The following is a 144,179-nucleotide window of genomic DNA, read 5'->3' on the forward strand; positions in this document are numbered from 1 at the left end:
GTGCTCTCTGAATATAATACTACCACACATTGCACTCTCTGAATATAATACTACCACACACTGCACTCTCTGAATATAACTTGCTGTGCAGTGCACCCTCTGAATAAAATACCCTAATGTATTGTTGCCCATAAAAAAAATGTACCACCCCAGAAAATCCTCATAATCTACAATATATTTCTGAAATGCAGAACACTCTGTGCCTTCACATATAGTAATAATGCCCCATCTTGTGCCCCTACATATAATAATTATGAACCGTCCTGTTCCCCCCCACATAATAATGCCCTGTGCCCCTAACATATATTGCCCCCTGTGCTGTGCCCTTCACATATAATTCCCCCATCATGCGCTCACATATAATGCCCCCATCATGTGCCCCTCACATATAATGCCCCCCGTGCTGTGCCCCTCACATATAATGTCCCCTTTGCTGTTCCCCTCACATATAATGCCCCCCGTGCTGTGCCCCTCACAAATAATGCTCCTGTTATATGTACCACACATATAAGGCCCCCTGTGCTGTGCCCTTCACATATAATGCCCCCGTTCTTTGCCCCTCACATATAATGCCCCGATCATGTGCCCCTCATATATAATGCCCCCATCATGCACCCCTCACATATAATGCCCCCATCATGCACCCCTCACATATAATGCCCCCATTATGCGCCCCTCACATATAATGCCCCATGCTGTGCCCTTCACATATAATGCCCCCGTTCTTTGCCCCTCACATATAATGCCCCGATCATGTGCCCCTCATATATAATGCCCCCATCATGCACCCCTCACATATAATGCCCCCATCATGCACCCCTCACATATAATGCCCCCATTATGCGCCCCTCACATATAATGCCCCATGCTGTGCCCTTCACATATAATGCCCCCGTTCTTTGCCCCTCACATATAATGCCCCGATCATGTGCCCCTCATATATAATGCCCCCATCATGCACCCCTCACATATAATGCCCCCATCATGCACCCCTCACATATAATGCCCCCATTATGCGCCCCTCACATATAATGCCCCATGCTGTGCCCTTCACATATAATGCCCCTGTCATGCACCCTTCACATATAATGCCCCCTGCCCTGTCCCCTCAGGGGGCATTATATGTGAGGGGCACAGCACAGGGGGCATTATATGTTTGGGGCACATGACAGGAGCATTATATGTGAGGGGCACAGCACAGGGGGCATTATATGTGAGGGGTGCATGATGGCGCATTATATGTGAGGGGCACAGGATGGGGGCATTATATATGAGGGGCACAGGATGGGGGCATTGTATATGAGGGGCGCATGATGGGGGCATTATATGTGTGGGCACAGAACAGGGGGCATTATATGTGTGGGGCACAGCACAGGGGGAATTATATCATAATGCCCCCTGTGCTGTGCCCCATACATATAATGCCCCCTGTGCTGTGCCCCTCACATATAATACCCCCTGTGCTGTGCCCCCCACACATATCATTTATATGTGTGGGAACAGCACAGGGGGCATTATATGTGAGGGGCACAGCACAGGGGGCCCCCCTGTCATGTGCTCTTCACATATAGTGCCCCCAGTGCTTTGCCTTGCAGCCCCTCACATAAAAAATTCCCCAAAGTTTTTTAATCCCCCTCCCCCCTCCTCCTGTACGATATAGTGCCCTTAACAGTGGCACATATTCTGTCCCCCAAATCCCCTGGGCCCTGAGCATACTCTTAGTACTTACAGTATGCTGGCCGTGGGGACGGGATTTCCGGGTGCCGGCGCGATGATGTGACGTCATCGCGCCGGCCTGCAGTGGATCGCGACCCCGCAGCTCACACGCTGTGTACTCACAGCCAGTGGCGTTGCTAGGGTTTGTGTCACCCGTTGCGGTAGAAAATGGTGTCGCCCCAACATGCTGGGAGTTGTAGTTTTGCAACAGCTATAGGCACCATGGTTGGGAAACTCTGACATAGATAGATAGGGAATATATATAGACCAGGGGTTCTCACCTATTTTTAGTGAGGGTCCGCTTATCCAGGTCTGCCATCCGGTAAAGGTCCAAGCTGTATGCTAATGCTTGGTGCACACCTAGCGGCCTCAGCGCCATGAAGGCAATAGCAAACTAACAACTGAAGTGTGGAGGATGTATAACCTGAATACTGCTGCACACTGTAACCACTGGATATAATACTGCCACACACTGGGCCCCTGAATATAATACTGCCACACACTGGGCCCCTGAATATAATACTGCCACACACTGTATACCCTGAATTTAATACTGCCACACACTGTACCCCTGAATATAATACTGCCACACACTGGGCCCCTGAATATAATATTGCCACACACTGTACCCCCTGAATATATTACTGCCACACACTGGGCCCCTGAATATATTACAGCCACACACTGGGCCCCTGAATATAATACTGCCACACACTGTGCCTCTGGTATATTACTGCCACACACTGTACCCCTGAATATAATACTGCCACACACTGGGCCCCTGAATATAATACTGCCACACACTGTACTCCCTGAATATATTACTGCCACACACTGGGCCCCTGAATATAATACTGCCACACACTGTGACTCTGGTATATTACTGCCACACACTGGGCCCCTGAATATAATACTGCCACACACTGTACCCCCGAATACTGGCACACACTGTACCCCTGAATATACTACTGCCACACACTGTATCCCTGAATATACTACCACATACTTTGCCCTGAATATAAACCTGCCACCCACTGTGCCCCTGGTATATTACTGCTACCCACTGTGCCCCTTAAAATAATACTGCCATTCACTGTGCCCCTGAAAATAATTCTGCCACTCACTGGGCCCCTGTTATATTACTGCCACACACTATTCCCCTGCAACATTACTTGCAGATGCTATGCTCTAAGGCTGACTAAAACAATTAAATGAAGCCACTGTGCATGTAGAATGAATGATGCCACTGTGACCCCAGAATTAATGATGCCAGTGACCACAGAATTAATGATGCCACTGTGACCACAGAATTAATGATGCCACTGTACCCACAGAATTAATGATGCCACTGTACCCACAGAATTAATGATGCCACTGTGTCCCACAGAATTAATGATGCCACTTTGTCCCACAGAAATAATGACACAACTGTATCCCCAGAATTAATGATGCCACTGTGCCCCACAGAATTAATGATGCCACTGTGCCTACAGAATTAATGATGCCACTGGGACCACAGAATAAGTGATGCCACTGTGATCAGCGAATAAGTGATGCCACTGTACCCACAGAATTAATGATGCCACTGTACCCACAGAATTAATGACACAACTCTATCCCCAGAATTAATGATGCCACTGTGACCACAGAATTAATTATGCCACAGTACCCACAGAAATGATGATGCCACTGTGCCTCCAGAAGTAATGATGCCACTGTGCCTACAGAATTAAGGATGCCACTGTGTCCCACAAAATTAAGGATGCCACTGCGACCACAGAATTTATGATGCCACTGTGCCCACAGAATTTATGATGCCACTGTGCCCACAGAATTTATGATGCCACTATACCCACAGAATTAAGGATGCTACTGTGTCCCACAAAATTAAGGATGCCACTGTGACCACAGAATTTATGATGCCACTGTGCCCACAGAATTTATGATGCAACTGTGCCCACAGAATTAAGGATGCCACTATACCCACAGAATTAGGGATGCCACTGTGTTCCACAAAATTAATGATGCCACTGTGCCCCAGAATTAATGCCACTGTGCCCCCATATGAACTTTGCCACTGTAACTCTCCATCTGTTGTAAAACTACAACTCCCATCATGCACAGACAAAAGGTCATCATGGTAGCTGTAGTTCTACAATAACTGGAGAGTCACAGATGGGGGAACACAAATTTTTACCTGAGAGCTTAGGATCGCCGTCCCAGGTCCCGCACTGCTCCGCTGCTCTGGCCTCTTCTAGTCAGGCCTGGCCAGAGCAGATGATGCAGGCAGCTAATGGTGCTACCTGCATCATAGGAGAAGCGCAGGGCAGGGACACATCGCTCCCTCGCTCCGGGCCGCGGCTATTCATTTGTATTGGCGTCTTAAAGACACAGCTACAAATGAATAAGGGGAGATCCAGCGGATGGTCTGAATGACCGGGGGACGCAGTCCGGATCTGGACCGTGGTCTGCCAGTTGAGTACACCTGATATAGGACATAGATCAATGTTTCCTAACCAGGGGGACTCCAGCTGTTGCAAAACTACAAAACTTAGCATGTTGGGAGTTGTAGTTTTGAACAGCTGGAGGCACCTTGTTAAGGAAACACTGATCTATGTCCTATCTCAGTGTTTCCCAACCAGAGTGCCTCCAGCTGTTACAAAACTACAACTCCCAGCATGCCTGGACAGCACTGTAGCTTTGCTTTGGAGATACCTTGGTTGGGAAACACTTATTTATGTCAGTGTTTCCCAACCCTCCAGCTGTTGCAAAACTACAACTCCCAGCATGCTAGGAGTTGTAGTTTTGCAAAAGCTGGGGGCACCTCTGGTGAGAAAGGGGTGGGGGGGGGGTGAGCAGGGATTGTGCTGGGAAGGGGGGAGGGATGATGCTGGAAAAGGGTGGGCATGGATGGTGGGCGGTAGTTTACCTTACCTGCCTTAGAACACTGCTGGGCTCCTGCATCATCCAGGCACTTCCTGCTTGCTGGGGTCATGTGATGTTTTGGTGTCACATGACCCAAGCAGAGCAGTAGAAAGCTGCCAATCAGGGGGAAGAGAAGCCGAGTAAGTGCCCGATAACTCCACAGACACGCTGTGTGCACGCTCGCTCTGTGACAGCCAAGGTTTGTGAATGGTGGAGCGGAAGCTTACAGCTTTGGCTCCACCATTCTAGGGGGCAGCAATCTCGGGGGGGGGGCAATTGCCCCGTTGCCCCCCCCCCCTGGATCCACCACTGCCCTGTGAAGAGCCTGAGAGGGGAATGGGCTGCTGCTATTACCAGGCCCAGCCGTCCAACTCAGATCCCCTTTGCATACTTCCCTTCAGAAGAGTGGGACTCTTACCCCTTTGGACTCTTCACTCCAAATGTCAAGGAGATCGTCGTCCGAGAGGACTACCCTGACACTTCTGCAGCAGTTATCCAGTTTAAAGAGACAACACCCTAAAAGACAGCGCACCCAATTCATCCACAGTGCACCCAGGCCTATCTCATCGGAGGTGTGGCCCCCAACATGGGAACCCACAAAAGTGCCAGGGCCCCCTCCTGCAGTGGCGTAGGTTTGGCCCAAAGAGCCGGCACCAACTGATCATCCTTCTGTGGCACAAGCTGCTGCAGTCCAGGTGGTAGTGAATGTCCAACCTACCATCTCAAATTCTACCCTGTCCCATGTGTCCTGGGATACCCACGTCGACCCCTTGCAAGGGGCCCAGTCCCGAAGAGCTTGCTTCATTAGTCAGCCGATGGCTCCTCCTAGCAGTCGGGATTGGGAAGAAAGAGAACATCCCGTTCGTGCTGCATTAAAAAGAAAGAATAAAGCACCAGAGTGATGCTATCTGAAAATGTTTATTGTTCCTTATGGTCGTAGGACTAACTGTGTTTTGTTCCAGGTTCAGCAACGGTTTAAGTCCAGTGCCTGACACATGGTGTCAAGAAGATTTTACAGTGAAGAAACTGGAATTGTAAGTTTTGTGCCCGGCCTAGCCGAGAGACTCCCGTATTGGAGATTCTAAAAGTTGTGTCCAGTTCACCTAATATTTGTGATTTTGAGCGAAGGACATTATAGACTCCCTTTTGTGAGAACCATTGAACGCTCCATAAAAAACTTCTTCATGATATTTATGGTTGAATTGTGTCAGTTTTCTGTCCTACAATTGCATGGTCTCTGACCCTCAGCAAATTTAGTACAAGCTAGTTGTACACCAAGTGGTATTATCATGTACATATGTCACACGTAAACAGGTAGAAATGTATATGTGGTTGTACCCGAGAAGGGTAATATGTATAAATTTACTGTGCTACAAAGTCAAAGCACAAAATCCTGCGTGGTGGTAGTTGTTTTCTATTGGGGTTTATCCAGACACAGTCAGGAGTTACTTACACTGCCCCCATCGCCGACTTCATGTGTCAATAGAGATGGTGTTGCGTAGATCCACAAGTTCTAATTTTGGACAACCCCCAGCAAGATATAGGGATTAGTCTAAAAACATGTACATAAACATATGTAGATAAACTACATACACATAAGTCAGTATACACCTCAAGTATACTTCATTGATCATTCACTACAAGTGTATCTAATGGGTAAACCATTATCAGCTCAAAGCCTCTTAACCCTGTTTGTGCACAGGAACCTACCTGGCCAGTAAGTATCCTGTCCCTAACCTAAGCACAACAGTAAAGAAAAAGGGTTATATAAAAATGTCTAGCTTTGTATTACATGTATACATAAAAATGTCTAGCATAAAATAAAATGTGTTCTGGGGAGAAGTGCTTGATTGCCCAAGGGCCCCAGTAGCCAAGGCATTGAGTAGAGAGCCTCCGGCAGCCCAATCCGCACCTATTAGTATAAGAAATGTATCTAATGTTACATAATATAAGGTGATATAATGTACAGTAAAGTCATATAAGTCTGTATATTCAGCTACAAAATTGTCTAGTTAGACATGCCAATTGTGTATAGTGTATCATATGCATAGTCCACTTGTGGTCGGATTCTTATATGTACCGTAAGTAGGGTACCATTAGCATGGATAATTCGGCCTGGGGTGTGCCTGGCTGGCCGTGAAGGGTATCCTATAGAAAGGGGGCAAAATACATCAGTTAGGTAATGCATGAATTAATGGCTAAGTATAACCTACTTCATATGAACCCGAAATAGACAACATGCTCCAGTTAACAGCCGTTGGTTGGAACGTGTCAATGGAACAGAGCGATAAAAGTGCCCTAACTTACTTAACATCTAAGTGATAACTGACAAAGAGAAGCCCCTACCCAGGAGCTGGCTCAGCTGTTATGGAGCCGAAACCAAAAAGGAATTCTGGATATACCACTTGGCACTACTGGACGCATAGCGCCTACCAGAATGGTACTACCAGGGTGCACATGGATAAAGGTAACCCAAGTGACAGAGATAGGAAATGTTGGAGAATTGCTAGATAGACAGAAGGTACAATGAGTCGGTTAGATTGAGAAGTGGCCAAAACACAGACATCAGTAGGTATTTGGATAGGTAGTGCGTGGAGAGAAAGAAAAAAATAATAATAATTTGCATGTGTCCCTTGCTACACATATAAGTATTCCTATTGAACCATGCTATACATAAGTGACAACAAAAGAAAGACCCCCATAGACGAAACATAAAAGAATATAACATACTTAACCTGAGGTTTTGTGTACCAGTAAGGCAGTATCCTCATACTTGCAGGTGTAAAGAAGATAATTACTGCTACGCCCGAGGCTTATCGCAAAAGAAAATGTACACGTTTGACAAGAAAAAACATACAACAAAAGGCTCAGAAGCTACATCCACACCAAAGATCTTAACACTAAGACGTGTACAGCTAAGACCACAATCTGAGGCATAGTAACAAACATAAGAGGAAGATAGGGACGACGACAACATGAGGCTCGTGGATTGACAGTGCAATCTGCCTCAGACAGAATCGTATGTAACGCAGAAACGGAAACAACATGAGGCTCGTGGACTGACAATGCAATCTGCCTCAGACAGAATCGTATGTAACGCAGGAACGTTAACAACATGAGGCGCGTTGATTGACAGTGCAATCTGCCTCTAACAGGGGCGTATGTGACGTACAAAAAACAAAAGACAAGAAACAAGAAAGTTTGTAATGTACAAAGGAATGACAACAATATGAAGGCTTGAGGATTGTCGGGCAGCCTATCTCTCCCGGGAGCATGTGACGTACGAAAGCATGTAAAGTGACAACTTAAAGCTTACCTGGAATGGCGAGGTCAAACTGACTGTAACAAGGTGTATAAAATGACCAATGACCAAAAAGGAAACTATAAAGATGAGGCTTTACAGATTGACCACAGCAATCAGCCTCCGACCACACCGAACGTATAAGGCTAAGAGGTAAAACCAATCTGGTCATACCTGCTTGGGTATCCTTGGAATGTTGCCATCTATAGTGATGTTTACCATACCTGACCTGTCTACAAGAACAATGTGACGCTAATATGCCTGACTTAAGCACATGAAAACGTGAGTGTAATACTATGACCATAGCCTAATATACTTGACTAGCGCACATAACGTAAGCATAAAGTGACAGAGCTGAAACCAAAGAATGGGACAATAACTTTGGAACATACACTGTAAGGAACTGTATGCATATTACCCTGTAGGGAAATGTAAGTATGTCTCACTGTAGGAATCGTACGTATGTCACACTGTATGGTACTGTATGTATCGTATGCATGTCACACTGCAAGGAACTGTATGCATAGTACCCTGTAGGGAACAGTATGAATGTCACTCTAGGTAACCGTATGTATTGTATGTGTCACTGTAGGGAACCATATCTATGTCCTACTATAGGGAACCGTTAATGTTGAAGCATGGTATATCACTTGAAGTAATGCAACGCCGTATAACATAAGCGAAATGCCTCTAACAGGGGCGTATGTGACGAACAAAACAAAAGACGACAAGAGGCTCGTAGATTGACGATACAATCTACCCCAGACAAGAACGTTTGTAATTTACAAAGGAATGACAACAATATGAAGGCTCGAGTATTGTCGGGCAGCCTCTCTCTCACGGGAGCGTGTGATGTACAAAAGGCATGTAAGTGAGGACTTAAAGCTTACCTGGAATGGTGAGATCAAACTGGCCGTAACAAGGTGTGTATAATGACCAGAAAGGAAACTATAAAGATGACGTTATAGGATTAACAACAGCAATCAGCCTCCAACCACACCGAACATAAATAGCTAAGAGGTAAAACAACCTAGCGTACATGACGTAAGCATACCATGACAGAGCTGAACCAAAAACCGGGACAATATCTATGAAACATACACTGTAAGGAACTGTATGCGTATTACCCTGTAGGGAAATTCATGTATATCACACTGTATGGAACCGTACGTATGTCACACTGTAAGAAACTGTATGCATAGTACCATGTAGGGAACGGTATGTATGTCACCCTGTAGGGAATCGTATGCATAGTACCCTGTAGGGACCAGTATGTATACGATACTGTAGGGAACCGTTAACGTTGAATCATGGTATATCACTACAAGTAACGAAAGCACCGTAAAACATCTCCAGAAACATCAAGGCGCTGTATATGAGCTTATAGTGATGTAGGCCCTGAACAACATTAATGTTCAACATAACAGCTAATTAACCACTAATACACAGTATATGTAAGCCAGAGTAACAAACACAAATTACCAGTAGTAGAAACCCCTGAATATAATACTGCCACACACAGGGCCCCTGAATATAATACTGCCACACACTGTACCCCCGAATATAATACTGGCACACACTGTACCCCTGAATATACTACTGCCACACACTGTATCCCTGAATATACTACTGCCACACACTGTATCCCTGAATATAATACTACCACATACTTTGCCCTGAATATAAACCTGCCACCCACTGTGTCCCTGGTATATTACTGCTACCCACTGTGCCCCTTAAAATACTGCCATTCACTGTGCCCCTGAAAATAATTCTGCCACACACTGGGCCCCTGTTATATTACTGCCACACACTATTCCCCTGCAACATTACTTGCAGATGCTATGCTCTAACGCTGACTAATTGCACCTCTGTGTCTCTTAAAACAATAAAATGATGCCACTGTGCCTATAGAATGAATGATGCCACTGTGACCCCAGAATGAATGATGCCACTGTGCCCACAGAATGAATGATGCCACTGTGCCTATAGAATTAATGATGCCACTGTGCCTATAGAATGAATGATGCCACTGTGACCCCAGAATGAATGATGCCACTGTGCCCACAGAATGAATGATGCCACTGTGCCTATAGAATGAATGATGCCACTGTGACCCCAGAATTAATGATGCCACTGTGCCCACAGAATTAAACATGCCACTGTACCCACATAATTAATTATGCCACTGTACCCACAGAATTAATCATGCCACTGTGACCACAGAATTAATCATGCCACAGTACCCACAGAATTAATGATGCCACAGTACCCACAGAATTAATGATGCCACAGTACCCACAGAATTAATGATGCCACTGTACCCACAGAATTAATCATGCCACTGTGACCACAGAATGAATGATGCCACTGTACCCACAGAATTAATCATGCCACTGTGACCACAGAATTGATGATGCCACTGTGACCACAGAATGAATGATGCCACTGTGACTACAGAATTGATGATGCCACTGTGACCACAGAATTAATCATGCCACTGTGACCACAGAATTAATGATGCCACTGTACCCACAGAATTAATGATGCCAGTGGGTACAGTGGCATCATTAATTCTGTGGTCACAGTGGCATCATTAATTCTGTGGGTACAGTGGCATGATTAATTCTGTAGTCACAGTGGCATCATTAATTCTGTGGGTACAGTGGCATCATCAATTCTGTGGTCACAGTGGCATCATTAATTCTGTGGTCACAGTGGCATGATTAATTCTGGGGTCACAGTGGCATCATTAATTCTGTGGGTACAGTGGCATCATTAATTCTGTGGTCACAGTGGCATGATTAATTCTGTAGTCACAGTGGCATCATTAATTCTGTGGGTACAGTGGCATCATCAATTCTGTGGTCACAGTGGCATCATTAATTCTGTGGTCACAGTGGCATGATTAATTCTGGGGTCACAGTGGCGTCAATCATTCTATAGGCACAGTGGCATCATTCATTCTATAGGCACAGTGGCATCATTCATTCTGTGGGGCACAGTGGCATCATTAATTCTGTGGGGCACAGTGGCATCATTAATTCTGTGGGGCACAGTGGCATCATTAATTCTGTGGGTACAGTGGCATCATTAATTCTGTGGGTACAGTGGCATCATTAATTCTGTGGGACACAGTGGCATCATTAATTCTGTGGTCACAGTGGCATGATTAATTCTGGGGTCACAGTGGCGTCAATCATTCTATAGGCACAGTGGCATCATTCATTCTATAGGCACAGTGGCATCATTCATTCTGTGGGGCACAGTGGCATCATTAATTCTGTGGGGCACAGTGGCATCATTAATTCTGTGGGGCACAGTGGCATCATTAATTCTGTGGGTACAGTGGCATCATTAATTCTGTGGGTACAGTGGCATCATTAATTCTGTGGTCACAGAATTAATGATGCCACTGTACCCACAGAATTAGTGATGCCACTGTGCCTACAGAATTAATGATGCCACTGTGCCTCCAGAAGTAATGATGCCACTGTGCCCACAGAATTAATGATGCCACTGTGACCACAGAATTAATGATGCCACTGTGCCCCACAGAATTAATGATGCCACTGTGCCCCACAGAATTAATGATGCCACTGTGACCACAGAATTAAGGATTCCACTGTGCCCACAGAATTAATGATGCCTCTGTGACCACAGAATTAATGATGCCACTGTGACCACCGAATAAGTGATGCCACTGTACCCATATAATTAATGATGCCACTGTACCCACAGAATTAATGATGCCACTGTAACCACAGAATTAATGATGCCACTGTGCCCCCATATGAACTTTGCCACTGTAACTCTCCATCTGTTGTAAAACTACAACTCCCATCATGCACAGACAAAAGGTCATCATGGTAGCTGTAGTTCTACAATAACTGGAGAGTCACAGATGGGGGAACACAAATTTTTACCTGAGAGCTTAGAATCGCCGTCCCAGGTCCCGCACTGCTCCGCTGCTCTGGCCTCTTCTAGTCAGGCCTGGCCAGAGCAGATGATGCAGGCAGCTAATGGTGCTACCTGCATCATAGGAGAAGCGCAGGGCAGGGACACATCGCTCCCTCGCTCCGGGCCGCGGCTATTCATTTGTATTGGCGTCTTAAAGACACAGCTACAAATGAATAAGGGGAGATCCAGCGGATGGTCCGAATGACTGGGGGACGCAGTCCGGATCTGGACCGTGGTCTGCCAGTTCAGTACCCCTGATATAGGACATAGATCAATGTTTCCCAAACAGAGTGCCTCCAGCTGTTACAAAACTACAACTCCCAGCATGCCTGGACAGCATTGTAGCTTTGCTTTGGAGACACCTTGGTTGGGAAACACTTATTTATGTCAGTGTTTCCCAACCCTCCAGCTGTTGCAAAACTACAACTCCCAGCATGCTAGGAGTTGTAGTATTGCAACAGCTGGGGGCACCCCTGGTGAGAAAGGGGGGGGGGTGAGCAGGGATTGTGCTGGGAAGGGGGAGGGATGATGCTGGAAAAGGGTGGGCATGGATGGTGGGGGGTAGTTTATCTTACCTGCCTTAGAACACTGCTGGGCTCCTGTATCCTCCAGACACTTCCTGCTTGCTGGGGTCATGTGATGTTTTGGTGTCACATGACCCAAGCAGAGCAGTAGAAAGCTGCCAATCAGGGGGAAGAGAAGCCGAGTAAGTGCCGATAACTCCACAGACACGCTGTGTGCACGCTCCCTCTGCACTGCAGACTGAGTATACAAATATAGCTTGTGACAGGGATGAGCGCTGGGACAGGGTGTCACCCCACCACCCCACCATTCTAGGGGGCAGCAATCTCGGGGGGGGGGATAATTGCCCCGTTGTACCCCCCCCCCCCCTGGATCCGCCACTGCATGGGTCAGGGGTGTGGAAATTAAAAAAAAACTACTTGTCCAAGGGACTAAAGCGGAACACAATCTACTTGTCCCTCAAGAAAATCCACTTGTCCCGATTGATGAAATAATTTCAACCAAAATAGTCTGATCCCCCCCACTAGACCACCAGGGATGGATATAAGATCCTTTAGACACTGCTGACAGCGGTGATCTAATGGGTTAATAGGTGATCGCAGTATGTCAGACTATTAGTGGCGGGAGAGCTGTAGCGCCTCTTACACCCGAGACAAGACCAGATAAGTCTAGATGTAACTTTTTGATCACCTTATAAAATATTTCTCACATGAAGTGACCAAAAATGAGCAATTCTGGACTATTCTTTACATTTACACCGTTCACCATACGGTTTAATTAACATTATATTTTAATAGTCTGGACATTTCCACATGCAGCGATACCACTTATGTTTATTTTTCTACATTATTTTTATTTAAAGAAAATTGGAAACTTATTAGGAAAGGGGCTTATTCACATATATACGCACTTTTTAAAATATTTTAATCACTATTTTTCAGTCTCAATAGGGACTTATGTGTTACTGGGGGGGGGGGGGGGGGTTCTGTTTCTCCAGTTTATGTGCTGCATTTTGTGTCAGAAAATGCTGGAAGTTGCATTTAATTACTAGATAACTACAACTCCCAGCATGCCCTGATACAGCCTATGGTTGTGTGGGTGTTGCAGCATGTTTCACTGTATAGTAGGACAGTTAAGGTTATTGTAGGACATGCTGGGAGTTGTAGTTTTGGTTTGTGTCAGCTGCAGAGCCATAGGCTGTGTCAAGGAATAATGGGAATTGCAGTTAGTAACTACAACACCCAGCATGCCCTGATGCAGCCTATGGCTCTGCAGCTGACCCGAACCAAAACTACAACTCCCAGCATGTTACACTTTATAGTTCTACAGTTTAGGTTATGGTGTAACATGCTGGGAGTTGTAGTTTTGGTTCGGGCGTGTTTGTGTGCATCCGTGGGGCTCTTGGTTGACGGGTGAGTATGAAGGGGGCGGGATTCTGGGGGTGCAATATAGTGCGGGTGCCACTGAAAATAAATAAAATTATATGGCACAACTGCCCTAATGCCCGACGTGACAGTCCGCTCCTATACAAAACATTCATGCATACACATATCATACATACACCAGCCACTGCCCCCATATCCCCATACACACACCCCCGCCACTGCCCCCCCCACATCATACATTACATACACACATACACTCACACCATACATATACACCATACATATGCACACATCATACATAGGCCTGCTGCTGCTGCTCCCCCACATATCATACATTACATTACATACACATCACACAGACAGACATCATACACACATTACATACACATCACAAACAGACATCATACACACATTATACATTACATACACATCACACACAGACAGACATCATACACACATCACACATACACTCACACCATATATATACACCATACATATGCACACATCATACATAGGCCTGCTGCTGCTGCCCCCCCCACATATCATACATTACATTACATACACATCACACAGACAGACATCATACACACATCACACATAGACATCATACACATATACACTCACACCATATATATACACCATACATATGCACACATCATACATAGGCCTGCTGCTGCTGCCCCCCCACATATCATACATTACATTACATACACATCACACAGACAGACATCATACACACATTATACATTAGATACACATCACACACAGACAGACATCATACACACATCACACATACACTCACACCATACATATACACCATACACACATCACACATTACATACACATTACACACAGACAGACATCATACACACATCACACATACACTCACACCATACATATACACCAGTGTTTCCCAACCAGGGTCCCTCCAGCTGTTGCAAAACTACAACTCCCAGCATGCCCAGGGCATGCTGGGAGTTGTAGTTTTGCAACAGCTGGAGGAACCCTGGTTGGGTAACACTGATATACACCATACATATGCACACATCATACATACACCTGCCGCTGCCCCCCCATCATACATTACATACACACATCACACATACACTCACACCATACATATACAACCACCCTTCCTGCCGCCGCCTGCATTCTCGGCCTCCTCACCTGATCCGGCCATGAGTGGACATCAGAGCTGTAGTCACCGCCGCCGGTGTGAGGTGAGATTTCCGTCCTCCCCCTCCCCCCTGCTCTGTGTTTTCCCCGTGCAAACTAGCAACCTCCCCGTGGTGGATTAGGTCCTGGGGAGACAGATCAGGGGGAGGGGGAGGGATAGAGCTGTGCACGGAGCTGTCTACATCCTTTCTCTCACCCTGCTGTGTCTTCTGAGCTCCGTCCATCCTCCGGGAGGGGAGATAAGTGGACTCTATGTCAGCTGGAGGCCACCGCCCCCTCCATACACTCTGAGTGCCGGTGTGAGACTTCCATCGGCTCCTGCGCCTTACACCGACATTAAAGAAAAATAAGGGGGAAGTCTGTCTGTCCCTGCTCGCCCGATACAGGGCTAAATCTATGAACAATTCACCTGCCCGGCGCCCAAAACTACTTGTCCCGGGCGTCGGGCGATAGGATTTCCACACCCCTGATGGGTACACTATGTACCCCAGTATGCTATACAGCTGGCGTAGGTAAGTAGTGATGCTCTGCACCCTGTATACGCTATATATCACTCCTCACCTCCTTACACTCTGGACTGGGCGCTCTGCATCTGACCCATGGAGTGGTACCTGAAGGCAGTAAACAAAATTGCCACAGGATCCAAAAATGATTGTTACCACACACCAGCAAAAACGCAAGAAAAAGAACACAAGAAAAACTGAAAAAATGCAGGAAAAAGCTGTGACAGTTCTTCTGGCGTTTTTGCTGGTGAACAAAAAACCTCAATGGAATCCAAGCCTCAAAGCAATAGAACAAAATCCCTATGTCCACTTTTCCTGTGAGGTGCAGCTCAGGTGTACTCTGTGTGGAGATTTAGAACTTTGCACAAAATGTATCATGTGCCTTGCAATTGCACCAAATTTAGACCAACCAAAACAATCTACAAAAAACATGTACCTACAACAATGATAAATTTCCCCCAATGTATATGTGTGATTGTGTATATGTAGTAGAGCTGAGTGTGTGTGTATATGCAGTAGAGCTGAGTGTGAGTGTGTGTATATGTAGCAGGAGCTGAGTGTGTGTGTGTGTATGTGCAGTAGAGCTGAGTGTGAGTGTGTGTATATGCAGTAGAGCTGAGTGTGTGTATATGCAGTAGAGCTGAGTGTGTGTATATGCAGCAGAGCTGAGTGTGTGTATATGCAGCAGAGCTGAGTGTGTGTGTGTATATGCAGTAGAGCTGAGTGTGAGTGTGTGTATATGCAGTAGAGCTGAGTGTGTGTGTGTGTGTGTATGTGCAGTAGAGCTGAGTGTGTGTGTATATGTAGCAGGAGCTAAGTGTGTGATTGTGTATATGCAGCAGAACTGAGTGTGTGATCAGGTGTATGTAGCAGAGCTGAGTGTGTGATTGTGTAAATGCAGCAGAGCTGAGTGTGTGATTGTGTCTATGTAGCAGAGCCGAGTGTGTGATTGTGTATATGTAGTAGAGCTGAGTGTGTGATTTTGTAAATGCAGCAGAGCTGAGTGAGTGATCAGGTGTATGTAGCCAAGTTGAGTGTGTGCGTGGTCATGCTTATACATTTTCAAAGATCTCTTGTGCTGCTTTGAAAATATGTGAAAATTCATTTTCGCACCCCCAATTTTTTTTTTTTGCAGCCACATTGGATTTTTTTTTGGCGCCAAATTTTACATTACAGAAAATTCTGGCGGAAACATCTCACAAAATATTCCATGGTTACTAGTGTCCAGTGATAACTGTATAAATAAAACATTTCTTTTTTTTTTTCAATTCTTTATTTTCGAATATTGCAATACAACAGAACATACAAATGTAATATGAAGTACATTACATAATGCTAATCAAGAAGAAAGAAAAAGAGAGAAAAGCAAGATAAAGGGGTCGTGTGGGCTAGGCCCCAGGTAACATTTAAAAGGACCATTGGGCTCCTGTGTTGATGTATCATTGTAAAATCAATAAGACAAATCTATCAAGAGAAGTATTGGCCAACATCTACTTAAGACATACATAAAACAGGTCAGTCATACCTATAAGCATCCTATAAGTCTGAGGTGTTGTCACCTAGGAGCCCAGTTAATTAGGTGGAACTGTAATAGGAGTATGGTACTGAACATAGTAGGGTCAATGAACACGAGCACAATGTGTTAGAGCATTGACGGAGAAGAAAGAAAGAGGAGAAATGAAAAGGCGTAGGAATTCTCCAAGGTGGGAGGCAGAAGAAAGAGAAAATAGGGAGAAAGAGAGACGAGTGGAGGATAAAGAATAGATATAAGGTTTTTGGTCGTGGGTGAGGAGGTGGAGAGGGGGGGAAGGGTGGGCTGGGGAAGAGGGGTGGGGGAATTGTCTATGGGGTCATTTGCTGGAACCCAGTTGCTATGTCTGATGCGAGAGAGGGAGAGCAGTGTCAGCATCACGAAAGCCCAGCCAAGGAGCCCATATACTCCAGTATCTGTCATGTGAGCGATCACTCCAACTGGAGAGCTCCTCCATTCTACACAACTGGGAGACCTTAGAGATCCATTGTTGAACTGTAGGAGGTGTTTCATCTAACCAATGTAGTGGGACTAATGCCTTGGCTGCAGTTAGCAAGTGTGCAATCAGAGACCTCTTCGACAAGGTGCAATCCCTAGTCGATAAGCCCAAGAGAACCACCTCTGGTGAGAGAGGGACATGCCGTCCCATCACCTTATCTATGATGCGATTCACTTCACTCCAGTAAGACGTTATCCTGGGGCATGACCACCAAATGTGAGACAAAGAGCCCACGCCCCCATGGCATCTCCAGCATGCAGGGGAAGCACTCAGACCCCATTGATATAATAACTCGGGCGTCCTATACCATCTGGCTACTAGTTTATAATGACCTTCTTGTAGCTTAACGCACCTAGAGAAGCCATGGGAGCCTGTTAGAATGGATTTCCTCTCCTGGTCCGTGAACTTGCGCCCCAACTCCTCCTCCCAGGATCTCAAGTACAACGGGTCAGAAGTTTGCCTCTCATCTCTCAAACAGGCATTAAATGTGGAAAATTTTGGCTTGCAGTTCGGTGAGAATTGCATCAACTTATCTATCCAGGTTGGGTTTTCACCAATGACATACACCTTTAGAAATGCAACACACATCTCCCTGAGCATATGAAGATGTAGAAAGTTAGTTTTAAGGTGTGGGACTATTGTGGATAGTGTCTCAACTGTGGGTGGTTGATTTCGGGCACATAGGGTTTTGACAGGGACGTGTTGAAAATGGGACCACAAGTCGTCCGCCTCTTGCATGTCAGGGTGAACTGCATATGGAATCAGAGAACTTGGAAAGCATGGAGAAATCAGTGTTTTTCCGTGGTTTCCTTGTGTTGTGCCTTTATCATAAGCTCTTTTGATAGTGAGTGTACCTTTCAACAGGGGATTATTAACATGCGAGAGGGAGCGGCGCGTAGGCAGCCAGACATGACGGTCCACCCCAAAGCCTCGAGAAGTCATTTGTGAGCATTCAAGTTCTGAGCTACCCAGTAGGCTAGTTCTAGTAGTGATCTCAACCCATCTATGAATATGGTTAGCTGTATAAAGCATAGAAATGTCTGGCATACCTATGCCACCGCTCCTCTTAGATCTAGTAAGAAGGGAATGTGCTAAACGTGGGCGCTTCCCTGACCAAAGGAAAGCCCCAAAGAGCCGTTTCCATTGCAGGAGATACCATTTAGGTAGTTCTATGGGTACCATGCGCTGTAAGTAGAGTATGGACGGTACAATGTATGTCTGTAGGAGGTTGAGTCGCCCCACCCATGAAAGGAAGGGTAACTTGTAGGAGTCAATTTTATTCTTCATTTTAGTCAGTAAGGGTACATAGTTAAGGTCAAACAAGTTGCTCAGCGACGAGGGAAGGGCTATGCCCAGGTATGTGATGTGTTTAGATGGCCATCTATAAGACGAGGAAGATTGTAGACTCGAGGCTATACGAGGGGGTATCGTGAGGTTCAGTATCTCCGACTTACTATAATTTACTTTGAAATTGGATAGGGTTCCATACTCTTCAATAACGCATTGGACACGAGGCAGGGCTTCAGTAGGATTAGTGATCATTATGAGCAGATCGTCAGCGAATGCTGCCGTAAGATGAGGCCTATCCCCTATTTGCAATCCCCTAATCGCCCCATCCTGCCTCAAGGCCTGGAGAAGAGTCTACATCACGAGGACGTACAGTGACGGTGATAGGGGGCACCCTTGTCGCGTCCCATTACATATGGGGAAAGGTTCAGAAAGAGTGCCATTGACCCTAACCCGTGCGCTGGGTTCACTATATAGGGACATGATAGCTCGGATGAAGCGATCAGGGATGCGATATTTGGTTAACACCTTGTTCATGTAGTCCCACGCTACCCTATCAAACGCCTTCTCGGCATCTGTGCCGAGAAGGAGTAGAGGGATCTTTTTTTGTGTGGCATAGTGAATAGCGTGCATGACTCGTAATGCATTATGCTTCCCCTCCCTGCCCTTCACAAAACCAGTCGGGTCCACATGAATGAGGCCAGGGAGGAGAGGGCGAAGTCTCATGGACAACAGCTTAGCCCAGATCTTTAGGTCCATATTCAAAAGTGAAATGGGCCTATAACTCGAGCACAGTAGAGGGTCTTTACCTTCTTTTGGTAGAATAGTGATGTGTGCCTCTAGGGATTGGGGCGGCAAATGGGTGCCTCCAAGTAACGCGTTGCACCACTGAGTAAGCCGAGGCAGCAAGACTGTGCCCAACTTTTTATAGTATTGTAAGCTCAGGCCATCTGGTCCCGGGCTCTTCCCTATGGGGAAGGACTTTATTACTGCCTCAACCTCCTCAGCAGTGCAAGGCTCCAGCAATGTTTCCCCTTCCAGTGTGGTGAGGGTAGGTAAATTCAATCGGTACAAGAAAGTTTGGATTGCCTGCGTGCGTGGCAATGGCGTGGGGTTAGTTGGGTGTATGTTATAAAGAGAATAGTAGAAGTCCCGGAAAGCCGTTGCTATAGGGCCAGTGTCTACGTGTTGGGTACCATCCGGCTCCACAATCCTGTCAATGTGCGTTAAATAAAACATTTCTAAGCTTAAATGTGAGTGCAGGTGCAGTGACCAATAAAAAATAAAATAAAATTCTATATATATATATATATATATATATATATATATATATATATATATTTATATATATATATATATATATATATATTTTTTTTTTTAATGCCATTTTCAATAATAGTTTTTTTTTAATTTTTTTTTTTATAATTACCTAAATAACACCTTTTCCCACAAAAACAAAGAAAAAAAAACCCCAAAACAGTAAAACTGCAACACAATTTCTGTGATTTCCGGTATGAAATTTTTTATGTAAACTGGACTCTCACCCCTTTGAAAATATCATAGTTACATAGTTAGTACGGTCGAAAAAAGACATATGTCCATCAAGTTCAACCAGGGAATTGAAGGGTAGGGGTGTGGCGCGATATTGGGGAAGGGATGGGATTTTATATTTCTTCATAAGCATTAATGTTATTTTGTTCCAGGAATGTATCTAATCCTGTTTTAACCTCCTGAGCGGTATTCCCGAGCGTGACTCGGGGTTAATTTTCCCTGCCAGGATCGGTAACCCCGAGTCACGCTCGGGGTAGAATTGCAGAGTTCCCGGCCGGGCTGCACGATATATCGCAAAAGCAATGTGATATAGCGATGCGGCCCCCCGGGAAAACATGCGATTATCTGCTCTGGTCGGCTCCCGTTGCGGGGGCCGGCCAGAGCAGGTAAAGAAAAATACTAAAAGTCAGTGTTTCCCTACCAGAGGGCCGCAAGCTGTTGCAAAACTACAACTCTCAGCATGCCCGAACAGCCAAAGGCTGTCCGGGCATGCTGGGAGTAGTAGTTTCACAACAGCTGGAGGCCCCCTGGTAGAAAAACACTGAGCTAAGTGTAAAAGGAAGAAGTAGTAAAATAAAAAAACCTTTTGCTCACCTAGTCCCGGTCCCTGCAGATGTCGTTCCCCTCCGTGCGGTCCGGGGTGTCCTCTCTTCACTATTCATCTTCTAGGACCTTTCACTTTTCAGCCAATCACAGGCCGCAGTGGTGTAAAGCCTGTGATTGGCTGAAGGGGAAAGGGCTTGTTCTGCAGCAGATACACTAGGTATGAAATCTGCCGGCAAACCTAGTGTATTTGCTGCAGGACAAGGTGAGAAGGGGGGATGAATGTGACAAAGGGGGGAATGTGACAAGGGGGGAATGTGACAAAGGGGGGAATGTGACAAAGGGGGGAATGTGACAAAGGGGGGAATGTGACAGGGGGGGAATGTGACAAGGGGGGAATGTGACAGGGGGGAATGTGACAAGGGGGGAATGTGACAAGGGGGGAATGTGACAGGGGGGGAATGTGACAGAGGGGGAATGTGACAAGGGGGGAATGTGACAAGGGGGGAATGTGACAGGGGGGAATGTGACAGGGGGGGAATGTGACAAGGGGGGAATGTGACAAGGGGGGAATGTGACAGGGGATGAATGTGACAAAGGGGGGAATGTGAGAGGGGGGGAATGTGACAAGGGGGGAATGTGACAGGGGGGGAATGTGACAAGGGGGGAATGTGACAAGGGGGGAATGTGACAGGGGGGAATGTGACAGGGGGGGAATGTGACAAGGGGGGAATGTGACAGGGGGGGAATGTGACAAGGGGGGAATGTGACAAGGGGGGAATGTGACAAGGGGGGAATGTGACAAGGGGGGAATGTGAGAGGGGAGGAATGTGACAGGGGGGGAATGTGACAGGGGGGAATGTGACAAGGGGGGGAATGTGACAGGGGGGGAATGTGACAAGGGGGGAATGTGACAAGGGGGGAATGTGACAGGGGGGGAATGTGACAGGGGGGAATGTGACAAGGGGGGAATGTGAGAGGGGAGGAATGTGACAGGGGGGGAATGTGACAGGGGGGAATGTGACAAGGGGGGGAATGTGACAGGGGGGGAATGTGACAGGGGGGGGAATGTGACAGGGGGGGAATGTGACAGGGGGGGATGAATGTGACAAAGGGGGGAATGTGACAAGGGGGGAATGTGACAGGGGGGGGGAATGTGACAGGGGGGGAATGTGACAGGGGGGGAATGTGACAGGGGAGGAATGTGACAGGGGAGGAATGTGACAAGGGGGGAATGTGACAAGGGGGGAATGTGACAGGGGGGAATGTGACAGGGGGGGAATGTGACAAGGGGGGAATGTGACAAGGGGGGAATGTGACAAGGGGGGAATGTGACAAGGGGGGAATGTGACAAGGGGGGAATGTGACAGGGGGGAATGTGACAAGGGGGGAATGTGACAAGGGGGGAATGTGACAAGGGGGGAATGTGAGAGGGGAGGAATGTGACAGGTGGGGAATGTGACAGGGGGGAATGTGACAAGGGGGGGAATGTGACAAGGGGGGAATGTGACAAGGGGGGAATGTGAGAGGGGAGGAATGTGACAGGGGGGAATGTGACAGGGGGGAATGTGACAAGGGGGGGAATGTGACAGGGGGGAATGTGACAGTGGGGGAATGTGACAGGGGGGGAATGTGACAGGGGGGGATGAATGTGACAAAGGGGGGAATGTGACAGGGGGGGAATGTGACAAGGGGGGAATGTGACAGGGGGGGGAATGTGACAGGGGGGGGAATGTGACAGGGGGGGGAATGTGACAGGGGAGGAATGTGACAAGGGGGGAATGTGACAAGGGGGGAATGTGACAAGGGGGGAATGTGACAAGGGGGGAATGTGACAAGGGGGGAATGTGAAAGGGGGGATGTGAGAGGGGGGGAATGTGACAGGGGGGAATGTGACAAGGGGGGGAATGTGACAGGGGGGATGTGACATGAAGGGGGGATGTGACAAGGGGGGGATGTGACAGGGGGAGGGGAATGTAACATGAAGGGGGATAATGTGACAAGGGGGGGAATGTGACAAGGAGGGGGGAGAATGTGACAAGGAGGGGGGAGAATGTGACAAGGAGGGGGGAGAATGTGACGGGGGATGTGACAAGGGAGAGGGGAATGTGACGGGGGAGATGTGAAATGGGCGGAGGGAGATGTGAAATTCAGTTAAAAAAAATTGTACCGCTTTTGGTACACATTTCCAGACAGAATCATACTGCCAGGGAGGTTAAAGCTGTTAATTTTTCCTGCTGTGACCAGTTCCTGAGGTAGACTGTTCCATAAGTTCACAATTCTTATGGTAAAGAAGGCGTGTCGCCCCTTGAGACTAAACCTTTTCTTCTCCAGACGGAGGGAGTGCCCCCTCGTCCTTTGGGGGGGGGGGGGGGGGGTTAACCTGGAACAGTTTTTCTCCATATTTTTTGTATGGGCCATTAATATACTTATATACGTTTATCATATCCCCCTTAGACGTCTCTTCTCAAGACTAAACAATTGTAACTCCTTTAATCGCTCCTCATAGCTAAGATGTTCCATGCCCCATATTAGTTTAGTCGCGCGTCTCTGCACCCTTTCCAGCTCCACAGTGTCCCTTTTATGTACAGGCGACCAAAACTGAACAGCATATTCCAGGTGAGGTCGTACCAATGCTTTATAAAGGGGGAGTATTATGTCCCTGTCCCTTGAGTCCATGCCTCTTTTGATACATGACAATATCCTGCTGGCTTTGGAAGCAGCAGCCTGACATTGCATGCTATTCTGTAGTCTGTGATCTACAAGTACACCCAGATCCTTCTCTACCAGTGACTCTGACAGTTTAATCCCCCCTAAGACATACGACGCATGCAGGTTATTAGTACCCAGATGCATAACTTTACATTTATCCACATTGAACCTCATTTGCCAAGTGGATGCCCAGACACTTAGTCTATCCAAGTCATCTTGTAACTTATGCACATCCTCTATAGACTGTACCGTGCTACAAAGCTTTGTGTCATCTGCAAAGATAGAAAAAGAGCTGTTAATACCATCCTCTATATCATTGATAAATAAATTAAACAACAGCGGTCCCAGTACAGAACCTTGGGGTACACCACTAATTACCGGGGACCAATCAGAGTACGAATCATTGACCACCACTCTCTGGGTACGATCCATGAGCCAGTGTTCAATCCAGTTACAAACTAAAATTTCCAAACCCAAAGACCTTAACTTACCTGTCAGACGTCTGTGAGGGACAGTATCAAACGCTTTAGCAAAATCCAGAAACACTATATCCACAGCCATTCCTCTGTCAAGGCTTCTACTCACCTCTTCAAAAAAGCAAATTAGATTGGTTTGACAACTTCTATCCTTAGGAAACCCATGCTGGCTATCACTTATAATACAATTATCCCCTATGTATTCCTGTATGTAATCCCGTATAAATCCTTCAAACAATTTACCCACAATGCACGTTAGACTTACCGGTCTATAGTTTCCTGGAGAAGACCTAGTGCCCATCATGTAAAGCAGAAAATATACGTGGACACACCCACTTTTACAAAACTGACGTGAACGGTGTAAACCGAGGCACAAAGCTCTTTGAAATGTGTTCAATACTTTTTGCGCCAAAATTTTGGCGCAAAATAGATTTTTTTGTGCCGCAAAATTCTTTGAGAATCTACCCTCTGTGTACTTTATAAATATTTATGATTTTACTATTGTGCTGAGTTTTGTTCGGCGCACACTGCTGCTCCAGCACTTCTAGCTATGTGAGCAGTGCCGTGGAGGTAGAGAAGGCGTGCACGGTAGAGCCAGGGGGGGAGGGGTTATATATTTGCGCAAAATTTATCAAACGACGTGCACAACTTTTGTAAATTGTGTAAAGGGGCAGATCTGTGTCTACAACAGACCCTAATGAGAAATCTCCCCCAATGATTCTATAAACTGGCGGTCGATAATGAGTATATAGTTTATATACATTTTTTGTGTAGAGGTTTTTTTTAATATAATTTTTAATAGGAAAGAAATAAAAGACATTTTTGAAAAGGTTTCCAATCTCAGTTTTCGTTACTCAATAAAAAAGATTTACACCATTTTCTGAACAATATAATTTCAGTAGTATGTACCGTATATAAAGTATACAAAAAATAAGGTTGCAGCAGCAGCTCTCTTTGTCAAAAAAATCGAGGCTCTTAGCGCACTTTTTGATCAAAACGTGTCCCCATCCACCACACGGAGGTGGCCTCTTGTCGGATGAGACCCTAACATGCCTAATCCACTCACCTCTGCTGGGCATATGGCCTCTGACATGCAGGATCCTTTTATATTATGCATGTTTTGTGTATATCTATGTATCTATCTATATATATATATATATATATATGCATTGTACTATATGCACTATATCTCTGCACTTTTTATATCTTTTGTATATGTATGTATTGTATTGCATGCTCTATATATTCCTGCACTCTTCAGGCACTGCTCCTATCCATTTGGATTTAGTATACATCATTCCTGCACACTAATCAAGATTCATTTACCGTATTTTTCGCCGTATAAGACGCACTTTTTATTCTCCAAAACTGGGGGGGGGGGGGGGGGGGGAAGTTGGTGCGTCTTACACGGCGAATACACACACCTATCGCGGCGGTCCCGGTGGCCATCAACGGCCGGGACCCGCGGCTAATACAGGACATCACCGATCGCGTGATGATGACGGCGACGGAGAGCGTGGATCCCAGGGAAGAAGACGTCCGGAGCGTCGGGGATACCACGGGGACGCGGCGACAGCGAAGGAGCGACATCCAGGGCAGCGGTGACGGGTCCGGAGCGGCAGGGACACGTGAGTATTACCACATATCCAGTGGTCTTCAACCTGCGGACCTCCAGTTGTTGCAAAACTACAACTCCCAGCATGCCCGGACAGCCAACGGCTGTCCGGGCATGCTGGGAGTTGTTGTTTTGCAACATCTGGAGGTCCGCAGGTTGAAGATAACTGTTGGGTTCAGAATTTTTTTTTTCTAGATTTTGCGCCTTTAAAATTGGGTGCGTCTTATATACCGGTGCGTACTATAGGGCGAAAAATACGGTATACACTTCTACAAATATATTTTTTTACAAAAATATTTTTCTCATTTTTGTATATGTTGCATGCGCTATTTACGGTATTTGTTTTACCATTATGCATGTTATCACATCCTTGTCATTTTTTTATGCTTTCATATGCCCCTGGATTATTATAATAATCATTATTGCTATTATCTCAAATGTATATGCATTATTTATAGCCATGTTATTGCCTTCACAGTCAGTTCTCCCACTATATATTTTCATTCTTTGTATTATTTAGCCCTGGGTCCGATGTTCAACTTATTTTGTATATCCCTCCATTAGCAGCGATCTGTCTTTCCCCCTAGAATTTTTTTGTGCACGCATGCGCAGTATGAGTGACTGTGGCCATGTTTTCGTTGCCGAACCCACTCTATAATGTGAATGCGCGTTGTGTGCTCCATCACACGAGTGCCGCGGTGTCCAACGTCACTTCCGACCCAGCGGCTTACTATTTGGACAGGTGTGTTATTCCTTTTCTATTGGGTCACTATTATATAAATTCCGAACCTGTAGCCATTATTTGCAGCCAAATGTTTTAACATATATTGATATATATTTATTTTATTTAGTCTATTATGTACATTTTTAGAATCATGTTCTTTTATTAATAAAAAAAATATACATTTTCATACATCGATTTGTACTTTATTTGGTGTCGGGGTTACGCTTTTGGCGTTTGTAGGTATATATGCAGAAGGAATAAGTTGCAATATATAGGGGAAAAAAAGAAACATGGTGGTTGGGGTGCTGGTGACTACTCCCAATGAAGCAGAGCTGTAGTGTTCTGATCAATTCGGGAGCTGTGTATTCTTCCCCCACCATCACTTTCCTCCTCCTCCTATTCTCAAAAATGAGGAATCCTCCTGCCAGACTACCCAAATCTGTAGATAACGTTGGACTTTGTCAGAATTTTATTAATATTTGTATTTATATTTGTATATTATGTTATATTTGTTTGTCTATGTTATAAAGTGATGTTCGTTCCCACCCAAATACCCAGTCCTCCGTATAAAGTCACCGCCCCCCCCCCAAAAAAAAACACCCTATACCCCGAGTTTTCTATACCTTTATTTAATAATAAAAAGCTTATTTCACCCTATAAAACAAATGGATGTAAATGTCCATGTTTACACCTGTCCTCAGAGCAGTGACATTCCGTATGACATCACACATGTGACTTCACAAATGGTGATAGCTGGAAAAAGAGGTGCAGAGCCCCAGAGGCCTTACTCTGAGGACTGCAATCTAGCGAGCACTAGTGTTTCTATATTGTTTCCTTGCGCTTTTTATTTTATTTTATCATGATTCGAGGGGACCACATCAGCAGGGATGAGGTCAATTTGGCCTGTAGCATGTGCTGGACAGTTACCATCCTCCTGGGTTCCCTCTTCACCACCGGCCCGAGTTTCTGGTTTGAAATCACCAGCAACCAACCGAGCCGGAATATCACCTCCAGCCACCTGCAAGGGCAGAACGATACCATCAGAGATCTGCCCAGCTTGAATACTACCAGCAGCGACATGAAGTGTCCCACCTGGACGAGGACCAGGATCAGAAAGATCACCCCTGTCCTGGTGAGTAATCAAACCTCTGCCAGCAGCGACATGAAGTGTCCCATCTGGACCAGGACCAGGATCAGAAAGATCACCCCTGTCCTGGGGAGTAATGACACCACTGCCAGCAACGACGCGATCAACTGGGATTCCATTACCAACAACCTGCAGAGCGGGGCGGCCATCATCAAAAACTATCTTGGCTGGATCAGCACTTATGGTGACATGATCATCTGCCTGCTATGCTATATTCCCATCGATAACAACCTGCTGGACCGGTTCATAGATGCTGTTGACGACCTGATCTCGTTTGCTACTATCATCAGTGACCTGCTGTCCTGGATAGACACCACCACTGACTTGATCTTCTGGATCCCCACCATCACCAGCAGCTCCCTGCTTGCTTGGATGAACCCAGTCAATGAGTTTGTGACCTGGATTACCACCAACAGCACTATAGAGCTTCTTTACGTGATCTGTAACCCCACCGCCATCAGCTGGATCGGCTTCTTCAGTGACAGGCTCACCTGGATCGCCATCACACTCCAGCTTCTGACGTGGGTTATGCCAAGGGGGATAGTGACCAGCATCACCGGACCGATGGACTATATTAACTCGGTCAGACAGTTCCTGGGACGGGTCACCGTTGCCATCCTAATTGTCAATATCCCCGAGATTAAAGGTGTCATTACCATCATCGCCAGTATACTATGGGTATTCACCACCAACCTGTATGTATGAACACTGGAAAAGATGAATAAACATTTTTATTAGACAAATATTCCAATAGTTGTAATTATTGTTATAATAGACAAAGTAGGGAATTTATTATAAATCAGTGTTTTATATGTCAGTGAGAAACAAAAATATCTCGGAGTAAGGTGCCCCAAATGTATGAAGAGCCGCAGTTGAATATGGTTTCACATAACTACAACTCCCAGCATGCCCAGACAGCCAATAGCACTGCTCAGCCTCTGATTGGTGGAGCACTTTGTCGTACGGTAATAACTCAACTAACCCCTTCCCACAGAATGCCTTATATAAACGGCCGATTGGGCAGGTCCTTCGCGCATTCCGCCGTTTATAAAAGGCATTCAGTTAACCCGGCGATGCGCGGCATCGCATGGGTTAGCTGGCAGAAGTCCCGCTGTTACCAGCAGGAGACAACTTCTGCAAGCCTCCCCCAGGACCATCTGTGGATGGTCCTAGTCAGCAATCCCTGTGATTGGTCCCTGTGGACCAATCACAGTGTGTCAGCTGACTGGGGGGGGGTGTCTCAGCTGACTGGGGGGGGGTTTAAAGTTCATTTCCCTCAGTCTGCCCGTTCCTAGAAGTCGGGCAGAGCGGGGGATGATGAGTGCTGTGGGGGGGGGGGGGGGGGGGGGTGATGGGGTGGCCCACGGCACATTGCTGGGGCCGGCGGCAGGCACAAGTGGAGGAGGCAGCTGTGGCATCAGATGCAGCAGTGAAGATCGCTGTAATGTGATCTTCACTGTTGCTTCTAGGAGTTTTAAAACTACAACTCACAGCATGCCCAGCCTTTGGCTGTCTGGGCATGCTGGGAGTTGTAGTTTTGCAACATCTGGAGGGCCACAGTTTGGAGACCACTGTGCACTGGTCTCCAATCTGTGCTCTTCCAGATGTTACAGAACTACAACTTTCAGCATGCCTAGACTGTCTGGGCATGCTTGGAGTTGTAGTTTTGCAACAACTGGAGGCACACTAGTTGGGAAGCATTGTCTGTTTCCTAACTCAGTGTTTCCCAACCTGTTTGCCTCCAGCTGTTGCAAAACTATAACTCCCAGCATGCACTGACAGACCATGCATGCTGGGAGTTGTAGTTTAGCAACAGCTGGAGGCTCATGGGTTGCGAAACACTGAGTTAAGTAACAAACTCTGTGTTTTGCAACCAGTGTGCCTCCAGCTGTTGCATAACTACAACCCCCAGCATGATCGGACAGCCAAAGGGCATGCTGGGAGTTGTAGTTTTGCCCGCCCCCCATGTGAATGTACATTCACATGGGCAGGGGTTTACAGCAAGTTTCCTTGCTGTAAACCCCTGCCCTTGTTACATAAACCCCTGCCCTTATTATGTACCTTGAGGGGTGTAGTTTCCAAAATAGTATGCCATGTGGGGGCTTTTCAGCTGTTCTGGCACCATAGGGGCTTCCTAAATGTGACATGCCCCCAAAAAATCATTTCAGAAAAACTCACTCTCCAAAAACCCATTGTCGCTCCTTCCCTTCTGAGCCCTCTACTGCGCCCTCCGAACACTTGACATACACATATGTGGTATTTCCTTACTCGAGAGAAATTGGGTTACACATTTGGGGGGATTTATCTCCTTTTACCCCTTGTTAAAATTCAAACACTGGGTCTACAAGAACAGGTTAGTGTAAAAAATTGAGATTTTGAATTTTCTCCTTCACTTTGCTGCTATTCCTGTGAAACACCTAAAGGGTAAACAAACATTCTGAATGTCATTTTGAATACTTTGAGGGGTGCAGTTTTTATAATGAGGTCAATTGTGGGGTATTTCTAATATAAAGACCCTTTATATCCACTTCAAAACTGACATGGTCTGTGAAAAATTCAGATTTTGAAAATTTTGTGAAAAACTGGAAAATTGATGCTGAACTCTGAAGCCCTCTCATGTCTTCCAAAAGTAAAAACATGTCAACTTTATGATGAAAACATATTATATTGTATATAATATAATAATATAAAGATATCTCCCGTATGATGCAAACATAAATTAGACATATTGTATATGTGAATCAATATATAATTTATTTGAGATGCCTATTTTCCTTACAAGCAGAGAGCTTCAAAGTTAGAAAAATGCAAACTTTTCAAATTTTTCATAACATTTTGGAATTTTTCACAAAGAAATGATGCAAGAATCGACAAAAATTTACAACTAGGATAAAGTTGAATTTGTCACGAAAAAACAATCTCTGAATCAAATTCATAAGTACAAGCATCCCAGAGTTATTAACCTGTTCAGGACCCATGACGTATGCATACGTCTTCACACCCTGGGTCTTAAGGACCCATGACGTATGCATACGTCATGGCGTTTTCCGGTCTCTGCCGCTCGCCGGGCAGAGATCGGAACTGGATGCCTGCTGAAATCCTTCAGCAGGCATCCAGGGCAAACGCCGAGGGGGGCCATGTAGGCCCCCCATGTCGGCGATCGCCGCAAATCGCAAGGGAAATCGCCCTTGCGATCTGCGGCGATACCGGGCTGATCGGGTCTCTGGGACCCGACCGCCCGGTAATTTCGCATGATCCCGGCTGTCACAGACAGCCAGGACCATGCTGAAGTATCGGAGCGAGGTGGCAAGCCGGCCACCTCCTCCGATCCCCTGCGATCTGTCGGTTAGTTAACCGACCAATCGCAGGAGGGGGGGCGGTTACTTCCTCCCGTCCTGTCCGGCCCCTGAAAGTCCGGAGAGGACGGGAGGAAGACCGGAGGACGCGGCGGGGGACGGGGGAGTGCTGGGGACCGGCCCCGGTACTTACCTCGTCCCTGAAGACCCGGATCCAGACGATGAAGACGGCGGCGGCGGCGACAGGTGAGTGGAACTTCAGCCGCGGTCGGGCCCTTTACAGCAATGCACGTCGCCGTAAAGCGACATGCATTGCTGTAATAGGACCCTGTAAACTACAACTCCCAGCATGCCCAGACAGCCCTTGGCGTCTGGGCATGCTGGGAGTTGCAGTTTTGCAACATCTGGAGGTCCACAGTTTGGAGACCACTGTGCCCTTCCAGATGTTGCAAAACTACACATCCTCAGCATGCCCTTACTGTCCAGGCATGCTGGGAGTTGTAGTTCTGTAACATCTGGCCCTTCAGATGTTGCAGAACTACAACTCCCAGCATGCCTGGACAGTTTTGGCATACTGGGAGTTGTAGTTTTGCAACATCTGGAAGGGCACAGATTGGGAACCACTGTATTAGTGGTCTGCAAACTGTAGTCCTCCAGATGTTGCAAAACTACAACTCCAAGCATGCTGGGAGTTGTAGTTCGGCAACATCTGGCTCTAAAGATGTTGCCGAACTACTACTCCCAGCATGCCTGAGAATGTTTGGGAGTTGTGGTTTTGCAACAGCTGGAGGCACACTGGTTGGGAAACATTGTTTCCTAACTCAGTGTTTCCCAACCCGTGTGCCTCCAGCTGTTGCAAAACCACAACTCCCAAACATTCTCAGGCATGCTGGGAGTTGTAGTTTTGCAACAGCTGGAGGTCCCCCCCCTGTGAATGTACAGGGTACATTCACATGGACAGGGGCTTACAGTGAGTATCGGGCTGCAAGTTTGCGATGCAGCAAATTTTGCGCGGCAGCTCAAACTCGCTGTAATCCCCCCGCCCGTGTGACTGTACCCTAAAAACACTACACTACACTAACACAAAATAAAATAAAAAGTAAAAAACACTACATATACACATACCCCTACACAGCCCCCCTCCCTCCCCAATAAAAATGAAAAACGTCTGGTACGCCACTCTTTCCAAAATGGAGCCTCCAGCTGTTGCAAAACAACAACTCCCAGTATTGCCAGACAGCCGTTGACTGTCCAAGCATGCTGGGAGTTTTACAACAGCTGGAGGCACCCTGTTTGGGAATCACTGGCGTAGAATACCCCTATGTCCACCCCTATGCAAATCCCTAATTCAGACCTCAAATGCACATGGCGCTCTCACTTTGGAGCCCTGTCGTATTTCAAGGCAACAGTTTAGGGCCACATATGGGGTATCGCCGTACTCGGGAGAAATTGCCTTACAAATCTTGGGGGTCTTTTTCTCCTTTCACCCCTTATGAAAAGGTGAAGTTGGGGTCTACACCAGCATGTTAGTGTAAAAAAAATAAACTTTTTACACTAACATGCTGGTGTTGCCCTATACTTTTCATTTTGACAAGAGGTAAAGGGGAAAAAAGCCCCACAAAATTTGTAACACAATTTCTCCCGACTACGGAGATACCCCATATGTGGGCGCAAAGTGCTCTGGGGGCGCACAACAAGGCCCAGAAGGGAGAGTGCACCATGTACATTTGAGGTGATTTGCACAGGGGTGGCTGATTGTTACAGCGGTTTTGACAAACGCAAAAAAAACAAAACCCCACATGTGACCCCATTTCGGAAACTAGACCCCTCACGGAATGTAATGAGGTGTGCAGTGAGAATTTACACCCCACAGGTGTCTGACAGATCTTTGGAAGAGTGGGCTGTGCAAATTAAAAATTTATGGGCTTCCTAAATGCGACATGCCCCCCCGAGCAAAATTTGCTCTCAAAAAGCCAAATATGACTCCTTCTCTTCTGAGCATTGTAGTTCGCCCGTAGTGCACTTCAGGTCAACTTATGGGGTACCTCCATACTCAGAAGAGATGTGGTTACAAATTTTGGGGGGTATTTTCTGCTATTAACCCTTGTAAAAATGTGAAATTTGGGGGGAAACACACATTTTAGTGATTTTTTTTATTTTATTTTTACGTATGCAAAAGTCGTGAAACCCCTGTGGGGTATTAAGGCTCACTTTATTTCTTGTTACGTTCCACAAGGGGTCTAGTTTCCAAAATGGTATGCCATGTGTTTTTTTTTTGCTGTCCTGGCACCATAGGGGCTTCCTAAATGCGACATGCCCCCGAGCAAAATTTGCTCTCAAAAAGCCAAATATGACTCCTTCTCTTCTGAGCATTGTAGTTCACTCATAGTACACCTCAGGTCAACTTATGGGATACCTCCATACTCAGAAGAGATGGGGTTACAATGTTTGGGGGGTATTTTCTGCTATTAACCCTTGCAAAAATGTGAAATTTGGGGGGAAACACACATTTTAGTGAAATTTTATTTTTATATTTTTTACATATGCAAAAGTCGTGAAACCCCTGTGGGGTATTATGGCTCACTTTATTCCTTGTTACGTACCTCAAGGGGTCTAGTTTCCAAAATGGTATGGCATGTGGGGGATTTTTGCTGTTCTGGCACCATAGGGGCTTCCTAAATGCAACATGCCTCCCAAAAACCATTTCAAAAAAACGTACTCTCCAAAATCCCCTTGTCGCTCCTTCGCTTCTGAGCCCTCTACTGCGCCCGCCGAACACTTTACATAGACATATGAGGTATGTGCTTACTCGAGAGAAATTGGGCTACAAATATAAGTATACATTTTCTCCTTTTTCCCCTTGTAAAAATTCAAAAATTGGGTCTACAAGAACATGCGAGTGTAAAAAATGGAGATTGTGAATTTTCTCCTTCACTTTGCTGTTATTCCTGTGAAACACCTAAAGGGTTAAAACGCGGACTGAATGTCATTTTGAATACTCTGGGGGGTGCAGTTTTTATAATGGGGTAATTTGTGGGGTATTTCTAATATGAAGACCCTTCAAATCCACTTCAAACCTGAACTGGTCCATGAAAAATTGTGAGTTTGGAAATTTTGTGAAAAATTGGAAAATTGCTGCTGAACTTTGAAGCCTTCTGGTGTCTTCCAAAAGTAAAAACACGTCAATTTTATGATGCAAACATAAAATAGACATATTGTATATGTGAATAAAAAAAAAAATTATTTGGAATATCCATTTTCCTTACAAGCAGAGAGCTTCAAAGTTAAAAAAATGCAAAATTTTCAAATTTTTCATAAAATGTTGGGATTTTTCACCAAGAAAGGATGCAAGTTACCACAAAGTTTTACCACTATGTTAAAGTAGAATATGTCACGAAAAAACAATCTCGGAATCAGAATGATAACTAAAAGCATTCCAGAGATATTAATGTTTAAAGTGACAGTGGTCAGAATTGCAAAAAATGGCCGGGTCCTGGAGGTGTAAAATGGCTGGGTCCTTAAGGGGTTAATGCTTAACCTCTTAAGGACTCAGGGCGTCACACCGTGTCGGTCCCGGCTGCTAATCATAGCCGGGACCCTGGGCTAACAGCACGCAGCATCGATTGTTGTGCCACACGCTGTTAACCCTTCAGACGCGGCGATCAAAATTGAAGCCGCGTCTGAAAACGAAAGTAAACGCTTCCCGGCAGCACACTCTGGCTGATCGGGACATCGCGATAAAATTGCGATGTTCCGATCAGCTGGTACGCAGGCGGAGGTCTCCTTACCTCTCTCCGCGGCGTCCGATCGTCGATTGATTGCTCCAAGCCTGAGCTATAGGCTTGAGCAATCGAGCCCCTATCTGACTGATCCGTGCAAAGCTAGGGCTTTGCAGGGATCTGCATAGGAGATCAGTGTGTGCAGTGTTATAGGTCCCTATGGGAGCTATAACACTGTAAAAAAAAAAAGTGAAAAAAAGAAGTTAACAAAGGTCATTTAAAAGGGGTACTCCGGTGAAAACCTTTTTTCTTTTAAATCAACTGGTGGCAGAAAGTTAAACAGATTTGTAAATTACAAAATTAAAAAAATCTTAATCCTTCCAGTACTTATTAGCTGCTGAATGCTACAGAGGAAATTCCTTTTTTTTGGAACACTGATGACATCATGAACACAGTGCTCTCTGCTGACATCTGTGTCCGTTTTAGCAACCATGCATAGCAGATGTATGCTAAGGGCAGCATGGTGGCTCAGTGGTTAGCACTGCTGCCTTGCAGTGCTGGAGACTTGGATTCAAATCCCACTAAGGACAACAATAAATAAAGTGTTATTATTATTATAATTAAATAGAAAAAAAAAGGGTCAGCTTCTCCCTGCTTTGGATGTGAGGAGTCCCGGTAGCAGCACTTTAGCACTGAGCCTGACAGCCAGACTTGATGGACATACAGCACTTTTCTCAGGTCGTAGTATTGCACTTTACATTGGTCAGATTTATTATATGCACTGAGATTTAGTTTTTTGCACCTTACATTGGTCAGATTTATATGCACTGAGACTCACATATATTTTTCATTACACTGACATTGGTTAGGCTGCTAGGCGTTTTATATATTATATTTACATTTGCCAGGTGCTACTTATTGGTACAATCTTTAGAATTTGCTGCATAGATTGGTTTGTGTTTCATTGGTCCGGGACTGGTTTACATCTTAGGGTTATGTGTACCCACTGCAGGGTGGGCGTAGTAGGATTATATTCCTCCGCTTTTGGATCATGTGTTTTTAATTGTTTTTAATTGTATGTACTCATCTGTCTGTTTTGTGATAAATAAAGATTTATATATATTTTTTGGAACATATTGAATATTTGTGGTGTGCAATTTATATATGGCTGCTAGCTTTCTCTCTTCTTCTGGGATTATTATTATAATAACGTCAGCAGAGAGAACTGTGCTCGTGATGTCATCAGGAAGTACAGGAAGGATTAAAACATTTTTTAAAAGAAGTAATTTACAAATATGTTTAACTTTCTGCCACCAGTTGATTTAAAAGAAAAAAGGTTTTCACCAGAGTACCCCTTTAACTCCTTCCCTAATAAAAGTTTGACCCCTTTTCCCATAAAAAAAAAAAACGAAATAAACATATGTGGTATCGCTGCGTGCGAAAATGTCCGAACTATAAAAATATATTGTTAATTAAATCGCTCGGTCAATGGCTTACACGCAAAAAATATTCCAAAGTCCAAAATAGTGTATTTTTGGTCACTTCTTATATCATGAAAAAATGAATAAAAAGCGATCAAAAAGTCCGATCAATACAAACATGGTACCGATAAAAACTTCAGAACACGGCGCAAAAAATGAGTCCTCATACCGGCCTGTATGCAGAAAACTAAAAAAGTTATAGGGGTTAGAAGATGAGAATTTTTAACATATAAATTTTCCTGCATGATGTAGTTATGATTTTTTTCCGAAGTAATACAATATCCAACCTATATAAGTAGGGTATCATTTTAACCGTATGGACCTACAGAATAAAAATGATGTGTTATTTTTACCAAAAAATGCACTGCGTAGAAACGGAAGCCCCCAAAATTTACAAAAGGAAATTTTTTCTTCAATTTTGTCGCACAATGATTTCGCCGTTTCGCCGTGGATTTTTTGGTAACATAACTAATGTCACTGCATAGTAGAATTGGTGGCACAAAAAATAAGCCATCATATGGATTCTTAGGTGCAAAATTGAAAGCGTTATGATTTTTAGAAGGTGATGAGGAAAAAATGAAAATGCAAAACGGAAAAATGCTGAGTCCTTAAGGGGTTAAAGTGACAGTGGTCAGATCTGCAAAAAATGCTCTGGTCCTTAAGGCCAAAATCACCTCGGTCCTTAAGGGGTTAAAATTATGAAATATGGTCATAAAAATATTAATTAAGAAAAATTATGAAAATGTATCATTAGGCAGGTAGTACCCCCAAATTAGACCCCCCCCCCCATTAGACAGGTAGTACCCCCAAATTACACCCCCCCCCCAGTAGAAAGGTAGTACCCCCAAATTACACCCCCCCCAGTAGACAGGTAGTACCCCCAAATTAGACCCCTCCCCCAGTAGACAGGTAGTACCCTCAGATTAGACCCCCCCGCAGTAGACTGGTAGTACCCCCAGATTAACCCCCCCCCCCGCAGTAGGCAGGTAGTACCACCAGATTAACCCACAAGTAGGCAGGTAGTCTCCCCAGATGAACTCCCCAGTGGGCAGTTAGTACCCCCAGATTAGAACCCCCCCCCAGTAGGTAGGTAGAACCCCCAGATTAGACCCCCCCAGTAGACAGATAGTACCCCCAGATTAGACCCCCCCCCCCCAGTAGACAGATACTACCCCCTGATTAGACAACCCCCACCGCGGCTGGTACCTTTTTAGTTGCCGGGGATTCAGGGCAGCACCTTCCCCTAGATAAGAGCAAGCACAGCTACACGCGTAATGATGCTCGGTCACGTCACACTCTCAGAATACCTAGGGCCGGCGTCAGAACGTAGGCCCTTGAGTTCTGGGAGCGTGACGTGACCGAGCGTCATTACGCGCGTAGCGGTGCTTGCTCTTATCCAGCCTGGCCCACAGGGTAAGCGGCTGAAATGGGATATTTCCTGGTTGACAAATAGGCCAGTCCGGCCCGTGTTACTGTACAGGGCAGGAGGACGGCCCAGCCTGCGGCCCTGACAGGTATTATAAAGATATGCAGGTTCATGAACTATTTCTCCCGTTACTATCTTCCGTCACAAAATAACGTCCGTTATTAATAACGGGCTATAACGGGTTAAAATGGCTATTAGAAAAATCCCATAGACTATGAAGGGATTTTCTAACGACAGTATAGGATTTTGTAACTGACGTTTTCAGCTGATTTTCAGACGGAACTTTGTACGGATGTTTAAAAACTGAGAATTTTGTAGGGTGGAAGAAGCCTCACAAACACAATGATATATATAAATGAATATCAATTAGATATCATTAGTAAGAAAGCATTACAAGCTTATTAGTTAATTGACTATAGTAGAACAATACAATTGAGTAGGAAGTAACTTGTTACAACATAAGCTACTTTGGTTCGGATATCGTATACAGACTATCTAGAGCAGTGATTTCCAACTGGGGTGCCGCGGGATTTTGACGGCAAATATTTTATTTTTTTATTCACCGGCCTGGCCTGCGCGTCTGAAATTTATGGCGCCGCAGGGGGGGGAGGGAAGTATGTGTGCGCTTTGCTGTGCGTGCACACATCGCAACCCCCTGCATTCCTCTCACCCTGCGGCCCAGTGAGTGAGTGCACTGGCGGTGCTCTGCCGGATTACCGTGCCGGTGTAGTGACCCGTGCCCCAGCATCCCCCTCCCCCCCCAGCGGCCCAGTGAGTGAGTGCACTGGCGGTGCTCTGCCGGATTACCGTGCCGGTGTAATGACCCGTGCCCCAGCGGGGGGTTGGCGGGGAGGTCATGATACTCTGGCCCCGTGGTCGCCACCCGGCTGTTTGTGAGCTGGCACCGCTGTGTGCAGCTCAAACAGGTGGGTGGCGAATACAAGATTGCGGGGGTCCCCAGCGGCGGGACCCCCATGGGGAGACATCATATCCCCTATCCTTTGGATAGGGTATAAGATGTCTCAGGGCCGGAGTACCCCTTTAAGATGTTAGCCGAGCTTTCTTACAATCTTACTGAGGAACCTTCTGACAATATTTTACCATTTCTTCTCACACTGTATGGTCACTGCAATTCTCTGTAAAGACGAGGTTACTCATTCCATTAACCCCTTAAGGACCCCGGCTTTTTCCGTTTTTTCATTTTCAATTTTTCCTCCTTAACTTTAAAAAATCATAACTCTTTAAACTTTTCACCTAAAATTCTATATGATGGCTTATTTTTTGCGTCACCAATTCTTCTTTGTAATGACATAAGTCATTTTACCCAAAAATCTACGGTGAAACGGGAAAAAAAATCAATGTGCGACAAAATTGATGAAAAAACTCTATTTTGTACGTTTTGGGGGCTTCCGTTTTTACGCAGTACATTTTTTGGCAAAAATTACACCTTATCTTTATTCTGTAGGTCCATATGGTTAAAATGATACCCTACTTGTATAGGTTTGATTTTGTATCACTTCAGAAAAAAATCATGAATACATGCAGGAACATTTATACGTTTAAAATGGTCATCTTCTGACCCCTATAACTTTTTTATTTTTCTGTGTTCCGGGCGCTATGAGAGCTCATTTTTTGCGCCGTGATCTGAAGTTTTTAGCTGTATCATTTTTGTTCTGATCAGACTTATTGATCACTTTTTATTCACTTTTTTGTGGTATAAAAAGTGATCAAAAATACGCTATTTTGGACTTTGGAATTTTTTTGCGCATACGCCATTGAACGTGCGTTTTAAAAAGCAGTATATTTTTATAATTCGGACATTTCTGCACGCGATGATACCACATATGTTTATTTTTATTTACACTGTGTTTTTTTTATTCTTGGAAATGCCGGGCGATTCAAACTTTTATTAGGGGAAGGGATAATTGAAAGGGTTAATGATTTTTTTTTTTTTAACACTTTTCTTATGCAATATTATAGCTCCTACAGGGCGGGCTATAACATTGCATTAACTGATCTTTACCACTGATTGATGCATCTCCATAGGAATGGATCAATCAGTGTTTTGGGCGATTGGATGCTCAAGTCTGGATCTCAGGCTTGAAGCATTCATTCGGCGATCGGACAGCACAGGAGAAGGTAAGAAGACCTCCTCCTGTGCTACAGCTGTTCGGGATGCCGACATTATACCGCGATGATCCCGAACAGCTCCCTGAGCTAGCCGGGCACTTTTACTTTCGTTTTTAGCTGCGCGGCTCAGCTTTGAGCGCGCGGCTAAAGGGTTAATAGCGCGCGGCACTGCGATCAGTGCCGCGCGCTGTTAGATGCGGGTCCCGGCTTCACTATGATGCCGGGCCCGCCGCAATATGATGCGGGGTCCTTAAGAGGTTAAAGTGGTACTCCAGTGGAAAACTAGATTTATTTTTTAAATCAACTGGTACCAGAAAGTTTAACAGATTTGTAAATTACTTCCATTTAAAAATCTTAATCCTTCCAGTACTTATAAGCTGCTGTATGCTCTAGAGGTATCTCTTTTCTTTTAGAATTTCCTTTCTGTCTGACCACAGTGCTCTCTGCTGACACCTCTGTCCATGTCAGGAACTGTCCAGAGCAGGATAGGTTTGCTATTGGAATATGCTTCTGCTCCAGTCAGTTCCTGACATGGGCAGAGGTGTCAGCAGAGAGCACTGTGGTCAGACAGAAAGGAAATTCTAAAAGAAAAGAACTTCCTCTGTAGTATACAGCAGCTGAGAAGTACTGGAAGGATTAGGATTTTTTTATAGAACTAATTTCCAGTGGAATACGCCTTTAGGGGTGTGAAGTTCTTTATGGGAGAAGCACAGTTACTTATGAGTGTCCATGGGAGGTTATGCCTTATGTTTATGTCTACCATGCTACTGTGGTGTCCCAGTAAAGGTACATTGTGTCAAGGCATTTTAGGACCTGTCAGATTGAGACCTCCAGTGTCCTGGGGGCTCCCCTGCAGGGACTCAACCATTTCTAATCTGTATTTTCACTGTTATAATTTAGCAATCCGTTAATAGGTGTCTGTAGCTTTAAGTATGTTGCCTAGCAACCTCAGGCTTAGTTAGGGTATGTGAGAGTGGAGGACTGAGGGCTAGAATGAACTTTTGTGTAAGGTGTTATATTATGTTATCACTTGTATGTAACTTTATTGTAAATCCTAAAGGGGATACAGACAACTCTATGATCCACAGCTGCCTGGCCAATGGGCTTTAGTTCAGCCTTCCCTTATAAATGGTGGCATTTCCTGTGAGAGGAGTAGAGGAGGAGAGGAGTAAAGCAATTCATTCAGTTCAGAGTACAGAGTGAAGAATCCGCAGAGGAGTGAGAGCAAAGATGAGAGAGAGAGAGATAAGAAAAGCATGAAGTAACCCCAACTAATATCAAGCCTTTACTTCAGCCTTGATCAGAGAATTCCTAAAGGACAATTCATTATCTTTCGGCGAAAAGCCACAAATCTACGGACACTTCAGTAAGTGACTTTGATCTCAAACCTAATATAGCGCAGACCTAAAACTCCTAGTCCGGCCGTAAGAGCCAAGCATATATGCAATATCAAGTCCAGGCACTGCAAGCTGTGTGGTCCTCTAGAGACTGTCTGTTAAACCTTTGGGAGACTTTGGTTGAGCGCTGTGGAGATTGTACCACCTATCTTCAAGTTAGTAAAGCCTCCGTTAAACTGCAACCTAGTGTGGAATCAATTCTTTCCTTGCTAGCCTGTGGGGAGACGGAGTTCCCTGGACCTGTAGTACCCCGGGAGATACCAAGACTACAGTGGCTTCACGTGACATTAAGGATTAATACCATCCGACCCTGGGTTCATAACCCCCCCCAAGAACCAAGTAGCTAACCCCAGCATAGTGGCGGTCACGGGTTTCACTCGTGGTTACCACACTACCAACCAAAAGAGTACAGTTTGTGTTGGTGGAAAATGCACTGAGCAATGGGGCAGTCAACGTGGTGGAACCTGGAGGCCTGTTTGTCTGTCAGTGTTAAGGTTTCTGCCAGTGGGCACGTCAGAGAGAGCACTGGTAACCAGATAGGACAGGGTGAGGGACAATCAAGGGCCAGCTATCACCAACAGACCGCTGCAGACAGTGAACATTAGAGAGGAAGAAATGTGAGGAGGGGGGTCAGCAAAATGTGCAAGAACCCCTTGAATTGACAGGTGCCCTCCATACAAAAAGCTTATTTGTTGCAATGCCAAGAAATCTTACATTTGTGTTAACCATTCGGGTCTTTGCAGGAAAGATTGCAGACTGTTATATACGAAACATTTAAAGGGGTACTTTTTTTTTTATCAACTGGTGCCAGAAAGTTAAACAGATTTGTAAATTACTTCTATTAAAAAATCTTAATCCTTCCAGTACTTATTAGTGGCTATATATTACAGAGAAAATTATTTTCTTTTAGGATTTCATTTCTTTCATGACCACAGTGCTCTCTGCTGACACCTCTGTCCATTTTAGGAACTGTCCAGAGCAGCATATGTTTGCTATGGGGATTTTCTCCTGCTCTGGACAGTTCCTGACATGGACAGAGGTGTCAGCAGAGATCACTTCCTGTGGAACACAGCAGCTGTTGGGTGTGTCTCACTTCCAGAGTTGTCCAGAGAGAGAGGAGAGAAGGAGTTTTTTCCAGCAACCTTTTCCCCAGGAGGGTGGCAGACTCCTGGGAAGAGCCTCCTGCTATGGACCCACGGCCTTCCACCTCCCGTACTAGGCCGGCGGGGGGTGGGAGTGAGAGAGTTACAGCCGATTCCAAGGACGGGGTCAGAAGATCCAGCAGGCTCCGCAGTAATGTGGAGACCACTCCCCCGTCCATCGCTGGAAACCGCAAGGCATACGGTAGGAAGATAACTGTTGTGTCTTCAGTGACTGTTTCTAATGTTACGGAACTCCAGCAATGGGGGGTGAAGGGACCCAGGGAGTCGCTTGCCACGTTTGGATCCCGCATGCAGGCAAAGCTGGTGGAATACGAACAGCTGGGAAAGAAGCTGAAAGTGTTAAGGGAGGATCTGAAGTTTGCCCGCTACCAGACAGATAACTCTGCCAAGGCCATGAGGGCTAAGTTTGCTGCTAGAGTGTGCGAGCTGAAGGCAGAGGAGCAGGAGGTGGTGAGAGCCCGAATGCAGATCATAGAGGGAGCGGGTATGTTTAAAGAAAAATTAAAAAACGAGGACCGCTATAAAATCATGCGGACCCCTGTGAAGGAGGAAGAGGATAGCCAGGGGGAGGAAGAACACCTGTGTGATATAGAGGAGAAGATGGAGGAAGGTGGTGAGGGAGATGGCGGCAGTGAGGGTGATGAGAGTGAGGGGGATGTGTGTGATACCCCGTGTACCCCTAAGACCTCTGTCACCCCAACTGCAGAATATATTAACCCTGCCCAAGTCGCCTTACCAACCACCTCAGAGGAAAGCGACAGTAGTGATGGTGGTGACAGCGGCCCAGTCGGTGGGGGGCTCCTGCGGGCCATAGTGATGCAGGAGTCACCCACCCGTCTGGAAAATTTCAGTTTTGGCCAGGACCTGGGCCCTGAGGAGAGCCAGAAGAAGAAAAAGAACAGGAGGAAGAAAAAGGCTGAGGAGCAAGTCATGTTTGTTTTCTCCCCTATCCAGCAGTCTGGGCCACCTGAGAAGTTGGTTCAGACTGCTGGGCCCCCCACCCTGCCAGATCCAGTTTCTGCTGTTGAACGGGACCAGCACGGGGGTACAGTGCTGCATCCAACATGGCCGTGGGTGCTACAGTCACGCATCCTGCTGGTAGGGAAGAGCAGGATGGGTTAATGGTGGGTGTCCCTGGCATTGTTATCAGCTCTGTAGGGCACTCCCCTGAGAGGGGGGGGGAGTGTCCAGGCACCGGGACCCGCTGCTGATCCCGTGCAGTCAGGCGCAGTGTGTGGCATGGACGCTGTAGGGATTTCCCCTGTGAGGGAGGAGGGTCCCTGCAAGTCAGTGGCAGGTGGAGGGGCAGAGGTGCGCTTGGAGGGGCATGTGATGTCTGCGGTGACATCCCACATGGAGGAGGAATCAGCATCGCCGACAGAGATCCAGCTAAAGCACGTCCTGGCCAGCCCAGAGGTAGTGGGTGAAGCAGCGGCTGATCCCAAAAACACTGCTAATAAAACCAAAAGCAATGTCACTACAAGGTGTGTGAATGATGGGAGTAGTAGTGCTGTGGATGAAAGGAGTGTATGTGGGAGTGATGGTGGAGTGAATGTGAGGAGTGGTAATGGAGTGAATAGGAGGAGTGGTAGTGGTGCAGATGGGAGGAGTGGTAGTGGAGTGAATGGGCGGGGTGGCAGTGATGCAGATGGGAGGAATGGTAGTGGAGTGAGTGGTGGTGGTGGATTGAATGGGAGGAGTGGTGGTGGTGCGGATGGGCGGGGTGGTAGTGGAGTGAATGGGAGTGGTGCAGATGGGAGGAGTGATAGTGGAGTGAATGAGAGGAGTAGTAGTGGTGTGTATAACAGTGACGTTTGTGGCAGTGCAGGGGGTTTAGGTGGGGCCGTAGGGACAGGGTCTGGTCCGGCTGCCCCCTCGGTCGCCAGGAGTTATGCCAGCGTGGCGGCCGGGGGTTCAGTGGGATCTTTACCTCCTGTATCTGGTGACGGTCAATTGCAACGGCGTCTCCTGGAGGCACTAAAGAGAGGAGAAAGGACGCTCCAGGTAGAGGGAAAGGAGATGGACCTATCTTTCTGGGTGGAGAGACATGATCTGGGAGCATTCCGACAGAGAAATGGGGAGACTGTATGGTCCCTCCAGACACCCGGGCAGGAGGTAGGTCGCAGGAATGTGGCCCGTCTGGTCTGGAAAGGCGAAGATGCGTGCCCCCAAAGGGGCAAGGTGGTGGAGCTTCTCTTCCAGATGGGTTTCAGGGCTAGGGACATCTTTGCCCTGATCCACCCTTCCGGCTCCTCTGAGTTTGACGTCAGCTTTGTTAGGCCGGAGGGACTAGATCTCTTCTGGTCTAATTATGAGCTGGTGAAAAACGAGCCCGGATGGCGAGATTTCGCTGTAAAAGCGGTATCTCGCCAGAGTATGGTAAAGAAAGTGACCGTTTTGACCCGTAACGAGTCACTTTCTTGTTATGACATTATGACCTGGCTGGGCAGGTACGGGGAGGTGATGGACATCCCCCGGAAAAACTTTGATGAGCACAATATATGGTCTGGGGCCTGGACGTTTTCCGTCCGTCTCAGGCGTTCCGGGAACACGGTCACCCACATTCCTTCGGCCACCTTCCTGGGACGCGACAGGATTCAGATCTTCTACCAGGGGCAGCCGAAGCTGTGTCACAGGTGTGGTGACCCAAACCACTTTAGTGCCAACTGCACTCAGCAGATATGCGCCCTCTGCTGTGGGGTGGGTCACCTGGCGGCCACCTGTGGGCAGATTCGGTGTAACTTGTGTGGTGACTTAGGTCACCCGTTCAGCCGGTGTCCGCGCTCGTTCTCTAATGCTGTGACCGCCCCGTCTGGGGAAAGCCTAACAGTTGCCCCGGCGGGGGAGGGGACCAGTGGAGGAGAGGGGGCACCAAAGCCAGTGAAGGAAAAACATAAGACCCCCTCTATGCGGAGGCGAGAGGAGAAGCGCAGGTTGGAGAGGGCCCTTGAGAATGCCCAGGTGCCAGGGGTAGCTCGGGGTCCCACTCCAGACACTGGCTCAGAAGGAGGTCAGAATAACTCTGAGGCTTTGGGTGAGGCCAAACTGGACGAGGAGATAGGGAGACTGCGTAGGGAAGAAGGTCAAGATGCTCCTTCCTCCAGTCATACCTCTGAATCCGAAACTGTGGATGAGGAGGAGGAGGAGGGGCAGACAGTAAATGGTGGCCAGAAAAAGAAGAGGAGGAAGAAGTGTAAGAGTAAGGTGGCGCTGTCCTCCTCTTCAATTGTAGCCTCAGACCATAGAAGGAACAACTCAGTCTCTGACCCTCTGATCGTCCTTTCGAATCGATATGAGGCCCTCGGGGATACCATCTCCCCTCCTCTTCTCGAGGGTCAGGAGGCAGTGCGGCCTCCAGGAGGTACCGAGCCTCCTTCCTCTGGGGTAGTTTCCTCAGGGGGAGAGGTAACACCAGGTGCCGGAGGTAAAGATCCTAGGATGGATATGTCCCAGAGTTTAAAAAGAAGTAAAGGGTCTTCCTCTGATTCCGATGGGGGTGGAGGGAAGGAGAGGAAGAAGGTTTAAGGGGTGAGGCCATCTAACTCAATCACCCATGATGGCGGCACTCACCCCACTGACGCTGGCATCTATTAACTGTGCCAGTATAAAGTCGGATACGGCTAGATTTGCAGCCTTTGATTTTCTCGGCCGTGTTGAAGCCAACATTTTCTTTTTACAAGAGACCAGGTTGTCAGATCTTGCCTCTCTGGCAAAAGCCAGGAGAGAGTGGAGGCGCGGTCCCTCCCACTGGTCTCTTGCGGCTGAGCCGTATAGTGGGGTGGCGGTCTTTTTTTCCGCTCCTGTTGAATGCAGACGGGTTATTGAGCTAGAAATGGGGAGGTGCCTGATCATTGATGTCTTCATGAAGGGACAAGAGCTCCGGCTCATTAACATCTACGCCCCGCAAACTAAGCGGGGCCGTAAAGATCTCTTTATGAGGATTAAGCCCTTTCTTTTTACGAGTCGGCAGGTGATCTTTGGAGGGGACTTCTATAATGTCACGAGGTCCCAGGATAGGAGAGGCTCCAATGGTCCACTGACTTGCGATAGTGTGGCACTAATTAGCATAACTAGAGAAGCTCGCCTAGAGGACGCCCACATCCGGAGCCCCTCGGGCCACGCGGGTTTCACCTATCATCAAGGTAGCTGCAGGTCTAGAATAGATAGGTTTTATTTAAAGGAGGAAGCCGTCTCTTCCGCAGTGTCCGTGGTTGAGGTGGAGTTCTCCGATCACTGTATGATTTTGTTTTCCCTGAATGTTTCAGAGACCCCCCGCATGGGTAAAGGTTATTGGAAGCTGAATTCGTCCCTCCTGGTGGAAGCGGAGGTAAGACAGTCCTTTGAGGATTTTCTTCAGAGTCAGGTACCTTTACTGGATCTTTGTAGTAATAAGCTGGAGTGGTGGGAGATATTCAAGAAGCGTGTTGCGGGGTTCTTCCGCCAGCTCTCGAGCCTCAGGTCCCTGAACAGGTATCGCTTGTATCAGGGTCTGAGGAGGAAACTCGAGCTTCTTGTCTCGACTGGAGGTAGCCGAGAGGATATCTCCAGAGTGAAATCCTTGCTGATGAGGTGTCAGTACGATAGGCACGCATCTTTGGTTTTTGAGAGGGATTTCGGGAAGTACCGCTCGCCCGACCCTTACAGAAACTGTAAGATGTCAGTGAGTAGTAAAGTCATTTCAGGACTGATCGATAGTACAGGATCTCTGAATCGGTCCAGATCGGGGATCTTGGAGGTCGTCAGATCCTTCTACTCGCACCTCTTGGGAAGGAAGGATCTAGATCGAGACAGGATGTCGGTTTTCCTGGCTGAAACCTTTCCTGAGCCAGGGGTAGACCCCTCTCTTGATGTTTTGGCAGAAGAAATCAGGGAAGAGGAAGTGAGACTGGCGATCGAGGGGCTTGCCCCTAAGAAGTCGCCAGGTCCGGATGGCTTAACATCCGAGTGGTACAGGACCTTTAAGGAGTCTTTAGCTCCCCTCTTGACTGAGGTATTCAATGAGTGTCTCTCCTCGGGCACTCTGCCGAAGTCAATGAGGAGGTCCGCCCTTATTCTCCTGTCAAAGGGTAAAGATCCTAGCCGGATTGAGAATTGGAGGCCCATAGCTCTTCTCAATACGGACAGGAAGCTTCTGGCCAAGATACTGTTTAATCGGCGGGTGAAGTTTGCACCCCGGCTCCTTTCGGGGGCCCAGCACTGCTCTGTTCCAGGCCGAGGCACCTTAAGTGCTGTCCTCAGTGTCAGGGAGGCAGTGGAGCGGAGTAGTGCGGGTCTCTGGAAGGGGTACATGCTGTCCTTGGATCAGGCCAAAGCATTTGATCGGGTGAACCATGACTACCTCTGGTCCGTCCTACTGAGATATGGCTTACCAAGTACTTTTGTTAATTGGCTTAAGATCTTGTATGCAGGGGCAGAGAGTTTCCCGCTTGTGAACGGTTGGTCTGGCCGCTCTTTTGAGGTGGGGTCCGGAGTCCGTCAGGGTTGTCCTTTGAGCCCGCTTTTATACGTGTTTGCGATCGATCCCTTCGTCCGGAGGGTAGATTGTGGGCCGTTGGCGGGAGTCGGGATGAGTCTGGCGGAGCTGGATGTCGCCCAGAGAGTGGTGGCATACGCTGATGATGTCACCATTTTCGTGTCCTCGAGAGAGGAGGTCGATGTGGTGATGTCGGAAGTGGACCGCTACTCTGAGGCATCCGGGTCTAAGATCAACCGGGATAGGTGTGAGAGTCTCTGGCTGGGAGGGGGAGATCCCACGTTTGATCTCCCGGACACCCTTCCAGGGCCCCAAGAGTCAGCAAAAGTTTTGGGCATCACTTTCGGCCAGGATGATTATCCCACCAAAAACTGGGATGGTAAGCTCCAGGATGCCGCTCAGAAGGTGGACCAATGGAAGGGTTGGTCTATGACCCTCAGGGAAAGGGTACACCTGATCAAATCGTACCTGCTCCCCTTGTTTATCTATCTGGGCAGCGTATGTATCTTGCCAGAGGCTTGCTACACTAGGATCTACAGCCTGTTTTTCCAACTGTTATGGGGGAACAGGATGAACCTAGTCAAGAGGGAGGTTACGTACCGCACGAGGAGACTAGGGGGTTTATCTATGGTAAATCCTGTGGTGTTCTTAACAAACACCTTCTTGAAAGCTAACATCTCAAACCTCTGGTCAGAGAGGGCTCCTCCGTGGGTAATCTCCTGCAGGGAATGGTTTCGGCCTTTCTTCTAGGAATGGGAGACAGGAGGGCAAGTGAAGGACCTCCGTACGCCACACGGATATCTTCCGGCTTATGCTACCCCAACTCTGAAGGCGATACGTCGGTGGGGTCTGGGAGTGTGGGAGATCAGGACCCAGTCAAGGCAGTTCCTTGACAAACGGGTTCTGTTGACCCACTTCCAGAAGCCTCTGGCGCTCAGGGACTGCCCAGGTCGGGATCTGAGGGTGGGGTTGTACCTTTTAAACATGAAAAGGATCCCCCAGAAGTTTTGGGACTTGGCCTGGCGCTGCTTTCAGGGGAAGCTATATGTGAGGGACAATTTGAAGTGTAGGAGCTCTGATGACCGGGGATGTCCCAGAGAAGAGTGCGAGGACATGCTGGAAAGCATGGACCACTTCCTGCTTCATTGTCCCTTTAATATAGGGGTCTACAACCGGGTGGGTGCTTCCATTGGCTGGAGTCAACTTGCCGGCCTTACCTATCCGGAGTGGGCTTATGGGGCATTCAGGAACCTGGGTGGCCGAGACCGGGGCACTTTATTTGTAATCAGCTTAGTAGTTAGGTACTACACGTGGAACGCACGGTGTCTAGTATCTACACAGCGGAAAGTCCTCTCCGAGGTGGAGGTCTGTAGGAACATCACCGGTGACCTCGGGAAGATCAGGTCTTTGGAGTATGGCAGTCTTGGTACCAGCAGGGCTTCTCTCCTGTGCAGAGGTTTTTCATTTGATGTGCCCTAGGTACTAGACCTCTTGGGTAGAGTACCCCTTTTTCTGGTTAGGGATAGCAATGTAGGGACAGAGAGAGGGTGAGTGCAGGGTCAGTTTGTTGAAGGGATAACAGTAGGGTGAGTCGTAGGGAAAAGTTAGTGGAGAGAGTTTATAAAGTAACATCAGGATTGCCATCCTTCTTCCTGGTGGTGGGCTATGCATGTACACCCTAGTCTTTTTGTTTTGTTTTCAGAATATGGATTGCGTAAAGGGCTTACAGGCGACCGAACTTGGGCCTAAGGTGGGTTGTATTGTTTTGTATATGTTATGTTATGAAGTTGTATTTGTATAGTTGGTTTTGGGTATAGATTAGGTTGGGTGGGGGAATTGGTGGGTTGGTGGATGTTTGGAGGGGCTGGCATGGGTCAGTTGTGGACTGGACTCGATATCCATGGACTATGGACTCTGACCCATGTCAATGTGGGTGGTTGTGTGGGTAATGGGTTAGTCTAGTGTAAGATGTCATGTGTTTTGTAGGTGTATATTTTGGTTTGTTGGTGTATATAGTTTATGTATGTATTTGCATTTAGGTTATGTATTTGTGTTTTTATATTCGTATTGTATATATTATTATATAGTATGGATTGGTTATCTTATTTGAGGGGATGGGGATAGGCAGTCGGATCAGATTTAGTTAGCATTTTTATATTACTTTAATTTAATATTGGTTGTATTATGGTAGTGTAGATTAAAAAAGGGTGTGTATATGTATGTTTGTGTATGTGTATATATATATACATATGTATATATGTATATATGTATATATGTGTATATATGTGAGGGAAAAAATTAAATTTTAGTAAAAAAAAATTTTTTATAAACATATGAAAAAAAAAAAAAAAAAAAAAAGGGGGGGGGGGTGGTGGTGGTGGGGGTTTTGGGGTGGGTTAGTTGTGAATGTAATGTGTGGTTGAGTTTTACCAAGTCTGGTTGTTTTTAGTTAAAGCTAAGTAAAGCTATTTTTATATTTATGTAAAGAATGTGTGGGTATGTGTGTGTGCTAGTATTTTTGATAATTTATATGTAGGTATAATGTTATGTGTTTAGTTAGTTTAGTTAAGTTGGGCTGGCCAGTTAGGCAGGTTTTGTTGTGTTGTGTTTTGTTAATGCTAGTTAAGCCTGTTTTTCTGTTTTGTAAAGTTTTTATATATTTATAATAAAAAGAGCGTCAGCAGTGGGCACTGTGGTCATGACAGAAAAGAAATCCAAAAAGAAAAGAACCTCTGGAGAATACAGCCACTAATAAGTACTGGAAGGATTAAGATTTTTTTTCAATTGAATTAATTTACAAATCTTTTAAACTTTCTGGCACCAGTTGACTTAAAAAAAAAAAGTTTTCCACCAGAATACCCCTTTAAAGTACTGTGCACAACGTATATGTGGTTTATTGCTGGGGTATGCGTGCTGTTTAACAAAACATGGTGGCCGGGAAGTCTGACCATGAGGCTATTTGGTAGTAAACAGGCAATAGCATGAGGAACTTATTCTATGACCATTACATTGTTGGGTCTACATCAGATGTCTCAAACTGGTGGCCCTCCAGATGTTGCAAAACTTCAACTCCCAGCATTCCCGACAGACATTAGCTGCAGAAAATGGCTGTCTAGGCATGTCCAGGCATGCTGGGAGTTGACGTTTTAAATCATCTGGAGGGCCACCAGTTTGAGACCCCCGGTCTATATGCTTATTTTAAAATAGGCGGAAAGTGATGACTGTGTACTGCCGGTGTGAACTGTGACTTGTTGAGACATCAGCATTCGTGGCTTGTGTGAGGTCACACCACTGGTGGAGAGATGTGAGAGCGACATCAGCCACCATAGAGCCACATGGAGCGACATCAGCCACCATAGAGCCACATAGAGTGACATCAGCCACCATAGAGCCACATGGAGCGACATCAGCCACCATAGAGCCACATGGAGCGACATCAGCCACCATAGAGCCACATAGAGCGACATCAGCCACCATAGAGCCACATAGAGCGACATCAGCCACCATAGAGCCACATAGAGCGACATCAGCCACCATAGAGCCACATAGAGCGACATCAGCCACCATAGAGCCACATGGAGCGACATCAGCCACCATAGAGCCACATGGAGCGACATCAGCCACCATAGAGCCACATAGAGCGACATCAGCCACCATAGAGCCACATAGAGCGACATCAGCCACCATAGAGCCACAGAGCGACATCAGCCACCATAGAGCCACATGGAGCGACATCAGCCACCATAGAGCGACATAGAGCGACATCAGCCACCATAGAGCGACATCAGCCACCATAGAGCCACATGGAACGACATCAGCCAACATAGAGCCACATGGAACGACATCAGCCACCAGGCCAGTATTTTACCGGCACAGCCTTTATTTTGCCGACCCTGACGGTTATTTTTATATAAAAAATACTGGCAATTCAATGGCCGGTATTTATCCAACCAATCCGACTCCTGGAATGGATCCAACCAATCAGATTCCCGGAATGTTGCACCATATACTATACCAGTGTTTCCCAACCAGAGCGCATCCAGCTGTCGCAAAACTGCAACTCCCAGCATGCCCGGACAGCTGTTGGCTGTCCGGGCATGCTGGGAGTTGCAGTTTTGCGACAGCTGGAGGCACCCTTGGTTGGGAAACACTGGTTTAGAGTGGGCAGCAGAAGAGACAGCTGGAGCCGGGGGACAGACAAGTACCATCCGTGACATGAAAAGCACCTAAATAAGAATTGCTGAAGCAGCACAGGGACTAAAAAGTGTTAACCCTGAAGTAGGCTCATCTGAGAGAGATTAAGAGGTTGTATTATAATAGTCTGCCCCTGCTACGAGGGCCTAGAACTAGTATTAAAGGGGTTCTCCGGTGCTTACACATCTTTTCCCCTATCCAAAGGATAGGGGATAAGATGCCTGATCGCGGGACTCCCGCCGCTGGGGACCCCAGGATCTTGAACGCGGCACCCCGTTTGTAATCAGTCCCCGGAGCGTGTTCGCTCCGGGTCTGATTACCGGCGACCACACGGCCGGCGGCGTGTGACGTCACGCCTCCGCCCCTGTGTGACGTCACGCTCCGCCCCTCAATGCAAGCCTACGGGAAGGGGCGTGACAGCTCCGGGGACTGATTACAAACGGGGTGCCGCGTTCAAGATCCTGGGGTCCCCAGCGGCGGGAGTCCCGCGATCAGGCATCTTATCCCCTATCCTTTGGTTAGGGGAAAAGATGTGTAAGCACCAGAGAACCCCTTTAATACTAGTTCTAGGCCCTCGTAGCAGGGGCAGACTATTATAATACAACCTCTTAATCTCTCTCAGATGATCCTACTTCAGGGTTAACACTTTGTAGTCCCTGTGCTGCTTCAGCAATTCTTATTTAGGTGCTTTTCATGTCACGGATGGTACTTGTCTGTCCCCCGGCTCCAGCTGTCTCTTCTGCTGCCCACTCTAAACCAGTGTTTCCCAACCAAGGGTGCCTCCAGTTGTCGCAAAACTGCAACTCCCAGCATGCCCGGACAGCCAACAGCTGTCCGGGCATGCTGGGAGTTGCAGTTTTGCGACAGCTGGATGCACTCTGGTTGGGAAACACTGGTATAGTATATGGTGCAACATTCCGGGAATCTGATTGGTTGGATCCATTCCAGGAGTCGGATTGGTTGGATAAATACCGGCCATTGAATTGCCAGTATTTTTTTATATAAAAATAACCGTCAGGGTCGACAAAATAAAGGCTGTGCCGGTAAAATACTGGCCTGGTGGCTGATGTCGTTCCATGTGGCTCTATGGTGGCTGATGTCGTTCCATGTGGCTCTATGGTGGCTGATGTCGCTCTATGGTGGCTGATGTCGCTCCATGTGGCTCTATGGTGGCTGATGTCGCTCTATGTGGCTCTATGGTGGCTGATGTCGCTCCATGTGGCTCTATGGTGGCTGATGTCGCTCCATGTGGCTCTATGGTGGCTGATGTCGTTCCATGTGGCTCTATGGTGGCTGATGTCGCTCTATGGTGGCTGATGTCGCTCCATGTGGCTCTATGGTGGCTGATGTCGCTCTATGTGGCTCTATGGTGGCTGATGTCGCTCTATGTGGCTCTATGGTGGCTGATGTCGCTCTATGTGGCTCTATGGTGGCTGATGTCGCTCCATGTGGCTCTATGGTGGCTGATGTCGCTCCATGTGGCTGTATGGTGGCTGATGTCGCTCTATGGTGGCTGATGTCGCTCCATGTGGCTCTATGGTGGCTGATGTCGCTCCATGTGGCTCTATGGTGGCTGATGTCGCTCTATGTGGCTCTATGGTGGCTGATGTCGCTCCATGTGGCTCTATGGTGGCTGATGTCGCTCCATGTGTTGCTCCCGGCCACCATGTTTTGTTAAACAGCACGCATACCCCAGCAATAAACCACATATACGTTGTGCACAGTACTTTAAAGGGGTATTCTGGTGGAAAACCTTTTTTTTTTTTTAAGTCAACTGGTGCCAAGATTTGTAAATTAATTCAATTGAAAAAAAATCTTAATCCTTCCAGTACTTATTAGTGGCTGTATTCTCCAGAGGTTCTTTTCTTTTTGGATTTCTTTTCTGTCATGACCACAGTGCCCACTGCTGACACCTCTGTCCATGTCAGGAACTGTCCAGAGCAGGAGAAAATCCCCATAGCAAACATATGCTGCTCTGGACAGTTCCTAAAATGGACAGAGGTGTCAGGAGAGAGCACTGTGGTCATGAAAGAAATGAAATCCTAAAAGAAAAGAATTTTCTCTGTAATATATAGCCACTAATAAGTACTGGAAGGATTAAGATTTTTTAATAGAAGTAATTTAAAAATCTGTTAAACTTTCTGGTACCAGTTGATTTAAAAAATAAATCTAGTTTTCCACTGGAGTACCACTTTAACCTCTTAAGGACCCCGCATCATATTGCGGCGGGCCCGGCATCATAGTGAAGCCGGGACCCGCATCTAACAGCGCGCGGCACTGATCGCAGTGCCGCGCGCTATTAACCCTTTAGCCGCGCGCTCAAAGCTGAGCCGCGCAGCTAAAAACGAAAGTAAAAGTGCCCGACTAGCTCAGGGAGCTGTTCGGGATCATTGCGGTATAATGTCGGCATCCCGAACAACTGTAGCACAGGAGGAGGTCTTCTTACCTTCTCCTGCACTGTCCAATGGCCGAATGAATGCTTCAAGCCTGAGATCCAGACTTGAGCATCCAATCGCCGAAAACACTGATTGATCCATTCCTATGGAGATGGATCAATCAGTGGTAAAGATCAGTTAATGCAATGTTATAGCCCCCTATAGGAGCTATAATATTGCATAAGAGAAATGTAAAAAAAAAAAAAAAATCATTAACCCTTTCAATTATCCCTTCCCCTAATAAAAGTTTGAATCACTCGGCATTTCCAAGAATAAAAAAAACACAGTGTAAATAAAAATAAACATATGTGGTATCATCGCGTGCAGAAATGTCCGAATTATAAAAATATACTGCTTTTTAAACCACACGTTCAATGGCGTATGCGCAAAAAAAATCCAAAGTCCAAAACAGCGCATTTTTGATCACTTTTTATACCACAAAAAAGTGAATAAAAAGTGATCAATAAGTCTGATCAGAACAAAAATGATACACCTAAAAACTTCAGATCATGGCGCAAAAAATGAGCTCTCATAGCGCCCGGAACACAGAAAAATTTAAAAGTTATAGGGGTCAGAAGATGACCATTTTAAACGTATAAATGTTCCTGCATGTATTCATGATTTTTTTCTGAAGTGATACAAAATCAAACCTATACAAGTAGGGTATCATTTTAACCATATGGAACTACAGAATAAAGATAAGGTGTAATTTTTGCCAAAAAATGTACTGCGTAAAAACAGAAGCCCCCAAAACGTACAAAATAGAGTTTTTTCATCAATTTTGTCGCACATTGATTTTTTTTCCCGTTTCACCGTAGATGTTTGGGTAAAATGACTAATGTCATTACAAAGAAGAATTGGTGACGCAAAAAATAAGCCATCATATAGAATTTTAGGTGAAAAGTTTACAGTTATGATTTTTTAAAGTTAAGGAGGAAAAATTGAAAATGAAAAAACGGAAAAAGCCCGGGTCCTTAAGGGGTTAATGGAATGAGTAACCTCGTCTTTACAGAGAATTGCAGTGACCATACAGTGTGAGAAGAAATGGTAAAATATTGTCAGAAGGTTCCTCAGTAAGATTGTAAGAAAGCTCGGCTAACATCTTAAAGGTGTACTCCGGCCCTGAGACATCTTATACCCTATCCAAAGGATAGGGGATATGATGTCTCCCCATGGGGGTCCCGCCGCTGGGGACCCCCGCAATCTTGTATTCGCCACCCACCTGTTTGAGCTGCACACAGCGGTGCCAGCTCACAAACAGCCGGGTGGCGACCACGGGGCCAGAGTATCATGACCACCCCCCCCCCCCCCCCCCCGCCGCCTCCGTGTGATGTCACCCCCCCGCCCCCCGTATGCAAGTCTATGGAATGGGGGGTAGAGGAGTGTACATGGGTGACAGAGGGGGGATGGCCAAGGTGGACATGGATGACAGGAGGGACAGAGGGGTGATTAGGGTGGAGGGACAATGGTGACAGATGTAGACTGGGGGGTGGATGGGGGGGGGAAACATGTGTTGCAGAGGAATGGACAGAGGTGGCCAAGGTGGACATGGATGACAGGATGGTGGACACGGGAGATATGGGGGTGAACAGGGATAACGGGGGTGGACAAGGATGACAAGGGGGATAAAAGAGGGGTGATAGAGGGGTGAATAGGGGGGTAGACATGTGTTACAGGGGGGTGGATAGGGAGGGGTGGACATGGGTGACAGGGATAGACAGGGGGTGGACATGAATGACAGGGGTGAGGGGGGGTGGACGGGGTTAAGAAGGGGTAACAGAGGGTAGGAAAGGGTACAGTACCTTTTTGCCATATTTCTTCACTACACTGGCACAGTAATCAGGCGCAGCTTCCACCTTCCTCCCCTCTCCGGCAGGGCAGCGACTCAGGGCTCCGACAGGGCACTCACTCACTGGGACGCTGGGGGGGGGGGGGGGGGGGAGGGGGACGCTGGGGCACGGGTCATTACACCGGCACGGTAATCCGGCAGAGCACCGCCAGTGAACTCACTCACTGGGCCGCTGGGGGGGGAGGGGGATGCTGGGGCACGGGTCACTACACCGGCACGGTAATCCGGCAGAGCACCGCCAGTGCACTCACTCACTGAGCCGCAGGGTGAGAGGAATGCAGGGGGTTGCGATGTGTGCACGCACAGCAAAGCGCACACATACTTCCCTTCCCCCCTGCGGCGCCATAAATTTCAGACGCGCAGGCCAGGCCGGTGAATAAAAAAATAAAATATTTGCCGTCAAAATCCCGCGGCACCCCATTTGGGAATCACTGCCTACTGCGGGAGAGGGGGGGGGGGTTAATCTGGGGGTACTACCTGTCTACTGGGGGGGGTCTAATCTGAGGGTACTACCTGTCTACTGGGGGAGGGGTCTAATTTGGGGGTACTACCTGTCTACTGGGGGGGTGTAATTTGGGGGTACTACCTGTCTAATGGGGGAGTCTAATTTGGGGGTACTACCTGCCTAATGATACATTTTCATAATTTTTCATAATTAATATTTTTATGACCATATTTCATAATTTTAACCCCTTAAGGACCGAGGTGATTTTGGCCTTAAGGACCAGAGCATTTTTTGCAGATCTGACCACTGTCACTTTAACCCCTTAAGGACTCAGCATTTTTCCGTTTTTGCATTTTCTTTTTTTCCTCATCACCTTCTAAAAAATCATAACGCTTTCAATTTTGCACCTAAGAATCCATATGATGGCTTATTTTTTGCGCAACCAATTCTACTATGCAGTGACATTAGTTATGTTACCAAAAAATCCACGGCGAAACGGCGAAATCATTGTGCGACAAAATTGAAGAAAAAATTTCCTTTTGTAAATTTTGGGGGCTTCCGTTTCTACGCAGTGCATTTTTTGGTAAAAATAACACATCATTTTTATTCTGTAGGTCCATACGGTTAAAATGATACCCTACTTATATAGGTTGGATATTGTATTACTTCGGAAAAAAATCATAACTACATCATGCAGGAAAATTTATATGTTAAAAATTCTCATCTTCTAACCCCTATAACTTTTTTAGTTTTCTGCATACAGGCCGGTATGAGGACTCATTTTTTGCGCCGTGTTCTGAAGTTTTTATCGGTACCATGTTTGTATTGATCGGACTTTTTGATCGCTTTTTATTCATTTTTTCATGATATAAGAAGTGACCAAAAATACACTATTTTGGACTTTGGAATATTTTTTGCGTGTAAGCCATTGACCGAGCGATTTAATTAACAATATATTTTTATAGTTCGGACATTTTCGCACGCAGCGATACCACATATGTTTATTTCGTTTTTTTTTTATGGGAAAAGGGGTCAAACTTTTATTAGGGAAGGAGTTAAAGGGGTTCTCTGGTGAAAACCTTTTTTCTTTTAAATCAACTGGTGGCAGAAAGTTAAACATATTTGTAAATTACTACTTTTAAATTTTTTTTAATCCTTCCTGTACTTCCTGATGACATCACGAGCACAGTTCTCTCTGCTGACGTTATTATAATAATAATAACACTTTATTTATTGTTGTCCTTAGTGGGATTTGAATCCAAGTCTCCTGCACTGCAAGGCAGCATGGTTGCTAAAACGGACACAGATGTCAGCAGAGAGCACTGTCTTCATGATGTCATCAGTGTTCCAAAAAAAAGGAATTTCCTTTGTAGCATTCAGCAGCTAATAAGTACTGGAAGGATTAAGATTTTTTTAATAGAAGTAATTTACAAATATGTTTAACTTTCTGCCACCAGTTGATTTAAAAGAAAAAAGGTTTTCACCGGAGTACCCCTTTTAAATGACCTTTGTTAACTTCTTTTTTTCACTTTTTTTTTTTACAGTGTTATAGCTCCCATAGGGACCTATAACACTGCACACACTGATCTCCTATGCAGATCCCTGCAAAGCCATAGCTTTGCACGGATCAGTCAGATAGGGGCTCGATTGCTCAAGCCTGTAGCTCAGGCTTGGAGCAATCAATCGACGATCGGACGCCGCGGAGAGAGGTAAGGAGACCTCCGCCTGCGTCCCAGCTGATCGGAACATAGCAATTTTATCGCGATGTCCCGATCAGCCCTAGTGTGCTGCCGGGAAGCGTTTACTTTCGTTTTCAGACGCGGCTTCAATTTTGATCGCCGCGTCTGAAGGGTTAACAGCGCGTGGCACAACGATCGATGCTGCGCGCTGTTAGCCCAGGGTCCCGGCTATGATTAGCAGCCGGGACCGACACGGTGTGACCCTGTTTTTCACACCGGGCTACGCCCTGAGTCCTTAAGAGGTTAAGCATTAATAACTCTGGGATGCTTGTACTTATGAATTTGATTCAGAGATTGTTTTTTCGTGACAAATTCAACTTTATCCTAGTTGTAAATTTTTGTCGATTCTTGCATCATTTCTTTGTGAAAAATTCAAAAATTTTATGAAAAATTAGAAAAGTTTGCATTTTTCTAACTTTGAAGCTCTCTGCTTGTAAGGAAAATAGGCATCTCAAATAAATTATATATTGATTCACATATACAATATGTCTACTTTATGTTTGCATCATACGGGAGATATCTTTATATTATTATATTATATACAATATAATATGTTTTCATCATAAAGTTGACATGTTTTTACTTTGGAAGACATGAGAGGGCTTCAGAGTTCAGCATCAATTTTCCAGTTTTTCACAAAATTTTCTAAATCGGAATTTTTCACAGACCATGTCAGTTTTGAAGTGGATATGAAGGGTCTTCATATTAGAAATACCCCACAAATGACCCCATTATAAAAACTGCACCCCTCTAAGTATTCAAAATGACATTCATAATGTTTGTTTACCCTTTAGGTGTTTCACAGGAATAGCAGCAAAGTGAAGGAGAAAATTCAAAATCTCAATTTTTTACACTAACCTGTTCTTGTAGACCCAGTGTTTGAATTTTAACAAGGGGTAAAAGGAGATAAATCCCCCCAAATGTGTAACCCAATTTCTCTCGAGTAAGGAAATACCTCATATGTGTATGTCAAGTGTTCGGAGGGCGCAGTAGAGGGCTCAGAAGGGAAGGAGCGACAATGGGTTTTTGCAGAGTGAGTTTTTCTGAAAGGATTTTTGGGGGGCATGTCACATTTAGGAAGCCCCTATGGTGCCAGAACAGCTGAAAAGCCCCCACATGGCATACTATTTTGGAAACTACACCCCTCAAGGTACATAATAAGGGCAGGGGTTTATGTAACAAGGGCAGGGGTTTACAGCAAGGAAACTTGCTGTAAACACCTGCCCATGTGAATGTACATTCACATGGGGGACGGGCAAAACTACAACTCCCAGCATGCCCTTTGGCTGTCCGATCATGCTGGGGGTTGTAGTTATGCAACAGCTGGAGGCACACTGGTTGCAAAACACAGTTTGTTACTTAACTCAGTGTTTCGCAACCCATGTGTCTCCAGCTGTTGCTAAACTACAACTCCCAGCATGCATGGTCTGTCAGTGCATGCTGGGAGTTATAGTTTTGCAACAGCTGGAGGCAAACAGGTTGGGAAACACTGAGTTAGGAAACAGACAATGCTTCCCAACTAGTGTGCCTCCAGTTGTTGCAAAACTACAACTCCAAGCATGCCCAGACAGTCTAGGCATGCTGAAAGTTGTAGTTCTGTAACATCTGGAAGAGCACAGATTGGAGACCAGTGCACAGTGGTCTCCAAACTGTGGCCCTCCAGATGTTGCAAAACTACAACTCCCAGCATGCCCAGACAGCCAAAGGCTGGGCATGCTGTGAGTTGTAGTTTTAAAACTCCTAGAAGCAACAGTGAAGATCACATTACAGCGATCTTCACTGCTGCATCTGATGCCACAGCTGCCTCCTCCACTTGTGCCTGCCGCCGGCCCCAGGTATGTGCCGTGGGCCACCCCATCACCCCCCCCCCCCCCCCCCCACAGCACTCATCATCCCCCGCTCTGCCCGACTTCTAGGAACGGGCAGACTGAGGGAAATGAACTTTAAACCCCCCCCCCCCCAGTCAGCTGAGACACCCCCCCCCCCCAGTCAGCTGACACACTGTGATTGGTCCACAGGGACCAATCACAGGGATTGCTGACTAGGATCATCCACAGATGGTCCTGGGGGAGGCTTGCAGAAGTTGTCTCCTGCTGGTAACAGCGGGACTTCTGCCAGCTAACCCATGCGATGCCGCGCATCGCCGGGTTAACTGAATGCCTTTTATAAACGGCGGAATGCGCGAAGGACCTGCCCAATCGGCCGTTTATATAAGGCATTCTGTGGGAAGGGGTTAGTTGAGTTATTACCGTATGACAAAGTGCTCCACCAATCAGAGGCTGAGCAGTGCTATTGGCTGTCTGGGCATGCTGGGAGTTGTAGTTATGTGAAATCATATTCAACTGCGGCTCTTCATACATTTGGGGCACCTTACTCCGAGATATTTTTGTTTCTCACTGACATATAAAACACTGATTTATAATAAATTCCCTACTTTGTCTATTATAACAATAATTACAACTATTGGAATATTTGTCTAATAAAAATGTTTATTCATCTTTTCCAGTGTTCATACATACAGGTTGGTGGTGAATACCCATAGTATACTGGCGATGATGGTAATGACACCTTTAATCTCAGGGATATTGACAATTAGGATGGCAACGGTGACCCGTCCCAGGAACTGTCTGACCGAGTTAATATAGTCCATCGGTCCGGTGATGCTGGTCACTATCCCCCTTGGCATAACCCACGTCAGAAGCTGGAGTGTGATGGCGATCCAGGTGAGCCTGTCACTGAAGAAGCCGATCCAGCTGATGGCGGTGGGGTTACAGATCACGTAAAGAAGCTCTATAGTGCTGTTGGTGGTAATCCAGGTCACAAACTCATTGACTGGGTTCATCCAGGCAAGCAGGGAGCTGCTGGTGATGGTGGGGATCCAGAAGATCAAATCAGTGGTGGTGTCTATCCAGGACAGCAGGTCACTGATGATAGTAGCAAACGAGATCAGGTCGTCAACAGCATCTATGAACCGGTCCAGCAGGTTGTTATCGATGGGAATATAGCATAGCAGGCAGATGATCATGTCACCATAAGTGCTGATCCAGCCAAGATAGTTTTTGATGATGGCCGCCCCGCTCTGCAGGTTGTTGGTAATGGAATCCCAGTTGATCGCGTCGTTGCTGGCAGTGGTGTCATTACTCCCCAGGACAGGGGTGATCTTTCTGATCCTGGTCCTGGTCCAGATGGGACACTTCATGTCGCTGCTGGCAGAGGTTTGATTACTCACCAGGACAGGGGTGATCTTTCTGATCCTGGTCCTCGTCCAGATGGGACACTTCATGTCGCTGCTGGTAGTATTCAAGCTGGGCAGATCTCTGATGGTATCGTTCTGCCCTTGCAGGTGGCTGGAGGTGATATTCCGGCTCGGTTGGTTGCTGGTGATTTCAAACCAGAAACTCGGGCCGGTGGTGAAGAGGGAACCCAGGAGGATGGTAACTGTCCAGCACATGCTACAGGCCAAATTGACCTCATCCCTGCTGATGTGGTCCCCTCGAATCATGATAAAATAAAATAAAAAGCGCAAGGAAACAATATAGAAACACTAGTGCTCGCTAGATTGCAGTCCTCAGAGTAAGGCCTCTGGGGCTCTGCACCTCTTTTTCCAGCTATCACCATTTGTGAAGTCACATGTGTGATGTCATACGGAATGTCACTGCTCTGAGGACAGGTGTAAACATGGACATTTACATCCATTTGTTTTATAGGGTGAAATAAGCTTTTTATTATTAAAAAAAGGTATAGATACTCGGGGTATAGGGTGTTTTTTTTGGGGGGGGGGGGGCGGTGACTTTATACGGAGGACTGGGTATTTGGGTGGGAACGAACATCACTTTATAACATAGACAAAACAAATATAATATAATATACAAATATAAATATTAATAAAATTCTGACAAAAAGTCCAACGTTATCTACAGATTTGGGTAGTCTGGCAGGAGGATTCCTCATTTTTGAGAATAGGAGGAGGAGGAAAGTGATGGTGGGGGAAGAATACACAGCTCCCGAATTGATCAGAACACTACAGCTCTGCTTCATTGGGAGTAGTCACCAGCACCCCAACCACCATGTTTCTTTTTTTCCCCTATATATTGCAACTTATTCCTTCTGCATATATACCTACAAACGCCAAAAGCGTAACCCCGACACCAAATAAAGTACAAATCGATGTATGAAAATGTATATTTTTTTTTATTAATAAAAGAACATGATTCTAAAAATGTACATAATAGACTAAATAAAATAAATATATATCAATATGTGTTAAAACATTTGGCTGCAAATAATGGCTACAGGTTCGGAATTTATATAATAGTGACCCAATAGAAAAGGAATAACACACCTGTCCAAATAGTAAGCCGCTGGGTCGGAAGTGACGTTGGACACCGCGGCACTCGTGTGATGGAGCACGCAACGCGCATTCACATTATAGAGTGGGTTCGGCAACGAAAACATGGCCACAGTCACTCATACTGCGCATGCGTGCACAAAAAAATTCTAGGGGGAAAGACAGATCGCTGCTAATGGAGGGATATACAAAATAAGTTGAACATCAGACCCAGGGCTAAATAATACAAAGAATGAAAATATATAGTGGGAGAACTGACTGTGAAGGCAATAACATGGCTATAAATAATGCATATACATTTGAGATAATAGCAATAATGATTATTATAATAATCCAGGGGCATATGAAAGCATAAAAAAATGACAAGGATGTGATAACATGCATAATGGTAAAACAAATACAGTAAATAGCGCATGCAACATAAACAAAAATGAGAAAAATATTTTTGTAAAAAAATATATTTGTAGAAGTGTATACCGTATTTTTCGCCCTATAGGACGCATCGGTATATAAGACACACCCAATTTTAAAGGCGCAAAATCTAGAAAAAAAAAATTCTGAACCCAACAGTTATCTTCAACCTGCGGACCTCCAGATGTTGCAAAACAACAACTCCCAGCATGCCCGGACAGCTGTTGGCTGTCCGGGCATGCTGGGAATTGTAGTTTTGCTACAACTGGAGGTCCGCAGGTTGAAGACCACTGGATATGTGGTAATACTCACGTGTCCCTGCCGCTCCGGACCCGTCACCGCTGCCCTGGATGTCGCTCCTTCGCTGTCGCCGCGTCCCCGTGGTATCCCCGACGCTCCGGACGTCTTCTTCCCTGGGATCCACGCTCTCCGTCGCCGTCATCATCACGCGATCGGTGATGTCCTGTATTAGCCGCGGGTCCCGGCCGTTGATGGCCACCGGTACCGCCGCGATAGGTGTGTGTATTCGCCGTGTAAGACGCACCAACTCCCCCCCCCCAGTTTTGGAGAATAAAAAGTGCGTCTTATACGGCGAAAAATACGGTAAATGAATCTTGATTAGTGTGCAGGAATGATGTATACTAAATCCAAATGGATAGGAGCAGTGCCTGAAGAGTGCAGGAATATATAGAGCATGCAATACAATACATACATATACAAAAGATATAAAAAGTGCAGAGATATAGTGCATATAGTACAATACACATATATATATATATATAGATAGATACATAGATATACACAAAACATGCATAATATAAAAGGATCCTGCATGTCAGAGGCCATATGCCCAGCAGAGGTGAGTGGATTAGGCATGTTAGGGTCTCATCCGACAAGAGGCCACCTCCGTGTGGTGGATGGGGACACGTTTTGATCAAAAAGTGCGCTAAGAGCCTCGATTTTTTTGACAAAGAGAGCTGCTGCTGCAACCTTATTTTTTGTATACTTTATATACGGTACATACTACTGAAATTATATTGTTCAGAAAATGGTGTAAATCTTTTTTATTGAGTAACGAAAACTGAGATTGGAAACCTTTTCAAAAATGTCTTTTATTTCTTTCCTATTAAAAATTATATTAAACAAAAAAAAACCTCTACACAAAAAATGTATATAAACTATATACTCATTATCGACCGCCAGTTTATAGAATCATTGGGGGAGATTTCTCATTAGGGTCTGTTGTAGACACAGATCTGCCCCTTTACACAATTTACAAAAGTTGTGCACGTCGTTTGATAAATTTTGCGTAAATATATAACCCCTCCCCCCCTGGCTCTACAGTGCACGCCTTCTCTACCTCCACGGCACTGCTCACATAGCTAGAAGTGCTGGAGCAGCAGTGTGCGCCGAACAAAACTCTGCACAATAGTAAAATCATAAATATCTATAAAGTACACAGAGGGTAGATTCTCAAAGAATTTTGCGGCTCAAAAAAATCAATTTTGCGCCAAAATTTTGGCGCAAAAAGTATTGAACACATTTCAAAGAGCTTTGTGCCGCGGTTTACACCGTTCGCGTCAGTTTTGTAAAAGTGGGTGTGTCCACGTATATTTTCTGCTTTACATGATGGGCACTAGGTCTTCTCCAGGAAACTATAGACCGGTAAGTCTAACGTGCATTGTGGGTAAATTGTTTGAAGGATTTATACGGGATTACATACAGGAATACATAGGGGATAATTGTATTATAAGTGATAGCCAGCATGGGTTTCCTAAGGATAGAAGTTGTCAAACCAATCTAATTTGCTTTTATGAAGAGGTGAGTAGAAGCCTTGACAGAGGAATGGCTGTGGATATAGTGTTTCTGGATTGTGCTAAAGCGTTTGATACTGTCCCTCACAGACGTCTGACAGGTAAGTTAAGGTCTTTGGGTTTGGAAATTTTAGTTTGTAACTGGATTGAACACTGGCTCATGGATCGTACCCAGAGAGTGGTGGTCAATGATTCGTACTCTGATTGGTCCCCGGTAATTAGTGGTGTACCCCAAGGTTCTGTACTGGGACCGCTGTTGTTTAATTTATTTATCAATGATATAGAGGATGGTATTAACAGCTCTTTTTCTATCTTTGCAGATGACACAAAGCTTTGTAGCACGGTACAGTCTATAGAGGATGTGCATAAGTTACAAGATGACTTGGATAGACTAAGTGTCTGGGCCTCCACTTGGCAAATGAGGTTCAATGTGGATAAATGTAAAGTTATGCATCTGGGTACTAATAACCTGCATGCGTCGTATGTCTTAGGGGGGATTAAACTGTCAGAGTCACTGGTAGAGAAGGATCTGGGTGTACTTGTAGATCACAGACTACAGAATAGCATGCAATGTCAGGCTGCTGCTTCCAAAGCCAGCAGGATATTGTCATGTATCAAAAGAGGCATGGACTCAAGGGACAGGGACATAATACTCCCCCTTTATAAAGCATTGGTACGGCCTCACCTGAAATATGCTGTTCAGTTTTGGTCGCCTGTACATAAAAAGGACACTGTGGAGCTGGAAAGGGTGCAGAGACGCGCGACTAAACTAATATGGGGCATGGAACATCTTAGCTATGAGGAGCGATTAAAGGAGTTACAATTGTTTAGTCTTGAGAAGAGACGTTTAAGGGGGGATATGATAAACGTATATAAGTATATTAATGGCCCATACAAAAAATATGGAGAAAAACTGTTCCAGGTTAACCCCCCCCCCCCCCAAAGGACGAGGGGGCACTCCCTCCGTCTGGAGAAGAAAAGGTTTAGTCTCAAGGGGCGACACGCCTTCTTTACCATAAGAACTGTGAACTTATGGAACAGTCTACCTCAGGAACTGGTCACAGCAGGAAAAATTAACAGCTTTAACCTCCCTGGCGGTATGATTCTGTCTGGAAATGTGTACCAAAAGCGGTACAATTTTTTTTAACTGAATTTCACATCTCCCTCCGCCCATTTCACATCTCCCCCGTCACATTCCCCTCTCCCTTGTCACATCCCCCGTCACATTCTCCCCCCTCCTTGTCACATTCTCCCCCCTCCTTGTCACATTCTTCCCCCCTTGTCACATTCCCCCCCTTGTCACATTCTCCCCCTTCATGTTACATTCCCCTCCCCCTGTCACATCCCCCCCTTGTCACATCCCCCCTTCATGTCACATCCCCCCTTGTCACATTCCCCCCCTTGCCACATTCCCCCCTTGTCACATTCCCCCCTTGTCACATTCCCCCCCTGTCACATTCCCCCCCCTTGTCACATTCCCCCCTTGTCACATTCCCCCCTTGTCACATTCCCCCCTTGTCACATTCCCCCCCTGTCACATTCCCCCCCTGTCACATTCCCCCCTTGTCACATTCCCCCCTTGTCACATTCCCCCCTTGTCACATTCCCCCCTTGTCACATTCCCCCCCTGTTACTTTCCCCCCTGTCACATTCCCCCCTTGTCACATTCCCCCCTTGTCACATTCCCCCCTTGTCACATTCCCCCCCTGTCACATTCCCCCCCTGTCACATTCCCCCCTTTGTCACATTCATCCCCTGTCACATTCCCCCCCTGTCACATTCCCCCCTGTCACATTCCCCCCCTGTCACATTCCCCCCTGTCACACTCCCCCCTTGTCACATTCTCCCCCTTCATGTTACATTCCCCTCCCCCTGTCACATCCCCCCCTTGTCACATCCCCCCTTCATGTCACATCCCCCTTGTCACATTCCCCCTTCATGTCACATCCCCCTTGTCACATTCCCCCCTTGTCACATTCCCCCCCTGTCACATTCCCCCCCTGTCACATTCCCCCCTTGTCACATTCCCCCCTTGTCACATTCCCCCCTTGTCACATTCCCCCCTTGTCACATTCCCCCCCTGTCACATTCCCCCCTTGTCACATTCCCCCCTTGTCACATTCCCCCCTTGTCACATTCCCCCCCTTGTCACATTCCCCCCTTGTCACATTCCCCCCTTTGTCACATTCATCCCCTGTCACATTCCCCCCTTGTCACATTCCCCCCTTTGTCACATTCATCCCCTGTCACATTCCCCCCTTGTCACATTCCCCCCTTTGTCACATTCCCCCCTTGTCACATTCCCCCCTTTGTCACATTCATCCCTTGTCACATTCCCCCCCTGTCACATTCCCCCCTTGTCACATTCCCCCCTTTGTCACATTCATCCCCTGTCACATTCCCCCCTTGTCACATTCCCCCCTTGTCACATTCCCCCCTGTCACATTCCCCCCCTGTCACATTCATCCCCTGTCACATTCCCCCCTTGTCACATTCCCCCCTTGTCACATTCCCCCCCTGTCACATTCCCCCCTTGTCACATTCCGCCTCTGTCACATTCCCCCCCTGTCACATTCCCCCCTTTGTCACATTCATCCCCTGTCACATTCCCCCCTTGTCACATTCCCCCCCCTGTCACATTCCCCCCCTGTCACATTCCCCCCCCTGTCACATTCCCCCCCTGTCACATTCCCCCCTTGTCACATTCCCCCCTTTGTCACATTCATCCCCCCTTCTCACCTTGTCCTGCAGCAAATACACTAGGTTTGCCGGCAGATTTCATACCTAGTGTATCTGCTGCAGAACAAGCCCTTTCCCCTTCAGCCAATCACAGGCTTTACACCACTGCGGCCTGTGATTGGCTGAAAAGTGAAAGGTCCTAGAAGATGAATAGTGAAGAGAGGACACCCCGGACCGCACGGAGGGGAACGACATCTGCAGGGACCGGGACTAGGTGAGCAAAAGGTTTTTTTATTTTACTACTTCTTCCTTTTACACTTAGCTCAGTGTTTTTCTACCAGGGGGCCTCCAGCTGTTGTGAAACTACTACTCCCAGCATGCCCGGACAGCCTTTGGCTGTTCGGGCATGCTGAGAGTTGTAGTTTTGCAACAGCTGGAGGCCCCCTGGTAGGGAAACACTGACTTTTAGTATTTTTCTTTACCTGCTCTGGCCGGCCCCCGCAACGGGAGCCGACCAGAGCAGATAATCGCATGTTTTCCCGGGGGGCCGCATCGCTATATCACATTGCTTTTGCGATATATCGTGCAGCCCGGCCGGGAACTCTGCAATTCTACCCCGAGCGTGACTCGGGGTTACCGATCCTGGCAGGGAAAATTAACCCCGAGTCACGCTCGGGAATACCGCTCAGGAGGTTAAAACAGGATTAGATACATTCCTGGAACAAAATAACATTAATGCTTATGAAGAAATATAAAATCCCATCCCTTCCCCAATATCGCGCCACACCCCTACCCTTCAATTCCCTGGTTGAACTTGATGGACATATGTCTTTTTTCGACCGTACTAACTATGTAACTATGATATTTTCAAAGGGGTGAGAGTCCAGTTTACATAAAAAATTTCATACCGGAAATCACAGAAATTGTGTTGCAGTTTTACTGTTTTTGGGGTTTTTTTTTCTTTGTTTTTGTGGGAAAAGGTGTTAATTAGGTAATTATAAAAAAAAATTTTAAAAAAAAACTATTATTGAAAATGGCATAAAAAAAAAAAAAAAATATATATATATAGAATTTTTTTTTTTTTTTTTATTGGTCACTGCACCTGCACTCACATTTAAGCTCAGAAATGTTTTATTTAACGCACATTGACAGGATTGTGGAGCCGGATGGTACCCAACACGTAGACACTGGCCCTATAGCAACGGCTTTCCGGGACTTCTACTATTCTCTTTATAACATACACCCAACTAACCCCACGCCATTGCCACGCACGCAGGCAATCCAAACTTTCTTGTACCGATTGAATTTACCTACCCTCACCACACTGGAAGGGGAAACATTGCTGGAGCCTTGCACTGCTGAGGAGGTTGAGGCAGTAATAAAGTCCTTCCCCATAGGGAAGAGCCCGGGACCAGATGGCCTGAGCTTACAATACTATAAAAAGTTGGGCACAGTCTTGCTGCCTCGGCTTACTCAGTGGTGCAACGCGTTACTTGGAGGCACCCATTTGCCGCCCCAATCCCTAGAGGCACACATGACTATTCTACCAAAAGAAGGTAAAGACCCTCTACTGTGCTCGAGTTATAGGCCCATTTCACTTTTGAATATGGACCTAAAGATCTGGGCTAAGCTGTTGTCCATGAGACTTCGCCCTCTCCTCCCTGGCCTCATTCATGTGGACCAGACTGGTTTTGTGAAGGGCAGGGAGGGGAAGCATAATGCATTACGAGTCATGCACGCTATTCACTATGCCACACAAAAAAAGATCCCTCTACTCCTTCTCGGCACAGATGCCGAGAAGGCGTTTGATAGGGTAGCGTGGGACTACATGAACAAGGTGTTAACCAAATATCGCATCCCTGATCGCTTCATCCGAGCTATCATGTCCCTATATAGTGAACCCAGCGCACGGGTTAGGGTCAATGGCACTCTTTCTGAACCTTTCCCCATATGTAATGGGACGCGACAAGGGTGCCCCCTATCACCGTCACTGTACGTCCTCGTGATGGAGACTCTTCTCCAGGCCTTGAGGCAGGATGGGGCGATTAGGGGATTGCAAATAGGGGATAGGCCTCATCTTACGGCAGCATTCGCTGACGATCTGCTCATAATGATCACTAATCCTACTGAAGCCCTGCCTCGTGTCCAATGCGTTATTGAAGAGTATGGAACCCTATCCAATTTCAAAGTAAATTATAGTAAGTCGGAGATACTGAACCTCACGATACCCCCTCGTATAGCCTCGAGTCTACAATCTTCCTCGTCTTATAGATGGCCATCTAAACACATCACATACCTGGGCATAGCCCTTCCCTCGTCGCTGAGCAACTTGTTTGACCTTAACTATGTACCCTTACTGACTAAAATGAAGAATAAAATTGACTCCTACAAGTTACCCTTCCTTTCATGGGTGGGGCGACTCAACCTCCTACAGACATACATTGTACCGTCCATACTCTACTTACTGCGCATGGTACCCATAGAACTACCTAAATGGTATCTCCTGCAATGGAAACGGCTCTTTGGGGCTTTCCTTTGGTCAGGGAAGCGCCCACGTTTAGCACATTCCCTTCTTACTAGATCTAAGAGGAGCGGTGGCATAGGTATGCCAGACATTTCTATGCTTTATACAGCTAACCATATTCATAGATGGGTTGAGATCACTACTAGAACTAGCCTACTGGGTAGCTCAGAACTTGAATGCTCACAAATGACTTCTCGAGGCTTTGGGGTGGACCGTCATGTCTGGCTGCCTACGCGCCGCTCCCTCTCGCATGTTAATAATCCCCTGTTGAAAGGTACACTCACTATCAAAAGAGCTTATGATAAAGGCACAACACAAGGAAACCACGGAAAAACACTGATTTCTCCATGCTTTCCAAGTTCTCTGATTCCATATGCAGTTCACCCTGACATGCAAGAGGCGGACGACTTGTGGTCCCATTTTCAACACGTCCCTGTCAAAACCCTATGTGCCCGAAATCAACCACCCACAGTTGAGACACTATCCACAATAGTCCCACACCTTAAAACTAACTTTCTACATCTTCATATGCTCAGGGAGATGTGTGTTGCATTTCTAAAGGTGTATGTCATTGGTGAAAACCCAACCTGGATAGATAAGTTGATGCAATTCTCACCAAACTGCAAGCCAAAATTTTCCACATTTAATGCCTGTTTGAGAGATGAGAGGCAAACTTCTGACCCGTTGTACTTGAGATCCTGGGAGGAGGAGTTGGGGCGCAAGTTCACGGACCAGGAGAGGAAATCCATTCTAACAGGCTCCCATGGCTTCTCTAGGTGCGTTAAGCTACAAGAAGGTCATTATAAACTAGTAGCCAGATGGTATAGGACGCCCGAGTTATTATATCATTTGGGTCTGAGTGCTTCCCCTGCATGCTGGAGATGCCATGGGGGCGTGGGCTCTTTGTCTCACATTTGGTGGTCATGCCCCAGGATAACGTCTTACTGGAGTGAAGTGAATTGCATCATAGATAAGGTGATGGGACGGCATGTCCCTCTCTCACCAGAGGTGGTTCTCTTGGGCTTATCGACTAGGGATTGCACCTTGTCGAAGAGGTCTCTGATTGCACACTTGCTAACTGCAGCCAAGGCATTAGTCCCACTACATTGGTTAGATGAAACACCTCCTACAGTTCAACAATGGATCTCTAAGGTCTCCCAGTTGTGTAGAATGGAGGAGCTCTCCAGTTGGAGTGATCGCTCACATGACAGATACTGGAGTATATGGGCTCCTTGGCTGGGCTTTCGTGATGCTGACACTGCTCTCCCTCTCTCGCATCAGACATAGCAACTGGGTTCCAGCAAATGACCCCATAGACAACCCCCCCACCCCTCTTTCCCAGCCCACCCTTCCCCCCCTCTCCACCTCCTCACCCACGACCAAAAACCTTATATCTATTCTTTATCCTCCACTCGTCTCTCTTTCTCCCTATTTTCTCTTTCTTCTGCCTCCCACCTTGGAGAATTCCTACGCCTTTTCATTTCTCCTCTTTCTTTCTTCTCCGTCAATGCTCTAACACATTGTGCTCGTGTTCATTGACCCTACTATGTTCAGTACCATACTCCTATTACAGTTCCACCTAATTAACTGGGCTCCTAGGTGACAACACCTCAGACTTATAGGATGCTTATAGGTATGACTGACCTGTTTTATGTATGTCTTAAGTAGATGTTGGCCAATACTTCTCTTGATAGATTTGTCTTATTGATTTTACAATGATACATCAACACAGGAGCCCAATGGTCCTTTTAAATGTTACCTGGGGCCTAGCCCACACGACCCCTTTATCTTGCTTTTCTCTCTTTTTCTTTCTTCTTGATTAGCATTATGTAATGTACTTCATATTACATTTGTATGTTCTGTTGTATTGCAATATTCGAAAATAAAGAATTGAAAAAAAAAAAGAAATGTTTTATTTATACAGTTATCACTGGACACTAGTAACCATGGAATATTTTGTGAGATGTTTCCGCCAGAATTTTCTGTAATGTAAAATTTGGCGCCAAAAAAAAAATCCAATGTGGCTGCAAAAAAAAAAAATTGGGGGTGCGAAAATGAATTTTCACATATTTTCAAAGCAGCACAAGAGATCTTTGAAAATGTATAAGCATGACCACGCACACACTCAACTTGACTACATACACCTGATCACTCACTCAGCTCTGCTGCATTTACAAAATCACACACTCAGCTCTACTACATATACACAATCACACACTCGGCTCTGCTACATAGACACAATCACACACTCAGCTCTGCTGCATTTACACAATCACACACTCAGCTCTGCTACATACACCTGATCACACACTCAGTTCTGCTGCATATACACAATCACACACTCAGCTCCTGCTACATATACACACACACTCAGCTCTACTGCACATACACACACACACACTCAGCTCTACTGCATATACACACACTCACACTCAGCTCTACTGCATATACACACACACACTCAGCTCTGCTGCATATACACACACTCAGCTCTGCTGCATATACACACACTCAGCTCTACTGCATATACACACACTCAGCTCTACTGCATATACACACACTCACACTCAGCTCTACTGCACATACACACACACACTCAGCTCCTGCTACATATACACACACTCACACTCAGCTCTACTGCATATACACACACACTCAGCTCTACTACATATACACAATCACACATATACATTGGGGGAAATTTATCATTGTTGTAGGTACATGTTTTTTGTAGATTGTTTTGGTTGGTCTAAATTTGGTGCAATTGCAAGGCACATGATACATTTTGTGCAAAGTTCTAAATCTCCACACAGAGTACACCTGAGCTGCACCTCACAGGAAAAGTGGACATAGGGATTTTGTTCTATTGCTTTGAGGCTTGGATTCCATTGAGGTTTTTTGTTCACCAGCAAAAACGCCAGAAGAACGGTCACAGCTTTTTCCTGCATTTTTTCAGTTTTTCTTGTGTTCTTTTTCTTGCGTTTTTGCTGGTGTGTGGTAACAATCATTTTTGGATCCTGTGGCAATTTTGTTTACTGCCTTCAGGTACCACTCCATGGGTCAGATGCAGAGCGCCCAGTCCAGAGTGTAAGGAGGTGAGGAGTGATATATAGCGTATACAGGGTGCAGAGCATCACTACTTACCTACGCCAGCTGTATAGCATACTGGGGTACATAGTGTACCCATCAGGGGTGTGGAAATCCTATCGCCCGACGCCCGGGACAAGTAGTTTTGGGCGCCGGGCAGGTGAATTGTTCATAGATTTAGCCCTGTATCGGGCGAGCAGGGACAGACAGACTTCCCCCTTATTTTTCTTTAATGTCGGTGTAAGGCGCAGGAGCCGATGGAAGTCTCACACCGACACTCAGAGTGTATGGAGGGGGCGGTGGCCTCCAGCTGACATAGAGTCCACTTATCTCCCCTCCTGGAGGATGGACGGAGCTCAGAAGACACAGCAGGGTGAGAGAAAGGATGTAGACAGCTCCGTGCACAGCTCTATCCCTCCCCCTCCCCCTGATCTGTCTCCCCAGGACCTAATCCACCACGGGGAGGTTGCTAGTTTGCACAGGGAAAACACAGAGCAGGGGGGAGGGGGAGGACGGAAATCTCACCTCACACCGGCGGTGACTACAGCTCTGATGTCCACTCATGGCCGGATCAGGTGAGGAGGCCGAGAATGCAGGCGGCAGCAGGAAGGGTGGTTGTATATGTATGGTGTGAGTGTATGTGTGATGTGTGTATGTAATGTATGATGGGGGGGCAGCGGCAGGTGTATGTATGATGTGTGCATATGTATGGTGTATATCAGTGTTACCCAACCAGGGTTCCTCCAGCTGTTGCAAAACTACAACTCCCAGCATGCCCTGGGCATGCTGGGAGTTGTAGTTTTGCAACAGCTGGAGGGACCCTGGTTGGGAAACACTGGTGTATATGTATGGTGTGAGTGTATGTGTGATGTGTGTATGATGTCTGTCTGTGTAATGTGTATGTAATGTATAATGTGTGTATGGTGTATATGTATGGTGTGAGTGTATGTGTGATGTGTGTATGATGTCTGTCTGTGATGTATGTGTGATGTGTGTATGATGTCTGTTTGTGATGTGTATGTGATGTGTGTATGATGCCTGTCTGTGTGATGTGTATGTAATGTGTGATGTGTGTATGTAATGTGTGATATGTGGGGGGGGGGGGGCAGCAGCAGCAGGCCTATGTATGATATGTGCATATGTATGGTGTATATATATGGTGTGAGTGTATATGTGTATGATGTCTATGTGTGATGTGTGTATGATGTCTGTCTGTGTGTGATGTGTATGTAATGTAATGTATGATATGTGGGGGGGGCAGCAGCAGCAGGCCTATGTATGATGTGTGCATATGTATGGTGTATATGTATGGTGTGAGTGTATGTGTGTATGTAATGTATGATGTGGGGGGGGGCAGTGGCGGGGGTTGTGTATGGGGATATGGGGGCAGTGGCTGGTGTATGTATGATATGTGTATGCATGAATGTTTTGTATAGGAGCGGACTGTCACGTCGGGCATTAGGGCAGTTGTGCCATCTAATTTTATTTATTTTCAGTGGCACCCGCACTATATTGCACCCCCAGAATCCCGCCCCCTTCATACTCACCCGTCAACCAAGAGCCCCACGGATGCACACAAACACGCCCGAACCAAAACTACAACTCCCAGCATGTTACACCATAACCTAAACTGTACAACTATAAAGTGTAACATGCTGGGAGTTGTAGTTTTGGTTCGGGTCAGCTGCAGAGCCATAGGCTGCATCAGGGCATGCTGGGTGTTGTAGTTACTAACTGCAATTCCCATTATTCCTTGACACAGCCTATGGCTCTGCAGCTGACACAAACCAAAACTACAACTCCCAGCATGTCCTACAATAACCTTAACTGTCCTACTATACAGTGGAACATGCTGCAACACCCACACAACCATAGGCTGTATCAGGGCATGCTGGGAGTTGTAGTTATCTAGTAATTAAATGCAACTTCCAGCATTTTCTGACACAAAATGCACCACATAAACTGGAGAAGCAGAACACCCCCCCCCCCCCAGTAACACATAAGTCCCTATTGAGACTGAAAAATTGTGATTAAAATATTTTAAAAAGTGCGTATATATGTGAATAAGCCCCTTTCCTAATAAGTTTCCAATTTTCTTTAAATAAAAATAATGTAGAAAAATAAACATAAGTGATATCGCTGCATGTGGAAATGTCCAGACTATTAAAATATAATGTTAATTAAACCGTATGGTGAACGGTGTAAATGTAAAGAATAGTCCAGAATTGCTCATTTTTGGTCACTTCATGTGAGAAATTTTTTATAAGGTGATCAAAAAGTTACATCTAGACTTATCTGGTCTTGTCTCGGGTGTAAGAGGCGCTACAGCTCTCCCGCCACTAATAGTCTGACATACTGCGATCGCCTATTAACCCATTAGATCACCGCTGTCAGCAGCGTCTAAAGGATCTTATATCCATCCCTGGTGGTCTAGTGGGGGGGATCAGACTATTTTGGTTGAAATTATTTCATCAACCAGGACAAGTGGATTTTCCTGAGGGACAAGTAGATTGTGTTCCGCTTTAGTCCCTTGAACAAGTAGTTTTTTTTTAATTTCCACACCCCTGACCCATGCAGTGGCGGATCCAAGGGGGGGGGGGGGTACAACGGGGCAATTATCCCCCCCCCCCCCCCGAGATTGCTGCCCCCTAGAATGGTGGGGTGGTGGGGTGACACCCTGTCCCAGCGCTCATCCCTGTCACAAGCTATATTTGTATACTCAGTCTGCAGTGCAGAGGGAGCGTGCACACAGCGTGTCTGTGGAGTTATCGGCACTTACTCGGCTTCTCTTCCCCCTGATTGGCAGCTTTCTACTGCTCTGCTTGGGTCATGTGACACCAAAACATCACATGACCCCAGCAAGCAGGAAGTGTCTGGAGGATACAGGAGCCCAGCAGTGTTCTAAGGCAGGTAAGATAAACTACCCCCCACCATCCATGCCCACCCTTTTCCAGCATCATCCCTCCCCCTTCCCAGCACAATCCCTGCTCACCCCCCCCCCCCTTTCTCACCAGGGGTGCCCCCAGCTGTTGCAATACTACAACTCCTAGCATGCTGGGAGTTGTAGTTTTGCAACAGCTGGAGGGTTGGGAAACACTGACATAAATAAGTGTTTCCCAACCAAGGTGTCTCCAAAGCAAAGCTACAATGCTGTCCAGGCATGCTGGGAGTTGTAGTTTTGTAACAGCTGGAGGCACTCTGTTTGGGAAACATTGATCTATGTCCTATATCAGGGGTACTGAACTGGCAGACCACGGTCCAGATCCGGACTGCGTCCCCCAGTCATTCGGACCATCCGCTGGATCTCCCCTTATTCATTTGTAGCTGTGTCTTTAAGACGCCAATACAAATGAATAGCCGCGGCCCGGAGCGAGGGAGCGATGTGTCCCTGCCCTGCGCTTCTCCTATGATGCAGGTAGCACCATTAGCTGCCTGCATCATCTGCTCTGGCCAGGCCTGACTAGAAGAGGCCAGAGCAGCGGAGCAGTGCGGGACCTGGGACGGCGATTCTAAGCTCTCAGGTAAAAATTTGTGTTCCCCCATCTGTGACTCTCCAGTTATTGTAGAACTACAGCTACCATCATGACCTTTTGTCTGTGCATGATGGGAGTTGTAGTTTTACAACAGATGGAGAGTTACAGTGGCAAAGTTCATATGGGGGCACAGTGGCATCATTAATTCTGTGGTTACAGTGGCATCATTAATTCTGTGGGTACAGTGGCATCATTAATTATATGGGTACAGTGGCATCACTTATTCGGTGGTCACAGTGGCATCATTAATTCTGTGGTCACAGAGGCATCATTAATTCTGTGGGCACAGTGGAATCCTTAATTCTGTGGTCACAGTGGCATCATTAATTCTGTGGGGCACAGTGGCATCATTAATTCTGTGGGGCACAGTGGCATCATTAATTCTGTGGTCACAGTGGCATCATTAATTCTGTGGGCACAGTGGCATAATTAATTCTGTGGGTACAGTGGCATAATTAATTCTGTGGGTACAGTGGCATCATTAATTCTGTGGGTACAGTGGCATCATTAATTATATGGGTACAGTGGCATCACTTATTCGGTGGTCACAGTGGCATCATTAATTCTGTGGTCACAGTGGCATCATTAATTCTGTGGGGCACAGTGGCATCATTAATTCTGTGGGGCACAGTGGCATCATTAATTCTGTGGTCACAGTGGCATCATTAATTCTGTGGGTACAGTGGCATAATTAATTCTGTGGGTACAGTGGCATAATTAATTCTGTGGGTACAGTGGCATCATTAATTCTGTGGGTACAGTGGCATCATTAATTATATGGGTACAGTGGCATCACTTATTCGGTGGTCACAGTGGCATCATTAATTCTGTGGTCACAGAGGCATCATTAATTCTGTGGGCACAGTGGAATCCTTAATTCTGTGGTCACAGTGGCATCATTAATTCTGTGGGGCACAGTGGCATCATTAATTCTGGAGGCACAGTGGCATCATTAATTCTGTAGGCACAGTGGCATCATTAATTCTGTGGGGCACAGTGGCATCATTAATTCTGTGGGGCACAGTGGCATCATTAATTCTGTGGGGCACAGTGGCATCATTAATTCTGTGGGCACAGTGGCATCATTACTTCTGGAGGCACAGTGGCATCATTAATTCTGTAGGCACAGTGGCATCACTAATTCTGTGGGTACAGTGGCATCATTAATTCTGTGACCACAGAATTAATGATGCCACTGTACCCACAGAATGAATGATGCCACTGTACCCACAGAATGAATGATGCCACTGTGCCTACAGAATTAATGATGCCACTGTGCCTCCAAAAGTAATGATGCCACTGTGCCCCACAGAATTAATGATGCCACTGTGCCCCACAGAATTAATGATGCCACTGTGCCCCACAGAATTAATGATGCCACTGTGCCCCACAGAATTAATAATGCCACTGTGCCCCACAGAATTAATGATGCCACTGTGCCTATAGAATGAATGATGCCACTGTGCCTATAGAATGATTGATGCCACTGTGACCACAGAATTAATCATGCCACTGTGACCACAGAATTAATGATGCCACTGTGACCACAGAATTGATGATGCCTCTGTGACCACAGAATTAATCATGCCACTGTACCCACAGAATTAATCATGCCACTGTGACCACAGAATTAATGATGCCACTGTACCCACAGAATTAATGATGCCACTGTGACCACAGAATTAATCATGCCACTGTACCCACAGAATTAATGATGCCACTGTACCCACAGAATTAATGATGCCACTGTGACCACAGAATTAATGATGCCACTGTACCCACAGTGGCATCATTAATTCTGTGGGTACAATGGCATCATTAATTCTGTGGGTACAGTGGCATCATTAATTCTGTGGTCACAGTGGCATGATTAATTCTGTGGGTAGAGTGGCATGATTAATTCTGTGGTCACAGTGGCATCATCAATTCTGTAGTCACAGTGGCATCATTAATTCTGTGGTCACAGTGGCATGATTAATTCTGTGGGTACAGTGGCATCATTAATTCTGTGGGTACTGTGGCATCATTAATTCTGTGGGTACTGTGGCATCATTAATTCTGTGGGTACAGTGGCATCATTAATTCTGTGGGTACAGTGGCATAATTAATTCTGTGGGTACAGTGGCATGATTAATTATGTGGGTACAGTGGCATGTTTAATTCTGTGGGCACAGTGGCATCATTCATTCTGGGGTCACAGTGGCGTCATTCATTCTATAGGCACAGTGGCATCATTCATTCTGTGGGCACAGTGGCATCATTCATTCTGGGGTCACAGTGGCGTCATTCATTCTATAGGCACAGTGGCATCATTAATTCTGTGGGTACAGTGGCATCATTCATTCTGGGGTCACAGTGGCGTCATTCATTCTATAGGCACAGTGGCATCATTCATTCTGTGGGCACAGTGGCATCATTCATTCTGGGGTCACAGTGGCGTCATTCATTCTATAGGCACAGTGGCATCATTAATTCTGTGGGTACAGTGGCATCATTCATTCTGGGGTCACAGTGGCGTCATTCATTCTATAGGCACAGTGGCATCATTCATTCTGTGGGCACAGTGGCATCATTCATTCTGGGGTCACAGTGGCGTCATTCATTCTATAGGCACAGTGGCATCATTTTATTGTTTTAAGAGACACAGAGGTGCAATTAGTCAGCGTTAGAGCATAGCATCTGCAAGTAATGTTGCAGGGGAATAGTGTGTGGCAGTAATATAACAGGGGCCCAGTGTGTGGCAGAATTATTTTCAGGGGCACAGTGAATGGCAGTATTTTAAGGGGCACAGTGGGTAGCAGTAATATACCAGGGACACAGTGGGTGGCAGGTTTATATTCAGGGCAAAGTATGTGGTAGTATTATATTCGGGGATACAGTGTATGGCAGTAGTGTATTCAGGGATACAGTGTGTGGCAGTAGTATATTCAGGGGTACAGTGTGTGCCAGTATTATATTCGGGGGGAACAGTGTGTGGCAGTATTATATTCAGGGGCCCTGTGTGTGGCAGTATTATATTCAGGGGTTTCTACTACTGGTAATTTGTGTTTGTTACTCTGGCTTACATATACTGTGTATTAGTGGTTAATTAGCTGTTATGTTGAACATTAATGTTGTTCAGGGCCTACATCACTATAAGCTCATATACAGCGCCTTGATGTTTCTGGAGATGTTTTACGGTGCTTTCGTTACTTGTAGTGATATACCATGATTCAACGTTAACGGTTCCCTACAGTATCGTATACATACTGGTCCCTACAGGGTACTATGCATACGATTCCCTACAGGGTGACATACATACCGTTCCCTACATGGTACTATGCATACAGTTTCTTACAGTGTGACATACGTACGGTTCCATACAGTGTGATATACATGAATTTCCCTACAGGGTAATACGCATACAGTTCCTTACAGTGTATGTTTCATAGATATTGTCCCGGTTTTTGGTTCAGCTCTGTCATGGTATGCTTACGTCATGTACGCTAGGTTGTTTTACCTCTTAGCTATTTATGTTCGGTGTGGTTGGAGGCTGATTGCTGTTGTTAATCCTATAACGTCATCTTTATAGTTTCCTTTCTGGTCATTATACACACCTTGTTACGGCCAGTTTGATCTCACCATTCCAGGTAAGCTTTAAGTCCTCACTTACATGCCTTTTGTACATCACACGCTCCCGTGAGAGAGAGGCTGCCCGACAATACTCGAGCCTTCATATTGTTGTCATTCCTTTGTAAATTACAAACGTTCTTGTCTGGGGTAGATTGTATCGTCAATCTACGAGCCTCTTGTCGTCTTTTGTTTTGTTCGTCACATATGCCCCTGTTAGAGGCATTTCGCTTATGTTATACGGCGTTGCATTACTTCAAGTGATATACCTTGCTTCAACATTAACGGTTCCCTATAGTAGGACATAGATATGGTTCCCTACAGTGACACATACAATACATACGGTTACCTAGAGTGACATTCATACTGTTCCCTACAGGGTACTATGCATACAGTTCCTTGCAGTGTGACATGCATACGATACATACAGTACCATACAGTGTGATATACGTACGATTCCTACAGTGAGACATACTTACATTTCCCTACAGGGTAATATGCATACAGTTCCTTACAGTGTATGTTCCAAAGTTATTGTCCCATTCTTTGGTTTCAGCTCTGTCACTTTATGCTTACGTTATGTGCGCTAGTCAAGTATATTAGGCTATGGTCATAGTATTACACTCACGTTTTCATGTGCTTAAGTCAGGCATATTAGCGTCACATTGTTCTTGTAGACAGGTCAGGTATGGTAAACATCACTATAGATGGCAACATTCCAAGGATACCCAAGCAGGTATGACCAGATTGGTTTTACCTCTTAGCCTTATACGTTCGGTGTGGTCGGAGGCTGATTGCTGTCGTCAATCTGTAAAGCCTCATCTTTATAGTTTCCTTTTTGGTCATTGGTCATTTTATACACCTTGTTACAGTCAGTTTGACCTCGCCATTCCAGGTAAGCTTTAAGTTGTCACTTTACATGCTTTCGTACGTCACATGCTCCCGGGAGAGATAGGCTGCCCGACAATCCTCAAGCCTTCATATTGTTGTCATTCCTTTGTACATTACAAACTTTCTTGTTTCTTGTCTTTTGTTTTTTGTACGTCACATACGCCCCTGTTAGAGGCAGATTGCACTGTCAATCAACGCGCCTCATGTTGTTAACGTTCCTGCGTTACATACGATTCTGTCTGAGGCAGATTGCATTGTCAGTCCACGAGCCTCGTGTTGTTTCCGTTTCTGCGTTACATACGATTCTGTCTGAGGCAGATTGCACTGTCAGTCCACGAGCCTCATGTTGTCGTCATCTCTATCTTCCTCTTATGTTTGTTACTATGCCTCAGATTGTGGTCTTAGCTGTACACGTCTTAGTGTTAAGATCTTTGGTGTGGATGTAGCTTCTGAGCCTTTTGTTGTATGTTTTTTCTTGTCAAACGTGTACATGTTGGTAGATTTGCCCATATTGGAGTTTGTAACCTGCTGGTCATGTATATTTTCTTTTGCGATAAGCCTCGGGCGTAGCAGTAATTATCTTCTTTACACCTGCAAGTATGAGGATACTGCCTTACTGGTACACAAAACCTCAGGTTAAGGATGTTATATTCTTTTATGTTTTGTCTATGGGGGTCTTTCTTTTGTTGTCACTTATGTATAGCATGGTTCAATAGGAATACTTATATGTGTAGCAAGGGACACATGCAAATTATTATTATTTTTTTCTTTCTCTCCACGCACTACCTATCCAAATACCTACTGATGTCTGTGTTTTGGCCACTTCTCAATCTAACCGACTCATTGTACCTTCTGTCTATCTAGCAATTCTCCAACATTTCCTATCTCTGTCACTTGGGTTACCTTTATCCATGTGCACCCTGGTAGTACCATTCTGGTAGGCGCTATGCATCCAGTAGTGCCAAGTGGTATATCCAGAATTCCTTTTTGGTTTCGGCTCCATAACAGCTGAGCCAGCTCCTGGGTAGGGGCTTCTCTTTGTCAGTTATCACTTAGATGTTAAGTAAGTTAGGGCACTTTTATCGCTCTGTTCCATTGACACGTTCCAACCAACGGCTGTTAACTGGAGCATGTTGTCTATTTCGGGTTCATATGAAGTAGGTTATACTTAGCCATTAATTCATGCATTACCTAACTGATGTATTTTGCCCCCTTTCTATAGGATACCCTTACGGCCAGCCAGGCACACCCCAGGCCGAATTATCCATGCTAATGGTACCCTACTTACGGTACATATAAGAATCCGACCACAAGTGGACTATGCATATGATACACTATACACAATTGGCATGTCTAACTAGACAATTTTGTAGCTGAATATACAGACTTATATGACTTTACTGTACATTATATCACCTTATATTATGTAACATTAGATACATTTCTTATACTAATAGGTGTGGATTGGGCTGCCGGAGGCTCTCTACTCAATGCCTTGGCTACTGGGGCCCTTGGGCAATCAAGCACTTCTCCCCAGAACACATTTTATTTTATGCTAGACATTTTTATGTATACATGTAATACAAAGCTAGACATTTTTATATAACCCTTTTTCTTTACTGTTGTGCTTAGGTTAGGGACAGGATACTTACTGGCCAGGTAGGTTCCTGTGCACAAACAGGGTTAAGAGGCTTTGAGCTGATAATGGTTTACCCATTAGATACACTTGTAGTGAATGATCAATGAAGTATACTTGAGGTGTATACTGACTTATGTGTATGTAGTTTATCTACATATGTTTATGTACATGTTTTTAGACTAATCCCTATATCTTGCTGGGGGTTGTCCAAAATTAGAACTTGTGGATCTACGCAACACCATCTCTATTGACACATGAAGTCGGCGATGGGGGCAGTGTAAGTAACTCCTGACTGTGTCTGGATAAACCCCAATAGAAAACAACTACCACCACGCAGGATTTTGTGCTTTGACTTTGTAGCACAGTAAATTTATACATATTACCCTTCTCGGGTACAACCATATATACATTTCTACCTGTTTACGTGTGACATATGTACATGATAATACCACTTGGTGTACAACTAGCTTGTACTAAATTTGCTGAGGGTCAGAGACCATGCAATTGTAGGACAGAAAACTGACACAATTCAACCATAAATATCATGAAGAAGTTTTTTATGGAGCGTTCAATGGTTCTCACAAAAGGGAGTCTATAATGTCCTTCGCTCAAAATCACAAATATTAGGTGAACTGGACACAACTTTTAGAATCTCCAATACGGGAGTCTCTCGGCTAGGCCGGGCACAAAACTTACAATTCCAGTTTCTTCACTGTAAAATCTTCTTGACACCATGTGTCAGGCACTGGACTTAAACCGTTGCTGAACCTGGAACAAAACACAGTTAGTCCTACGACCATAAGGAACAATAAACATTTTCAGATAGCATCACTCTGGTGCTTTATTCTTTCTTTTTAATGCAGCAGGAACGGGATGTTCTCTTTCTTCCCAATCCCGACTACTAGGAGGAGCCATCGGCTGACTAATGAAGCAAGCTCTTCGGGACTGGGCCCCTTGCAAGGGGTCGACGTGGGTATCCCAGGACACATGGGACAGGGTAGAATTTGAGATGGTAGGTTGGACATTCACTACCACCTGGACTGCAGCAGCTTGTGCCACAGAAGGATGATCAGTTGGTGCCGGCTCTTTGGGCCAAACCTACGCCACTGCAGGAGGGGGCCCTGGCACTTTTGTGGGTTCCCATGTTGGGGGCCACACCTCCGATGAGATAGGCCTGGGTGCACTGTGGATGAATTGGGTGCGCCGTCTTTTAGGGTGTTGTCTCTTTAAACTGGATAACTGCTGCAGAAGTGTCAGGGTAGTCCTCTCGGACGACGATCTCCTTGACATTTGGAGTGAAGAGTCCAAAGGGGTAAGAGTCCCACTCTTCTGAAGGGAAGTAGGCAAAGGGGATCTGAGTTGGACGGCTGGGCCTGGTAATAGCAGCAGCCCATTCCCCTCTCAGGCTCTTCACAGGGCAGTGGTGGATCCAGGGGGGCAACGGGGCAATTGCCCCCCCCCCCCCCGAGATTGCTGCCCCCTAGAATGGTGGAGCCAAAGCTGTAAGCTTCCGCTCCACCATTCACAAACCTTGGCTGTCACAGAGCGAGCGTGCACACAGCGTGTCTGTGGAGTTATCGGGCACTTACTCGGCTTCTCTTCCCCCTGATTGGCAGCTTTCTACTGCTCTGCTTGGGTCATGTGACACCAAAACATCACATGACCCCAGCAAGCAGGAAGTGCCTGGATGATGCAGGAGCCCAGCAGTGTTCTAAGGCAGGTAAGGTAAACTACCCCCCACCATCCATGCCCACCCTTTTCCAGCATCATCCCTCCCCCCTTCCCAGCACAATCCCTGCTCACCCCCCCCCCCCACCCCTTTCTCACCAGAGGTGCACCCAGCTTTTGCAAAACTACAACTCCTAGCATGCTGGGAGTTGTAGTTTTGCAACAGCTGGAGGGTTGGGAAACACTGACATAAATAAGTGTTTCCCAACCAAGGTATCTCCAAAGCAAAGCTACAATGCTGTCCAGGCATGCTGGGAGTTGTAGTTTTGTAACAGCTGGAGGCACTCTGGTTGGGAAACACTGAGATAGGACATAGATCAGTGTTTCCTTAACAAGGTGCCTCCAGCTGTTCAAAACTACAACTCCCAACATGCTAAGTTTTGTAGTTTTGCAACAGCTGGAGTCCCCCTGGTTAGGAAACATTGATCTATGTCCTATATCAGGTGTACTCAACTGGCAGACCACGGTCCAGATCCGGACTGCGTCCCCCAGTCATTCGGACCATCCGCTGGATCTCCCCTTATTCATTTGTAGCTGTGTCTTTAAGACGCCAATACAAATGAATAGCCGCGGCCCGGAGCGAGGGAGCGATGTGTCCCTGCCCTGCGCTTCTCCTATGATGCAGGTAGCACCATTAGCTGCCTGCATCATCTGCTCTGGCCAGGCCTGACTAGAAGAGGCCAGAGCAGCGGAGCAGTGCGGGACCTGGGACGGCGATCCTAAGCTCTCAGGTAAAAATTTGTGTTCCCCCATCTGTGACTCTCCAGTTATTGTAGAACTACAGCTACCATGATGACCTTTTGTCTGTGCATGATGGGAGTTGTAGTTTTACAACAGATGGAGAGTTACAGTGGCAAAGTTCATATGGGGGCACAGTGGCATTAATTCTGGGGCACAGTGGCATCATTAATTTTGTGGAACACAGTGGCATCTCTAATTCTGTGGGTATAGTGGCATCCTTAATTCTGTGGGCACAGTGGCATCATAAATTCTGTGGGCACAGTGGCATCATAAATTCTGTGGTCACAGTGGCATCCTTAATTTTGTGGGACACAGTAGCATCCTTAATTCTGTGGGTATAGTGGCATCATAAATTCTGTGGGCACAGTGGCATCATAAATTCTGTGGGCACAGTGGCATCATATTCTGTGGTCGCAGTGGCATCCTTAATTTTGTGGGACACAGTGGCATCCTTAATTCTGTAGGCACAGTGGCATCATTACTTCTGGAGGCACAGTGGCATCATCATTTCTGTGGGTACTGTGGCATAATTAATTCTGTGGTCACAGTGGCATCATAAATTCTGTAGGCACAGTGGCATCATTAATTCTGGGGATACAGTTGTGTCATTAATTCTGTGGGTATAGTGGCATCATAAATTCTGTGGGCACAGTGGCATCATAAATTCTGTGGGCACAGTGGCATCATATTCTGTGGTCGCAGTGGCATCCTTAATTTTGTGGGACACAGTGGCATCCTTAATTCTGTAGGCACAGTGGCATCATTACTTCTGGAGGCACAGTGGCATCATCATTTCTATGGGTACTGTGGCATAATTAATTCTGTGGTCACAGTGGCATCATAAATTCTGTAGGCACAGTGGCATCATTAATTCTGGGGATACAGTTGTGTCATTAATTCTGTGGGTACAGTGGCATCATTAATTCTGTGGGTACAGTGGCATCACTTATTCGGTGATCACAGTGGCATCACTTATTCTGTGGTCCCAGTGGCATCATTAATTCTGTAGGCACAGTGGCATCATTAATTCTGTGGGGCACAGTGGCATCATTAATTCTGGGGATACAGTTGTGTCATTATTTCTGTGGGACACAGTGGCATCATTAATTCTGTGGGACACAGTGGCATAATTAATTCTGTGGGTACAGTGGCATCATTAATTCTGTGGTCACTGGCATCATTAATTCTGGAGTCACAGTGGCATCATTCATTCTACAGGCACAGTGGCTTCATTTTATTGTTTTAGTCAGCCTTAGAGCATAGCATCTGCAAGTAATGTTGAAGGGGAATAGTGTGTGGCAGTAATATAACAGGGGCCCAGTGAGTGGCAGAATTATTTTCAGGGGCACAGTGAATGGCAGTATTATTTTAAGGGGCACAGTGGGTAGCAGTAATATACCAGGGGCACAGTGGGTGGCAGGTTTATATTTAGGGCAAAGTATGTGGTAGTATATTCAGGGATACAGTGTGTGGCAGTAGTATATTCAGGGGTACAGTGTTTGCCAGTATTCGGGGGTACAGTGTGTGGCAGTATTATATTCAGGGGCCCAGTGTGTGGCAGTATTATATTCAGGGGCCCAGTGTGTGGCAGTATTATATTCAAGGGCCCAGTGTGTGGCAGTATTATTTTCAGGGGTACAGTGTGTGGCAGTAATATACCAGAGTCACAGTGTGTGGCAGTATTATATTCAGGGGCCCAGTGTGTGGCAGTAATATATTCAGGGGGTACAGTGGGTGGCAATATTATATTCAGGGAGTACAGTGTGTGGCAGTATTATATTCAGGGGTACAGTGTGTGGCAGTAATATACCAGAGGCACAGTGTGTGGCAGTATTATATTCAGGGGCCCAGTGTGTGGCTGTAATATATTCAGGGGCCCAGTGTGTGGCAGTAATATATTCAGGGGGTACAGTGTGTGGCAATATTATATTCAGGGGCCCAGTGTGTGGCAGTATTATATTCAGGGGTACAGTGTGTGGCAGTATTAAATTCAGGGTATACAGTGTGTGGCAGTATTATATTCAGGGGCCCAGTGTGTGGCAGTATTATATTCAGGGGCCCAGTGTGTGGCAGTATTATATCCAGTGGTTACAGTGTGCAGCAGTATTCAGGTTATACATCCTCCACACTTCAGTTGTTAGTTTGCTATTGCCTTCATGGCGCTGAGGCCGCTAGGTGTGCACCAAGCATTAGCATACAGCTTGGACCTTTACCGGATGGCAGACCTGGATAAGCGGACCCTCACTAAAAATAGGTGAGAACCCCTGGTCTATATATATTCCCTATCTATCTATGTCAGAGTTTCCCAACCATGGTGCCTATAGCTGTTGCAAAACTACAACTCCCAGCATGTTGGGGCGACACCATTTTCTACCGCAACGGGTGACACAAACCCTAGCAACGCCACTGGCTGTGAGTACACAGCGTGTGAGCTGCGGGGTCGCGATCCACTGCAGGCCGGCGCGATGACGTCACATCATCGCGCCGGCGCCCGGAAATCCCGTCCCCGCGGCCAGCATACTGTAAGTACTAAGAGTATGCTCAGGGCCCAGGGGATTTGGGGGACAGAATATGTGCCACTGTTAAGGGCACTATATCGTACAGGAGGAGGGGGGAGGGGGATTAAAAAACTTAGGGGAATTTTTTATGTGAGGGGCTGCAAGGCAAAGCACTGGGGGCACTATATGTGAAGAGCACATGACAGGGGGGCCCCCTGTGCTGTGCCCCTCACATATAATGCCCCCTGTGCTGTTCCCACACATATAAATGATATGTGTGGGGGGCACAGCACAGGGGGTATTATATGTGAGGGGCACAGCACAGGGGGCATTATATGTATGGGGCACAGCACAGGGGGCATTATGATATAATTCCCCCTGTGCTGTGCCCCACACATATAATGCCCCCTGTTCTGTGCCCACACATATAATGCCCCCATCATGCGCCCCTCATATAAAATGCCCCCATCCTGTGCCCCTCATATAAAATGCCCCCATCCTGTGCCCCTCACATATAATGCGCCATCATGCACCCCTCACATATAATGCCCCCTGTGCTGTGCCCCTCACATATAATGCCCCCTGAGGGGACAGGGCAGGGGGCATTATATGTGAAGGGTGCATGACAGGGGCATTATATGTGAAGGGCACAGCATGGGGCATTATATGTGAGGGGCGCATAATGGGGGCATTATGTGTGAGGGGTGCATGATGGGGGCATTATATGTGAGGGGTGCATGATGGGGGCATTATATATGAGGGGCACATGATCGGGGCATTATATGTGAGGGGCAAAGAACGGGGGCATTATATGTGAAGGGCACAGTGGGACATATAACAGGAGCATTATTTGTGAGGGGCACAGCACGGGGGGCATTATATGTGAGGGGAACAGCAAAGGGCACATTATATGTGAGGGGCACAGCACGGGGGGCATTATATGTGAGGGGCACATGATGGGGGCATTATATGTGAGCGCATGATGGGGGAATTATATGTGAAGGGCACAGCACAGGGGGCAATATATGTTAGGGGCACAGGGCATTATTATGTGGGGGGGGAACAGGACGGTTCATAATTATTATATGTAGGGGCACAAGATGGGGCATTATTACTATATGTGAAGGCACAGAGTGTTCTGCATTTCAGAAATATATTGTAGATTATGAGGATTTTCTGGGGTGGTACATTTTTTTTTTATGGGCAACAATACATTAGGGTATTTTATTCAGAGGGTGCACTGCACAGCAAGTTATATTCAGAGAGTGCAGTGTGTGGTAGTATTATATTCAGAGAGTGCAATGTGTGGTAGTATTATATTCAGAGAGCACAGTGTGTCGTAGTATTATATTCAGAGGTTACAGTGAGTGGTAGTATTATATTCAGAGAGTGCAGTGTGTGGTAGTATTATATTCAGAGGTTACAGTGTGTGGTAGTATTATATTCAGAGGGTGCAGTGTGTGGTAGTATTATATTCAGAGGGTACAGTGTGTGGTAGTATTATATTCAGAGAGTGCAGTGTGTGGTAGTATTATATTCAGAGAGTGCAGTGTGTGGTAGTATTATATTCAGAGAGTGCAGTGTGTGGTAGTATTATATTCAGAGAGTGCAGTGTGTGATAGTATTAAATTTAGAGGGCACAGTGTGTGGTAGTATTATATTCAGAGGGTGCAGTGTATGATAGTATTATATTCAGAGGGTACGGTGTGTGGCGTTATTATATTCAGAGGGTACAGTGTGTTGTTTGTTCAGGGGATACAGTGTGTCAGAATTATATTCAGAAGGTATGTGCCAGTATTATATTCGAAGAATACAGTGTCTGGCAGGTTTATAATTATTATTTTCATATAGAGGATCAGAATCGTAGTGAGGAGCTATCTGGGCGTCAAGTTCTGCAAAGATTTAGCTGGAACAAGTCCCGGTGGTATGTACATCTGAATTAGATAAGAGAAGACTATAGAGAAGACGTCACCTGTAGTCACTGATATCATTCTGTATCCTCCTGTGTGTGTCCCATCAGAGCTGGAGTCACTTGTAAGTTCTGCAGTAATGATGGGTAAAACAACAACTCCCAGAGCATCCCCTTACCACTACTTAGGTCATACTGGGAGCTGTAGTTTTAAATGGTAAAAACCTCTTTAGCACTTTCCCATTCTGTGGCAATTGGTATATTTGATTATTATTCTGACATATGAACATGGCCTAAGTCTTAAACAAGGTTAGGACTGTATGATACATTTAATAATATTGTAAGTTCCGTAATCTTATTTTCTGTCCGCCAACACAAAATACTCTAATAGTGCCCCTCCCGAGACTCGACTCTGGATCCGCCCCTGTCACAGGGGTGTACTCAACGATTTCCCCAGGTTTTAGAGAGTGCTTTTCAGGAGGCAGATAGTGTCTTTGCACCGCCCTCCGGTTCACAAAGAGGGTGCCTCCGTGGTGACAGTCCATTATAGTGCCGCAGCCCCTGATGCGGTCAAACTTGATGACTGTAGCTCTCCTGCGCTCAAGGGGAGGCTCGCCTTCCTTAGGTTGCTCGAGCCTGCGAATGTAGTATGACTCTAGCTGTTTGGTATCTTGCTGCTGCCGTTCCCTCTCCTCAAACGATAGCCGCCTCGGCCCGTAGCGCTCTAGCCTCTCCGCCCTCATCTGCTCTAGTATGGCAGCCACTTCGGCATCTCTTTGGGCTTTTTCTGACCGGGCCGGAGGAATGGGAGGCAGGGATTTCCCAGGCAATGGAAGGATATTTTCCCACTTATACTTGATGATGGCTGGCTCATCCCCGAACAACCATCTAGGGAGCGGGGGTGATGGTGGGCGCTCGGCCGACTGAGGGGCTGACTGGTCTTGGGCGGCCGTGGCCTGTGGAGGTGGTGGGACCTTTGCCTCGGGGCTGGCTTCGGGGCTATTAGAAGAGGGAGTGGAGAAATCAGCTTCCGCTGGGGTACTCAATCCCGACTCCGTCGGGATTTCTGCCCACGGGCCCCAGGTGCGGTGATGGGGCGACAACCTCACAGGCGACGGGTCTCTGGAACTCCCGAGCGGCGTTGCGGCCCACTCGCCGTCATCCTCCGGCAACGGCACTTGGCAGTAGGCCTCGTTGGCCCCGAGGGACAGTCGCTGCAACTTCTCCGCCAGCTCCCGGAACATCTCCGATGCCGCCGTGGCAATCTTCCGACCCTCGGACTCCATCCTGAAACTCTCAGCACACATGTCGCTCTTGGTCTCCGCCATCTTTGCTCTCCTCTGTAGTACTTCCTGCAGACTGAAGAGGCCGCTGTATGCCTCCCCTTTTATGAAGGTCTCCACCAAAATGGCCGCCAGGCGGAAGTGCGTCATCAGCTGCGCCTGGGACCGGAAGTTGCACAGCAGCGTATCCTTCATCCAACCCCTTGGCAACAGGGGCTGGACTTCTTCCGTTCCACTTGGCTCTGGACACAACCACACTATTTCCCCGCCCAGGGGCGGGGCGAAGACTTCGGCGGGAGTCCTTGGCGCTCTTTTCCAGAAGCTCTTTAACTCTTTCAGGTACTGGGAAGTTTTTGGCGCGAAGCATCATTTCTGTCTTTCCTTTACACATGGCGGTTCTTTGACTTTAGAGAACACTTCTCGTGACTAATAATGCAATAAACTTCACCTTCCCCACCACTTGTATTTGCACCTCGGCAGACAATTTGTTTTCTATGACACAGTCCCGTACACAGTTCAGACTTGGGGGAAGGACTTGATTTAGTGCCTGAATAGTTAAGGCGTACACCTGAATCCTGTTCGTGATGCCAAAAACGTGTGGTAACCACGAGTGAAACCCGCGACCGCCACTACGCTGGGGTTAGCTACTTGGTTCTTGGTGGGGTGGGGGGGTTTATGAACCCAGGGTCAGATGGTATTAACCCTTAATGTCGCGTGACGCCACTGTAGTCTTGGTATCTCCCGGGGTACTACAGGTCCGGGGAACTCCGTCTCCCCACAGGCTAGCAAGGAAAGAATTGACTCCACACTAGGTTGCAGTTTAACGGAGGCTTTACTAACTTGAAGATAGGTGGTACAATCTCCACAGCGCTCAACCAAAGTCTCCCAAAGGTTTAACAGACAGTCTCTAGAGGACCACACAGCTTGCAGTGCCTGGACTTGATATTGCATATATGCTTGGCTCTTACGGCCGGACTAGGAGTTTTAGCTATATTAGGCTTGAGATTAAAGTCACTTACTGAAGTGTCGGTAGATTTGTGGCTTTTCGCCGGAAGATAAAGAATTGTCCTTTAGGAATTCTCTGATCAAAGCTGAAGTAAAGGCTTAATATTAGTTGGGGTTACTTCATGCTTTTCTTATCTCTCTCTCTCATCTTTGCTCTCACTCCTCTGCGGATTCTTCACTCTGAACTCCACTCTGTGCTCTGAACTGAATGAATTGCTTTACTCCTCCTCTATTCCTCTCACAGGAAATGCCACCCTTTATAAGGGAAGGCTGAACTAAAGCCCATTGGCCAGGCAGCTGTGGATCATAGAGTTGTCTGTATCCCCTTTAGGATTTACAATAAAGTTACATACAAGTAATAACATAATATAACACCTGTGGCAGTGTGGCAAGGAAAGGGTGTATTTCCTTGGCTCGCCCTGCAGAAGCTCTCACCTGCTTCTTAAGTAATGAGGCAGGAGGGAAGGGAGGTGTGTATATGAGATGGAGACTCAGTCTAATGTGGGCTCTTCCTAGGAGACAGCATGTGGGCTGTAGGGAAGAGACAGAGCCTGCTGAGGAGTACACAGCCCGAGCTATGAGGGGCTCAAAGAGAGTGACATTGTGAGTAGAAGGTTGCAGGGGACATATGTTTAACCGGCTGAGGGAAGCTCAGCGGTTGTTAGTCAGGACAAGCTGATCTGTTTAGTCAGTGACCAGACGGTATAGGATTTTGTATTGTTCCTGCTTTTTGTTTATTTCTTTCCCTGCAACCTGTCTAATAAAACTGGCAAGGTGCCAGATTTGCATTATAAGCGTTTGTTTGCTGGTTTATTGAGAAGAAACGCATCCTGTGGCGTAGTCCAGGACGATCCCAGAGCTAATCCCCAAGACGGATCGTCACACACCTTACACAAATGTTCAGTCTAGCCCTCAGTCCTCCACTCTCACATACCCTGACTAAGCCTGAGGTTGCTAGGCAACATACTTAAAGCTACAGACACCTAATAACGGATTGCTAAATTATAACAGTGCAAATACAGATTAGAAATGGTTGAGTCCCTGCAGGGGAGCCCCCAGGACACTGGAGGTCTCAATCTGACAGGGCCTAAAATACTACAGAGGAAGTTCTTTTCTTTTAGAATTTCCTTTCTGTCTGACCACAGTGCTCTCTGCTGACACCTCTGTCCATGTCAGGAACTGTCTGGAACAGAAGCATATTCCAATAGCAAACCTATCCTGCTCTGGACAGTTCCTGACATGGACAGATGTGTCAGCAGAGAGCACTGTGGTCAGACAGAAAGGAAATTCTAAAAGAAAAGAGATACCTCTAGAGCATACAGCAGTTTATAAGTACTGGAAGGATTAAGATTTTTAAATGGAAGTAATTTACAAATCTGTTAAACTTTCTGGCACCAGTTGATTTAAAAAAAAAATCTAGTTTTCCACTGGAGTACCACTTTAACCTCTTAAGGACCCCGCATCATATCGCGGCGGGCCCGGCGTCATAGTGAAGTCGGAACCCGCCTCTAACAGCGCAGTAGCGCGCGCTATTAACCCTTTAGCCACGCGCTCAAAGCTGAGCCGCGCAGCTAAAAACAAAAGTAAAAGTGCCCGGCTAGCTCAGGGAGCTGTTCGGGATCATCGCGGTATAATGTCGGCATCCCGAACAGCTGTAGCACAGGAGGAGGTCTTCTTACCTTCTCCTGTGCTGTCCGATCGCCGAATGAATGCTTCAAGCCTGAGATCCAGACTTGAGCATCCAATCGCCGAAAACACTGATTGATCCATTCCTATGGAGATGCATCAATCAGTGGTAAAGATCAGTTAATGCAATGTTATAGCCCGCCCTGTAGGAGCTATAATATTGCATAAGAGAAGTGTAAAAAAAAAAAAAATCATTAACCCTTTCAATTATCCCTTCCCCTAATAAAAGTTTGAATCACCCGGCATTTCCAAGAATAAAAAAAACACAGTGTAAATAAAAATAAACATATGTGGTATCATCGCGTGCAGAAATGTCCGAATTATAAAAATATACTGCTTTTTAAACCGCACATTCAATGGCGTATGCGCAAAAAAATTCCAAAGTCCAAAATAGCGCATTTTTGATCACTTTTTATACCACAAAAAAGTGAATAAAAAGTGATCAATAAGTCTGATCAGAACAAAAATGATACAGCTAAAAACTTCAGATCACGGCGCAAAAAAAATAGCTCTCATAGCACCCTGAACACAGAAAAATAAAAAAGTTATAGGGGTCAGAAGATGACCATTTTAAACGTATAAATGTTCCTGCATGTAGTCAGGATTTTTTTCTGAAGTGATACAAAATCAAACCTATACAAGTAGGGTATCATTTTAACCGTATGGACCTACAGAATAAAGATAAGGTGTAATTTTTGCCAAAAAATATACTGCGTAAAAACGGAAGCCCCCAAAACTTACAAAATAGAGTTTTTTTTCATCAATTTTGTCGCACATAGATTTTTTTTCCCGTTTCAACGTAGATGTTTGGGTAAAATGACTAATGTCATTACAAAGAAGAATTAGTGACGCAAAAAATAAGCCATCATATAGAATTTTAGGTAAAAATTTTTGAGTTATGATTTTTTTAAGTTAAGGAGGAAAAATTGAAAATGAAAAAACGGAAAAAGCCCGGGTCCTTAAGGGGTTAATGGAATGAGTAACCTCGTTTTTACAGAGAATTGCAGTGACCATACAGTGTGAGAAGAAATGGTAAAATATTGTCAGAAGGTTCCTCAGTAAGATTGTAAGAAAGCTCGGCTAACATCTTAAAGGTGTACTCCGGCCCTGAGACATCTTATACCCTATCCAAAGGATAGGGGATATGATGTCTCCCCATGGGGGTCCCGCCGCTGGGGACCCCCGCAATCTTGTATTCGCCACCCACCTGTTTGAGCTGCACACAGCGGTGCCAGCTCACAAACAGCCGGGTGGCGACCACGGGCCAGAGTATGAAGACCACCCCCCCCCCCGCCTCCGTGTGATGTCACCCCCCCGCCCCCCGTATGCAAGTCTATGGAATGGGGGGGTAGAGGAGTGTACATCGGTGACAGAGGGGGGGATGGCCAAGGTGGACATGGATGACAGGAGGGACAGAGGGGTGATTAGGGTGGAGGGACAATGGTGACAGATGTAGACTGGGGGGTGGTCAGAGGGGTGGATGGGGGGGGGGGGGACATGTGTTGCAGAGGAATGGACAGAGGTGGCCAAGGTGGACATGGATGACAGGATGGTGGACACGGGAGATATGGGGGTGAACAGGGATAACGGGGGAGGACAAGGATGACAAGGGGGATAAAAGAGGGGTGATAGAGGGGTGAATAGGGGGGTGGACATGTGTTACAGGGGGGTGGACAGGGAGGGGTTGACATGGGTGACAGGGATAGACAGGGGGTGGACATGGATGACAGGGGTGAGGGGGGGGGGTGGACGGGGTTAAGAAGGGGTAACAGAGGGTACGAAAGGGTACAGTACCTTTTGCCATTTTTCTTCACTACACTGGCACAGTAATCAGGCGCAGCTTCCACCTTCCTCCCCTCTCCGGCAGGGCAGCGACTCAGGGCTCCGACAGGGCACTCACTCACTGGGACGCTGGGGGGGGGGAGGGGGACGCTGGGGCACGGGTCATTACACCGGCACGGTAATCCGGCAGAGCACCGCCAGTGCACTCACTCACTGGGCCGCTGGGGGGGAGGGGGATGCTGGGGCACGGGTCACTACACCGGCACGGTAATCCGGCAGAGCACCGCCAGTGCACTCACTCACTGGGACGCTGGGGGTGGGAGGGGGGTGGACGCTTGGGCACGGGTCATTACACCGGCACGGTAATCCGGCAGAGCACCGCCAGTGCACTCACTCACTGGGCCGCTGGGGGGGGAGGGGGATGCTGGGGCACGGGGCACTACACCGGCACGGTAATCCGGCAGAGCACCGCCAGTGCACTCACTCACTGGGCCGCAGGGTGAGAGGAATGCAGGGGGTTGCGATATGTGTGCACGCACAGCAAAGCGCACACATACTTCCCTTCCCCCCTGCGGTGCCATAAATTTCAGACGCGCAGGCCAGGCTGGTGAATAAAAAAATAAAATATTTGCCGTCAAAATCCCGCGGCACCCCAGTTGGAAATCACTGCTCTAGATAGTCTGTATACGATATCCGAACCAAAGTAGCTTATGTTGTAACAAGTTACTTCCTACTCACATGTATTGTTCTACTATAGTCAATTAACTAATAAGCTTGTAATGCTTTCTTACTAATGATATCTAATTGATATTCATTTATATATATCATTGTGTTTGTGAGGCTTCTTCCACCCTACAAAATTCTCAGTTTTTAAACATCCGTACGAAGTTCCGTCTGAAAATCAGCTGAAAACGTCAGTTACAAAATCCTATACTGTCGTTAGAAAATCCCTTCATAGTCTATGGGGTTTTTCTAATAGCCGTTTTAACCCGTTATAGCCCGTTATTAAGAATGGCCGTTATTTTGTGACGGAAGATAGACACGGGAGAAATAGTTCATGAACCTGCATATCTTTATAATACCTGTCAGGGCCGCAGGCTGGGCCGTCCTCCTGCCCTGTACAGTAACACGGGCCGGACTGGCCTATTTGTCAACCAGGAAATATCCCATTTCAGCCGCTTACCCTGTGGGCCAGGCTGGATAAGAGCAAGCACCGCTACGCGCGTAATGACGCTCGGTCACGTCACGCTCCCAGAACTCAAGGGCCTACGTTCTGACGCCGGCCCTAGGTATTCTGAGAGTGTGACGTGACCGAGCATCATTACGCGTGTAGCTGTGCTTGCTCTTATCTAGGGGAAGGTGCTGCCCTGAATCCCCGGCAACTAAAAAGGTACCAGCCGGGGGTGGGGGTTGTCTAATCAGGGGGTTCTACCTACCTACTGGGGGGGGGGGTCTAATCTGGGGGTACTACCTGCCTACTTGTGGGTTAATCTGGTGGTACTACCTGCCTACTGCGGGAGGGGGGGGGGGGGTTAATCTGGGGGTACTACCTGTCTACTGGGGGGGGGGGTCTAATCTGAGGGTACTACCTGTCTACTGGGGGAGGGGTCTAATTTGGGGGTACTACCTGTCTACTGGGGGGGGTGTAATTTGGGGCTACTACCTGTCTAATGGGGGGGGTCTAATTTGGGGGTACTACCTGCCTAATGATACATTTTCATAATTTTTCATAATTAATATTTTTATGACCATATTTCATAATTTTAACCCCTTAAGGACCGAGGTGATTTTGGCCTTAACCTCTTCAGGACATAGGGCATATGGATACGCCCTGCATCCCGAGTCCTTAAGGACCGAGGGCGTATCCATACGCCCGTGGGAATTCCGGCCCCCACCGCTAGCCGGTTGGGGACCGGAGACGGATGCCTGCTGAAATCGTTCAGCAGGCATCCCGGCATATCGCCCAGGGGGGTCATTATGCCCCCCCATGTCGGCGATCGCCGCAGATCGCTGGACAATTCAGTCCAGCGATCTGCGGCGATTCCGGGTCAATCGGGTCTCCAGTGACCCGATGACCCGGAATTACTGGCTGTTCGGGGCCGTCTCTGACGGCCCCGAACAGCCAGAGCCTGCAGGGGTGAGGTGGCACTGGTGCCACCTCACGATCGCCCTGATTCGTCGGCCGGATTACCGGCCGACCAATCAGGGCGCCTGCTGCGGGTGTCACTCCCGCACCCGCTCCGCCCCTCTTCTGGAGGACCTCTTCCCCGGGTGCTGGGGACCCCGATCCCCGGCGTTAATGTTGGGATCGTGGCCCCAGGAGCAGCGGCGGCGGCGGGACTGACCTGCAGCGTCTGGATCGTTGGAGGTGAGTGACAGCCTCCTGCTGTTGCTTAGCAACAGCTCTCAGCCTGCAAAAAGGGCATGCTGGGAGCTGTAGTTATGCAACAGCAGGAGGCAGACCACCACAACTCCCAGCATTCCCTTATGGGCATGCTGGGACTTATGGTTTTGCAACAGCTGGAGGCACATTCTTTCTATGGAAAAGTGTACCTTCAGCTGTTGTATAACTACAACTCCCAGCTTGCACAAACAGCTAAAGTGCATGCTGGGAGTTGTAGTGGTGCATCTGCTGGTTGCATAACTACAACTCCCAGCATGCCCGTTGGCTGTCGGTGACTGCTGAGAGTTGTAGTTTTGCAACAGCTGAAGGCACACTGGTTGGGAAACTCAGAGTTTTTTTTTACCTAACTCAGTGTTTCACGACCGGTGTGCCTCCAGCTGTTGCAAACTACAACTCTCAGCAGTCACCGTACACCATGCACCGTACATGCTGGGAGTTGTAGTTTTGCAACAGCTGGAGGCACACTGGTTGTGAAACACTGAGTTAGGTCACAAACTCAGTGATACATAACCAGTGTGCCTACAGTTGTTGCAAAACTGCAACTCTCAGCAGTCACCAACAGCCAACGGGCATGCTGGGAGTTGTAGTTATGCAACAGCTGGATGTCTCCCCAATGTGAACGTACAGGGTACACTCACATGGGCGGAGGATTACAGTAAGTATCTGGCTGCAAATTTGAGCTGCCGCAAACTTTCTGCTGCAGCTCAAATTGCCAGCGAGAAACTACTGTGAACCCCCGCCCGTGCGACTGTACCCTAAAAACACTACACTACACTAACACAAAAAATAAAATAAAAAGTAAAAAACACTACATATACACATACCCCTACACATCCCCCCTCCCCAATAAAAATGAAAAACGTCTGGTACGCCACTGTTTCCAGAACGGAGCCTCCAGCTGTTGCAAAACAACTCCCAGTATTGTCGGACAGCCGTTGACTGTCCAGGCATGCTGGGAGTTTTGCAACAGCTGGAGGCACCCTGTTTGGGAATCACTGGCGTAGAATACCCCTATGTCCACCCCTATGCAATCCCTAATTTAGGCCTCAAATGCGCATGGCGCTCTCACTTTGGAGGCCTGTCGTATTTCAAGGCAACAGTTTAGGGTCACATATGGGGTATCGCCGTACTCGGGAGAAATTGTGTTACAAATTTTGGGGGGTATTTTCTGCTTTTACCCTTTTTAAAAATGTAACATTTTTGGGAAAACAAGCATTTTAGGTAAAAAAAAAATTTTTTTTTTACATTTGCAAAAGTCGTGAAACACCTGTGGGGTATTAAGGTTCACTTTATCCCATGTTACATTCCCCGAGGGGTCTAGTTTCCAAAATGGTATGCCATGTGTTTTTTTTTTGCTGTTCTGGCACCATAAGGGCTTCCTAAAGGTAACATGCCCCCCAAAAACCATTTCAGAAAAACGTACTCTCCAAAATCCCCTTGTCGCTCCTTCCATTCTGAGCCCTCTACTGCGCCCACCGAACACTTAGACATATGAGGTATGTGCTTACTCGAGAGAAATTGGGCTACAAATACAAGTAAACATTTTGTCCTTTTACCCCTTGTAAAAATTCAAAAATTGGGTCTACAAGAACATGTGAGTGTAAAAAATGAAGATTGTGAATTTTCTCCTTCACTTTGCTGCTATTCGTGTGAAACACCTAAAGGGTTAAAACGCTGACTGAATGTCATTTTGAATACTTTGGGGGGTGTAGTTTTTATAATGGGGTCATTTATGGGGTATTTCTAATATGAAGACCCTTCAAATCCACTTCAAACCTGAACTGGTCCCTGAAAAATACTGAGTTTGAAAATTTTGTGAAAAATCGGAAAATTGCTGCTGACCGTTGAAGCCCTCTGGTGTCTTCCAAAAGTAAAAACATGTCAATTTTATGATGCAAACATAAAGTAGACATATTGTATATGTGAACCAAAAAAAATGTATTCGTAATATCCATTTTCCTTACAAGCAGAGAGCTTCAAAGTTAGAAAAATGCAAAATTTTCAAATTTTTCATCAAATTTACGGATTTTTCACCAAGAAAGGATGCAAGTATGGACAAAAATTTACCACTATGTTAAAGTAGAATATGTCACGAAAAAACAATCTCGGAATCAGAATGATAACTAAAAGCATTCCAGAGTTATTAATGTTTAAAGTGACAGTGGTCAGATGTGCAAAAAACGCTCCGGTCCTTAAGGCCAAAATGGGCTCCGTCCTGAAGGGGTTAAGGACCAGAGCATTTTTTGCAGATCTGACCACTGTCACTTTAACCCCTTAAGGACTCAGCATTTTTCCGTTTTTGCATTTTCATTTTTTCCTCATCACCTTCTAAAAATCATAACACTTTCAATTTTGCACCTATTCAATTTTTTGTGCCACCAATTCTACTATGCAGTGACATTAGTTATGTTACCAAAAAATCCACGGCGAAACGGCGAAATCATTGTGCGACAAAATTGAAGAAAAAATTTCCTTTTGTAAATTTTGGGGGCTTCCGTTTCTACGCAGTGCATTTTTTGGTAAAAATAACACATCATTTTTATTCTGTAGGTCCATACGGTTAAAATGATACCCTACTTATATAGGTTGGATATTGTATTACTTCGGAAAAAAATCATAACTACATCATGCAGGAAAATTTATATGTTAAAAATTCTCATCTTCTAACCCCTATAACTTTTTTAGTTTTCTGCATACAGGCCGGTATGAGGACTCATTTTTTGCGCCGTGTTCTGAAGTTTTTATCGGTACCATGTTTGTATTGATCGGACTTTTTGATCGCTTTTTATTCATTTTTTCATGATATAAGAAGTGACCAAAAATACACTATTTTGGACTTTGGAATATTTTTTGCGTGTAAGCCATTGAACGAGCGATTTAATTAACAATATATTTTTATAGTTCGGACATTTTCGCACGCAGCGATACCACATATGTTTATTTCGTTTTTTTATGGGAAAAGGGGTCAAACTTTTATTAGGGAAGGAGTTAAAGGGGTACTCTGGTGAAAACCTTTTTTCTTTTAAATCAACTGGTGGCAGAAAGTTAAACATATTTGTAAATTACTACTTTTAAATTTTTTTTAATCCTTCCCGTACTTCCTGATGACATCACGAGCACAGTTCTCTCTGCTGACGTTATTATAATAATAATAACACTTTATTTATTGTTGTCCTTAGTGGGATTTGAATCCAAGTCTCCAGCACTGCAAGGCAGCATGGTTGCTAAAACGGACACAGATGTCAGCAGAGAGCACTGTCTTCATGATGTCATCAGTGTTCCAAAAAAAAGGAATTTCCTCTGTAGCATTCAGCAGCTAATAAGTACTGGAAGGATTAAGATTTTTTTAATAGAAGTAATTTACAAATATGTTTAACTTTCTGCCACCAGTTGATTTAAAAGAAAAAAGGTTTTCACCAGAGTACCCCTTTTAAATGACCTTTGTTAACTTCTTTTCACTTTTTTTTTTTTTACAGTGTTATAGCTCCCATAGGGACCTATAACACTGCACACACTGATCTCCTATGCAGATCCCTGCAAAGCCATAGCTTTGCACGGATCAGTCAGATAGGGGCTCGATTGCTCAAGCCTGTAGCTCAGGCTTGGAGCAATCAATCGACGATCGGACGCCGCGGAGAGAGGTAAGGAGACCTCCGCCTGCGTCCCAGCTGATCGGAACATCGCAATTTTATCGCGATGTCCCGATCAGCCCGAGTGTGCTGCCGGGAAGCGTTTACTTTCATTTTCAGACGCGGCTTCAATTTTGATCGCCGCGTCTGAAGGGTTAACAGCGTGTGGCACAACGATCGATGCTGCGCGCTGTTAGCCCAGGGTCCCGGCTATGATTAGCAGCCGGGACCGACACGGTGTGACCCCGTTTTTCACACCGGGCTACGCCCTGAGTCCTTAAGAGGTTAAGCATTAATTACTCTGGGATGCTTGTACTTATGAATTTGATTCAGAGATTGTTTTTTCGTGACAAATTCAACTTTATCCTAGTTGTAAATTTTTGTCGATTCTTGCATCATTTCTTTGTGAAAATTTCAAAAATTTTATGAAAAATTAGAAAAGTTTGCATTTTTCTAACTTTGAAGCTCTCTGCTCGTAAGGAAAATAGGCATCTCAAATAAATTATATATTGATTCACATATACAATATGTCTACTTTATGTTTGCATCATACGGGAGATATCTTTATATTATTATATTATATACAATATAATATGTTTTCATCATAAATTGTGAATTCGGGTAGAAAAACAGACATGGTGCACATCTACAATCTTGTATAATGATCTGATTGCTTCTCAGCATAATATCAAAAACTAACAGGTTGTTAGTATACATTTTTGATCAAAAAGTACAAGCCCACTCGCCACGTCAAGGCCACCTATTTAGAGTGGGTCCCTAACGTCCCTAGCATAAAATGGCGCAGCACCGAGCGGCAACCACCACCGCCGCGACACCAATGCCCACAGGGGGGAACGACCCACCGGCAGAGCGGCCCCAATGCCACTCAAACCAGTCTATGGGCCGCACCCCCCCGCAGACACGGCGCCACGGCAGCGACGGACACCGCACAGCACCACACCAGTGTGAACAAGGTGTAATGGCTCACTTACCATGCTCTCCCAGTCATACTGGGAGGCTGCTAGGAAAGAAATGACCCATGTGTAGCTAACTACTACTTATATAGGGTTGGGCTGAGGGGGTGGGGAAGAGTGCAGACAACATGTTCAAAAAAAAAAAAAAAAAAAGAGGGGATAGAAATCACAGTGTGAATTCGGGTAGAAAAACAGACATGGTGCACATCTACAATCTTGTATAATGATGTGATTGCTTCTCAGCATAATATCAAAAACTAACAGGTTGTTAGTATACATTTTTGATCAAAAAGTACAAGCCCACTCGCCACGTCAAGGCCACCTATTTAGAGTGGGTCCCTAACGTCCCTAGCATAAAATGGCGCAGCACCGAGCGGCGACCACCACCGCCGCGACACCAATGCCCACAGGGGGGAACGACCCACCGGCAGAGCGGCCCCAATGCCACTCAAACCAGTCTATGGGCCGCACCCCCCCCGCAGACACGGCGCCACGGCAGCGACGGACACCGCACAGCACCACACCAGTGTGAACAAGGTGTAATGGCTCACTTACCATGCTCTCCCAGTCATACTGGGAGGCTGCTAGGAAAGAAATGACCCATGTGTAGCTAACTACTACTTATATAGGGTTGGGCTGAGGGGGTGGGGAAGAGTGCAGACAACATGTTCAAAAAAAAAAAAAAAAGAGGGGATAGAAATCACAGTGTGAATTCGGGTAGAAAAACAGACATGGTGCACATCTACAATCTTGTATAATGATCTGATTGCTTCTCAGCATAATATCAAAAACTAACAGGTTGTTAGTATACATTTTTGATCAAAAAGTACAAGCCCACTCGCCACGTCAAGGCCACCTATTTAGAGTGGGTCCCTAACGTCCCTAGCATAAAATGGCGCAGCACCGAGCGGCAACCACCACCACCGCGACACCAATGCCCACAGGGGGGAACGACCCACCGGCAGAGCGGCCCCAATGCCACTCAAACCAGTCTATGGGCCGCACCCCCCCGCAGACACGGCGCCACGGCAGCGACGGACACCGCACAGCACCACACCAGTGTGAACAAGGTGTAATGGCTCACTTACCATGCTCTCCCAGTCATACTGGGAGGCTGCTAGGAAAGAAATGACCCATGTGTAGCTAACTACTACTTATATAGGGTTGGGCTGAGGGGGTGGGGAAGAGTGCAGACAACATGTTCAAAAAAAAAAAAAAGAGAGGGGATAGAAATCACAGTGTGAATTCGGGTAGAAAAACAGACATGGTGCACATCTACAATCTTGTATAATGATGTGATTGCTTCTCAGCATAATATCAAAAACTAACAGGTTGTTAGTATACATTTTTGATCAAAAAGTACAAGCCCACTCGCCACGTCAAGGCCACCTATTTAGAGTGGGTCCCTAACGTCCCTAGCATAAAATGGCGCAGCACCGAGCGGCGACCACCACCGCCGCGACACCAATGCCCACAGGGGGGGAACGACCCACCGGCAGAGCGGCCCCAATGCCACTCAAACCAGTCTATGGGCCGCACCCCCCCGCAGACACGGCAGCGACGGACACCGCACAGCACCACACCAGTGTGAACAAGGTGTAATGGCTCACTTACCATGCTCTCCCAGTCATACTGGGAGGCTGCTAGGAAAGAAATGACCCATGTGTAGCTAACTACTACTTATATAGGGTTGGGCTGAGGGGGTGGGGAAGAGTGCAGACAACATGTTCAAAAAAAAAAAAAAAGAGGGGATAGAAATCACAGTGTGAATTCGGGTAGAAAAACAGACATGGTGCACATCTACAATCTTGTATAATGATCTGATTGCTTCTCAGCATAATATCAAAAACTAACAGGTTGTTAGTATACATTTTTGATCAAAAAGTACAAGCCCACTCGCCACGTCAAGGCCACCTATTTAGAGTGGGTCCCTAACGTCCCTAGCATAAAATGGCGCAGCACCGAGCGGCGACCACCACCGCCGCGACACCAATGCCCACAGGGGGGAACGACCCACCGGCAGAGCGGCCCCAATGCCACTCAAACCAGTCTATGGGCCGCACCCCCCCGCAGACATGGCGCCACGGCAGCGACGGACACCGCACAGCACCACACCAGTGTGAACAAGGTGTAATGGCTCACTTACCATGCTCTCCCAGTTTTCATCATAAAGTTGACATGTTTTTACTTTGGAAGACATGAGAGGGCTTCAGAGTTCAGCATCAATTTTCCAGTTTTTCACAAAATTTTCAAAATCGGAATTTTTCACAGACCATGTCAGTTTTGAAGTGGATATGAAGGGTCTTCATATTAGAAATACCCCACAAATGACCCCATTATAAAAACTGCACCCCCCAAAGTATTCAAAATGACATTCAGAATGTTTGTTTACCCTTTAGGTGTTTCACAGGAATAGCAGCAAAGTGAAGGAGAAAATTCAAAATCTCAATTTTTTACACTAACCTGTTCTTGTAGACCCAGTGTTTGAATTTTAACAAGGGGTAAAAGGAGAGAAATCCCCCCAAATGTGTAACCCAATTTCTCTCGAGTAAGGAAATACCTCATATGTGTATGTCAAGTGTTCGGAGGGCGCAGTAGAGGGCTCAGAAGGGAAGGAGCGACAATGGGTTTTTGCAGAGTGAGTTTTTCTGAAAGGATTTTTGGGGGGCATGTCACATTTAGGAAGCCCCTATGGTGCCAGAACAGCTGAAAAGCCCCCACATGGCATACTATTTTGGAAACTACACCCCTCAAGGTACATAATAAGGGCAGGGGTTTATGTAACAAGGGCAGGGGTTTACAGCAAGGAAACTTGCTGTAAACACCTGCCCATGTGAATGTACATTCACATGGGGGACGGGCAAAACTACAACTCCCAGCATGCCCTTTGGCTGTCCGATCATGCTGGGGGTTGTAGTTATGCAACAGCTGGAGGCACACTGGTTGCAAAACACAGTTTGTTACTTAACTCAGTGTTTCGCAACCCATGTGTCTCCAGCTGTTGCTAAACTACAACTCCCAGCATGCATGGTCTGTCAGTGCATGCTGGGAGTTATAGTTTTGCAACAGCTGGAGGCAAACAGGTTGGGAAACACTGAGTTAGGAAACAGACAATGCTTCCCAACTAGTGTGCCTCCAGTTGTTGCAAAACTACAACTCCAAGCATGCCCAGACAGTCTAGGCATGCTGAAAGTTGTAGTTCTGTAACATCTGGAAGAGCACAGATTGGAGACCAGTGCACAGTGGTCTCCAAACTGTGGCCCTCTAGATGTTGCAAAACTACAACTCCCAGCATGCCCAGACAGCCAAAGGCTGGGCATGCTGTGAGTTGTAGTTTTAAAACTCCTAGAAGCAACAGTGAAGATCACATTACAGCGATCTTCACTGCTGCATCTGATGCCACAGCTGCCTCCTCCACTTGTGCCTGCCGCCGGTCCCAGGTATGTGCCGTGGGCCACCCCATCACCCCCCCCCCCCCCAGCACTCATCATCCCCCGCTCTGCCCGACTTCTAGGAACGGGCAGACTGAGGGAAATGAACTTTAAACCCCCCCCCCCCAGTCAGCTGAGACACCCCCCCAGTCAGCTGACACACTGTGATTGGTCCACAGGGACCAATCACAGGGATTGCTGACTAGGACCATCCACAGATGGTCCTGGGGGAGGCTTGCAGAAGTTGTCTCCTGCTGGTAACAGCGGGACTTCTGCCAGCTAACCCATGCGATGCCGCGCATCGCCGGGTTAACTGAATGCCTTTTATAAACGGCGGAATGCGCGAAGGACCTGCCCAATCGGCCGTTTATATAAGGCATTCTGTGGGAAGGGGTTAGTTGAGTTATTACCGTACGACAAAGTGCTCCACCAATCAGAGGCTGAGCAGTGCTATTGGCTGTCTGGGCATGCTGGGAGTTGTAGTTATGTGAAACCATATTCAACTGCGGCTCTTCATACATTTGGGGCACCTTACTCCGAGATATTTTTGTTTCTCACTGACATATAAAACACTGATTTATAATAAATTCCCTACTTTGTCTATTATAACAATAATTACAACTATTGGAATATTTGTCTAATAAAAATGTTTATTCATCTTTTCCAGTGTTCATACATACAGGTTGGTGGTGAATACCCATAGTATACTGGCGATGATGGTAATGACACCTTTAATCTCGGGGATATTGACAATTAGGATGGCAACGGTGACCCGTCCCAGGAACTGTCTGACCGAGTTAATATAGTCCATCGGTCCGGTGATGCTGGTCACTATCCCCCTTGGCATAACCCACGTCAGAAGCTGGAGTGTGATGGCGATCCAGGTGAGCCTGTCACTGAAGAAGCCGATCCAGCTGATGGCGGTGGGGTTACAGATCACGTAAAGAAGCTCTATAGTGCTGTTGGTGGTAATCCAGGTCACAAACTCATTGACTGGGTTCATCCAGGCAAGCAGGGAGCTGCTGGTGATGGTGGGGATCCAGAAGATCAAGTCAGTGGTGGTGTCTATCCAGGACAGCAGGTCACTGATGATAGTAGCAAACGAGATCAGGTCGTCAACAGCATCTATGAACCGGTCCAGCAGGTTGTTATCGATGGGAATATAGCATAGCAGGCAGATGATCATGTCACCATAAGTGCTGATCCAGCCAAGATAGTTTTTGATGATGGCCGCCCCGCTCTGCAGGTTGTTGGTAATGGAATCCCAGTTGATCGCGTCGTTGCTGGCAGTGGTGTCATTACTCCCCAGGACAGGGGTGATCTTTCTGATCCTGGTCCTGGTCCAGATGGGACACTTCATGTCGCTGCTGGCAGAGGTTTGATTACTCACCAGGACAGGGGTGATCTTTCTGATCCTGGTCCTCGTCCAGATGGGACACTTCATGTCGCTGCTGGTAGTATTCAAGCTGGGCAGATCTCTGATGGTATCGTTCTGCCCTTGCAGGTGGCTGGAGGTGATATTCCGGCTCGGTTGGTTGCTGGTGATTTCAAACCAGTAACTCGGGCCGGTGGTGAAGAGGGAACCCAGGAGGATGGTAACTGTCCAGCACATGCTACAGGCCAAATTGACCTCATCCCTGCTGATGTGGTCCCCTCGAATCATGATAAAATAAAATAAAAAGCGCAAGGAAACAATATAGAAACACTAGTGCTCGCTAGATTGCAGTCCTCAGAGTAAGGCCTCTGGGGCTCTGCACCTCTTTTTCCAGCTATCACCATTTGTGAAGTCACATGTGTGATGTCATACGGAATGTCACTGCTCTGAGGACAGGTGTAAACATGGACATTTACATCCATTTGTTTTATAGGGTGAAATAAGCTTTTTATTATTAAATAAAGGTATAGAAAACTCGGGGTATAGGGTGTTTTTTTTTGGGGGGGGGGGGGCGGTGACTTTATATGGAGGACTGGGTATTTGGGTGGGAACGAACATCACTTTATAACATAGACAAACAAATATAATATAATATACAAATATAAATACAAATATTAATAAAATTCTGACAAAAAGTCCAACGTTATCTACAGATTTGGGTAGTCTGGCAGGAGGATTCCTCATTTTTGAGAATAGGAGGAGGAGGAAAGTGATGGTGGGGGAAGAATACACAGCTCCCGAATTGATCAGAACACTACAGCTCTGCTTCATTGGGAGTAGTCACCAGCACCCAAACCACCATGTTTCTTTTTTTCCCCTATATATTGCAACTTATTCCTTCTGCATATATACCTACAAACGCCAAAAGCGTAACCCCGACACCAAATAAAGTACAAATCGATGTATGAAAATGTATATATTTTTTATTAATAAAAGAACATGATTCTAAAAATGTACATAATAGACTAAATAAAATAAATATATATCAATATATGTTAAAACATTTGGCTGCAAATAATGGCTACAGGTTCGGAATTTATATAATAGTGACCCAATAGACACACCTGTCCAAATAGTAAGCCGCTGGGTCGGAAGTGACGTTGGACACCGCGGCACTCGTGTGATGGAGCACGCAACGCGCATTCACATTATAGAGTGGGTTCGGCAACGAAAACATGGCCACAGTCACTCATACTGCGCATGCGTGCACAAAAAAATTCTAGGGGGAAAGACAGATCGCTGCTAATGGAGGGATATACAAAATAAGTTGAACATCGGACTCAGGGCTAAATAATACAAAGAATGAAAATATATAGTGGGAGAACTGACTGTGAAGGCAATAACATGGCTATAAATAATGCATATACATTTGAGATAATAGCAATAATGATTATTATAATAATCCAGGGGCATATGAAAGCATAAAAAAATGACAAGGATGTGATAACATGCATAATGGTAAAACAAATACCGTAAATAGCGCATGCAACATAAACAAAAATGAGAAAAATATTTTTGTAAAAAAATATATTTGTAGAAGTGTATACCGTATTTTTCGCCCTATAGGACGCATCGGTATATAAGACACACCCAATTTTAAAGGCGCAAAATCTAGAAAAAAAAAATTCTGAACCCAACAGTTATCTTCAACCTGCGGACCTCCAGATGTTGCAAAACAACAACTCCCAGCATGCCCGGACAGCCGTTGGCTGTCCGGGCATGCTGGGAGTTGTAGTTTTGCAACAACTGGAGGTCCGCAGGTTGAAGACCACTGGATAGGAGGTAATACTCACGTGTCCCTGCCGCTCCGGACCCGTCACCGCTGCCCTGGATGTCGCTCCTTCGCTGTCGCCGCGTCCCCGTGGTATCCCCGACGCTCCGGACGTCTTCTTCCCTGGGATCCACACTCTCCGTCGCCGTCATCATCACGCGATCGGTGATGTCCTGTATTAGCCGCGGGTCCCGGCCGTTGATGGCCACCGGTACCGCCGCGATAGGTGTGTGTATTCGCCGTGTAAGACGCACCAACTTTCCCCCCCAGTTTTGCAGAATAAAAAGTGCGTCTTATACGGCGAAAAATACGGTAAATGAATCTTGATTAGTGTGCAGGAATGATGTATACTAAATCCAAATGGATAGGAGCAGTGCCTGAAGAGTGCAGGAATATATAGAGCATGCAATACAATACATACATATACAAAAGATATAAAAAGTGCAGAGATATAGTGCATATAGTACAATGCATATATATATATATATATATATATATATATATATATATATATATATAGATAGATACATAGATATACACAAAACATGCATAATATAAAAGGATCCTGCATGTCAGAGGCCATATGCCCAGCAGAGGTGAGTGGATTAGGCATGTTAGGGTCTCATCCGACAAGAGGCCACCTCCGTGTGGTGGATGGGGACACGTTTTGATCAAAAAGTGCGCTAAGAGCCTCGATTTTTTTGACAAAGAGAGCTGCTGCTGCAACCTTATTTTTTGTATACTTTATATACGGTACATACTACTGAAATTATATTGTTCAGAAAATGGTGTAAATCTTTTTTATTGAGTAACGAAAACTGAGATTGGAAACCTTTTCAAAAATGTCTTTTATTTCTTTCCTATTAAAAATTATATAAAAAAAAAAAACCTCTACACAAAAAATGTATATAAACTATATACTCATTATCGACCGCCAGTTTATAGAATCATTGGGGGAGATTTCTCATTAGGGTCTGTTGTAGACACAGATCTGCCCCTTTACACAATTTACAAAAGTTGTGCACGTCGTTTGATAAATTTTGCGCAAATATATAACCCCCTCCCCCCCTGGCTCTACCGTGCACGCCTTCTCTACCTCCACGGCACTGCTCACATAGCTAGAAGTGCTGGAGCAGCAGTGTGCGCCGAACAAAACTCTGCACAATAGTAAAATTATAAATATTTATAAAGTACACAGAGGGTAGATTCTCAAAGAATTTTGCGGCACAAAAAAATCAATTTTGCGCCAAAATTTTGGCGCAAAAAATATTGAACACATTTCAAAGAGCTTTGTGCCGCGGTTTACACCGTTCACGTCAGTTTTGTAAAAGTGGGTGTGTCCACGTATATTTTCTGCTTTACATGATGGGCACTAGGTCTTCTCCAGGAAACTATAGACCGGTAAGTCTAACGTGCATTGTGGGTAAATTGTTTGAAGGATTTATACGGGATTACATACAGGAATACATAGGGGATAATTGGGAATTTTCCTATCCATTGTGACGGAAAATTTGGATTTTAATAAAGACAAAACGCGAGTATTATGCTTATATGACTTCTTTACTGACACAGCAGCAACCATATATTGTATATAATAAAAGAAAAAACGTTTTACATATGTAATGCATATAACCATGAAACCTAGGACGTAACCTAGTATGCTATATGGATCATCCAATCAGTCCACAGCCCAGGTAATAAAGGTAATCCACACACAGGTATCTTCCTCTTCTTTGCTGTGAACTGGATAATCTGTAGAAGAACTACCTTAGACACGAAAGATAGAACTGAAGACGATGAACATGAAAACTTCTGAAAACAACGAGGGAACGAAGTTCGGAGGCGTTGAAGACGTAGTCTCCTCAAATCCACCATACGAAGAGGTTGCAGATGAAGAATACTGATGGGTTATTGTTGCACTATCGGAAATAAAGAACAAAATAGTTATAGGGATGGGTGTATTACAAAAAGGGAGGGATAATACTCGCGTTTGGTCTTTATTAAAATCCAAATTTTCCGTCACAATGGATAGGAAAATTCCCAATTTTAAGGCAAGACAAAACGCTCCTATTATGCTAGTTTAAAGCTAGATATAAAATACAATCATGTGTCTAAAAACATATAAAATATGCATGATAATAACATTATAATAATACCATAGAAACATGAGATTCGGGTCTGAAATAAAAAGTTTTAAAAGTAGACTCGGAGGACCAATTGGCAGCTTTTAGTAAATCTGAAAGGGATGCTCCTGATTGAAAAATTTTTGTAGATACTGCTCCCCTAGTAGAATGAGCACCAAATTTGGTGATGTCAATACCCGCCATTTGCATGGTCTGTCTAACCCATCTAGCAAGTGTGGTTGAGGTAACTGGAGCGTGGGGTTTACAAAAAGAGATAAGTAATTGAGATGAAGAAGAAAGTCTAAGAGATTCCGTTTTAGATTCGTAAGAGTGCAGACAACGGACAACGCATAGTTTATCTTGATATGGAAAAGAGGGGTAGAACACAGATTGAAGGTTGGTTTTTGTACGACGAAAAATAGAGAAAAGAACCCCTTGAGGAGTAAATTGTCTACGTGTTATGTCTAAAGCACGAACGTCGGAAATGCGTTTGATTGAGATAAGGCAAAGGAGAACTGTTAATTTGAAAGATAGGAGTTTAAGAGAAAGAGAATCATTATCCTCCCAGGTGGTGAACATTTGTAGGATAAGATTGACATCCCAAGTTGTTGAATATTTGGGTAAAGATGGACGTCTGAATCGAATACCCTTAAGTAATTGGCATACTAAAGGATGTTTGCCAATAGGGATGGAGTCAATAGGCGGGTGATTTGATGAGATAGCAGAACGGTAGAGATTTATCGTTCTGTAAGCTTTACCCTCATCAAATGAAAAAGAAAGAAAATTCAAGATATTGGGAATAGATGCATGTAAGGGATCCACATCCCGTTGATTGCACCAACGAATCCATAATCCCCAGGCTGATCTGTAAGCCTTTCTGGTACCCGGGGCCCAGGCATCTGATAATATGTCTCTAGTTGATTGAGAAAATTGGAAGTCAGGTCTGTTTGGCCTGATATCAACCAGGCAACCAGAGGTAGTTGGTTGGATAAGATCAAAGGATGAAAGTTCCCTTGAGGGTCTAGGAGAAGATGAGGGAAAGCTGGTAGAAGACGAGGAAAGTCGATGAGGAGACTTAAAATTTGAGGATACCAGGATTGAGTTGGCCATAGAGGTGTAACTAACACCAGGGTGATTTTCTGAATCAAAACTTGAAATAGAACCCGAGGGATAAGGTTGAAAGGTGGAAAGGCGTAGAGGATCTTCCTCGGCCAAGATTGAAGGAAAGCGTCCACTCCCAGCGCTTCTGGGTCCGGACGCCAACTAAAAAATTGAGGAAGTTGGGTGTTGAGTCGTGATGCAAAGAGATCCAGATGTAAAGGACCCCATAAAGAATTGATCCTCTGAAAGACTGGGGGATGAAGTCTCCAGTCGCTGTTGTCTGTAAGATAACGAGAATACCAGTCCGCTATGGAATTGGAAATCCCTGGTATATATTCTGCCTTCAGGACAATATTTTTGTCCAAGCAGAAATGCCAAAAATCTTTGACAAAATCTGCAAGCATTTTGGAATTCGTGCCTCCCAGATGATTGATGTATTGGACAGCAGATATGTTGTCCATCCGAAGGAGGATGCAACAATTTGAGGAATTCTTTGCAAAGCTCTTTAAAGCAAGGAAACCTGCCAGGAGTTCCAGGCAATTTATGTGTAGAGTAGATTCCGAGGGAGACCATTTCCCTCCGGTCGAAAGAGGTCCACAATGAGCGCCCCATCCAGAAAGACTCGCATCGGATTCTATGATTAAATCCGGATTTGGATGGAAGATCGCTTTTCCGTTCCAGGATTCTATGTGGACGAGCCACCAGAGAAGTTCCTCTCTGGCTTCGGAAGATAGACGGATGTCGTCTGAATAACCCAGCCCCTCTCTTAGATGGTGAATTTTCAACCGTTGAAGCGCTCTGTAGTGGAGGGGGGCTGGAAATATAGCTTGAATGGAAGCAGCCAGAAGACCCACTATGCGGGCTATCGTTCTCAGGGAGATCAAGTCCTTGCGAAGAACTTGACGAATCTCCTTCCTGATAGTCTTTAATTTCCTGGATGGAAGACTTAAGGTAGTTGATTGGGTGTTGATCAGAAAACCCAGAAATTCGATTTCTTGTGATGGGATAAGAACTGATTTTTCGAAGTTTATGAGGAAACCCAAATGGGTTAAGAGAGACATAGTCCAATCCGTGTGAAGAGATAGAAGTTCCTTGGATTGAGCCATAAGAAGAATGTCGTCGAGGTATATTATAAGGCGAACCCCGCGACCTCTGAGTAATGCAATCACCGGTTTGAGAAGTTTTGTGAAGCACCAAGGTGCTGATGATAGGCCGAATGGGAGGCAAGTGAACTGCCACCTTTGGTTGTTCCATAGGAACTGAAGGAAAATTTGGGATGAAGGATGGATTGGAACCGTAAGGTAAGCGTCCTTCAGATCTATTTTGGCGAGCCAATCGTCTTTCATTAAAATATCTCTTAGGAGGTGAATTCCCTCCATCTTGAATTGACGATATACAACCAGGTTGTTGAGGGATTTCAGATTGATGACCGGTCTGTGACCGCCATCTTTCTTTTTGACTAAAAAGAGATTGCTGAGATAACCTGTAGAATGATAGGGGATTGGAGTGATTGCGCTTTTTGAGAGGAGATCTTTGATTTCTAGATCTATGAGTTCTTTGTCTGTCATGGAGAATTGGATCGGGTGAGGGAGAGACATTTGAATTGGGGGCGAAACAAATTCTATTTGATAACCCCTGACTGTGTTTAGAATCCAGGAGTCTGATGTAATCATACTCCAATTTGTTAAAAAATGTAGGAGTCTCCCTCCTAATGGGATATGAAGGGAAGAACACTGGACATGTCTTACCTGAAGATGGTCTGGATCGTGGGTAACCCCGTTGTCCTCGTGCGCGCCAAGGTCTGCCCCTGTATGGGAAGAATGGTGTCGGGGTGGGTGTAGTGAAGGAGGGTTGTGGTGGGTTATATGTGGTTCTATATTGGGGTCTATACTGAGTTGAACGGCTGGAAGAGCGGCCCCTGCCTCTTCCAGCCTTTCCAAAAATCTTCTGAGAGAAGACCTTCTTCATAGAGACCTGTGCCTTACTTAAAGACGAAAACAGGCCCACGTATTTGTTCATTTCTTTTATGAACTCGTCTCCAAAGAGTAATCCTTTAGTAGGATTAGGTGGCTCCGTAGAGGCCAAATTGGTCAACTGCGGGTCTATTTTCATTAGAATAGACCTCTTTCTCTCTGTAGAGAGAGCGGCATTGGCATTGCCGAATAAGCATATGGCTCTTTGAGCCCATCCCTTCAGAGTTTCGGTATCCACCGAAGTATTTGAGTTAGAAGCCAGTTCTGCCAAATTGAGAATTTTGGTTAATGGACCTAGCAGGTCCATAAGTTTGTCCTGGCAAGCCTTGAAGCTGCGGTCGATCCCTTTCTTTGGATTCTTTCCCGTCTTAAATAAAAATTTATTGAGTAAAGGGTCCAACTCGGGGGTGGCCGAAGAATTATGCGGGAGAGATGGGCGGGGGCACTCTGACTTTAATTTGCTCCTAGAAGCCTTGTCCAGAGATTTAAATACCCACATAGCCAGATATTCAGCTACCTTAGGTTCAGGTAACCATTCCCCTGACCGAGGGTGATAAATCAATGAGGGATCGAAAAAGGGGTCATTAGAATCACCTGTTTTGGTGTCGTCCTGCAGAGCAGGGTCGTCATGGTCTGAGCCACCTTCCCCAGAGATATATAAAATATCGTCCACATCCTCAATGTCTGAGTGATCAGAATCTTCAGATGAGGACTCTCTAAAGGAGTCTGGTTTGGATCTAAAGTCCACTTTTTTCCGTTTAGAGGAGTGAGCCTCTTCTAGGGTGGAAGAAGTATTATCTGACTGGTTAATTCCCCTTATAGGGACGGAGTCATTTGCCTGTGATTTGGAGGGGGTATGAGATTCTAAAGTGTATCTAGTAGGTTTGGAATAAGGATCAACAGACAAATGTCGTCTCTTTGATTTGGACTTTCCAGGTCCTTTAAAGCCCTTAGCCAGTTCAGAGACTGATTCTTTGGGCGACCAGTATTGGTCAGATGGAGTTCGGGGTGGTAAATCTGAGGGGTTTTGAAGGGTGGCACGTGCCAAAACCAGGTTCATGGATTTTGTGATTGTGTCTTGTAAGGTGACAATCGCTGCTTGAACCGATTTGGACACAGATGCGTCCACCATTGTTTGAATACGATCCTGTGAAGGATCAGATACAGTTTTATTTTCCTCAGACATGTTGAGAATAAAGAGAATGTAGGTATACAATGAGAGAAATATACTGTGAGAAAGGGTGAAGGAAAAAACAATAATGTTGAATAATATCCACCAGTATATTAATTAATTAAATAAATAATTATCAAGCAGTTGTAAATTGAGAAAAAATTAATTAACTAATATATACGTATGCCCATATGTATATATACCTATATACAAACCTACACACATACATACATATATACACTTGTATTTATGGCAAAGTCAATTGGTTATGGAGGGGTAATACGCTGAGGAAAAAGTTTTTTCCCCCAGCTTGTAATATATATTACAGCCACTAGATGGCAGTCTAACACAGTAGGTGAGAAACTAGAAAGAAATTTTTTAAAATGGAAAGTGAAAAGGATACAAAGTATAATGGCGAACAGTTGTGAGGTAACAATGTAACGCTAAGTCACTGTGCGCTGCTACTCGCTCCGTCGCTCTGAGGAGAATGACGGAAATCTCGTTCACCCTGACAGGAGATCACCTCACTGCCGGGTATCGCGAGATTTCGCGAGAGACGCGCTCGAGCGGCACCTAAGATGGCGGCGGCTATGCGAAGAATAGGAAAGGCGCAAGCCGAGGGAACTAACAGGGGACAAAGCCGGGATGAAGGTGACCAGATGTAGAGAACGGGGGTTAGTGGAAAAACCCCCAGCGGTAAGTATATGTATCAATTTAGAAGAAGGCTAATGCTGAAACATTATACTGTTGAGTATATAGTATGAAAGCAAGGAAGAAAATGGCGGAATTACAGTATATGAAAAAATTGTCTTGAAAAAGACAATTATATGTATGAACTGAAAGAAGATTATAGCAAAATAAAATGAATGAAATAAATAAATTAAATAAATTAAATTAAATAATAATTAAGTAATAAATTAAATTAAGAAGTAATGAAAAATAATAATTTTTTAATAATGAAATATTAGAGCAAATTTGAAAAAGTGAGGCACAAAATATTTTTTAAATAACAGAGAGTACTTATCTGAACTGCTGAGCAGCAAAGAAGAGGAAGATACCTGTGTGTGGATTACCTTTATTACCTGGGCTGTGGACTGATTGGATGATCCATATAGCATACTAGGTTACGTCCTAGGTTTCATGGTTATATGCATTACATATGTAAAACGTTTTTTCTTTTATTATATACAATATATGGTTGCTGCTGTGTCAGTAAACAAGTCATATAAGCATAATAGGAGCGTTTTGTCTTGCCTTAAAATTGTATTATAAGTGATAGCCAGCATGGGTTTCCTAAGGATAGAAGTTGTCAAATCAATCTAATTTGCTTTTTTGAAGAGGTGAGTAGAAGCCTTGACAGAGGAATGGCTGTGGATATAGTGTTTCTGGATTTTGCTAAAGCGTTTGATACTGTCCCTCACAGACGTCTGACAGGTAAGTTAAGGTCTTTGGGTTTGGAAATTTTAGTTTGTAACTGGATTGAACACTGGCTCATGGATCGTACCCAGAGAGTGGTGGTCAATGATTCGTACTCTGATTGGTCCCCGGTAATTAGTGGTGTACCCCAAGGTTCTGTACTGGGACCGCTGTTGTTTAATTTATTTATCAATGATATAGAGGATGGTATTAACAGCTCTGTTTCTATCTTTGCAGATGACACCAAGCTTTGTAGCACGGTACAGTCTATAGAGGATGTGCATAAGTTACAAGATGACTTGGATAGACTAAGTGTCTGGGCCTCCACTTGGCAAATGAGGTTCAATGTGGATAAATGTAAAGTTATGCATCTGGGTACTAATAACCTGCATGCGTCGTATGTCTTAGGGGGGATTAAACTGTCAGAGTCACTGGTAGAGAAGGATCTGGGTGTACTTGTAGATCACAGACTACAGAATAGCATGCAATGTCAGGCTGCTGCTTCCAAAGCCAGCAGGATATTGTCATGTATCAAAAGAGGCATGGACTCAAGGGACAGGGACATAATACTCCCCCTTTATAAAGCATTGGTACGGCCTCACCTGGAATATGCTGTTCAGTTTTGGTCACCTGTCCATAAAAGGGACACTGTGGAGCTGGAAAGGGTGCAGAGACGCGCGACTAAACTAATATGGGGCATGGAACATCTTAGCTATGAGGAGCGATTAAAGGAGTTACAATTGTTTAGTCTTGAGAAGAGACGTTTAAGGGGGGATATGATAAACGTATATAAGTATATTAATGGCCCATACAAAAAATATGGAGAAAAACTGTTCCAGGTTAAACCCCCCCCCCAAAGGACGAGGGGGCACTCCCTCCGTCTGGAGAAGAAAAGGTTTAGTCTCAAGGGGCGACACGCCTTCTTTACCATAAGAACTGTGAACTTATGGAACAGTCTACCTCAGGAACTGGTCACAGCAGGAAAAATTAACAGCTTTAAAACAGGATTAGATACATTCCTGGAACAAAATAACATTAATGCTTATGAAGAAATATAAAATCCCATCCCTTCCCCAATATCGCGCCACACCCCTACCCTTCAATTCCCTGGTTGAACTTGATGGACATATGTCTTTTTTCGACCGTACTAACTATATAACTATGATATTTTCAAAGGGGTGAGAGTCCAGTTTACATAAAAAATTTCATACCGGAAATCACAGAAATTGTGTTGCAGTTTTACTGTTTTTGGGGTTTTTTTTCTTTGTTTTTGTGGGAAAAGATGTTATTTAAGTAATTATAAAAAAAAAAAAAATAAATAAACTTATTGAAAATGGCATTAAAAAAAAATAAAAAATAATATATATATATAATTTATTTTTTTTTTATTGGTCACTGCACCTGCACTCACATTTAAGCTCAGAAATGTTTTATTTATACAGTTATCACTGGGCACTAGTAACCATGGAATATTTTGTGAGATGTTTCCGCCAGAATTTTCTGTGATGTAAAATTTGGTGCAAAAAAAAAATCCAATGTGGCTGCAAAAAAAAAATTGGGGGTGCGAAAATGAATTTTCACATATTTTCAAAGCAGCACAAGAGATCTTTGAAAATGTGAGGAGAACATGTGTGCGACATGTGTATGGAGCAGAGCTGAATGTGTGATTATGTATAAGCATGACCACGCACACACTCAACTTGGCTACATACACCTGATCACTCACTCAGCTCTGCTGCATTTACAAAATCACACACTCAGCTCTACTACATATACACAATCACACACTCGGCTCTGCTACATATACACAATCACACATATACATTGGGGGAAATTTATCATTGTTGTAGGTACATGTTTTTTGTAGATTGTTTTGGTTGGTCTAAATTTGGTGCAATTGCAAGGCACATGATAAATTTTGTGCAAAGTTCAAAATCTCCACACAGAGTACACCTGAGCTGCACCTCACAGGAAAAGTGGACATAGGGATTTTGTTCTATTGCTTTGAGGCTTGGATTCCATTGAGGTTTTTTGTTCACCAGCAAAAACGCCAGAAGAACGGTCACAGCTTTTTCCTGCATTTTTTCAGTTTTTCTTGTGTTCTTTTTCTTGCGTTTTTGCTGGTGTGTGGTAACAATCATTTTTGGATCCTGTGGCAATTTTTTTTACTGCCTTCAGGTACCACTCCATGGGTCAGATGCAGAGGGCCCAGTCCAGAGTGTAAGGAGGTGAGGAGTGATATATAGCGTATACAGGGTGCAGAGCATCACTACTTACCTACGCCAGCTGTATAGCATACTGGGGTACATAGTGTACCCATCAGGGATGTGGAAATCCTATCGCCCGACGCCCGGGACAAGTAGTTTTGGGCGCCGGGCAGGTGAATTGTTCATAGATTTAGCCCTGTATCGGGCGAGCAGGGACAGACAGACTTCCCCCTTATTTTTCTTTAATGTCGGTGTAAGGCGCAGGAGCCGATGGAAGTCTCACACCGGCACTCAGAGTGTATGGAGGGGGCGGTGGCCTCCAGCTGACATAGAGTCCACTTACCTCCCCTCTTGGAGGATGGACGGAGCTCAGAAGACACAGCAGGGTGAGAGAAAGGATGTAGACAGCTCAGTGCACAGCTCTATCCCTCCCCCTGATCTGTCTCCCCAGGACCTAATCCACCACGGGGAGGTTGCTAGTTTGCACAGGGAAAACACAGAGCAGGGGGGAGGGGGAGGACGGAAATCTCACCTCACACCGGCGGTGACTACAGCTCTGATGTCCACTCATGGCCGGATCAGGTGAGGAGGCCGAGAATGCAGGCGGCGGCAGGAAGGGTGGTTGTATATGTATGGTGTGAGTGTATGTGTGATGTGTGTATGTAATGTATGATGGGGGGGCAGCGGCAGGTGTATGTATGATGTGTGCATACGTATGGTGTATATCAGTATTACCCAACCAGGGTTCCTCCAGCTGTTGCAAAACTACAACTCCCAGCATGCCCTGGGCATGCTGGGAGTTGTAGTTTTGCAACAGCTGGAGGAACCCTGGTTGGGAAACACTGGTGTATATGTATGGTGTGAGTGTATGTGTGATGTGTGTATGATGTCTGTCTGTGTGTGATGTGTATGTAATGTGTGATGTGTGTATGGTGTATATGTATGGTGTGAGTGTATGTGTGATGTGTGTATGATGTCTGTCTGTGTGTGATGTGTATGTAATGTGTGATGTGTGTATGGTGTATATGTATGGTGTGAGTGTATGTGTGATGTGTGTATGATGTCTGTCTGTGTGTGATGTGTATGTAATGTGTGATGTGTGCATGGTGTATATGTATGGTGTGAGTGTATGTGTGATGTGTGTATGATGTCTGTCTGTGATGTATGTGTGATGTGTGTATGATGTCTGTCTGTGTGTAATGTGTATGTAATGTATAATGTGTGTATGGTGTATATGTATGGTGTGAGTGTATGTGTGATGTGTGTATGATGTCTGTCTGTGTGTGATGTGTCTGTATGTATAATGTGTGTATGATGTCTGTTTGTGATGTGTATGTAATGTGTGATGTGTGTATGATGTCTGTCTGTGTGATGTGTATGTAATGTGTGATGTGTGTATGATGTCTGTTTGTGATGTATGTGTGATGTGTATGTAATGTATAATGTGTGTATGATGTCTGTTTGTGATGTGTATGTAATGTGTGTATGATGTCTGTCTGTGTGATGTGTATGTAATGTAATGTATGATATGTGGGGGGGCAGCAGCAGCAGGCCTATGTATGATGTGTGCATATGTATGGTGTATATGTATGGTGTGAGTGTATGTGTGTATGTAATGTATGATGTGGGGGGGGGGCAGTGGCGGGGGTTGTGTATGGGGATATGGGGGCAGTGGCTGGTGTATGTATGATATGTGTATGCATGAATGTTTTGTATAGGAGCGGACTGTCACGTCGGGCATTAGGGCAGTTGTGCCATATAATTTTATTTATTTTCAGTGGCACCCGCACTATATTGCACCCCCAGAATCCCGCCCCCTTCATACTCACCCGTCAACCAAGAGCCCCACGGATGCACACAAACACGCCCGAACCAAAACTACAACTCCCAGCATGTTACACCATAACCTAAACTGTAGAACTATAAAGTGTAACATGCTGGGAGTTGTAGTTTTGGTTCGGGTCAGCTGCAGAGCCATAGGCTGCATCAGGGCATGCTGGGTGTTGTAGTTACTAACTGCAATTCCCATTATTCCTTGACACAGCCTATGGCTCTGCAGCTGACACAAACCAAAACTACAACTCCCAGCATGTCCTACAATAACCTTAACTGTCCTACTATACAGTGGAACATGCTGCAACACCCACACAACCATAGGCTGTATCAGGGCATGCTGGGAGTTGTAGTTATCTAGTAATTAAATGCAACTTCCAGCATTTTCTGACACAAAATGCACCACATAAACTGGAGAAGCAGAACACCCCCCCTCCCCCCAGTAACACATAAGTCCCTATTGAGACTGAAAAATAGTGATTAAAATATTTTAAAAAGTGCGTATATATGTGAATAAGCCCCTTTCCTAATAAGTTTCCAATTTTCTTTAAATAAAAATAATGTAGAAAAATAAACATAAGTGATATCTCTGCATGTGGAAATGTCCAGACTATTAAAATATAACGTTAATTAAACCGTATGGTAAACGTTGTAAATGTAAAGAATAGTCCAGAATTGCTCATTTTTGGTCACTTCATGTGAGAAATTTTTTATAAGGTGATCAAAAAGTTACATCTAGACTTATCTGGTCTTGTCTCGGGTGTAAGAGGCGCTACAGCTCTCCCGCCACTAATAGTCTGACATACTGCGATCACCTATTAACCCATTAGATCACCGCTGTCAGCAGTGTCTAAAGGATCTTATATCCATCCCTGGTGGTCTAGTGGGGGGGATCAGACTATTTTGGTTGAAATTATTTTATGAATCGGGACAAGTGGATTTTCCTGAGGGACAAGTAGATTGTGTTCCGCTTTAGTCCCTTGAACAAGTAGTTTTTTTTAAATTTCCACACCCCTGACCCATGCAGTGGCGGATCCAGGGGGGGGGGGGGGGTACAACGGGGCAATTATCCCCCCCCCCCCGAGATTGCTGCCCCCTAGAATGGTGGGGTGGTGGGGTGACACCCTGTCCCAGCGCTCATCCCTGTCACAAGCTATATTTGTATACTCAGTCTGCAGTGCAGAGGGAGCGTGCACACAGCGTGTCTGTGGAGTTATCGGCACTTACTCGGCTTCTCTTCCCCCTGATTGGCAGCTTTCTACTGCTCTGCTTGGGTCATGTGACACCAAAACATCACATGACCCCAGCAAGCAGGAAGTGTCTGGAGGATACAGGAGCCCAGCAGTGTTCTAAGGCAGGTAAGATAAACTACCCCCCACCATCCATGCCCACCCTTTTCCAGCATCATCCCTCCCCCCTTCCCAGCACAATCCCTGCTCACCCCCCCCCCCCTTTCTCACCAGGGGTGCCCCCAGCTGTTGCAATACTACAACTCCTAGCATGCTGGGAGTTGTAGTTTTGCAACAGCTGGAGGGTTGGGAAACACTGACATAAATAAGTGTTTCCCAACCAAGGTGTCTCCAAAGCAAAGCTACAATGCTGTCCAGGCATGCTGGGAGTTGTAGTTTTGTAACAGCTGGAGTCCCGCTGGTTAGGAAACATTGATCTATGTCCTATATCAGGGGTACTGAACTGGCAGACCACGGTCCAGATCCGGACTGCGTCCCCCAGTCATTCGGACCATCCGCTGGATCTCCCCTTATTCATTTGTAGCTGTGTCTTTAAGACGCCAATACAAATGAATAGCCGCGGCCCGGAGCGAGGGAGCGATGTGTCCCTGCCCTGCGCTTCTCCTATGATGCAGGTAGCACCATTAGCTGCCTGCATCATCTGCTCTGGCCAGGCCTGACTAGAAGAGGCCAGAGCAGCGGAGCAGTGCGGGACCTGGGACGGCGATTCTAAGCTCTCAGGTAAAAATTTGTGTTCCCCCATCTGTGACTCTCCAGTTATTGTAGAACTACAGCTACCATCATGACCTTTTGTCTGTGCATGATGGGAGTTGTAGTTTTACAACAGATGGAGAGTTACAGTGGCAAAGTTCATATGGGGGCACAGTGGCATTAATTCTGGGGCACAGTGGCATAATTAATTCTGTGGGTACAGTGGCATCATTAATTCTGTGGTTACAGTGGCATCATTAATTCTGTGGGTACAGTGGCATCATTAATTCTGTGGTCACAGTGGCATGATTAATTCTGTGGTCACAGTGGCATCATTAATTCTGTGGTCACAGTGGCATCATTAATTCTGTGGGTACAGTGGCATCATTAATTCTGTGGTCACAGTGGCATGATTAATTCTGTGGGTACAGTGGCATAATTAATTCTGTGGGTACAGTGGCATCATTAATTCTGTGGGTACAGTGGCATCATTAATTCTGTGGTTACAGTGGCATCATTAATTCTGTGGGTACAGTGGCATCATTAATTCTGTGGTCACAGTGGCATGATTAATTCTGTGGTCACAGTGGCATCATTAATTCTGTGGTCACAGTGGCATCATTAATTCTGTGGGTACAGTGGCATCATTAATTCTGTGGTCACAGTGGCATCATTAATTCTGTGGTCACAGTGGCATCATTAATTCTGTGGGTACAGTGGCATCATTAATTCTGTGGGTACAGTGGCATCATTAATTCTGTGGGGCACAGTGGCATCACTTATTTGGTGGTCACAGTGGCATCCTTAATTCTGTGGTCACAGTGGCATCACTTATTTGGTGGTCACAGTGGCATCCTTAATTCTGTGGTCACAGTGGCATCATTAATTCTGTGGGGCACAGTGGCATCATTAATTCTGTGGGTACAGTGGCATCATTAATTCTATGGGTACTGTGGCATCATTAATTCTGTGGGTACTGGGGCATCATTAATTCTGTGGGTACAGTGGCATCATTAATTCTGTGGGTACAGTGGCATCATTAATTCTGTGACCACAGAATTAATGATGCCACTGTACCCACAGAATTAATGATGCCACTGTACCCACAGAATTAATGATGTCACTGTGCCTACAGAATTAATGATGCCACTGTGCCTCCAAAAGTAATGATGCAACTGTGCCCCACAGAATTAATGATGCCACTGTGCCCCACAGAATTAATGATGCCACTGTGCCCCACAGAATTAATGATGCCACAGTACCCACAGAATTAATGATGCCACTGTACCCACAGAATTAATGATGCCACTGTGACCACAGAATTAATGATGCCACTGTGACCACAGAATTAATGATGCCACTGTGACCACAGAATTAATGATGCCACTGTACCCACAGAATTAATCATGCCACTGTGACCACAGAATTAATGATGCCACTGTACCCACAGTGACATCATTAATTCTGTGGGTACTGTGGCATGATTAATTCTGTGGGTACAGTGGCATCATTAATTCTGTGGTCACAGTGGCATCATTAATTCTGTGGTCACAGTGGCATCATTAATTCTGTGGTCACAGTGGCATCATCAATTCTGTGGTCACAGTGGCATCATCAATTCTGTGGTCACAGTGGCATCATCAATTCTGTGGTCACAGTGGCATCATCAATTCTGTGGGTACAGTGGCATCATTAATTCTGTGGGTACTGTGGCATCATTAATTCTGTGGGTACTGTGGCATCATTAATTCTGTGGGTACAGTGGCATGATTAATTCTGTGGTCACAGTGGCATGATTAATTCTGTGGGTACAGTGGCATGATTAATTCTGTGGGTACAGTGGCATGATTAAATCTGGGGTCACAGTGGCATGATTAATTCTGGGGTCACAGTGGCATCATTCATTCTATAGGCACAGTGGCATCATTAATTCTGTGGGCACAGTGGCATCATTAATTCTGGGGTCACAGTGGCGTCATTCATTCTATAGGCACAGTGGCATCATTCATTCTGTGGGCACAGTGGCATCATTCATTCTGGGGTCACAGTGGCGTCATTCATTCTATAGGCACAGTGGCATCATTTTATTGTTTTAAGAGACACAGAGGTGCAATTAGTCAGCGTTAGAGCATAGCATCTGCAAGTAATGTTGCAGGGGAATAGTGTGTGGCAGTAATATAACAGGGGCCCAGTGTGTGGCAGAATTATTTTCAGGGGTACAGTGAATGGCAGTATTTTAAGGGGCACAGTGGGTAGCAGTAATATACCAGGGACACAGTGGGTGGCAGGTTTATATTCAGGGCAAAGTATGTGGTAGTATTATATTCAGGGATACAGTGTGTGGCAGTAGTATATTCAGGGGTACAGTGTGTGGCAGTATTATATTCGGGGGTACAGTGTGTGGCAGTATTATATTCAGGGGCCCTGTGTGTGGCAGTATTATATTCAGGGGCCCAGTGTGTGGCAGTATTATATTCAGGGGGTACAGTGTGTGGTAGTATTATATTCAGGGGTACAGTGTGTGGCAGTATTATATTCAGTGGGTACAGTGTGTGTGGCAGTATTATATCCAGTGGTTACAGTGTGCAGCAGTATTCAGGTTATACATCCTCCACACTTCAGTTGTTAGTTTGCTATTGCCTTCATGGCGCTGAGGCCGCTAGGTGTGCACCAAGCATTAGCATACAGCTTGGACCTTTACCGGATGGCAGACCTGGATAAGCGGACCCTCACTAAAAATAGGTGAGAACCCCTGGTCTATATATATTCCCTATCTATCTATGTCAGTGTTTGCCAACCAGGGTGCCTCCAGCTGTTGCAAAACTACAACTCCCAGCATGCTGGGGTGACACCATTTTCTACCGCAACGGGTGACACCAACCCTAGCAACGCCACTGGCTGTGAGTACACAGCGTGTGAGCTGCGGGGTCGCGATCCACTGCAGGCCGGCGCGATGACTTCACATCATCGCGCCGGCGCCCGGAAATCCCGTCCCCGCGGCCGGCATACAGTAAGTACTAAGAGTATGCTCAGGGCCCAGGGGATTCGGGGGACAGAATATGTGCCAGGAGGATGGGGATTTAAAAACTTAGGGGAATTTTTAATGTGAGGGGCTGCAAGGCAAAGCACTGGGGGCACTATATGTGAAGAGCACATGACAGGGGGGCCCTCTGTGCTGTGCCCCTCACATATAATGCCCCTTGTGCTGTGCCCACACATATAAATTATATGTGTGGGGGGCACAGCACAGGGGGTATTATATGTGAGGGGCACAGCACAGGGGGCATTATATGTATGGGGCACAGCACAGGGGGCATTATATGATATAATTCCCCCTGTGCTGTGCCCCACACATATAATGCCCCCTGTGCTGTGCCCCACACATATAATGCCCCCATCATGCGCCCCTCATATATAATGCCCCATCATGCGCCCCTCATATATAATGCCCCCATCCTGTGCCCCTCATATATAATGCGCCATCATGCGCCCCTCACATATAATGCCCCCTGTGCTGTGCCCCTCACATATAATGCTCCTGTCATGTGCCCCAAACATATAATGCCCCCTGTGCTGTGCCCCTCACATATAATGCCCCCTGAGGGGACAGGACATGGGGGCATTATATGTGAGGGGCGCATGATGGGGGCATTATATGTGAGGGGCAAAGAACGGGGGCATTATATGTGAGGGGCAGAGAACGGGGGCATTATATGTGAAGGGCACAGCATGGGGCATTATATGTGAGGGGTGCATGATGGGGGCATTATATGTGAGGGGTGCATGATGGGGGCATTATATGTGAGGGGTGCATGATGGGGGCATTATATATGAGGGGCACATGATCGGGGCATTATATGTGAGGGGCAAAGAACAGGGGCATTATTTGTGAGGGGCACAGCACGGGGGCATTATATGTGAGGGGCACAGCAAAGGGGACATTATATGTGAGGGGCACAGCAAAGGGGACATTATATGTGAGGGGCACAGCACGGGGGGCATTATATGTGAGGGGCACATGATGGGGGCATTATATGTGAGGGATGCATGATGGGGGCATTATATGTGAGGGGCAAAGAACGGGGGAATTATATGTGAAGGGCACAGCACAGGGGGCATTATATGTTAGGGGCACAGGGCATTACTATGTGGGGGGAACGGGACGGGTCATAATTATTATATGAAGAGGCACAAGATGGAGCATTATTACTATATGTGAAGGCACAGAGTGTTCTGCATTTCAGAAGTATAGTGTATATTATGAGGAATTTCTGGGGTGTTACATTTTTTTATGGGCAACAATACATTTGGGTATTTTATTCAGAGGGAGCACTGCACAGCAAGTTATATTCAGAGAGTGCAGTGTGTGGTAGTATTATATTCAGAGAGTGCAGTGTGTGGTAGTATTATATTCAGAGAGTGCAGTGTGGGGTAGTATTATATTCAGAGAGTGCAGTGTGTGGTAGTATTATATTCAGAGAGTGCAGTGTGTGGTAGTATTATATTCAGAGAGTGCAGTGTGTGGTAGTATTATATTCAGAGAGTGCAGTGTGTGGTAGTATTATATTCAGAGAGTGCACTGCACAGCAAGTTATATTCAGAGAGTGCAGTGTGTGGTAGTATTATATTCAGAGAGTGCAGTGTGTGGTAGTATTATATTCAGAGAGTGCAGTGTGGGGTAGTATTATATTCAGAGAGTGCAGTGTGGGGTAGTATTATATTCAGAGAGTGCAGTGTGTGGTAGTATTATATTCAGAGAGTGCACTGCACAGCAAGTTATATTCAGAGAGTGCAGTGTGTGGTAGTATTATATTCAGAGAGTGCAGTGTGGGGTAGTATTATATTCAGAGAGTGCAGTGTGTGGTAGTATTATATTCAGAGAGTGCAGTGTGGGGTAGTATTATATTCAGAGAGTGCAGTGTGTGGTAGTATTATATTCAGAGGGTGCACTGCACAGCAAGTTATATTCAGAGAGTGCAGTGTGTGGTAGTATTATATTCAGAGAGTGCAGTGTGTGGTAGTATTATATTCAGAGAGTGCAGTGTGGGGTAGTATTATATTCAGAGAGTGCAGTGTGTGGTAGTATTATATTCAGAGGGTGCACTGCACAGCAAGTTATATTCAGAGAGTGCAGTGTGTGGTAGTATTATATTCAGAGGGTACAGTGTGTGGTAGTATTATATTCAGAGAGTGCAGTGTGAGGTAGTATTATATTCAGAGAGTGCAGTGTGGGGTAGTATTATATTCAGAGAGTGCAGTGTGTGGTAGTATTATATTCAGAGAGTGCAGTGTGTGGTAGTATTATATTCAGAGAGTGCAGTGTGTGGTAGTATTATATTTAGAGGGTGCAGTGTATGATAGTATTATATTCAGAGGGTACGGTGTGTGGCGGTATTATATTCAGAGGGTACAGTGTGTTGTATATTCAGGGGGTACAGTGTGTCAGAATTATATTCAGAGGGTGTGTGCCAGTATTATATTCGAAGAATACAGTGTCTGGCAGGTTTATAATAATTATTGTTTTCATATAGAGGATCAGAATCATAGTGAGGAGACGTCTGGGCGTCTGCAGAGAGAAGATTTAGCTGGAACAAGTCCCGTGGTAAGTACATCTGAATTAGATAAGGAAAGACTATAGAGAAGATGTCACCTGTAGTCACTCATATCATTCTGTATCCTCCTCACTATGTCCTATCAGAGCTGGAGTGACTGCAGTTATGATGGGTGAAACAACAACTCCCAGCATCCCCTCACAACTGCTTAGGTCATACTGGGAGCTGTAGTTTTAAATGGTAAAAACCTCTTTAGCACTTTCCCATTCTGTGGCAATTGGTATATTTGATTATTATTCTGACATGTGAACATGGCCTAAGAGTCTTAAAGAAGGTTAGGACTGTATGATACATTTAATAATATTGTAAGTTCCGTAAGCAACACCTTGTTTTCTGTCCGCCAACACAAAATACTCTAATAGTGCCCCTCCCGAGACTCGACTCTGGATCCGCCCCTGGACCCATGTATACCATTCAGGAGCCAAGCAAGGAAAGAGTTAACTCACGCTGCTGCTGAGCAGCAGAACTACGGTTCTAGGTCAGGAAACCGGAGAAATGAATGGAAAAAGAGTTCCTCTCAATGACGGCGCTGGTCCAGGATTGAATGAAATTGTTTTATTATATACAGTGCAACGCGTTTCGATCCCGAACAGGGATCTTCATCAGGCATAGTGTACATACTGGAAAATACTTGCTTTTATAAGACAACAATTGAAGAAAAAAAAAAAAAGGGGGGGGGGGCGATGACAACTTCCGGAGTGCCGTAGAAGCTGTGTGCAAAAAACATACACATTAATAAAACTAAAATAGCATAAAACAATTGAATAAATAAGTAAAATAATTGTAATGAAAGGCCTGATATATTGTCTAAATAAAAACCAATATAATACATTTATTTAATTAACCCCTTAAGGACGCAGGACGTACTCAAACGACCCCTTTTCCAAGTCCTTAAGGACTCAGGACGTTTGAGTACGTCCTGTCATATCCCGGCCCCCCGCCGCTAGCCGGAGGGGCGCCGGAGCCGGATGCCTGCTGAAATCGTTCAGCAGGCATCCCGGCATATCGCCTAGGGGGGTCATGATGACCCCCCATGTCGGCGATCGCAGCGCATCGCTCGCCAATTCAGACGAGCGATGCGCTGCGATTCCGTTCCCCGCCGCTCGCCGGGTGGGGATCGGAGCCGGATGTCTGCTGATTTCTATCAGCAGACATCCCGGCAGTGTGCCGGAGGAGGTCCGGAGGACCTCCTATACCGGCGATCGCTGCAGGACGCCGGTAACTACCCTGTGACCTGGATATAGATGGTGACTGGTGGTGTAGTATACACCACCAATCACCATCCATGCTGTACTGGGGGCTGGCATTGTGGCCACCCCCCTCAGTACAGCTGTGATTGGGTGGCCAAAGTGGCCATACCAATCACAATGTAATGGGAGGGGATCTGGTGGGCTAGGAGCATGTTGCTCCGTTCTGCCCGCCATTTCAGAGAGATCTGGTGTGCAGGACGGAGCCCCGTGCTGCCCACCATCCCCTCAGTAAAAAAAAAGTGCCCCTTGCCCCCTTTCTGTGGCCCCTTGGCACAGAAATCCCCAGGGATAGCTTTAGATTAGGTAGGGACAGGTTAGGGTTAAAAAAAAAAAAAAAAGTCTTTTTTTTTTTTCCAGCGTACCTCAGTGGGTGTCCGTGGGTCCGTAGCACCTTTAGCTGCGTGACCCAGGCCCTGCGTTTTTTTTGTGGTGCCGGCGCTTTTTTTCGGGTTTTCTAGCGTGTTTTTGCACCCATAGGCGGTCCGTGCCCCCAGTAGCAGGCGTGTACTGTGTGGCCGGACCTTACCTGTGTGTGCGGCGTGCCTCACCGCTGTCAGTGATTTATCACTGATCAGCGTTTTTTTTGGTGGTAAAGGCACTTTTTTCGGTTACCGCGTTCTTTTTTTGCACCCATAGGTGTTCCGTGCCACCAGTAGCAGGCGTGTACTGTGTGGACGGACCGTACCTGTGTGTGCAGCCTGTCCCACCGCTGTCGGTGATTTATCACTGATCAGCGTTTTTTTTGGGTTCAGGCGGGTGCATTTTTTCGGGATTAAGCGTTTTTTTAATTTTATTTTTCGTTTTTTTTGTGTGGGGGTCTGTGTACAAGCCACCAGCCACTGTTCTGGGCTGAGTGGCCGGACCCCCCACTGACTTCTGCGCCCCCTGCCGCCACAAGCGCTAATCAGTGCGCACACCATTGATTAGATAAACGCTTTTTTGTGGCGCAGGTCTTTTTTTGCGTTAGAAGTCCCCTTTCTAAAAAAAAATAAAAAAATAAAAGTCCCCTTTTTTATATATTTTTTCTTTCTGTTAGGGCGGGTTAGTTTAGTTAGGTTAGGCTAGGGAGGGTTAGGGAGGTAATATCGCACCACACCACACGCAGCACATACACCAATGAAGTTTTTCCACACCCCCCCCCCCCGTATCCACATTAGAGTAGGGAAATGGCCCGCAGAGTGTTCTCGGCGGAGGAGGCATATGACCTAATTGCCTCCGATACCGAGAGCGGCTCAGAGGATGATGAAGACCCCAGCTTCCTTATTTCATCGTCCTCCTCATCATCTAGTTCAGATGATGAGCCAAGGCGGCGGAGACGCCGCCGTGCGGTGCCGCAAACCTCCTCTGCCCTTGACCCTGTGCCCCATGCTAGTATGAGTCCCCCTGGCGCTCATACTAGTGAAGCCCCCCTGCCAAGGTCACTGGTACCTCGTACCGGAGAACTTGACTGGGCTGAGCCAGCGGACCACGAGCCCGTGATTCCTGAGTTTGTTGGCGACTCAGGAATCAAAATTAACATTGTCGGGTTCACTGAAAAGGACTTTTTCGGTCATTTTTTCAGTGACTACTTTGTTAATTTGATGGTTACACAGACGAATCTGTATGCCCAACACTTCGTCGCCGCTAACCCGGGCTCATTTTTAGCTAGACCCGGCGGCTGGACTCCAGTCGATGCAGCCGAAATGAGGACCTTTTGGGGCCTCGCGCTGCATATGGATATAGTTAAAAAACCCTGTGTCAGGCAATATTGGAGTGGGGACGTCTTTTACCAGACACCCCTCTACAGTATGGCCATGACACGTCCCCGGTTCGAGGCCATTTGGAGATGTTTGCATTATGCTGATAATGCGGCATGTCCCCCCCGAACTGATCCTGCGTATGACCGCCTGTATAAAATCAGGCCGGTCATCAATCACTTCGGGGCCAGATTTTGGGAGGCCTATGTCCCGGGGCGGGAGGTCTCTATTGATGAGTCGCTCATCAGCTTCAAGGGGAGACTCAGCTTCCGGCAATACATCCCAACCAAGCAAGCGCGGTATGGCGTGAAGATGTATAAACTTTGCGAGAGTACCTCTGGGTACACTTGCAAGTTTATAGTGTATGAGGGACGAGATTCCCGTTTTGAACCCCCACAATGTCCCTCCACTGTGGGTGTTAGCGGGAAAATCGTTTGGGGCCTTTTGCACCCATTGCTAGATAAAGGTTACCACCTTTATGGGGATAACTTTTATACTAGTATCCTTCTCTTCACATCCCTCGCCGCCAGATCCACGGTCGCTTGTGGGACAGTCCGGAAGAATCAAAGAGGCCTTCCGCCCCATCCCCTACATGCTCCTATCCCCCGGGGTGAGTCCCGTGCCTTTTCCCATGAGAACCTGTTGTTGGTCCGGTATAAGGACAAGAGGGATGTCCTTATGCTCACCACAATTCATGGGAATGGCAGCACCCCTGACTGAATGTCAAAACACTGACTGAATGTCATTTTGAATACTTTGGGGGGTGCAGTTTTTATAATGGGGTCATTTGTGGGGTATTTCTAATATGAAGATCCTTCAAATCCTCTTCAAATCTGAACTGGTCCCTGAAAAATATCGAGTTTGAAAATTTAGTGAAAAATTTGAAAATTGCTGCTGAACTTTGAAGCCCTCTGGTGTCTTCCAAAAGTAAAAATTCATAAATTTTATGATGTCAATATAAAGTAGACATATTGTATATGTGAATCAAAATTATTTTTTATTTTGAATATCCATTTTCCTTACAAGCAGAGAGCTTCAAATTAGAAAAATGCAAAATTTTAAATTTTTTCATCAAATTTGGGGATTTTTCACCAAGAAAGAATGCAAGTTACCATAAAAAGTTAAAGTAGAATATGTCACAAAAAAACAATCTCGGAATCAGAATGATAAGTAAAAGCATTCCAGAGTTATTAATGTTTAAAGTGAGAGTGGTCAGAATTGCAAAAAACGGCTGAGTCCTTAACCTGTTGGGGACGAAGGGCGTATGCATACGCCCTTGCGTCCTGGTACTTAAGGACGAAGGGCGTATCCATACGCCCGTGGGAATTTCGGCCCCCGCCGCGCGCCGGCGGGGACCGGGCCGGGGTGACTGCTGATATCTATCAGCAGGCACCCCGTGCAAATGCCCAGGGGGGTCATTAGACCCCCCCATGTCGGCGATCGGCGCAAATCGCAAGTGAATTCACACTTGTGATTTGCGCCAATTCCGGGTCATTACGGGTCTATGGTGACCCGGTGACCCGGAATAGAAGGGGGATCGCGGGTGTCTAAGACACCCACGATCCCCCTAAAGCGATAGGAGTGAGGTGGCAGAGTTGCCACCCCTCCTATTTCTGCTATTGGTGGTCTAGACGCGACCACCAATAGCAGATCAGGGGCGGAGGGGTTTACTTTCGGTTTCCCCGTTCTGCCCTCCCACAATAGGCGGGGCAGAACGGGGAAAATGAAGAGGACCGGGCGCCGACGTCCACTTACCCCTCCGGAGGCAGCGGAGCGACAGGGATCGGCGGTCGGCGACGGAGATCAGCGGTGGCGTGCGGCAGAAGAGGACGGCTCCCGGATGCGACGGAAGCCGGTGAGTAGTTGCCTAGCAACATCTAGAGGGCTACAGTCTGAGACCACTATAGTGGTCTCTAGACTGTAGCCCTCCAGATGTTGCAAAACTACAACTCCCAGCATGCCCAGACAGCTGTTTGCTGTGTGGGCATGCTGGAATTTGTAGTTTTGCAACAGCTGGAGGTCTGCAGTTTAGAGACCACTGCACAGTGATCTCTATACTGCCCTCTAGATCTTGCAAAACTACAACTCCTAGCATGCCCACACAGCTGTTTGCTGTCTGGGCATGCTGGGAGTTGTAGTTTTGCAACATCTGGAGGTCCACAGTTTGGAGATCACTGTTCAGTGGTCTCTAAATTGTAGCACTCCAGATGTTGCAAAACTACAAATTCCAGCATGCCCACACAGAAAACAGCTGTCTCGGCATGCTGGGAGTTGTAGTTGCGTACCTCCAGCTGTTGCATAACTACATCTCCCAGCATGCCCTTCTGTGATCAGACATGCTGGGAATTGTAGTTTTGCAACAGCTGGAGGCACACTGGTTGGAAAATACTGAGTTAGGTAACAGAACCCAACTCAGTATTTTCCAACCAGTGTGCCTCCAGCTGTTTCAAAACTACAACTCCCAGCATGTACTGACAGACCGTGCATGCTGGGAGATGTAGTTTTGCAACAGCTGGAGGCTCATTGGTTGGAAAATACTGAGTTAGGTAACAGAACCTAACTGAAGGTTTTCCAACCAGTGTGCCTCCAGCTGTTGCAAAACTACAACTCCCAGCATGTACTGACAGACCGTGCATGCTGGGAGTTGTAGTTTTGAAGCAGCTGGAGGTTTGCCCCCCCCCCCCATGTGAACGTACAGGGTACATTCACACGGGCGGGTTTACAGCAAGTTTCCTGCTTCAAGTATGAGCTGCGGCAAATTTTTCACTGCAGCGCAAATTCCTAGCGGGAAACTCACCGTAACCCGCCAGTGTGAATGTACCCTAAAAACACTACACTACACTAACACCTAATAAAGAGTAAAACACTACATATACACCCCCTTACACTGCCCCCCCCCCCCCAATAAAAATGAAAAATGTATTGTACAGCAGTGTTTCCAAAACGGAGCCTCCAGCTGTTGCAAAACTACAACTCCCAGCATTTCTGGACAGCCACTGATTGTTCAGGCATGCTGGGAGTTTAGCAACAGCTGGAGGCACCCTGTTTGTGAATCACTGGCGTAGAATACCCCTATGTCCACCCCTATGCAATCCCTAATTTAGTCCTCAAATGCGCATGGCGCTCTCTCACTTTGGAGCCCTGTCGTATTTCAAGGAAACAGTTTAGGGCCACATATGGGGTATCTCTGTACTCGGGAGAAATTGCACTACAAATTTGGGGGGCTTTTTCTCCTTTTACCCCTTATGAAAAGGAAAAGTTGGGGTCTACACCAGCCTGTTAGTGTAAAAAAAAAAAATTTTACACTAACATGCTGGTGTTGCCCTTTACTTTTTATTTTCACAAGAGGTAAAAGGAAAAAAAGACCCCCAAAATTTGTAACGCAATTTCTCCTGAGTACGGAAATACCCCATATGTAGGCGTAAAATGCTCTGCGGGCGCACAACAAGGCTCAGGAGTGAGAGCGCACTATGTACATTTGAGGCCGAAATTGGTGATTTGCACAGGGGTGGCTGATTTTACAGCGGTTCTGACATAAATGCAAAAAAATAAATACCCACATGTGACCCCATTTTGGAAACTACACCCCTCACGGAATGTAATAAGGGGTACAGTGAGCATTTACGCCCCACAGGGGTCTGACAGATTTTTGGGACAGTGGTACGTGAAAATGGAAAATTAAATTTTTTTGTTTGCACAGCCCACTGTTCCAAATATCTGTCAAACGCCAGTAGGGTGTAAATACTCACTGTACCCCTTATTACATTCCGTGAGGGGTGTAGTTTCCAAAATGGGGTCACATGTGGGGGGTCCACTGTTCTGGCACCACGGGGGGCTTTGTAAATGCACATGGCCCCCGACTTCCATTCCAAACAAATTATCTCTCTAAAAGCTCAATGGTGCTCCTTCTCTTCTGAGCATTGTAGTTCGCTCGCAGTGCACTTGACGTCCAAACATGGGGTATTTCCATACTCAGAAGAAATGGGGTTACAAATTTTGGGGGGGGCATTTTCTCCTACCACCCTTTGTAAAAAAGTAAAATTTGGGGAAAACCCAGCATTTTAGTGGAAAATTATTTTTTTTTAATTTACACATCCGACTTTAACAACAAGTTGTCAAATACCTGTGGGGTGTTAAGGCTCACCGTACCCCTTGTTACGTTCCTTGAGGGGTGTCGTTTCCATAATAGTGTGCGATGTGTTTTTTTTTGCTGTCCTGGCACCATAGGGGCTTCCTAAATGGGACATGCCCCCCAAAAACCATTTCAGAAAAACTCACTCTCCTAAATCCCCTTGTTGCTCCTTCGCTTCTGAGCCCTCTACTGCGCCCGCCGAACACTTGACATACACATATGAGGTATTTTTTTACTCGAGAGAAATTGGGTTACAAATTTTGAGAGGATTTTTTCCTTTTACCCCTTGTAAAAATTCAAAAACTGGGTCTACAAGAACATGCCAGTGTAAAAAATGAAGATTTTGAATTTTCTCCTTCACTTTGCTGCTATTCCTGTGAAACACCTAAAGGGTTAACACACTTACTGAATGTCATTTTGAATACTTTGAGGGGTGCAGTTTTTATAATGGGGTCATTTATTGGGTATTTCTAACCAGAAGACCCTTCAAATCCACAGCAAACCTGAACTGGTCCCTGAAAAATTCCGATTTTGAAAATTTTGCGAAAAATTGGAAAATTGTTGCTGAACTTTGAAGCCCTCTGATGTCTTCCAAAAGTAAAAACTCATCAATTTTATGATGCAAACATAAAGTAGACATATTGTATATGTGAATCAATATATAATTTATTTGGAATATCCATATTCCTTATAAGCAGAGAGCTTCAAAGTTAGAAAAATGCTAAATTTTCAAATTTTTCATGAAATTTTCAAATTTTTCACCAAGAAAGGATGCAAGTATCGCCGAAAATTTACCACTAACATAAAGTAGAATATGTCACGAAAAAAACAATCTCGGAATCAAATTTATAAGTAAAAGCATTCCAGAGTTATTAATGTTTAAAGTGACAGTGGTCAGATTTGCAAAAAATGCTCCCGTCTTTAGGGTCATAATGGGCTCCGTCCCCAAGGGGTTAAGGTGAAAAAGGGCTCAGTCCTTAAGGGGTTAAATAAAAAAGTGCTGAGTGCTATGATGAAAATCCACCAGTAGATGGCAGTGTGTAACCACCGAAGTAGAGACATTTACCATGTTTATGTACATTATTAGGCTAGTACAGGGGAGAGCGAGCGGGGATATAACGATCGCTGCTAACGGCTTTAGAACAAGCGCATATCCCGGGATGTACTCAGGAAATAAGGTAAGGAAAATAGGTAAACTGTCAGTTGAAAGAGTTAAATGGCTGCGAGTGGCATTAAATGAAGCATATAAGTATGAATATATCTGGATTAGTTGAAAGTGTATTTATTGTGTTTGTTTCCAAGGAATGAATGGGATAATTTTACAGTATCACTTCTGAGAGTTCATTAAGTCCATCCGGAACTAAAGTACCCATTCGATATATCCAATACATTTCTTTTCTTTTCTACTGTTCAATACGATTTGAGATATGTGTTGGAATTGCCTCTATGGGTGTGATGGTTATAGGATGCTGTACATCAGGATGAGATTGTGCGCAATGCCTGGAGACTCCATGTAATAAAAATGTATTACGGATATTATAACGATGTTTATTTAATCGATTATGGAGGGGCTGTGTGGTGCGTCCTACATATTGTAGCGAACAGATACATTGTATAACATACATAACATGGTCTGATTGGCATGTTAATCTAGTTTTAATGTTAAATGTATCTCCCGTTTTTTTAGAGGTCAGGAAACCGCATACGGGTCAAAAATGAGCCGACCGGAGTCAGCGTTTGACTCCGGTCGGCTCATTAAAGTAAATGGAGTTGAGTGCTGGTCCGGCTGGGATACGGGAGAGCCCGGTTTGCCCCTCCCCCAGCCGTATCTGGCACTCGTAATGTAAAAACAAAGTGTGAATGCAGTCTAAGACAGATCAAATGTTCTCATAGCCGAGGGCTCAATATCTTAAAGGGGTTCTCCGGTGCTTAGACATCTTATCCCCTATCCAAAGGATAGGGGATAAGATGCCTGATCGCGGGAGTCCCGCCGCTGGGGACCCCCGTGATCTTGCACACAGCACCCCGTTTGTAATCAGTCCCCGGAGCGTGTTCTCTCCGGGTCTGATTACCGGCGACCACACGGCCGGCGGCGTGTGACGTCACGCCTCCGCCCCTGTGTGACGTCACGCTCCGCCCCTCAATGCAAGCCTACGGGAAGGGGCGTGACAGCTCCGGGGACTGATTACAAACGGGGTGCCGCGTTCAAGATCCTGGGGTCCCCAGCGGCGGGAGTCCCGCGATCAGGCATCTTATCCCCTATCCTTTGGTTAGGGGAAAAGATGTGTAAGCACCAGAGAACCCCTTTAATACTAGTTCTAGGCCCTCGTAGCAGGGGCAGACTATTATAATACAACCTCTTAATCTCTCTCAGATGATCCTACTTCAGGGTTAACACTTTGTAGTCCCTGTGCTGCTTCAGCAATTCTTATTTAGGTGCTTTTCATGTCACGGATGGTACTTGTCTGTCCCCCGGCTCCAGCTGTCTCTTCTGCTGCCCACTCTAAACCAGTGTTTCCCAACCAAGGGTGCCTCAAGCTGTCGCAAAACTGCAACTCCCAGCATGCCCGGACAGCCAACAGCTGTCCGGGCATGCTGGGAGTTGCAGTTTTGCGACAGCTGGATGCACTCTGGTTGGGAAACACTGGTATAGTATATGGTGCAACATTCCGGGAATCTGATTGGTTGGATCCATTCCAGGAGTCGGATTGGTTGGATAAATACCGGCCATTGAATTGCCAGTATTTTTTATATAAAAATAACCGTCAGGGTCGGCAAAATAAAGGCTGTGCCGGTAAAATACTGGCCTGGTGGCTGATGTCGTTCCATGTGGCTCTATGGTGGCTGATGTCGTTCCATGTGGCTCTATGGTGGCTGATGTCGATCTATGGTGGCTGATGTCGCTCCATGTGGCTCTATGGTGGCTGATGTCGCTCTATGTGGCTCTATGGTGGCTGATGTCGCTCTATGGTGGCTGATGTCGCTCTATGTGGCTCTATGGTGGTTGATGTCGCTCCATGTGGCTCTATGGTGGCTGATGTCGCTCCATGTGGCTCTATGGTGGCTGATGTCGCTCTATGTGGCTCTATGGTGGCTGATGTCGCTCTATGTGGCTCTATGGTGGCTGATGTCGCTCTGTGGCTCTATGGTGGCTGATGTCGCTCCATGTGGCTCTATGGTGGCTGATGTCGCTCCATGTGGCTCTATGGTGGCTGATGTCGCTCTATGTGGCTCTATGGTGGCTGATGTCGCTCTATGGTGGCTGATGTCGCTCTATGTGGCTCTATGGTGGCTGATGTCGCTCCATGTGGCTCTATGGTGGCTGATGTCGCTCCATGTGGCTCTATGGTGGCTGATGTCACTCTATGTGGCTCTATGGTGGCTGATGTCGCTCCATGTGGCTCTATGGTGGCTGATGTCGCTCCATGTGGCTCTATGGTGGCTGATGTTGCTCTATGTGGCTCTATGGTGGCTGATGTCGCTCTATGTGGCTCTATGGTGGCTGATGTCGCTCTATGTGGCTCTATGGTGGCTGATGTCGCTCCATGTGGCTCTATGGTGGCTGATGTCGCTCTATGGTGGCTGATGTCGCTCTATGTGGCTCTATGGTGGCTGATGTCGCTCCATGTGGCTCTATGGTGGCTGATGTCGCTCCATGTGGCTCTATGGTGGCTGATGTCGCTCCATGTGGCTCTATGGTGGCTGATGTCACTCTATGTGGCTCTATGGTGGCTGATGTCGCTCTATGGTGGCTGATGTCGCTCTATGTGGCTCTATGGTGGCTGATGTCGCTCTATGTGGCTCTATGGTGGCTGATGTCGCTCCATGTGGCTCTATGGTGGCTGATGTCACTCTATGTGGCTCTATGGTGGCTGATGTCGCTCTATGGTGGCTGATGTCGCTCTATGTGGCTCTATGGTGGCTGATGTCGCTCTATGTGGCTCTATGGTGGCTGATGTCGCTCCATGTGGCTCTATGGTGGCTGATGTCGCTCCATGTGGCTCTATGGTGGCTGATGTCACTCTATGTGGCTCTATGGTGGCTGATGTCGCTCCATGTGGCTCTATGGTGGCTGATGTCGCTCCATGTGGCTCTATGGTGGCTGATGTCGCTCCATGTGGCTCTATGGTGGCTGATGTCGCTCTATGTGGCTCTATGGTGGCTGATGTCGCTCTATGTGGCTCTATGGTGGCTGATGTCGCTCCATGTGGCTCTATGGTGGCTGATGTCGCTCCATGTGGCTCTATGGTGGCTGATGTCGCTCCATGTGGCTCTATGGTGGCTGATGTCACTCTATGTGGCTCTATGGTGGCTGATGTCGCTCTATGGTGGCTGATGTCGCTCTATGTGGCTCTATGGTGGCTGATGTCGCTCTATGTGGCTCTATGGTGGCTGATGTCGCTCCATGTGGCTCTATGGTGGCTGATGTCACTCTATGTGGCTCTATGGTGGCTGATGTCGCTCTATGGTGGCTGATGTCGCTCTATGTGGCTCTATGGTGGCTGATGTCGCTCTATGTGGCTCTATGGTGGCTGATGTCGCTCCATGTTGTTCTATGGTGGCTGATGTCACTCCATGTGGCTCTATGGTGGCTGATGTCGCTCTATGGTGGCTGATGTCGCTCCATGTGGCTGATGTCGCTCTCACATCTCTTCACCAGTGGTGTGACCTCGCACAAGCCACGAATGCTGATGTCTCAACAAGTCACAGTTCACACCGGCAGTACACAGTCATCACTTTCCGCCTATTTTAAAATAAGCATATAGACCGGGGGTCTCAAACTGGTGGCCCTCCAGATGATTTAAAACGTCAACTCCCAGCATGCCTGGACATGCCCAGACAGCCATTTTCTGCAGCTAATGTCTGTCGGGAATGCTGGGAGTTGAAGTTTTGCAACATCTGGAGGGCCACCAGTTTGAGACATCTGATGTAGACCCAACAATGTAATGGTCATAGAATAAGTTCCTCATGCTATTGCCTGTTTACTACCAAATAGCCTCATGGTCAGACTTCCCGGCCACCATGTTTTGTTAAACAGCACGCATACCCCAGCAATAAACCACATATACGTTGTGCACAGTACTTTAAAGGGGTATTCTGGTGGAAAACTTTTTTTTTTTAAGTCAACTGGTGCCAGAAAGTTTAAAAGATTTGTAAATTAATTCAATTGAAAAAAAATCTTAATCCTTCCAGTACTTATTAGTGGCTGTATTCTCCAGAGGTTCTTTTCTTTTTGGATTTCTTTTCTGTCATGAATACAGTGCCCACTGCTGACACCTCTGTCCAGAGCAGGAGAAAATCCCCATAGCAAACATATGCTGCTCTGGACAGTTCCTAAAATGGACACAGGTGTCAGGAGAGAGCACTGTGGTCATGAAAGAAATGAAATCCTAAAAGAAAAGAATTTTCTCTGTAATATATAGCCACTAATAAGTACTGGAAGGATTAAGATTTTTTAATAGAAGTAATTTAAAAATCTGTTAAACTTTCTGGTACCAGTTGATTTAAAAAATAAATCTAGTTTTCCACTGGAGTACCACTTTAACCTCTTAAGGACCCCGCATCATATTGCGGCGGGCCCGGCATGATAGTGAAGCCGGGACCCGCATCTAACAGCGCGCGGCACTGATCGCAGTGCCGCGCGCTATTAACCCTTTAGCCGCGCGCTCAAAGCTGAGCCGCGCAGCTAAAAACGAAAGTAAAAGTGCCCGACTAGCTCAGGGAGCTGTTCGGGATCATCGCGGTATAATGTCGGCATCCCGAACAACTGTAGCACAGGAGGAGGTCTTCTTATCTTCTCCTGCACTGTCCAATGGCCGAATGAATGCTTCAAGCCTGAGATCCAGACTTGAGCATCCAATCGCCGAAAACACTGATTGATCCATTCCTATGGAGATGGATCAATCAGTGGTAAAGATCAGTTAATGCAATGTTATAGCCCGCCCTGTAGGAGCTATAATATTGCATAAGAAAAGTGTTAAAAAAAAAAAAAATCATTAACCCTTTCAATTATCCCTTCCCCTAATAAAAGTTTGAATCGCCCGGCATTTCCAAGAATAAAAAAAACACAGTGTAAATAAAAATAAACATATGTGGTATCATCGCGTGCAGAAATGTCCGAATTATAAAAATATACTGCTTTTTAAACCACACGTTCAATGGCGTATGCGCAAAAAAAATCCAAAGTCCAAAATAGTGCATTTTTGATCACTTTTTATACCACAAAAAAGTGAATAAAAAGTGATCAATAAGTCTGATCAGAACAAAAATGATACACCTAAAAACTTCAGATCATGGCGCAAAAAATGAGCTCTCATAGCGCCCGGAACACAGAAAAATGAAAAACTTATAGGGGTCAGAAGATGACCATTTTAAACGTATAAATGTTCCTGCATGTATTCATGATTTTTTTCTGAAGTGATACAAAATCAAACCTATACAAGTAGGGTATCATTTTAACCATATGGACCTACAGAATAAAGATAAGGTGTAATTTTTGCCAAAAAATGTACTGCGTAAAAACGGAAGCCCCCAAAACGTACAAAATAGTTTTTTTCATCAATTTTGTCGCACATTGATTTTTTTTCCCGTTTCACCGTAGATTTTTGGGTAAAATGACTTATGTCATTACAAAGAAGAATTGGTGACGCAAAAAATAAGCCATCATATAGAATTTTAGGTGAAAAGTTTAAAGAGTTATGATTTTTTAAAGTTAAGGAGGAAAAATTGAAAATGAAAAAACGGAAAAAGCCCGGGTCCTTAAGGGGTTAATGGAATGAGTAACCTCGTCTTTACAGAGAATTGCAGTGACCATACAGTGTGAGAAGAAATGGTAAAATATTGTCAGAAGGTTCCTCAGTAAGATTGTAAGAAAGCTCGGCTAACATCTTAAAGGGGTACTCCGGCCCTGAGACATCTTATACCCTATCCAAAGGATAGGGGATATGATGTCTCCCCATGGGGGTCCCGCCGCTGGGGACCCCCGCAATCTTGTATTCGCCACCCACCTGTTTGAGCTGCACACATCGGTGCCAGCTCACAAACAGCCGGGTGGCGACCACGGGGCCAGAGTATCATGACCACCCCCCCCCCCCCCCCCCCGCCTCCGTGTGATGTCACCCCCCCCCCGCCCCCCGTATGCAAGTCTATGGAATGGGGGGGGTAGAGGAGTGTACATGGGTGACAGAGGGGGGATGGCCAAGGTGGACATGGATGACAGGAGGGACAGAGGGGTGATTAGGGTGGAGGGACAATGGTGACAGATGTAGACTGGGGGGTGGTCAGAGGGGTGGATGGGGGGGGAAACATGTGTTGCAGAGGAATGGACAGAGGTGGCCAAGGTGGACATGGATGACAGGATGGTGGACACGGGAGATATGGGGGTGAACAGGGATAACGGGGGTGGACAAGGATGACAAGGGGGATAAAAGAGGGGTGACAAAGGGATAGAGGGGTGAATAGGGGGGTAGACATGTGTTACAGGGGGGTGGATAGGGAGGGGTGGACATGGGTGACAGGGATAGACAGGGGGTGGACATGAATGACAGGGGTGAGGGGGGGGTGGACGGGGTTAAGAAGGGGTAACAGAGGGTAGGAAAGGGTACAGTACCTTTTTCCATTTTTCTTCACTACACTGGCACAGTAATCAGGCGCAGCTTCCACCTTCCTCCCCTCTCCGGCAGGGCAGCGACTCAGGGCTCCGACAGGGCACTCACTCACTGGGACGCTGGGGGGGGGGGGGGGGACGCTGGGGCACGGGTCATTACATCGGCACGGTAATCCGGCAGAGCACCGCCAGTGAACTCACTCACTGGGCCGCTGGGGGGGGAGGGGGATGCTGGGGCACGGGTCACTACACCGGCACGGTAATCCGGCAGAGCACCGCCAGTGCACTCACTCACTGGGTCGCTGGGGGGGAGGGGGATGCTGGGGCAAGGGGCACTACACCGGCACGGTAATCCGGCAGAGCACCGCCAGTGCACTCACTCACTGAGCCGCAGGGTGAGAGGAATGCAGGGGGTTGCGATGTGTGCACGCACAGCAAAGCGCACACATACTTCCCTTTCCCCCTGCGGCGCCATAAATTTCAGACGCGCAGGCCAGGCCGGTGAATAAAAAAATAAAATATTTGCCGTCAAAATCCCGCGGCTCCCCAGTTGGAAATCACTGCCTACTGCGGGAGGGGGGGGGGGGGGTTAATCTGGGGGTACTACCTGTCTACTGGGGGGGGTCTAATCTGAGGGTACTACCTGTCTACTGGGGGAGGGGTCTAATTTGGGGGTACTACCTGTCTACTGGGGGGGGTGTAATTTGGGGGTACTACCTGTCTAATGGGGGGGTCTAATTTAGGGGTACTACCTGCCTGATGATACATTTTCATAATTTTTCATAATTAATATTTTTATGACCATATTTCATCATTTTAACCCCTTAAGGACCGAGGTGATTTTGGCCTTAAGGACCAGAGCATTTTTTGCAGATCTGACCACTGTCACTTTAACCCCTTAAGGACTCAGCATTTTTCCGTTTTTGCATTTTCATTTTTTCCTCATCA

Source organism: Hyla sarda, chromosome 8 (assembly GCF_029499605.1).
Source record: "Hyla sarda isolate aHylSar1 chromosome 8, aHylSar1.hap1, whole genome shotgun sequence".
Classification (NCBI taxonomy): domain Eukaryota; kingdom Metazoa; phylum Chordata; class Amphibia; order Anura; family Hylidae; genus Hyla; species Hyla sarda.